General features: G+C 40.5%; 2 protein-coding genes across 2 annotated transcripts; one reads left to right on the forward strand and one right to left on the reverse strand.

The window, feature by feature from the left end:
* Window positions 1-14,535: 14,535 nt before the first annotated feature.
* On the forward strand, window positions 14,536-46,582 carry Serpine3 (serpin family E member 3). The gene is made up of 10 exons (XM_051160673.1): window positions 14,536-14,633; window positions 14,793-14,985; window positions 16,322-16,597; window positions 21,720-21,938; window positions 23,955-24,188; window positions 25,737-25,935; window positions 36,758-36,858; window positions 43,161-43,247; window positions 43,949-44,032; window positions 46,442-46,582. Exons 3-10 carry the CDS (start codon window positions 16,336-16,338, stop codon window positions 46,483-46,485), a joined length of 1,230 nt encoding a protein of 409 aa, XP_051016630.1. The 5' UTR covers window positions 14,536-14,633; window positions 14,793-14,985; window positions 16,322-16,335; the 3' UTR covers window positions 46,486-46,582.
* A 776-nt stretch (window positions 46,583-47,358) lies between these two features.
* Window positions 47,359-121,059, reverse strand: Ints6 (integrator complex subunit 6). The gene is given in 19 exon segments (XM_051160672.1): window positions 47,359-48,022; window positions 50,353-50,446; window positions 51,477-51,839; window positions 55,442-55,673; window positions 56,721-56,863; window positions 57,705-57,831; window positions 59,283-59,498; window positions 60,588-60,698; window positions 62,044-62,138; window positions 63,345-63,477; window positions 63,922-63,945; window positions 63,948-64,076; window positions 67,389-67,543; window positions 69,271-69,396; window positions 71,179-71,362; window positions 100,381-100,470; window positions 119,392-119,541; window positions 120,362-120,439; window positions 120,763-121,059. Coding segments are annotated over 19 exon segments (2,655 nt in total). The 5' UTR covers window positions 120,874-121,059; the 3' UTR covers window positions 47,359-47,928.
* Window positions 121,060-121,896: the final 837 nt, after the last annotated feature.

Below are 121,896 nucleotides of genomic sequence, written 5' to 3' on the forward strand. Positions count from 1 at the left end.
GGTTCTCAATCTTTCTGGGACTGGGACCCTTTAATACACTTCCTCTTGTTGTGGTGACCCTCAACCATAAAATTATTTCATGGCTACTTCATAACTGTAACTTTGCTATTGTTATGATTTATAATGTAAATATCCGATATACAGGATATTCGATATGTGACACACACACACACCCCACAGGTCACAACCCACAGGTTGAGAACCACTGTTCTAAAGAGTAAGAAGCTAACAGACCAGTATAGGACCAAGTGTTGCTGAGCCAGACACCTGGGTCCTGTGATAGACACATAGGTACAGGGTCCAGCCCTCTGTAGGTTATGTCTGGAGTTAAAGGAGTGTTGTAACTGTACCAGTCAAAATTGGTCACCCCCAAAACACGCATGCCCTTGAGGATATGTGGGTTTCTCTCTCCCTGGGGTGAGGGAGGGGGTAGCTTCAACCCCACTCCATCCTTCTCAGAAACTTCTGGATGATGTCTGATCCCCACCCTCCTAGCAGAATCAAACACTCCCTCTTGGGGTCCCTGTGGGCCTTGCGTCTATCCCCTGTTGGGCACCACAAATAGTTCCATGCCAGCTTCCTATGTGGCATGGTCTGCGCCATGCTATCTTGTGCCTCGGAGGCTACTTCCCAGCCTGTTTACCCATGTTAATCTCACAGGCTGTGTGACAGGGCCAGGGCTTGCATGCTCTGTGATGAGAAGGTCATCCCTGTGAAGAAAGAGGACCACTTCCTTCCCTTCTAAACCACCTTTCCTAGAAGTCTCTTCTGCCTCACACCGCCCTGCTGGCCTAGGTGCCCTGTAGGGCCTGCAGATATAGACATCATGTGTGTGTGTCACCCTCACATCCAACTCAAAGGGATGGACAACATCTTGACTTTTTATTCCTCAATATCCTATAATCACCTAAGTGCCTTAAGGCCAGAATCCACACATGAGAGACAATGCTTCTTAAATGAATTCACTAATATAGAGAGATATGAATAGTAATGTTGTGTTGTGAACTAGTATCAGGCCTACCGTTCCCATAAAAACCCTAAGTCTTTCAGATGAGAGATAGTGTCTTCCTCAAGTTCATTTTCAACTTATACATGATGAGGGAGTGTGATGTGCCCCACCCTCCCTCATTTCCACACACACGTCCCCTTGTCGTGAGGCCCCGGGGACACTCACTCTATGAAGGGTGTTATTTCTTTGTGCCTTTGAAGGCTCAGAGCAAGATGGAGATTGGAACTGGTCCCCAGTGGAAAGCAGAGGACTCTCCCTGCTGTGGCTGGAACGGCTGTGGTCAGGCAAGCTCTGTGGAAGGGGAAGTTGAATCTGAGGGATATCTGCCCGTCTGAAGCTGAGAGTCGGTCTTTCCCAGCCTCAGGACTTGAATTCTGGCTGTCCTGGAACTTGAGTCTGCCGGGCTTGAGGACTGACGTCACTGGCTTTCCTGGTTCTCCAGCATGGTCCCTCTCTCCCCTCTCCCTCCTAAACCAACACAACGTCCACACAGAGTTTAGTGTTGCCAAAATTCTTTCCCAGGGGGAGAAAACGTAAGTCATAACCAACCCTAAGGTCCAGATGGCGAACAGAGGCACGGTTCCACCCAACTTCACTCCAGGGGACACTGAGTTTGATTAGCACCCTTATAGAGCATAGGTGAAGACCCACCTACGGGGGTATGGGTGCTTCTCTCCCCCTCCCCCGCAAAAAAAAAAAAAAAAAAGGCCTCACAAGAAAACAGCCCGTTGGAGATGATGTCCCATAGCCACAGAGATGGAGCACCTCTCCCTTCGTCTTCCTGAGCTTGTATGCCCTAGGTTCCTCCTGGGGCCACGCCGGCCAGAATCAATGCACAGCACAGAGGCACACACTGCCGTGCACACACATCTGTCTTGGCCCTTTCCCTTCAACCTACCAGCATCAGCATCCCTTCCTGAAGAAGAAAGGTAAGATAGCCAGTAAGTGTTAATTGCATGAGAGGGACTGTAGTGTCCTCATCTTTACTCGTTAGTGAATTCTTTCTGCGATGACCATAAGAAACACAACCCAGCCAACAGAAGATTGGAACTGTTAGTTGAGAACTTCTGAAAGGCTTCATGTGGTGCCTCTCAACAACAGCTGGCTCTATTTGTTATACAAGGCAAACAAAATGTGTTTATCAGACTTGCCATTTACAATGTGCTTTCCTGCCACCCATTTCACCAGGACCTTTTCCTGTTTCAGAGTTTGTGAGACTGCGGTTCCAAACATTACAGAACTGTGGTCCAGATGACGCAGTCAGCAGCCATGTGGCAGCTATGATAACTGGCTCAGTGACTCACTCTGGGGACTAGTAGGAAACCTGTACACAGGCCTGGACTCTAGCCCCTCTCACCTAGGCCTCTTCAGGAAAATAACCTGTCCCTGCTGACAGGTCCCTGACTAGGGCCTCCCTGTTAACTCCTGAGTTTAGAAACCAAAACACATGGTTCCTGAAAAGATTGAGTTTTAGACCCTGGACCCTGCAGACCCCTCCCATCCCATGGAATTTAGATAAATCCAGGCCAGGGAGATAAAAGAGAGGAAGCTGGTTTCAGGATCCAGAGTCCACGTCTGGGACAAGAGCTCCCTCTGGCCAACTTGTGGGCAGTTAGCACACACTGGCCGCCTAGCAGAGTGGCCACTCCCTCACCCCAATAGAGCCTGGAAAAAGCCAGAAGAACCCACTTCACCATGCCTGCTCCCTCAGTTCCCAGAGCCTAGGAGGACCCAGGAGAACCCACTTCACTATGGCCCCACCTGAATTAGAGGTTTATTCTTAGCTGTCCAATGATGCAAATGCCTCCTCTTTTCTCTTGTGAAAGGAACACATGCTTAGAGTAAAAAGTAAAGTGCAGTTAGTGCTTTAAACTACCTGACATGGAGGGTGGGCTGGCCAAGCATTAGAATGTCCAGCCTCCTCACACGACTGAGATTCCAGAAACTTGAGAAGCAGAGGAAGGAAAGTCAGGAGTTCGAAGACCAGCATCAGACATGTGGTGAGTTTGAGGTCAGCCCAAGCTACATGGGACCTTACCCCAGGAAACGAAACCAAGCCACAATTCACTTTCCATCTTGCTTTAGTTTGGATCGGAAATGTGCCCCAAGGTCTGTGTATTGAAGACTTGGCCCCCAGCTCAGGCCGGAAGGCGGTAGTGAAAACTTTAAGAGCTAAGGCCCAGGGGGAGGCCTTTAAGTCACTGGGCTGCAACCTCTTCCTCCCCACAGACCCAAGAGCAAGATGGCCAGAATAGAAGCTCTGGAGCTGTGGAGCAAAGCCAGCTTTTTAGCCATCGGTCAGATTAGCTCAGACATTTATCATAGTGACAGACAGATGGCTGACATTCATTCCTCCAACCAATCAACAAGTTACCTATGTGTTGAGGGCCTTCCCTGGGCCAGACCCCCATCTCAGAATTAAGGACAGAGCTGTGGACAAGAACCTCCTCTATCCTCGTGGACAGGGTTCAAAAGAATCTAAACCCAAATTTCCAGTTTTCAGTAAGATCACAAGCCCTTTGTTCTTGATGCGCTATCATCTTTGTAGCATTCTTTTCAATGGAATGCTCTCTCTCTCTCTCTCTCTCTCTCTCTCTCTCTCTCTCTCTCTCTCTCTCTCTCTCTCTCTCTCACACACACACACACACACACACACACACACACACAACAAAAGAAGGCAGCAGCCTGCTTCTACAAGGACAGCCTAGTGTGTGAGAAATCTAAATATACTTTAATACAAGCATAGGTACCAACGGTAACCCATTAGCCTGTGATACACATAATGAATTTCATAAAGGCTTCTTATCTTATATTTAATTTTTTTATTTGATCACTTTACAGCCTGATCCCAGCCCCCTCCCTCCTCTCTGCCCAGCCTCAACCTTAAGGCCCCCCTCCTCCATCCCCCCTCCCACCCCACCCATCTTTTCTTCTTCTCAGAGAAGGGGAGACCACCAAGGGGTATCAAGCCACCCTGGCTCCTTATCTCAAAGCAGGACTACACATACCCTCTCCTACTGAGGCCTGACAAGGCAGCCCAGCTAGGCAAGAGGGTCCAGTGGCAGCAAACAGAGTCAAAGACAGCCCCTGTATTTTATGTATGAGTAAAAAACCTTCTTGTGCTTAAAACTGGTAACGAAGTTCTCCACCTAAAGCATTTGTTTACTTACTTGTGAAAACATTTTTTTCTCAAAAGTAAAGTTGGGAGCATGCTGATCACATTATGGACACCTATGTGGCTGCCCTCTCAAAGGATAACCACCTATTCTAGGGCAAGGTCAGAAACACAGCATAAGCTAAAAATTGGCGGCATGTATCAGCAGGCTGTGGTACGCCTGAGAAGCCACCGATGCAGCCACGTAAGTAATCTGCGGCTCCTCATGGTGGTAAATACACCTGCAGTCCACAGGCTGTGAGGGAATCCCTGAGCACCGAGGCTCAACAGTCTGCAGAGAGGAATCCCAGCTGGGCCCTGAACCACAGGAGACTTGCCTCCCTGAACCTCTCTGACATGTTCTGAGCCAGGTGTCATTTGCTCCACAGTTTTAGACTTTCAGTCTCTCATGGGGTAGGAAGATGGAGGTGCATCTCGGAGGACATAGTGGGGGGGGGGCGTAGGAGTGCAAATATGATCACAATTTTCAAATAATTAATTTTCAAACTCTGACTATGGATCATCAGGTAAAGACCTAATGACCCCAGGCCCCACATGTTGGCAGAAGAAAAGCAACTCTAATTGTCTTCTGACCTCCACACATGCACCACAATATGTCTAGCACATGTGTGCCCACGTGTGCACATGACACATGCACACACACATAACAAGTGCAGTAAAAAATTTAAAAAGAAAACCCCACAATATAGAAAAACACACAAAAGATATGAATAGGTAATTTCAGGAGAGGAAACAAAAAAACAAGCATACTATGAAATCCTCAAAGTCACTGGTGGTCACCCAAATTAGCACAATGAAATACCATTTTATATCAAATACACAAGAAATAAGAGAGATGGGAAGCTGTACATGTTGGTTGGGATGTGGGATGTAAGTTGGTAGATGCTCTATCACTCTGTGTGGACCGTGGTTCAACTGCATGCATGTACATCCTATTCCCCCAAACTGGTCCCCTCTAACTGTTCTAGTCCACGTAAGAAGTGCAAGGTCTGCTTGCACCAGGAACCATGGAACACTGCCTGATAGGTCTGAGAGAACAGTGTTTGCTAAAAGATATTTAGAGCCTTGGTGAAATGCATAAAAGATAAATGGATCAATGCAAAAATGCAGAGTCCTCAGGGGGAGGTAAGGAAGAAGCAAGAGGGTAGAGTGCTTTCCAGGGGCCCAGTTGGCTGGCATGAACTGAGGAGGGTCAGAGGCCACGTTGGCTGGCATGAACTGAGGAGGGTTAGCTCGCTCCTGGGGTTGTGATTTCAATGTGAATCTTTCCCTCGTAGGTTTCTGTATTTGAAGACTGGATCCCCAGCTAGAGGCTTTTATTTGGAAGGTTCTAGAACCTTTAGGGAGTGAGGCATTTGCAGAGGAAGGGGGTTACTAGGGGCAGATCTTGAAGGTTGATAGCCTGGCCCCACTTCCTCCTATCTGTTCTCCGCCTTCTAATGGGGAAACCAATGTGGCCAGCCACCTCACTCAGCTGTCACCATGACAGACTGTATCCCCAAACTGTAAGCCAAAACCAGCTCTTCTTCTCTTGTGTTGCTTCTTATCAATTATTTGATCAGAGTAGCAAAAAAAAAGTAGCCAATATACCTTAGCACCCAAGATAGCAATATTGAGTGGCTTACTTCTTGTACTTAGATAAAGCTTACCTCTGGACACATGCAGAGCAGGAAGATCACCGTGTTGAGACCAGCCTAGGGTCCATAGGGAGGTTCTGTCTAAAAAGAAAAATTAGCTCTAAATTCTAAATTCTGTTATAAATAAATGTAAAAAACATTAAACAAAAATTAAGCATTTTCAGGATTTATTTATTTTTATTTTATGTGCATTGGTTCTTTGCCTGCATGTATGTCTGTGAGTGTCAGATTTTAGAGTTACAGACAGTTGTAAGCTGCCATGTGGGTGCTGGGAATTGAATCCGGGTCCTCCAGAAGAACAATCAGTGCTCCCAACCGCTGAGCCATCTCGCCAGCCCTCAGGATTTTTTTTTATTTTTTTAAATTTATTTATTTATTTTTGGTTTTTCGAGACGGCATCTCTCTGTGTTTGTCTTGGCTGTCCTTTGTAGACCAGGTTGGCCTTGAACTCACAGAGATCCGCCTGCTTCTTGCCTCCCGAATACTGGGACTAAAAGCGTGCACCACCACACCCAGCCTCAGGCTTTCTTTTTGAAAGATATGTCTGTGTGTCTTTGTATGAAATGCCATAGATTTGCATGTGGAGTCATATGGTGACTCCCAAGGCGCTTCATATGTGCACATGAAATTACATAAGAGTCCCTTGAGATGGCACAGGGTTGGATGCACTATTTGAATCTAAAATGTCCCAAAGGCTGGAGTGTCAAAGGGCTGCTCTCCAGTCCATGGTGTTGCTGGGAAGCAGAAATTTTAAGAAGTGGGGCCTCATGTGAAAAGTTAGGTCATTGGGTGAATGCCTTTGAAGGATGTCTCTCCCTTCCTACCTCCCTCCCTCCCTCTCTCCCTACCTCCATCCCCTTTGACACCATGACATGAGAAGGTTGCCTGACTATGTGTTTCCAACACGATGTGCTCACCACCCAAGTGCAGCGGTGCTAAATAACCATGGCCTGTGGGCCAAAATAAACCCTTCCTCCTTATAAATTGATTTTCTTTGGTATTTTGTCATTATAATAGAAAGCTGGTATAGGAGGACATAAGCCAAAAACTCTGATAGTTTTAGCCTCTCGCTCTTACCAGATTCCACTGTAGGTGGTGCTAACTCATTGCATCTTTGCTGTGAGATGTAGTTCCTATAAACTGTTTTGCTGAAGAGTTAACTGAAGCTCTGGGCAGATCACTGACTTGCCAATGGGATCTATCGTCAGTAAAAGGTAGTCAAGCGTATTACCTGATTGACAATACTTACTGGCAAGCATTAGAAGATGACTTGTTTGGACCCTATGCACTGGGTAACTTTTAAAGAACTGTAAAGCCATTTATAACAGTCAGCACTGAGAGCAAGAAGCCCAGAGATGGTCCTTTCCATCCTCCCCCTCCTGGAAGACAGGCAGAGGCCCAGATGCACAGTGCATGGTTTTCCTCTCACTCAATGGCGTACTCCCCTCCAACTCATCCTGGCCTTAGCACTTTTTTCTTTGATGAGGGCATGTCTCAGACAGCTTGTAAAAATAACTTTTATTCACCAGATGTAGTTGTCACCTCTGAAGCTTTCATCTCAGAGGCTTACTTCTGAGTAAGCTCCCCTTTTCTGTCTCTTTCTAAATTCTGACTGGCTGGTTCAACACGTCTGCTCTGGCTCAAACTTCTCTCTGAGCTGACTGATTCAATCTGGCTTCTCTTGGCTTCTCACTGAAGTGCTCTGCTTGAAAAACTGCCCCTGAATTCCATCAATTGAACTTCACTGACCAGCCAAAACTGACTGAACTGAACTCTCTGACTCCACTGCCTCTTTCTGGGTTCTCTTAAATAGCTTATTTTTCTCTGCTGTTCTTATGAGAGTTGGGTGTATCCTATTCTGTCAAATCCCTCTCTGATTCAGCACTTTGTCCCTCAGATAGACTTCATTGTTGGGATTAAAGGTGTGTGTGTACTAAGGGCATGACTATATTCCAGCCAGATCATACTGTAATCCAGTGTGTGTCTGCATTCCAGTGGGATCACATAGACCTACAAGGTCTTTAGATGTGATCTTTTGCCAGAGCAGCCATACTGCTGGATTAAAATTCCTCTACACAGCTAGTATGCTTTCTTATTATTGTGAACTCTTGAAAAAATATAGCTACAAATAGGGACTGTCCTACACAAATAGAGACTGTCCCCACACAACCCCAGGCAAGCAGGCAACACATAACGAGGAAAAGTCTGCATATTAAACATGATCCTACCTACACTAAAATGGTATGCATCTACCCAATATATTAGCTTCAATAATAGAACTCCAGGTTTGCAAATGATTTGTCTGTGCCTATAAGATATTAGCCAGTGTAAAATTAATCATCATAAAATGTTTATAGTATTCTTCTTTGATATATATTACTTCTTTTAGAATCCTATAGAATATGTTTTGATCATATTTAATAACTCCTCCAGGACCCACCCCCACCCATGCTACTTTAAGTCCCTTCCTTTTTTTTTTTTTTTTTAACACATCAAGTCTAATTTGTGCTGCTCAAGTATTCTTGGATGTACTGCCTTCCACGGAGAGATGACTGGGAGCTGCACTCTCAGAGAAAACTGACTGTTCCTCCCCCAGCAGCGATCATTGCTAATAGCTCCTCAGTTAGGTGTGGGACTTCACGGCCAGCTACCTTCTCCAAGCTGGAATTTGTCTGGCTTGAGCACTCATGTGCATGAGGTCAGAAACTACTGTGAGTGCAGATGTGCAGCTATCCTGCTGTGTCCAGAAGACACCGGTTCCTTGTGGTCGTTCATCACCTTTAGCTCTTACAGTCTTTCCACCCCTTCTTCCGCAGTGACTCTCGAACCTTGGGATGAGGGGTGTGCAGTGTAGGTGCTCCATTTAGGGCTAAGCATTCTTCAGTCTCACCCTCTGAACCTTGGTTAGTCGAGGGTCTCTGTGTTAATTACCATCTAGTGAAGCTAGAAGCTACTCTGAAGAAGGTTGGGAGATGCACTAACCTGTGGTTATAATGATGCTATTAGGATCCAGTTAAATACCATATCTGTTTAGCAGAATAATGTAGGAGGTGATCATTGGTCCAGGCATTGGTTTCATCCTGTGGAGCAGGACTTAAATCCAAGCAGAAAGTGGTTGGTTACTCCCATGCCACCCTTGCCACTATTGCATCGGTGGGCGTGTCTTGCCGGGCCAGTCATTATCATTGTAGCTCACAGGGTAAGACTGTTGATTACTTTTCCTCTCTGAGGGTCCGTATAGAACTTTGCAGCACTATGAAAGCTAGCCAGCAGGATAGAAGCTTTCAGCTTGATTTCTCTATATTCTACAACTCAGGTGTGTGGTGTTTTCAGCAGTAAGGTCTTACTGTCAAGATTCAGAGAGTAACTGAGAGTATTGGCAAGTTTGTAACGTTTAGGGGTGTATGGGGCCTCACTGACCAACAACTACAAATTACACAACCATTCCTGGTACTGGGCTTTTCATTTGTTAGTTTTTGGTGCCTACTAGGGGGCATTTCCACTCTGTTATAGGATAACTCCATTTTGAATATGTATATTCAAGCATATGTATGCGTGTATTTTCTTGAGGAAGCCTCAACAGTAAGTCTCCATGAAGCTTTTTCAAAAGATCTTTAATGTTATTTTTCCCTTTCTTTAGCCCTTTCTCTACCCTTCCCTCGCCAAGCAAAATTTAACCTTTCCTGTTACACTAATCCCTTGACACCACTGCATTCTATCTTTCCTTTCTTGAGCCTCCTCCAATCCCCTGTGGCCCTTTAATAATTTCCTGTCCTCTATGGATATGTGAAATAAAACACACATATCTGAAGGTCCAACATTTATATACACATATAAGAGAAACTGCGTGACACTTTTTTCTGGGTCAGGGTTTCCTCACTCAGAATGATTGTTTCTAGGTCCACGCTTTTATCTGCTAAATTCTCAATTTCATTTTTCTTTCTTTCTTTCTTTTTCTTATTTTGGTTTTGGCTTTTCAAGACAGGGTTTCTATGTGTAGCCTTGGCTGTCCTCGACTCACTTGGAAGACCAGGCTGGCCTAGAACTTACATAGATCTGCCTGCCTCTGCTTCCCTGAGTGCTGGGGTTACAGGTGTGCGCCACTGTGCTGTGCTAATTTTACTTTTCTTACCAACAGACTAATACTCCACTGTGAACATAACCTTTTCATTACTCATCAGTTGGCAGACATTAATCTACGTTTATTTCCTGGCTATTATGAATAGAACAGAAATAAACATGAAATTGTAGGTATCTCTATAATATGATACAGAGTCCTTTGGGGAGCCGGGCGTGGTGGCGCACGCCTTTAATCCCAGCACTTGGGAGGCAGAAGCAGGCAGATCGCTGTGAGTTCGAGGCCAGCCTGGTCTACAAAGTGAGTCCAGGACAGTCAAGGCTACACAGAGAAACCCTGTCTCGAAAAAAAAAAAAAAAGTTTCTGCCAAGGAAGCCAGTGTATTCTTGTATATAACTTGAACTTTTTCTCTTGTGTATTTCAATACCCTTTCTGTTACTGTTTTTAATGTTTTAGTTGTAATGTGTCATGAAGAACTTTCTTTCTTGGTCCTGTTTTTTGTTTGTTTGTTTGTTTGTTTGTTTGTTTGTTTGTTTTTGCATCCTGAAGGCCTCTTTCTACATGAACGACATCTTTTTCTTTGTGTTTGGAAATTTTTCTTCTATGATATTCCTGAAGATATTTTCTATGTGTTTGCTAGTGTGTCATCTCCTGCTTTATGGCATAATTCACAACTTATTTCTTTCTATGGTACCCCAAACCTTTCCATGGTCCATTCATATAGTTTTAAACTTCTCATTGGCCTTTACTGAGTGATCCAATTCTTCTATTTTGGGTTTTGTTGTTGTTGTTGTTGTTTGTTTGTTTGTTTTGAAGACAGGTTTTCTCTGTGTAACAAAGCCCTGGCTGTCCTGGAACTCACAGAGATGCCCCTGCCTCTGCCTCCCGAGTGCTGGGATTAAAAGTGTGCACCACCAGCCAGGTGTGATGGCTGGGTCTTCCTTTTCTCAGCTGGGTTCCCACTCCACCTGATCTGGTAACCCCAGATTTTGTAAGGAGTGTCACATAGCCCTCAGGGAAGATGACAGGCCCAGCCCTTTCCTGAATAGGAACTTCTTCAACAAGCACAGGGAATTCCTGGAAGTGCCCCACCCTATGCTGAGGAGAGCCTATAGCCTCCAGCAAATGACTTTTGACTGTACGTAGAAGTCATCCCTTCAGCTGGGCGTGGTGGCCCACGCCTTTAATCCCAGCACTCAGGAGGCAGAGGCAGGCGGATCGCTGTGAGTTTGAGGCCAGCCTGGTCTACAAAGTGAGTCCAGGATGGCCAAGGCTACACAGAGAAACCCTGTCTCAAAAAACCAAAAGAAAAAAAAAAAAATAAAGAAGTCATCCCTTCAAATATAGGATAATTAATTTAGTACGGTACTGTTTTCTCCTTCTTGTCATAAGACCCCTGTGTTACTGCATCACTGTATGTAGATTAAGTATCCTGGTGCCCTAAGCCCTCAAAACCCCTTCCCGCTGTTTATAAGTAAAGGCTGGCTGGCATGCTGGGTGCTCGCTCTCTTGCCCACCATTCTTCCACTACGCCCGTCTAAGACTCCATTTATTCTGGGGGGCAACCACGGCTGGATGACTGGTGGTTGGGCAGCAGTGGTGGAACAGCCTTTGCAGCCACTGGGGCCTGCCACATCACGGCCGCTAGCTTGGTGCTGGCCCCCCAGTGAAGCACAGCTGGGCCTGCGCCTCTCCTGACCTGCCTGCCAGCGGGTTTCAGACATCTGCCTACTTCCTCTGCTGTGCTTAGCACAGCAGCTTAAATAAGAAGCTGTAGCCCATGGCGTCATCTCAGACTTGTGGAGCCTTCTGAGACCTGCAGTCTTGTTCTAAGACTATAACACTCCATAGAAAACTCATTTTCCACCCCACCCCCACCCCCACCCCCACCCCCCAGAGAGGCAGGGAACCTTGCTTAGTGACCAGGCCGCAAGACTCACCCTAAAGCGCTCTAGCTGCCCCTTGAACAAGAAATGGAACCTTGGGACCTTTGATCTCAAGGTCCGTCCACTCTTGCCCAGAGGTAAACAGGACCTGGGCCAGCCCACCAGATGGGGGACCCAGGCCACCCGTGTGGGACGCTGAAAGATAATCAACCATAGGTCAAGAGGAGGAGCAAGCAACCAGTTGACAGGGAGTGAACATAGAAAATAAAAACATAGAAAGCGAGAGGAAGTCTGTCCGGAGGACGAATAGAGAGACGCACAGGAAGTAGAAAGGAGGGACATTTAGTTTGAAGGGTTTTTAAGACAGCACAGAGAAGGAGAAGGAAAGGTCAGCTGGGTGCTTTCTTTGACTCTCTGAGCTAGTAGGCTTTCATCCCAGCATCCTGAGTCTTTATTGGTAAAATCGAACATTTGAGATTTTATTTAAAAACAACATTTGCATGTTTGACTGTAATTATTCATCGTTATTTTTAATTCTTTGTCTGAGAGTTCTTCCTGGACATTTTCAATAGGGGCCACTACTTTTAGGGTTTTCATATTGTTTTTAATCCTGTGCTGGGATTTGAATGCCTAGAGTTAGTTTATTGATTGAGCTTTTCTTTCTTTCTTCTTCTTTGTTGTTGTTGCTCGTGTCTCCTTTCTTCTTTCACCAAGAGTTATTTCCTCTGTTTTTCTGGCATTTGGGGGTACAAACTCTTTCACAGGTCTTCTGCTTGTCAACTACATTTGATGCCTTAAATAGGTTGATCAAGGAGATTGGAACAAGCTTCCCCTGGGACAGTGTGGACTGACTCTGGGTCTCAAGATGGGCCAGGACAATGAGAGGGTCCCAGCCGGGCAGCTGGCAAGGGCTCTGGTGAGCCCAAAAGGAGGAAATGGCCTGTGTCTTCCAGCTACCTGGACTAGGTGGAGCGTCCCTAGGGAGGTACAGGCTGAGAATTAGTGAACCCCAAAGGGAGGGAGAAGCCCTGAAGGGGTGTGACTAGGATGAAGAGAAGCATGGTAATCTGAGGCACTGCCCTTCATCTGTCTAGAGGTATTCCACCAGAGTGGCCCTGGGAGATGAAAGCAGCGTACAAACATATCACCAGTCCATAGAGTCTGGACAGACTATCAAAAGCCTTAGCCTCCCATGGGGAGTTCAAAGGGTCCAATGTCTTGGTCCCTTAACAGACACCACTGAGGCTGTGAGAAATAGCATAAGCCAGAGAGCGAAATCAGCTAGGTATAGGTTCAAACCTCAACAGAATCTTGAGTTCTTGTGTCTGTAGTTTCTCCCACTGAGGAAATAATACATAGCCCCATGGCCCTGTTGTGAGAAATGGAAAGTATCTAACAGAGTTTGTAGAACTCAGAGAACACACAGTAACATTCATCTTGCTGGTTGTCATGGCTTACAAACAACCAATATCCATATAACCAGCATCCATACGGCGAGATGGAAGCCCATGCGCAGTGTCTTCCAATGGTCAGCGACCATGATGATGTGCCAGTTTCTGCTGAGGATCCCAAAGAAGCATCAGTTGCAGTCATATTTTACTCATCCACACTTTGGAATATTTAATCCATATGGGGACTTTCTCTTGTATTTAAGTTTCTCTGGCATTGTTTCATGAAAATATTTTCAAAAACAATTTAGGATTGTACATTCATAAACTTAGGAAATCATGTCCGCAGAAGTGACACAGCCAGATCACCCAGTTTCAGGAGTTGTTTTCCTTTTTCTTTCTTTTTTTATTTAGAAGTTATTTTTCAAGTGTCTCCCCATACTACCACTGGCAATTAATTAACCAACTTTTGCTAAAGTAAATCCAGTCTTAAGAACCTGTGGTGTTGCCGGGCGTGGTGGTGCACGCCTTTAATCCCAGCACTCGAAAGGCAGAGGCAGGTGGATCGCTATGAGTTCGAGGCCAGCCTGGTCTACAAAGTGAGTCCAGGATGGCCAAGGCTACACAGAGAAATCTTGTCTCGAAAAACCAAAAAAAAAAAAAAAAAAAAAAAAGAACCTGTGTTGTTGCTAGAAAGCCCTCACCATTTTCCGCAGCTTTCTGTTCGACACTGTCAGTGTGAGTATCTGCAGTCCACGTTCAAAGAGAAAGACTGAGTCTGGGGGGAGTTAGGCCCAGGTTGCTGATTAGACTACATTCCCTGCACCTGGCACCTGGCACCTGGCACCTGACACAGAGCCTTGGAACCCAGCAGGCAATCAGGAGCCATTTCTTGGAAGCACGAATGAATGGAATACTTTCTTCAAGGGCTTTAACAGGAGTCAAATACATTTTCCCCCTGCCAAACTGTGGCTTAGAGTCCAAGACACACAATGGCAAATTTACATCAAAATTCAAGATTTGGGGAGATTTTGTACGAAACAGCTACAGGCCTGTAACTATCCTTAGACCCAAATTACCCTTGGCTTGAGGACCTACGATTAAACTTTACTGTGAGCTGCAAAGTGATTATGGGGTGTGAGTACTTGTCAGGTTAAAGAGACCCCCCAGGGTATCTCTCTGTCCCAAGTTATTATAGTGGCCTTGCTGCACTGTCTCTAGAGGTTACATTACACACCAGGTACACTTGTTTTTGTTAATAACAGGTGAGGCCAGCTGTCTGGCTCCATCCTGATTGAACCAGCCCTTGCACTGCTTGCTTTTTCTTTTCAGCATTGCACTTGCTGAAAGTTTCCGGTCATGCTCAAAGACTGATCTATTGTTTTCTCTCCAGGAGGAGGGGAGAAGCATTAGGTACCTGGCACCCAGCAAAACCCAGAGTTACCGTGGAATTCTTCAAGGTAATAAAGGGCTAGGGATGGAGCGTTCCTTGCTGGTACAACCAGGTCACACGCCTTGGAAGGCTTGATGGGCATGGCTGGCTCTGTCCCCGAGGCGTACTCTTTTCTCATCTGGGCTTTGTTGCCTAGAGCTGAGTCGCTTCTCCTGGCTCCCTGCAGAACCTCCACACTCCAGGAATTTGGACCGAGTGGTAGAGACATCGCGGGCAGAGACGGCAATCGCCAGCTTCCTCCCTGTGATGTCTTGTGATTCAGAGCACATTCTGCTCCACTCTTTTAAAAAGGGCAGCATGTCGATGCTGGAGACACAAGAACAGACTCGAACTAGGACACTCCCATTCGATCAGAGTCGGTGAGTCTGCAGCGCATCCCTGGTAGCCAAGGCAGGACTGGGGTCTCTGGAGCCCGCCGGGGCATGGAAGTCTGTTTGTTAAGGGCTGCTAGTGTTCTTGGGGGCTTATAGAATCTGCAAGAGCTGTCAAAGTAGGACTTTAAGCTTTCACTAATGACCCAGACAAACACACCCATGCAAATTCCCACTCCCTGGGTTCCAAGGTTCTGTGCATTTGAGCTCAGCAGGAAAAGGGAGAGCTGGGAAACAGGGCTTTTTCTCTTGGGTCTTTATCTAACACCACGAGCCCAGTGCCTTGCTTGTGAGCTTGTATAGGAAGTGCTCGGAACTGGGTCTCCCTCTCCCATCTACCTAGTCTGGTTCCACAGCTGAAGCACTTAGCAAAGGTTGTCCACTGTCTGTCTGTTGGCACGGCCAATGGAAGCACTTGGCCCTACTATCTTTGGGCAGTGAGTACTTACTCGTGGTATCTTCTCTTTCTGGAAGGCACAGTTCTGAGGAGGGGCTTTCTTTGTATTGTTTCACTCTTTGTGGACTAATCCACGTAGCAAGGGATCTAGTATTCTAGGCCCAGTTAACCCATGCATCAGTCTTTGCATGTACATAGCCCTCCTCCCCCCGCAGAAAAACAGGGTTTCTTTGTGTGATAGCACTGGCTGTCCTGGATTCGCTTTGTGAACCAGGCTGGCCTGGAACTCACAGAGATCCACCTGCCTCTACTTCCCTAGTACTGGGATTAAAGGTGTGCGCCACCGCTCCCAGCTCATATACATTCTTCATGTTTCCTCTCGAAGACCAGGATATGTCATAGCCCTGCTACTCTCCCCATACCTTTGAGTCTCTGAGCCACAGCCACCATGACTATAGTTGTGATATCTAATACATTTGTGAGAATGTTAAGCAAGAATATACAATCTTTTTAGCATAGGAGATAATCTTTGAGTGTGAGTAATATCATAATTCTGATAAACACAACACAGGTATAAGCAGGCTAGGGACCAAGAAACAATGAATAGGGTGCACTTTGGGCATTTCTTTTCCCAACATAATGGTTTGTTCTGATATAACCAGGACTTTCCCAAGGCCACACATGTAGTAAGTAACAGGAGCAGGTCTTCCAGCACATGGTTGAGTTTTCAAAAGGCTCTCAGTCTGGTCAAGTAGCCTAGCCAGGTAGGACCATAGTGGATAATAAAGAAAGTGCAATGAGCCTGTCCTTTGGCCATTCCAGGCCACTGAAAGCAGAACTAGGTGGCCCGGTCCCCAGGCGATAAGACTTGCTCTCATCCTGGTCACCAGCATCCTTCCTTCTGCTTCTCCTCCCTCTGGACTGCAGGTGTGCCAGCCTCCATGCTGCCTCTCCTGCAGGGCACCCTCTTTCTTCTCTCCTCCTGCATCTCAGCAGGAGGAGGTAGCTCCCTCGGCGAAGGCCTGTGGCTACTGAAGACCGAGTTTGCCCTCCACCTCTACCGGAGTGCAGCAGCGGAAAGAAATGGGACAAACTTTGCCATCTCACCTGCTGGTGTGTCCCTCTCCCTGGAGATCCTGCAGTTTGGAGCCAGGGGCAACACCGGCTGGCAGCTGGCAGGTGCCCTGGGCTATACTGTGCAAGGTAAGAGGCTTCTCTCACACACTTCCCCTCACCCCTGGTTCCTGCCCCTCTCTGCTCAGGTGCTCTCAGTGGGGAGCTCAGCTCCCAGTGTGCACAGGGACCAAGGTGTAGCCATGCACGAAGCACTCGGACTTTTACCAGCAGGCTTGTTCTTGATTGTAGAGACTCCTTTCTAGCCTCATGGCAGAATTTCAGTTTTGAGTCATTCCCCCTTTCATAGTGCTTCTTGTGGCTGGGTGGTGTGGGAAACACCCTATAAATGCTCGCAGATTGCCTTAACAACCCTTTTGAGTTGGTGATTTCACTGTCACCCCTATTTGGGGAAGTGGGTAGACACAGGGTGGAGACAACTTGCTGGGGGTCACATAGTCAGAAAGGGGCAGGGATGGACTTAAATGCAAACTGTTTAGACCCACGACTATGTTTGTGACCAAACTATTTTTGTGATTCTGCGATTTCTGCCAGCTCCTATCTATGTGTTGTGTTTCTCCCATCAGCTCTGCTAACAGCAATGGGAATCCTTAGAGCACAGCGGAGCCTGCAGTGGCCTATACTCCTGACGCAGCTCAGTATTTGACCAGCTCAAGGCTAAGGCAAACATGGCGTTGCTGTCTCAATCTCAGAATAAGATGTCAAAAGACCTAGTGTGGTGCCTGAGGCAGGATTTCTCAGTTCCAGGGCAGCCTGTTATGTAGTGAGAAGCCCGTCCCGAAACAAACAAAAACAAGGTCACTAAAAACTGACAGGGGTGGTCTTTGGCAGAATTAAGATTTGTCAGAAGGCACAGGAAACAATGCCAACCAAGCCTGGCCACCGCCTCCTTTGGGGGTGGACCGTTGAGCTGGCAAGTCAAGGTTAGCACTCAAGTGTCACCTGAACTGTCTGTCCTCCTCCATGCTTACCCTGGCCACTGCTAAAAAAAAGTCTTACAATCCTGCTGGACAACAGACAGGTTTGTTCTCTTATGGGGACAACTGAAATCAAAGATAGTTTTAAAAACTTGGTCACTCTGAGCAATTATGCCGTAGCAGTATAGTGTCCACAGGCTTCCGTGGGATCAGTGCAGTGGATTCTGCAAGTGTGCTGGTGCTCTCGCTCTGTGGGCCATGGCTGGTCAGGCATTTGGTTTACGCACATGAGAACACTGAAGGTAGCAATGCTGTCTCAGGGTAGCAGTACATGCAGATGGGGGTAGGTACCGTGCGGTTTTGTGATTCCAGCAGCATGTCAGAGGCTCCCTGGAAGAGACTGTGTCTGTTTTGGTCAGAAAGAAGAATGTGACTCCAAAAGAAAAGGCAGGCACTTTGGCCTTCAACAGAGTCTCACACAAACCAGGATGGTTAGGGTGGGACATGCAAGAGGGGGTCAGTTCTGAGACCAGATCCCGTCATGATGCCTGGTTAACTGGTTGAGTAAATATGACGATGAAGTCAGGGCTTCCACAGAGCCTATTAGCTATTGCCCAGATGCCAGGAACTCTATGCAGAACACTAATCCCCCTTAAGCTTTGGACCCACGCACTGCTTTGCCATTGTTTGGAGCCTTGGTCGACTAGGAAGATGAGGAACAGGCCAGTCTCCGCGTCCTGTTCATCACTGCCTCCATTTTAGTTGCACGGTGCCCTGCTTACAATCATACACCAATGCCAGCTGCCTGCTGCAGTCCAGGCTGGAAAGACATCCATAACACAGCAGCTAAAAGCTCATGTCAGACAGCTCACAAACACCTGTAAGCGCATGCACACGCACACGCACGCGCTCACACACACACACACACATACACACATATCTAAGTATATACAGGTTACTGAGCATAACCTGTTCAGTCCATTCAATGTTACTTATACATGGATGGTTTCAGGGCCTCACCACTTGGTATTGGATAAGTAATCAGGGAGAGGCTCCTCCCTGAGAAAGGCTATTTCTTCCTTCCTCAGCAATGCTTAGTTGCCTGTAGTTCTTTATGTAGGGCTGAGGCCCCGTGAGATTTCCCTTCTATGTTAGCATGTCTACTGCTGCTGTACTTGTTCTGGTCTTATTTAGGGTGCTATATTGTTGAGATTTCATGGGCAAAACTTCTCTGTCACTTGTAGAAGACACAATCCCACAAGAGATTTCTTGGTCTTCTTACAGTCTTTCAGCCCCATCTGCTGTGTTCCTTAAGCCCTTGTGTGCAGGAGTCGTTCTGCGGATGTTATCAGTTGGATCTGGGAATCACAGAATCACTTGTGCACTGCATCTTGACCACTTGTGGTGTTCTGTAAATGGTCACCAATCTGTTGCAAAGAGAAGTTTCTTTGATGAGGGTTGAGAGCTACTCTTAAGTGTGGGTATAAAAGATCGGTATTTGGAATGTCCTTAGGAATAATGCTGGTTTAGCAAAGTAAGATCTATGACCTCACTATTCCCCAGTAGCTGGCCAGGCTTCCTTACCAAGGATGGCTTCCCTCCTGTTGAGCGGGCCTTCAGTCTATTTAGAGAGCTATTGGTTACTGACAAGATACAAGTGCCACAACTGCACCTTAGCACGTTTGTGTCATACTGGTCATTACTGTGGCTCTCCTGGGTAGGACTACTTACTGGCTGTTCTTTTCTCTTGGAAACTCCCATGGACACTTCTAGTACATAGAAAGCTCGTGCTCAGGGAGGAGGCTTTCCAGTCAGATCCAGCTTGAGTTCTCTGGGTCTTGTGTACACAGGAAACACCTGATTTCCAATTGCTCTAGCATCTAAGCATTTTCACTATTCTTCTAGGTAAGCTAATGGGAATATTATAGCACATAGGCCTCAGAAAGGAAGATGGTCTAGTCCTAGGAAAAGAATTCTGTTTTGTAATGCATATTGAGTCATTCCCCCACCACCACCACTGTGTCATTTGGCTCTCAGACTAACACAAGAGGTAAATAGCGTGCCAGAACTTGGCTGACCCAGTGGCAAGTGACAGAGCCAGAGTTCAAGTTGTAGAATGTCAGTTCCAAATCCTGTGCTCTCTCCAGAGTTCCCCAGCCCCACCAGGGCCAGGAAAGAGGTGCATAAGTGTGGCAGTATCTCACTTTCTCTCTTTCTCATCAGGGGACGCTTCATTATCCACCAACCCAACCACACCTGCTGGGAGCACCTGCACTCAGCCTTCTCTGCTTTTTGGTTTTGTTTTGTTTTTTTAAGATTTATTTACTATGTATACAGTATGCATCAGATCACATTATAGATGGTTGTGAGCCACCATGTGGTTGCTGGGAATTGAACTCAGGACCTCTGGAAGAGCAGTCAGTGCTCTGAACCACTGAGCCATTTCTCCAGGCCCCCTTCTCTGCATTCTTGAAAATTCAGATATCTGTATTCAGAAGACAGATCTCATAATTTGAACTTTTATGAGGGTGAACCTTCCAGAGTCTAGAACTTTGCAGAGTCCAGAACCTTCCAGAGCCCAGGCCTACCAGCTTTGGAGCCACCTATCAGATGAACAAAGAGGGTGGGTTGTTTTTTTTTTTTTTTTCAGTTGCTGTGGGTTCTTTTCCTCCTTCTCCTCCTTCCTTTTCTCTCTCAGCACCCTGCTAAAAACCACCCAATTATAGGTACTCACTTTATACCTTTTTACTTTGGAAGCAGGAGACTGAGCAGAAGCCACCAGTGACAGGGTTCCTCTCGGAGAGCCTTGTCCCTGCTCTCAGACCATTCACTTCTGCCCCTATATGTTATGGTTGAAGGTTAACACAGCATGAAGAACTGTACTAAAGAGTTGCAGCATCAGGAAGCTTGAGACCCACTACTCTAGAGTGTACTAAATATAGCCCCCAACCCCACCCCTCCCCACCCATTTCCCCCAAAATCTATGTGCTTTACAGTTCCTGTTCATCTGGCAAGCTCTGCCGAGCAAGGTCTTCTCAAACCCAGCCAGCCATCCCTCACCCTGTGGGGCAACAGGATGAGGAGGCAGCTCTGCCTCCAACATGGTAGTCCTAGACAAGTGGTCAATGGGCTGACCCCCAGCTGTCTCTCCTCCTTACAGTAGGAGGACCGTAGCCCTTACTTCAAAGTGTTTCTGGGAGCATTCGCCATAACCCAGACTGTGTGGCATACTGTACAATGTTTGTAGAAACCATCAAGCTTTAAAAATTCATTCTGGCATTGCACTCTGGAACAGATATAAGAGCCCTTCTCTATGTGCAGACAAGACGTCACATAAAAAAATCACTTCCGCTCTATCGCTCCACTACTTCAATATTTCTGGTTCCAAGAACACTCGTCCCAGGCTGCATTGTTGCTTCTCTCTTTGCTGTTGACAAAGAGAACAGGGGCTAGCTCAGTAAAGCCCTGGCTATGAGACCTCAGAGAAGATGCACTGATAGCAAGGCAGCTCTCCTGACACGTGATAGATTTATGTGGGAGGAGGAGCCTTAGTTGAGAAAAAGCCTTCGTCAGATTGTCCTGAAGGCAAGTCTGTGTGACATTTCCCTGATTAATGACCAGTGTGAGAGGACCCAGCCCAGTGTGGGTGCTGCCACCTGGGAAAGGAGTCCTGGGTTGTGTAAGAGAACAGGCTGAGCGAGACATGGGGAGCAAGCCAGGAAGCGGCATCCTTCTGTGGCTTTTGCTTCAGTTCCTGCCTCCAGGTTCCTGCCTTGAGTTTCTGCCCTGACTTCCCTTGGTAATGGGCTGCAAACTATAAGGCAAAATAAACCCTTTCCATCCTAAGTTGTCTTTGGCCGTGGCCTTTACCACAGCACAGAATTCTAAGTAGGACACCAGTTCCTTGGTCGCTGCCCATCCTTGTTTCAATACTGCACAGAACTCTTACGGCTTCCTGTTAGAAGTTCTGTCGTGGCACACTGGAACTGCCATATCCCAGTTCGAGACACTCCTCCAGAACTCAGCAATGTCCCTGAACCAGGAAGCCAGGAAAGCCCAGCTTAGCCATTCCAAGGCCCAGGCCTACTCTCTTCCAGCTAGACTTGTTTCTGATTGAGCATGTTTTCTGCCCAGCTTGTAAGCTGTGGGGTTAGGTGGATTTCGACTAGGCTAGCAGTGCCAGTTCCAGTGAGGGACTTTTGAGTGGATGCACCCTGTGAGAGAACCTGCAAGCGGGGCCTGTGCAAGCTCTTAAAAACACTCCTTTCTCACAGACCCAAGAGTGAGAGAATTTCTGCACACTGTTTATACCACATTGCACAACTCCAGTCAAGGCATCGGGATGGAGCTGGCCTGCACCCTTTTCACGCAAACGGGAACATCTCTGTCTCCTTGCTTTGTGGAGCAGGTCTCCTGGTGGGCCAACAGCAGTGTGGAGCCAGCTGACTTCAGCGATCCCAACAGCACCACCACGGAGGTCTCGGAAGGCACAGGTAAAGGAAGCCATCCTCCTAGGCCAGGCTGAGGACAGAGGGCTACAAAGAAATAACACTACCTGTTGTTCGTCAGAAGCCACGGTGAGGTCCAGGATGCCCTGCTTTACAGCAGAAGTTGAGATGGCATACTTACATTCAAGTGACACGCATGTTCTGGAAAACAACCAAAGCTAACTTAATCCTCCTCTGTTCCTCCCCAGCATAATTACATGTGTACACGCTACACCCACACACCTGTGCTTGAGTGCACAGAGCCTACCACCTTTGGAAATACCCTACAGGATTTGTGCCATATCACTCCCCTCAGGCCATTTCTCAGGGGGCCCTGTTTTCACCTACAACTAATTCCATGTGACAGCAAAAGATAGCAGGGGCCAGAAAAGTAACTTAGGTTAAGGCAACACACACACACACACACACACACGGCACAAGTTATGTCCAACACATTCCATGTGGCTCTCTGGGATGCTTGCTATGCATAACCCAGGCATCGGGGCAGCCACCATGTGGGTGGAAGTGACTAACAGCTGCTGGCCTTTTTTTTATTTACTTAGTGCTGCTTGAAGTCTATGATTCCACTGCACCCACCCATTGACCCTAAAAGGTGGGTGCCGTCTCTATTTTAGAAATAGAGGGACTGAAGCAAGGACTGAGTTTCCTGCTTGCCCATGCACCGCAATGCCGGGCTTCTGATCCAGGTAGTTGGGCTGTAGTGTTCGTGGTGAGCACGCAAAGATTCTGATAAATAGAGAAGGATCCAGCGTCACTTAAAAACAGAACAGCTAGGACACATGTGGACTGAAGGTTGTACTCACTCAAGGTTCTCAACTGCGCTATGCTGTCTTTGGCTATTTACTTTAAAAGGAGTGAATTGGTTCAGAGAAATGGTTCAGCTTTTAAAGAGGATGGACCAGGTAACTCACAACTGCTTTGATCCCCAGCTCTGGGGGATCTGATACACTCTTCTTGCATCCAAGGTCACCTGCTTTCATGTGTACATACCCACACACAGATGACACATTATATAATATATATATATATATATATATATATATATATATATATATATATATATATATATATATATATTGATTCCCTATATCCTTCTTAAGCTGCCAGGGGGCCCACTCAAAATCCAACATAGCTATTCTCAACTCCCAGCCTGGTTTCCCTTTAAGAAAAAGAAAGCCTTGGTCTTTCTCCACCCTAAAGGATGCGTGTGGAGCCTATCTGCTCAGATTCAAGTGCAAGGATCTTTTGGGGGGGTGACTGGGTAGATTATAGTATGTGACCAACTTCCCTGAGCCTCACGTCTTTCATCTGGGAAATGAAGAATGACAACAAAAAGTCATAAAGCTTTCTTCAAGGATTTAGGCAGAGCCTAGCTGTCTATTTACTAAGCTATTGAAGGCTTGAGACAGAAGCTGTCTCTGTAGGAACGGTCTGCTTGCTCCTTACTGCTCCGACATGCAATTTAAACCACAGCCCTTCAAAAACTGTCCTCCGATGACAGTTACGTCCACAAAGGTGTGGGGAGGGATGCAGCTCAGCAATTAGTGGGTCCCAAGGTGGGGGCCACAATGCAGCCTTCCCTAGTCATAGCTCCTCATCCGTGCAAGCACCTGCCTGGGGAGCCAGTGCCTAATGATCTCTGGGAAGTGACTCAACAGAGCCAGGGGCATCCTGGGCAGCAGCTAGAAGCGGAGAGGGAGACCACTCTCAATGCATACTAACAAGACGGCTATAATTCAAATCTATAGTGCCTCACTGCTCTGCAGCAGGAGTGCAGTCATCAGGGACCCAGTCTGATCCTTTGTTCTTACTTTCTAACTCCATGACAATAAGTTAAAAAGCCAGTTAGCATGTGGGCCCCTTTGTAGTATTGAAAATAACATGAAGTAGGAGAGAAGAGAGGAGAGGAGAGGAGAGACACAGAGAGAGAAAGACACACACACACACACACACACACACACACACACACACACAGAGAGAGAGAGAGAGAGAGAGAGAGAGAGAGAGAGAATGCTTTTCTGCCTATAGGTGAAGGCCCAGGTAGCCCACTGTGGGGCCAGGCTGGTACCCCATCTACTTGCCTCTCCCGGCTCTCCATCGTGAGTACCATGACCTTCCAAAGCACCTGGCAGAAGAGATTCTCCTCCATGGCCTCGCAGCCCCTGCCTTTCACCTGTGCCCATGGCCTCATCCTTCCAGTCCCAGCGATGCACCAAGTGGCAGAGGTCAGCTATGGTAAGTCCTCCTCCTCTTCTCCACATTTATAAAGTTGGAGGAAACCCAGCAACATGGGCAAGAGAGAGGAGGTGGCCTGTGTCTTACAGGACCCGGTGGGCTCATGTCTCCATAGAAGCCATTCTCCGTGCTGTGGGTAGACTGAAGGAAAGCCCCAGAAAGCAGGAAACTTGCCCCGAGGTCTTGGATGGGTGTGCCCATCGGGATGCAGAGGACACAAATGTGGAAGAAGGCCCGATTGCACGCTTGGCATTGGCCTCTGCACTGAGAAAGAGCGCGTTCATGTGAAATCGAAAATAATACCTCTCTTAGCAGACAATTTCATGACAAGGACCCAGCCAGGATCAAATGAAGGCTAAAAAGGTCTCCAGACTAAAGAGCCCTCTGGTTCTAAACTGTTATTGTACCATGTGGCCTTCCTGCTTATGGATGCTTGTCCTATTTACTGGGGGAGGTTCCCAGTGGCAGCAGATGCCTAGTGGTGGTCTCGTGTGTGCTGTAGATGCCAGCGGGCTCTGTGCTAAGGATGAGCTATAGCATGCCATGAAGTTCACCTAACACTAGTCCTCACCTATCTCTCTCCACCCCCCCCCAGCAGCACCCCAACACAATCAGTGTGTTCTTGCTGCTGTCACCTGTCCCTCACATCGTTCTTCAACTGCACCCTGCCTGGTGGCCTGGACTTGTCTTTGCCTACAGACTTCCAGCTGCCCATCCTGAGGCCTATCTGTTTAGGTGACAGAAATGATCAATCTGTCTTTAAGTCAAAGCCAGACAGAATGTGTATTTTGTTGGGTCTGTGGAGTGCTTCAAGAGTTGGGCATGTTTTCATATGAAATGCAGATTTAAAGCCTTTCTTGAAAAGTAAGATGTAGGGCTGGAGAGATGGCTCAGAGATTAAGAGCGCTGGCTCTTCTTCCAAAGGTCCTTAGTTCAATTCCCATTAACTACATGGTGGCTCATAACCATCTATAATCAGATCGGGTGCTCTCTTCTGTCCTGCAGGTGTATATACAGGCACAATATTGTATAAATAAATAAAAATAAAAGAAAGAGCCGGGCAGTGGTGGCACACACCTTTAATCTCCGCACTCAGGAGGCAGAGGCAGGTGGATCTCTGTAAGTTTGAGGCCAGCCTGGTCTACAAAGTGAGTCCAGGACAGCCAAGGCTACACCGAGAAACCCTGTCTCAAAAAACCAAAAAATAAATAAATAAAAGAAAGAAAGAAAGAAAAGAAAAGAAAAGATGTAATACAAAGAGCCTGAGCTCCAATAAGCTCAGACTGGATGGCTCCCTCAAACACTGCCCCAGCAGACCCAATGGCTGTGGATCCTTGAGAGATGCTGTGTGAGATCTCATGGGGCTTCAGACTCAGTCAAGGGGCACTGTCACCCAACAGTTCCCAGTATCACATTGATTCCTGGGGCTGAGCGGGACACCCTTTTTTACTGCTACTGTCTTGTAAGTCCACCTACCTCAGCTTGTGGCCTTGTTAAGTTTCCCTGGCTCCTAGGACAGGGCTAATTCCTGACCCACTGAACCCCTAGGCCAGTTCCAGGATGCTGCAGGCCACGGGGTAGACGTTCTGGAGCTGCTGTACCTGGGAAGGATGGCCAGTTTGTTCCTGGTACTTCCTCAAGACAAGCACACCCCTCTGGACCACATTGAACCACACCTCACAGCCAGAGTCATCCACCTCTGGACCACCAGGCTGAAGAGAGCCAGGATGGACGTGTTCCTCCCCAAGTAAGTGGCTATAGCATCCTTACAGGGGAATTATTATGGTAGCCAGTGGGTCTTGCACTTAGAGCCAATTGGTCGGACTCCAAGGCCCATCCTCTCACTGAGCTACCTTGTCAAATGAGCTTAGGCCAGGAAGTCCCCAGGAGTTCCAGTCTATTCTAAAGTCACTGCAGAGTAGATCATGGCACATACGGTGTTGGGTCATCTTGCTGGGTCTTCCCGAGATGAACTACTCAGTTCTCACTAGGCAACTCACCTTCCTACCCTCTTGCTCCAGCTCATGCCACTGTGGGCTGAGAAGTGCAAGGAGGCACCCTGTGGGCACAGCTGCCATTGCCTGCAAACCAGAGAGAAGCCACATTAAGACACAAAAATTCGAGCCAGGCCATAGTGGCACACACCTGTGATCCCAGTACTTGGAAGGCAGAGGCAGGCAGATCTCTGTGAGATCTTTGAGGCCAGCTTGGTCTACAGAGTGAGTTCCAGGACAGTCAAGGCTACACAGAGAAACCCTGTCTCAAAAAACCAAAAACGAAAACAACAACAACAACAACAACAACAAAAGACACAAAAATTCAAGATTTTTTTTCCAGGCATGGTGGTACAGCTGTAAGTCCATTTAGTCAGAATGCTGGCAAGCTCAAAGCCAGCCTGGGTTACAGAGGGACTCTGAGCAATTTAATGAGACCCTGTCTCTATTAGCTAGTAAATTCAAGAATTGACATCTCTGTGTTGAAGATACGCTTGTTCTAAGTGGAGAGGTTCCTTCCTTGAAGAAAATCCAGTAATTATATATATTTTACAAATATAAATTGAAAAAAAAAAAAGCTAAAGGTAGTGCTACATCCTGCTTTCTAAAGCAAAGATGTTAGCAAAATTCATTGTTAACAAAAGGATTCCGCCTGGACTTCTTTAGATGGCGAGCTTGTCCGGCAATTTGAAATCAGAGAAGGTTCAGCGTAGCTTTGTAGATGAGCATTAAGTACACAGTGTTGGTGTCCAAGAGCTCATTTGCAGCACATGGATTCTTCCTCCACCTGTCCACGTGGGGCCTTGGTCACACTCCAAGGCCGGGGCTCCCTGGGAGTAAAGGCCAGCCACACTCCCTCAAGCAGTTAAAAATAAGCCCATCTCCTAGAACCAGAACAAGGAGAGACCCAGGGAGGCAAGGCCCAGGTCTAAGGTGAGATCAGGCAAAATGAAGAACCAAAGGTGAATGCAAATGCAAGACAAAACCCATTTCTCAAAGCCAAGTGCTCAGGCCCTAGTGAAGCCTTGATCTAGTTAAACTTGGGTATGACTGGTGCAGGAAGGGGCGGAGCTCTTGCAGTGAGCAGGGAGACAAAGTGCAGCCCAGTGAACTCCTTGCTGTCCTGCATGAGGATGAGTAGCCTGGCCTGGAGTGGCTGCTATAAGGAAGAATCAATCAAGAAAATGCTCCACTCTGCAAAGAGAGGAGACTGTCACATGATGTCCCAAACCCTCAGCAGTGACCCTGAAAACACAGGACAGGGGGAGAGAAGATCTGAGGGCCACAGCAATGACGTAAATGACCTCGTTCTGATAAATACATTTAATCACCAGAAAAGTATCCAGCTTCTAATCCAAGACTAATAGAAGTTTGGGGTGGTTTGTTTTTTTTTTTTTGGTAAGAAAATGAAGCCATTATTTAATAAACAAAATCAACCACACACACACACACACATGAGAGAGAGAGAGAGAGAGAGAGAAACCAGACCAGACCAGACCAAAGAAACCAAACCAACCAACCAAAAAGCCAAGTTATAAACTCTTTAGGGCAGTGATTCTCAACGTGGGTCATGACACCCTTGGGGTCGCAAATCAGGTGTTTACATTACAATTCATAACGTAGCAAAATTATAGTTATGAAGTAGCACCAAAAATAATTTTATAATTGGTGGTCACCACAGCATGAAGAGCTGCATTAAAGGATCACAGCATTAGCAAGGCTGAGGCCCACTGCTTAAGGGAATAAACTGCCAAGTCAATACTGCTCTAGGTTTGGGTCTAGACATACACCTTGGACCATGATAGACACAGGCAGGGGCTTATGGTTTGTTCGTTTGTTTGTTTGCATTTTAGACAAAGTCTCACTGTGTAGCCCTGGATGGCCTGGAACTTGCTTTGTAGATCCCCTGATTACTCACAGAAATCCGCCTGCCTTTTCCTTCTCGTGCCAGGATTAAAGGTGTGGGCCACTACCTCCCATTACACAGGCAGCTTTTAAGTAAGAATTTGCCTCTAGCTCCCTCAAATTATTCATTCCCCACTTACTACAACGCGCTCTGTGGTCCTCATGTAGATTTCACTGAGTGAGAGCCCAAAGACCTTACACTTGTGGATAGCAATTTTGTGGTCTTACAGGTTACTTGGCATGAGCCCAGTGGGTGTGCTGGGTTGAACATCACCAAGCATTGGTGTGAGGTGAGCTGTGATGCTGTCTTCAGAATAATCATTTATTTATAAAATCAAATGCACAGAGACCTTTAGCTTTCATTTAAAACATTTAACCTATTAAATAATCAAGAAAACCAAGAATGGGTGGTTGTAGGCCATTTATATCCATACTCCACAGAGAAGATTAATAGTGTCAAATGATACATTTAATGACTAAAAGGCTTGGTTTTAGGTCTAGAGAGGAGAAAACTGAGAACATTTACAGTATTAGACCTGATATTGTACTAGCCTGCATGGCATTGGTTTAAAAAACAATGCCTGAAGCTAGAAAGCAATATGTTTAGAAATATTGAACAGCCCAGGACAGTCAGGACTGCATAGTCATATTTCTGCCTCTCTCTCTCAGGCACACGCGCACGTGCACACACACACGCACGCACGCACGCACGCACGCACACACACTTTAGCTCACAGTTCTGGCACCAGCGCCTCCACACAGATGGCATCATGGTGGCAGCAGTCACAGAGCAAGAAGGGGTGTGAGAGAGATTTAGGGTCTGGCTTCCTCTTCTGCACAGAGACCCACTCTCATGGGAACCAACAGCAGAACTCTGTTTATACCTCCCACGGGCCATCCCAAGCAGTCATCTTCTATTAGGCCCAACTTCCCAAAGGCCCCACCAACTCAGTACCACTATCCTGGGAGCCAAGCTTCCACGAACCTTTGAGGACACACTCACACAATATTCAAATTAGGTAACACACACCCAAAATGAGTTTTGCTTCTCCTTAAAAAAGCTGCTGGCTATCATGATGTGCGGCACTTTTCCAAGGACATTTTCTCTTTTTAAAAAATGGGATATACCAAAATATATAAAGAACTCAAGAAATTAAACACCACAAAACCAAACAACTCAATTGCGAAATGGGGCTTGGAACTTAACAGAGAATTCTCAACAGGGGAATATCAAATGGCTGAGAAACACTTAAAGAAATGCTCGTCCTCGTTAGTCATCAGAGAAATGCAAATCAAAATGACACTGAGATTCCATCTTACACCCATCAGAATGGCTAAGATCGAAAACTCAAATGACACCACTTGTTGGCGAGGATGTGGAGAGAGAGGAACACTCCTTCATTGCTGGTGGGAATGCAAACTAGTACAACCACTTTGGAAAGCTATCTGGCGCTTTCTCAGAAAAATGGGAATAGGACTTCCTCAAGACCCAGCTATCCCACTCCTTGGAATATACCCAGAAAATGCCCTACCACACAACAGGGACACATGCTCAACCATGTTCATAGCTGCTCTATACATAATAGCCAGAACATGGAAACAGCCTAAGTGTCCCTCAGTAGAAGAATGGACTAAGAAACTGTGGTACATTTACACTATGGAATACTACTCAGCTATTAAAAACAAGGAATTCCCGAAATTTGTGGACAAATGGATTGATCTAGAAATTATCATAATGAGTGAGTTCACCCAGAAGCAAAAAGAGACAAACGGTATATACTCACTTATATCAAAACACTAGTCCAAGGGATACGTCCCATGAAAAACTTTACTTACCAAGAAAGTGGGTCTGAGGAGAAGACATCCTATTGAGACTTTAGGCGAGAGTAGCTTGGAAGAATGGGGAAAAAGTAGGATCCACAGGGTCCTGGAAACCTACAAGAACTTTGGACAGGCAGATCTGGGTCCTGGGGTCCTCCTCAAACTAAGGCACCAGCCAAGGAGAATATAGGCAGTAAGCTTCGAACCCCTACCAAGACCTAGCCAACAAACAGGATATTCTCCACCATTGAGTGGAGAGTGAGATCTAACTCTCACACGAACTCTGGTGCCCCTTTTCTGACCACGTCCCCTGGATGGGGAGGCCTGGCGGCACTCAGAGGAAGGATAGCAAGTTACTAAGAAGAGACTCAATATTCTAAGAGCATATATAGGGGGAGGAGGTCTCCCTCAATCACAGACATAGGAGAGGGAAGAAGGGGGGAAGTGAGAGGGAGGGAGGAATGGGAGGAAACAGGGGAAGGGCTAACAATCTAGATGTAATATGAATAAATTAATTTTTAAAAATGGGATATAGTCCCCATAAAAGTCACTTTTAAAGTGCACATTGCACCGGGTGTGGTGGCACATGTCTTTAATACCAATACTTGCGAGCAGAGGCATCCAGATCTCTTCTAGTTCAAGGCCAGCCTTGTCTACATAGTAAGTTCTAGGCTATGGAGTGAAACACTGTCTCAACAAATAGATTATAGATAGACAAATGAGATAGATGATAGATGATAGATAGATAGATAGATAGATAGATAGATAGATAGCATGCACATCTTTTTAGTATATTTACACTATTTTGCAACCATAAATACTATTTTTTTTTTTTTTGAGAGAGTGATTCACATAGCCAAGGATGACCTTGAACTTCTGACCCTTCTGCCTCCGGATCCAAATGCTGGGCTCATAGGTGTGCACCTATGGGCACCTAGGGCAGTTTGTTTATACAGTGCTGGGGATTAAACCTGAGGCTTTATGCGCACTAAGCAAGCACTCTATCAACTGAGCTACACCCCAACTCCAAATTGTAAGAGATGTCTATTACCTTAAAAAGAAACTCATGTTCATCAGCTATCACTACTCAGTGCTAGGCAACCACTGTTTTACTCTATGAATTATCTCTTACAATTATTTCATGCAAATCAAAAAATACAATGTTAGCTTTTTTATTGGGCTTTTTTTCGCCTAGAACAAAGTTTTAACATTTCATCTCTTTTTAATGGTGGAATAATATTCTAGTGGATATACTATATTTTATTTAAGCATTCTTTTAAAATATGTTTTTAACTGAAATGGAATAACACCATTTTCCCCTCCCTTCCCTCCTTCCAGGCCCTCCAGCTACTCTTTTGAGCCCCTCCCATGCTCCTCCTTAAACTGCTATTATCTGTAGTTCTTTGTATTTTGTTTGGCTTTTCAAGGCAGGGTTTCTCTGTGTAGCCCTGGCTGTCTTGGAACTTGCTCTGTATGTAGGCCAGGCTGACCTTGAACTCAGTCTGCCTCTGTCTGCTGAGTGCTGGGATCACCCAGCACCCAGCATGCCTGTAGTTTTTGGGTTTGTTTTTATTTTTTTAATGCTTTTAGTTCTTTATCTAGGCATGTGACCCGGTGAAAATGTTCCCCTGCCCTGTTAACAGGTCCCTTGATATCATCATTGGTCTAGTCTTGCTTATGCAGCCATTTCTAGAAGAGACTGTTTCATGTGATTTCTACTCTCAAAGACCTATGCCTATTTTCCCCAAATGTTTTTCTTTCTTTTTAAAAAGTTTTTTTGAAACAAGGTTTCTCTGTGTAGCCTTGGGTGTCCTGGAACTCATTCGGTAGACCAGCCTGGCCTCAAACTCACAGAGATCCGCCACCACTGCCTGGCCTTTTTTTTTTTTTTTTTTTTTTTCATTTATATTATGTGTACAGCGTTCTGTCTGTATGTAATGACTGTACACCACATCAGAAGAGGATATCAGCTTTCATTATAAGTGGTTGTGAGCCATCATGTGGTTGCTGAGAATTGAACTCAAGACCTTTGGAAGAACAGCCAGGGCTTGTAACCTTTGAGCTTTCTCTCCAGCCCCTCTCCAAATGTTTCATAGGTTTCACTCTTACTTTAGGTTTTTGATCCATTGTGAATTAATTACTGTACCCTTGAGAACTTGAGGGCCTGTGGTCACCACCTCCCTTACTGTAGGAAAGCTACATGTAACTTTTGGCTCCCACAAAACTACTAACAGCCGGCTTTTGACTGCTCTTATCCCAATAGCAAGTAGTTACACAATATGTATTTTGTGTGTGTGGTAGGTATTATGTGTGGTTAGAAATAAATGCGGCCCATAGGTGGCCACGTTGTTTTCACAGAGATGATCAGCAAGGCACAGTGGGGACCCTGCAGATGTTCAACAGAGGCAGCTGTGAAATGACCACACAGGTGTGATGCACTGGCGTTAATCTCATGCAGTTAGGACTCAAAAGAGCATCGTGGCGCCTGCTCACATTTTCAAGAGTGAAAGGTTGCTGCATGTGGCTGTTTCCAAGTGTGTGTTAGGGTTAACGTGTTCCAGCAGGTTTGTACACATCTTCTGGTGGTAAACGACAAATTAGACCCTAAGTTTTACAGGTTCATGACATAGCTTCCCCTTCAGTGTTCTCCCCTAGTCTGCATAGTTTACCTGTGAAGTTTTCAAATGGTTTCAACTCTTCCCAGAAGAAACACCTATGTTAAGCAAACTCATGCGAATGAAGCCCGTGCTGGGAGTCAGCTACATTTGTTTTAAGTGGAGGCCAGGTTTTCATGTGTTTGTATGTGCTTGGCCTGGTGTCCTATGCCACCTGTTGAAAGGGTCATTCTTTCCTCCATCATATTTTCTTAACATCAGTATCAAAATTAAATGCCAAAGGTATGGGTTTGTTTCTGCACTGTTTGATTCTATGGCATACATTCTTGTATTCTTGTCATGCTGTGTTGTTGTGGATCATAGGACACCAGTCAGTCTAGAAATCAGGAAATGAGTCTAACTTTGTTCTCTTCTTCCTGAAGAGTGTGTTACTTACAAATTTTAAGATCAGCTTACTGTTTCTGTCCAAAACAAGCAGGTTGGCATTAGACAGAGATGTTTCCAGTGTGTCTGTCAGCCAGGGAGTGCTGTGAGCTTTGGGTGCCTTCCATTTAATTCATTGCTTCTTTTGACAGTGTTTTATGCTTCTAGGTGTTCATGTCTTACACTTCCTTTGCTGAATTTATTTCTAAGCATTTGGAGTGTGTGTGTGTGTGTGTGTGTGTGAATTAGAAATCAACTTATTTTATGAATTTCATCTTCATATTGTTAATGTTAGAAATGTCACTGCTTTTTATGATAGTGTATCTCAAATTAGCTCTAATGAGATTTTTTTTTTTAATGTTCTTCAGTATTTTCTACACATAAGACCGAGTCATCTGTGAATACAGATAGCCATTTGGGAAACTTGGAAATATGCAAGGCGTGTGGGTTTGTAAGCATTCTTCATCATCTTGAAAGACTTACCTTACGTCCCAAGTTGGCTCAGCGTTTGGTGCCTCTTGCGCTTTTTGTTTGGGAACTGTTTTTCCGTTGTTTTCTGTAGTGAGGTTCAAGCAAGTGAGGCAAACGCTCTATCACTGAACATACCCCCAAGTCCTGTTGATTTCTCATCAAGAAAAGGTGCTAGATTGTGCCAAAAGCCAATCTGTTGAAGTGATCATGATGTGATCTCAATCCCTTTATTCACATATGTGTCATCCTATTTTCATGTCTTGAAAACATCTTGCATTCTTTAGATAAATTCTACTTGGTCATGGCAGGATTTGTATGATGCTGCATTCAGTTTGGAACCAACTCATTTCAAGTCAATCTTTACTATGTTGTTGAGAATTCGTATGGGTTGTGGCTTTGTTTTCTTGTAATGTCCTTGTCTGGCTTCTGCAGAGGGGAGGAAGCTTCCCTGTTGTTGTTTACTTGAGTTACTGTGCCATTTCATTTCTTCTACTTCTGCTGGCCTAACAGGAACATCTTTTGAAATCAGACCTTACTTTTGTTGCTTTCACTTTACTAAAACATAATATCATTCAGTTTTATCACCCACCACATCTTCGGTTTTGAACAGATTTTAACTTTCTTAATATTGAAAACCACAGTCAAAATGCAATGCTGGCTGGGCAGTAGTGGTGCGTGCCTTTATTCCCAGCACTTGGGAGACAGAAGCAGGTGGATCACTGTCAGTTCGAGGCCAGCCTGGTCTACAAAGCAAGTTCCAGGACAGGGCCAGGACTACACACAGCGACAAAACAAACAAAAACAGAAAACCACAATGCTAAGTGCTTAAGCTACCTTGAGCATTGTACTGCACACTACAAGAATTTTCACTTAATCATCACAACCCTATTTGTTTTACTGCTGTTATGCTTATTGCTCAAAGAAAGACAATAAAGAGAGGTAAAGTAACTTGTCTGTAAAGTAAGACGTTTCTGATGAGGTATCAAAGACCTTCTAACTTTGTTCCACACTATAGCAGGCCTATGTCACAGACTCCTGGGAAAGTTGAAGTGATAGCGTAACCCAGGCCACCCCTCCCTCCCACTCTGGCTGCACAGTTGGTTCCAGATTAACTCTTCCTCTCGAAAACTGTTCCACCACACTGTCCTCGTTTTCCAGCTTTTCTCTGACGTGACTCTCCTCCAGCATCATTCCTTCCCCTTTCCTCTACTCAGTCACCAACACTGAACCTTTTTTTCTCCCCTTTCCAGTGCCTCCACCTCCACCCACAAACCTCTTTAGTTGCACAACCAATCCTGCAACCCTTTCGGGAAAGAGAGAGCAGAGTGACCCCTTTTCTTTCCCTATTTCAGCCATTTCCCCCTCGGGCCCCTTCATTTCCACCCACAATTTTTCCAACTGTACAGCCAGTCTTGTAAACTTTTTTGAAACACAATATATGAAGAAGAGGAAGAGGAGCAGGAGGGAGGAGGAGGAGACTATATCCCCTTCTGGGAGCAAAGTCCGGCCTAATCCAGCAGAAACAGCTCCAATTATTTCTTTGCTGCCATCTTGGAAGAAATATCCATTCATGTGTACCCTGCTGTTTACAACATTTGAAATCAAATTCCCCATTTTTATCTTCAACTTTCCAGCCCTTTGTTGAGGTGCCACTTGTTGCTTGTCTTTGCTACTTTGCAAGTTCTTTTTCCCACTCTTTATCCCCCGTTCCCATTTTCACCCTCTATCACTAGATAAGAAAGGATAGAAGGGACAGCGAGCTCTGAATCTCATTACTTGTTTCTCCTTTGAGCAAGACTACTAACAAAGCGCAAACAACCAAATCCCCTGAATGACCAACAACCACCATCCCACCTACTGGGATTCTAGCATTTATATAGCCTCTGAAAATTTCCCAGAATTCCAAATGTCACACACTAGCAAGACCATGCCTCTGCTAGAGCATGAGGCAAATCATAGTCAGCTGCTGCGAAGCAGCTCCGTATCACCATATCTGGAATTAAAACAAGAACACTTATATATTTGCTTGGTTTTGTTTTTTCCAGACAGGGTTTCTGTGTGTAGCCCTGGCTGTCCTGGAACTCACTCTATAGACCAGGCTGGCCTCAAACTCAGAGATCCACCTGCCTCCCTCTTCCAACTGCTGGGGTTATATTTGTTTTTTGTTTGTTTTCAAGACAGGGTTTCTCTGTGTAGCCTTGGCTGTCCTGGACTCCATTTGTAGACCAGGCTGGCCTCGAACTCACAGCGATCCACCTGCCTCTGCATCCTGAGTGCTGGGATTAAAGGCGTGTGTCATCATGCCCGGCTCTATTTCTGAGTTTGTAAAAAAAACCAAATTTCCAGATTTCTTCAATGGCAAATGTAAAGTGCTTTGTCCTGGGGAAATGTTGATGTGCTGATTCTTTCTGCTCTCAATGGGCTATGAGCAAACCAAGACTGAGTTCCTTCTCTGTCACACATCAAAGGCACACACTGCACACAGCAAACATGAAAAGGTTACACAGTAGAAAAAGACATACAAGGAGCCATACAAGGCACTCTAGCTATTTTTCTTTTTTTTCTTTCTTTTGCATCCTCTATGTGTGAGATTCCAACTGAATGTGAGGAGCAAAATGCAAGTGATCCTGGCTGGGCTCCACATTCCCATAGCCCACATCTGAATTGAAATTCACCACATACTCATTAGGTCATTTTGGGCAGGTTTCTTAAACACTTTGTCTTGAGTTTTCCATCTACTGCATAAGGAGTCACCATTATATGAAGATGAAACAATTTCTATGAAGCTCTCACTATAGTGTCTGCCATATCGTCAGCACTCAGTATTCACTAAATTTATCTTAACCTATATTTTACTAATATTAATGGGCTGAGGTAGATTCTAGGTCATTTACAGTGTCATAAAGATTAATAGGAAGCAGTCTGTTCTGTGCATGTTGAGTGCAACTATGCAAATTGGGCTTTAAGAACCAGGAGTCACAAGGCTGGGGGTAGAGCTCAAGCAATAGACTGCTTTTCTAGTATGTGGGAGGCTCTGGAGCCTATCTCTAGTACCATTTTGAAAAATTAAGAGAATAGTTGAGTAGGATGGCAACAGCTGAAGAGTGGACAGTTACCTAAAGGCCATCAAGAGAAACAGAGCCATCACAATGAGCAGTATGGACAAAGCTGGGAGTCAGGTTAATCCTAGGTGCTATGATGCAAGGGAAAGAACAGTGAAACTGCAGTGGGGTAGCGGTCCAGTATGCACTGACCTCCCATTAGAACCTTATACTTCATGCAGTAGATATGAGAATAGTGAATTCTAAATGGCAGCTGACAGTTCGCTTCTCCTTTGCAGATTTAGGATCCAAAATCAGTTCGACTTAAAAAACATTTTAAGATCATGGGGTATCACTGATCTTTTTGACCCACTCAAAGCTAACTTGAAAGGAATTTCAGGTAATAATTTTTCAATTCTTCCAATCTTTGAGGGGCAATGTTTGGGGGCAGTTCTGTCATACTTTAAGGGATCTTTATTGTTTCTACAGTTTTTCACAGTAAACACTGCATCAAAGAATAAAGTGGTTTGCTTTGTGTACGAATGTGGGGCTTCTGCTAACAGTCAAGTTTAGATTAGAATTGGAGGGCAAATGGGTGCTCCTGAGGGTGTGTTTTTCTGGAAACCACAGTGGGGCAAGTGGCCATAAGATGCAATAAAGAGCCCTCCCTCTGCCATGACCAGCCGCTCATGAACACTGTAGGCAGCACCAGAACCTTCATTATGTCCTCTGCTGTAGTGAGAATTTTGTAATTTTCATTTCTTAAAAAATACAAAAATGAGCTGGGGTGGTGGCTCACGCCTGTAATCCCAGCACTCTGGGAGGCAGAGGCAGGCAGATCTCTGTGAGTTTGAGGCCAGCCTGGTTTACAGGACAGCCAAGGCTACACAGGGAAACCCTGTCTTGAAAAACCAAACCAAACAAAAAACAAAAAACACAGAAATGTTATGGGAATGTTTTTATTTTAATCCCAGGTGTGGGAATATGGGACCGCTCCACAGCAGCTGACTATGATTTGCCTTGTGCTCTGGCAGGGGTATGGTTTTGCCAGCTGCAGATAGTTTCTGTGAGTGTGTGATATTTAAAATCCTAGGGAACTTTCAGGGGTTATACAAATGATAGAGCTCTGCTAGGTGACTGGATGCTGTTGGTTGCAGTTTGTCAAGCAGTCATACCCAGAGATGAGAAGAAATTAGATATCCTGACTGTGAAGACCAAACTTGTCCCAAAGAACTTGATGCCCCTAATCAGCAGAAAATAGTCTAACAAAAATGCCCCCTTTCTCCGCTACCCTTTTCCATCTAGTGTTAGGGGGTTGAAAGGGAATAACTAAAGGATGGAGGAGAAGGGTGAGTGAGACAAAGGAACCCATGAAGTAACAGATGCCCGCTACACTCTGCTGTCACACAAGCACCATGGTTATCCTGTTTCTATTTTTTTCCTTCAACTCCGCCTGCCTTTCCTAAGAAGCTAAGCACAAATCTTTCCTTCACCTATTCCTCAAATTTCCCATGCTTTCATCACCTTGTCCTAAGATGCTCTTCTTCCTAGCATCCATGCTCGATTTTTAAAAAATAGGTGACATTCTACTACCATGTTTGCATGTGCTCCAAGGTTCCACTGCACACCAAAAGGAAAGGAATGTTAACATCTACTTTGAGGATTTCTTGAGGGAGCCATTGGTTCAGCTTCTGCCAGCTCAGAAGGCTCTGGACAGAGCATGGCAGCAGGCATTCTCATTGGTCTTGACACTGCCTTTACTTGATGAACGTCAAAGTAACCCTTTTAAAGACCAGACCATTGAACATATGGTATCAAAACTTTGGTCAGAATCTTCCTTCTTAATTACAGAAAATAATGGGAGTTTGATCTTCAAGTCCTGGCTTGTGCTTTAGATGTGAGCAAACAGAACAACTGCCAGTTACTTATTAAATAGCATGGCAGGGAGTATCTATCAGAGTACTAAAAATTTGCCATCTTGGGAAAGGGACTTCATACTAGAAGGCTGAGTAGTCCCAAAGTCCTGGGCCCATCCCCAACACTACAAAACACACACACACACACACACACACACACTCTCTCTCTCTCTCTCTCTCTCTCTCTCTCTCTCTCTCTCTCTCTCTCTCTCTCTCTCCCCTCTCTCTCTCTCTCACCTCTGTACTTGTCTAAATGCACAGAGATAAGATTTCCAGTGTCTACAGTGCTTGGTATACAATTAGACACAGGGCAATATTGCTGGCTTAGTTAGAAATTTAAACCAGACATTTTCCTTATTTGACAGGCATGCTTTGATACTGCAGAAAAGGAAAAATAGAACAGCAAAATTTTCAGAGGTAGAGAAGGAGCAAGGGACAACTAAGCTATACACATTCTATTTTCAATAATGGGCCGCCATGTTGTCTTCTCAAGGCTTCAAAGTGCACTGTGGCATCCCTGTGGCTAACGGAAATTCTTTTACTGTTAGTCATCCAAATTAAAAATTTTAGGGCACTAGGTTCAGTATCCAGTTCTGGGGATGGGGGTGGGGGCAGCTTTGTGCTATTCTTGGCCCTCTTCCACACCACTTTATTCAATTAATTTTACTGTTGCTCCTTCATAATTCCCAGACCTTTTTTCCCTCAGCATCTGAGAAAAACACTCAAATGTTAATCTTGTGTACTTAAATAGTAGTGGTCTTCATCCATATCTTGCAGTCCCACTATAAGCAAATATACCTACAACCTATGAGCAGTCCACTATTTGTTTTTGTTTTTTGAGATTCTCTCAGAAGCATCAGACTACACTGTCTGGAGAACAAGCTATGGAACTTCCTACAAGTACGCACTATATCCCTTGGCCTTTTACATAGCTTCAAGGAATCAAACCTGGGTCCTCATGCTTGTACAGCCAAGAACTTTACCAACTGAGCCATCTCCCCAGCCTGTCATCAAGTCTTTTGAGTACCATTTTGATGGCACTCATCTAATGCAATTCACTTATGTTTCTTTAAACCAACATAATCATAGGCTCACAGATCTCACTTACTTAATAATCCAGAATGTGCTAAATGCGGAGCTTGTATTCATGCTTCTGCTAGTGAGATCTAACAATCTCCCATTGTTTTGTTCCAATAACATAGAAGTCAACAAATGATGACCATCACCTGCTTTTATTAAATAAGCAGCTGCTTACACTCATTTAAAAATAAGGTTGTTTTCTTGCTACAGTAGTGAAGCTGAGTCACTAGGACAGACATCATGAAATTGGTGATAGTTAACCTTTTAATATTTTTATAGATACAGCTTTGCAATGCCCTTCTTCAAACTTAACCCAAGACCGCTCATATCAGTACCCAAAGTAGGCTTCTGCCTGGTCTAGAGACAGGACCATTTAACAGTGTCAGCATCACTAAAATGGGGAGCCACCACCCAACTCACTAATTGTATGACGATGTCTTGATTTTAAAAATTATTTGTGTGTGCATACTAGAGTAGGGGAGGGGAGCACATGAAGACAGCATACATGTGAAGGCCAGAGGACAACTCTGTCAAGTCCATTTCTCCTCCCACTCTAATGCAGGTTCAAAAGACTGAACTAAGGTCCTCAACTTTACCTGCCAAGCCATCTCACCAGCCCCATCTGCAGACATTTTATCAAGAAATGAACAATAAACAGAGCCACCCTCTCTTCAGTTAACAAAGGGCTACCAAGTTTTGCAGTACTGAGGAAGCCCACAAAGTCCTTCCCATTCAGTTCCAAAGCCAGAAGCACAATTCTCCTTTCCCAACTAAAACACATTTCTGCTCCTTCTTGGATCATTTTAAGGGCTCAATTATTTCAAAGCTCACCTGAGCCCTGAGCGTCCCTCCCCACTGCCACTCTTATTTCTACAGGTTACAAAGGTATGAATTGTTCCAGTCTCCCTCACTGAAGGGAACGGGTAGGCAGGCACTTGTTCTGGGTATTCCTTGGCTATAAACTCAACATTCTTTAGAAACTATCTTAGTCTTTGCTTTCATAAGTAGGTAGTCAGCTTCCAATATCTGCCTAGTAAGAAGTTGAAGCTATGACTTCAATAAACCAACTGTCTACAGCACATGAATTAACTTGGGCCACAGTAAGTCAACACTACCCAGAAAGGAAAAAGGAGAGAACTAGGGGAGGAATGGAGAAAGCAACCAACTATAGCTAGTTTCTGAGCCATCTAAGAGCGTCCTAGCACTGTCTCTATCCTGGGCTAGCTGCAATGATATATAATTATACCCCCACTCTCAGTAGTTAACTGAAAAGATGAAAAAGATAGGCCACTAGCTCTTCTCAAAGGAAGTCATTATCAGAAAGACAAAAGGAAGCAAATGATGTCCAGTCCCTGTCCTGATGAGGGGCTGAGGTATAAATGCAGACAATGATTAATAAATATGTGACCAACAGTATAAAAAAGAATGACAGCTTCTACCAACCAAAGGGGCGGGAATTAAACACTTGCCAAAAGACCAGTGTGCTTCGTCCGTCTGGATACACACACCAACCATTTCTCTAACACATGTAGGCACTAAGCATTATTCTGAAAAACGGGACAAAGTAGTAAAGTGAATATGCCACAATTTCTACTTGCTAGAGCTAAGAGTCTAAGGTGGGGAGGGCTAATCCCCAACAGCAGATGCCAGGAAAGAATGGATAGTATGCAGGTAAGGCAGAAGATACTGCACATATACTGCACACCAACATGAAATAAAATATAGGTGCAGATATGTGTATAGTTGGCAGTGATGTGCAGTCCAGAAAGTTCAGTTAGTAAACTGGGATTAATGGAGGCGGGGCTGGCTTCAAGGTTGAAAGCTATGTATTGCAGTCCTGTTGGAGCCACATACAGCAAACACTAGCAAATTATAGCTCCAAGAAAGTTTCCTACTCACAACATGGGATCTATTAACCTGCCTCTCCCACATTTAACTAAGGAGCCATTTTACAGAACAGAATTCTGAGGGCAAATTTTGGAGAAATCGGTTACATCACCTTGAATGGCACTAAGCAGATGCCAACAATTCAGAAAAGCAAAGAACAGAAAAATCTCTCAACTTTTTCTGTCTCCCTCCCCCCCCAGTGGCATAACATTTCAGTAGCCACATAAAAACATGGGCAAAGTCCAGTCAGAATACAAAGGAAGAACATGAGCTAGACATGCCAATTCTTACTAAAGATAAAACTTGAGAGCTGCGATGTTGGTGGCACAATGGCTATACGTAGTCTCAATATGGCTATGCACAGACTATCACTGGGCTTATATAATATTCATGTATATATATAATATTCATGTAAGTGTGTATATATGTATATGTATGTTTTTTGTGTATATTTGTGAATTCACTTGTTTTTCAAAGACACTGAGACAGCCCAACCTAGCTCATTGAAGATGCATTCCTATCAGCCATTCCCACTTCAGATGATCCAGATACAGGATTTGCCGTATGTTAGCTGACAAGGGGTTTCAGACAGTATAAAAGTAACCAAGTCACAGACAGTAAAACCTCAATTGGCAAAGATGCTCTTTATAAAACTCTTTTTAACTTTGACACGAATCGCTGAATGGGCTAGGAGGGGCTAACCACTAACAGAGAATTTTGTTTCTTTTCTCAAAGACAAGCAGAAAAAGACTCCTGTTAAATCAATCTGATTCTCCAATGATACCAAGTGACTGTCTATTGACTTCTTCCTTCCTGTGGTGCTGCCCATCCTCTACTGTCAGCAAACAGCTGTTCCTTACAGTGAGACTAGCCACCTCCCAATATCCCATTGTCTCAATTACAATGATGATAAAGAGGAATTTGTACCCTAGACTGGACTGCAGTCTCACATGACCTTGAGGGGCCATCTCCTTGTGTGTGCATGACAGTCCAATCTAACAAGCAAAGCTCCCCCAAAGTACATCAAACTGACTGCTAATGCTCAGGTTTCTGTGTGTGCTACAGCTGGGTAGAGGGCAAGTTCTTGAATGGGAGGCTCGGGCAGAAACATGCACTGGGTCTGAAACCTCGATCATCTCAGTTCTCAGGGGGTGGAAAACTAAGATGACTTAGCACTTCCTCTGAAACAGAAGGGCTGAGCAGCTTCAAATCTTAGTTCTACATGCTTTTACCCTTTATTGAAACACATGCCATCTTATCTGTGGAGAACTGTTAAAAGACAGAAATCGGCCAAGTCTAAGTTCTCTCATTCCTATTTGCTAAGAATGTCTTTGGTACTGTTAACACACACATCTAGCTATAACCTTCCATTTCTCAGCAGGTTCCAGCCCCTAAGGTAAGCAAATTAGTCAACTAGCACAAGCAGCTCCACAGAATGCAGTCATGTAGCAGCAGGCCCTTTAACCCTAGATTATCCTCTAATACAAACCTGTGGCTTTAACACCAGGGTCTTCTTAAAACCTGAAGCCCACGAATATAGTTGGGAAATTATCTCAAAAGCTCACTGAAATTATTCCTGGGCTATACGATCTTTTAACACACGCCCTTGGGAACCTAAGGCAGTACCTAATTAACTTTATGAGTTTAGTCTCTACTAATTTGGGGGCGGTCTTATTAAATTTAGTATTTAAAGCTTTTGAGAGTTGTAGAAAAATAAAATGTAGCAATTTTCTGTACCACTCAAGTTTCACTTGAGTTTTTAAACACATACACTATGTGCAAAATAAATCACTTCATATTGTTGTCATTTGCAAATTAGGCCAAGCTGGCTTTTATGTTTCTGAAGCAACCCACAAGGCCAAGATGGAGCTTTCAGAGGATGGCACCAAGGCATCTGCAGCCACAGGTACATTCAGAGGTGCAAGCACTCAGTGCCTGAGGGGCTGCTCACTAACACCTACCCTTGTTAAGTCTCACCAGCTGACACTGCAGTTGTAAACCAGAACACCACTTAAGCCCAAGCCCAGGTGTAATGTAGCACTTTTTAAGAAAACAATGACAGGCCAAGTGGTGGTGGCGCACACCTTTAATGCCAGCACTTGGAAGGCAGAGGCAGGTGGATCGCTGTGGGTTTGAGGCCAGGCTGGTCTACAAATCGAGTCCAGGACAGCCAACAGCCAAGGCTACCCAGAGAAACCCTGTCTCAAAAAAAAAAAAAAAAAAAAAAAAAGAAAACAATGACAGAAAACAAAATTTTTGAAAACTGGTGATTTACCAATTTTAACAAGGTATCATCCAATGTCCCATCAACAAGGAATAGAATCATAAAGTACTCCATTTTCAAGACAGAAGCTATTTTATGTAACATTAAAAAGAGAGAGGAGAAATAATTAAGTAGTATCTTTCCTCTTTAATTTCCCCATTTGCACTTTTGTAATACTACACGATAAAATGTCACTAAGAAAAAAGAAAGAAAGAAAGAAAGAAAGAAAAACAATGTCATTAAGATGCCTTGATTCTTTAAAGCAAATCTAGGTCCGCACCTATGTATCTACATCTGCATGGTGCTTTCAGTAAACAGGAAATGTGACCTATTCTTTCCCACAGCTGTGCTGCTGCTGAGGAGGTCTCGAACCCCTGCTTTTAAAGCAGATCGACCCTTCATCTTTCTTCTGAGAGAACACAGCACAGGTACTGACTTCCTAAACAACTGGATTCAGACATTAAATTTCATTTCTCTAGTGATCTAAATTTATTTATTCTTTATAATCTCAAGTATTCTAGCTCGTTCTTTGGTTTTTGCCTGCGACTGCTGTCTCACAACCTGAGAGAGGGGAATTATTTCATAGTACAGTTAACTCTTTTCTTTTGTGCCTTTTACTTTTCCATTCTGTTTATTTGTCCCTAATGCTTCTAGAGAGACTTAAAAAGTTATGAAAACACATCAATCAAATCTTGCTTTTCTTGTTGCTGCCCTATTTTAGAGAAGATGGTTTCTTCAGGCCAAGATGTATCACAGAGACTCCAGTATTTTAATGATGCACAGATTTCTATGCTGTTTGCTGACTTTCTCAAAAAATCAAATACTTGTCCTAGTACTTTTCCACACCACTACAGAACAATATATACCTACCATAAAGATGGTAGACACAGGTTAGTCTAGCTAGCACAATACAAAGACAAGCAGATGTCCCTACAACTCAGCAATATACAAAATCATTTTTTAATTACGTTCTTTCCTTTGTCTCCCCCAAACAATTCCTAGCCTCAAGTAGAAGAGATTCTCAGTAAAGAGTTGTTGGCAATTCTCAGTAGTGTTTAAAACAATAGTATGGAACAAGATTAATAAAAATCAAGCCAAAGTGGATGTACTTTAACTAAACATCAGGCATTACTTTTATTTGTGGAAAGAATATCGAAAGGATGAAAGTTAGCATAGTTTAACACAGACTGTTAACAGGAAATACTGTCAACATCATTTTATCTGAGAATCATTTGTATACTGCCATAATTTATGCTAGAAATAAAAACATTTCATGACAAAAGGATGCAAGTCTTGAAAATAATCTACTAAGGGATGATTTGGGATGAGAGAGTTCATAACAGACAACGTCCACTTAGTATTTCACCATAATTACCTCAACCCCACGGTGGCTTTGACAAAAACGGCACTGATCAGAGCAGGCAGCAGAAAGTATGCAAAAAATAAAAATAAAAGTAATGACAACAGAAAGACAAGTTTTAAACTCTCAAACCAAGAGGCAATACTAACCTTGAGCGGAAGGGCCCCTGTGAAAAGCTCATATCCAGCAAGGGGCACTAAGAATACAAGTAACAGGTTCTTGAGATTCAACTGCGTAAAAACCATGTAAAGTTATTGGACTAGAAAGACACATCACAATTCCAATGGTACAATTTTTAACTACACTAGTATGGGAATGAAAACCAGGCCTAATCAAAAACTATTTCCCTAAGTCACCACAAGTCTTAGTCCCTGTGGCCTCTCATTTCTGGAAGGTGGTTCTTCACATCACCCAACGGAAGTGGCTACATCTCTGATGGCATTACTTTAGGGAATGTAAAAAGTTTCAGCTGTGGCTAGAAGATGGCTTAGGGGTTAAAAAAAATTTGCTTCACTTGTAAAAGACCCAGGCTCAGTTCCCAGCACCCATGTGGAAATACACAACAGTCTGTAACTCCAGTTTCAGGGGATTGGACATCCTCTCTTCTCTTCTGACTTCCACAAATACCAGGCATGCATGCGGTGCATTTGCATACATGTAGGCAAAACACTTAAAAAAATACCCTTAAAAAGAAAAAGCCTCAGCCTTCACTGTTAAAAGCTTACAAATCTTATAAAAAGAGAGACATATAATTAATTACTGAATCAATCAATAAGCAGGGCACATAGGGGAACATTTAAGAAAAATCATCTAAAAACTCCAATATTAACCCTTTGGAAAGTACCGCTTATCTAGTGTGGCATCATCCCATGATCTCAAAGACTTAAAAATCCCTGCCTCCCAGGTATGCCGCCCCCCCTTTCCTTTCCTGACAAGGACTCTGTAGAAACTTTTTTTGAAAGGTAAAAAGCATGAGATCTTAAGCCTTAAGTTTTGATAGGCTGCAAACTTCAGGACTAAGTTTTAGTGTTAGGATATAAAGAATATTATGCCACACAGATAGAGGACAGAGACGAGGGAGGGGGAAGGGGGAGGGGCAGCGAGCAGAGACAGAAGAGCCTGTTCTGCGCTCCCTTCAGGGCTCATTATGGAAACTGAAGTAAAGGCAGAAGATCTGAGCATTGTTCCAGACTGTGACATGACGACCCTTCCCCAGGTGCTCTCACTTAAACAGACTTCTCTCTAATGCCTACAAGTGTTCCCTTTAATACACAAAACTCATAACCACAAAGTCAATCTGGATTTTGTACAGTTCTTGCTGAATTCAGCAGTGTGACTACAGGCAATTACTTCAAAAATTTCATCTCTAAATTATATCTTCATTTATTTCCAGGAATTTTGAAGAGGTAAGAAATGTTTAATGAATTGTTATATGAAAATACTACAAGTCACATTAAATGCTTCTTTTTCTTTACAGGGTTTGTCTTCAGTATTGGGAGAGTTTCAAATCCCCTTGACTAAAATAGCAGATCTCAAGAATGTTCTACGTATGTGTTCCTTCATAAATATTTACAATTTTTAAGGGTATGTGATTTCCAAATATTATTAATCTAAAAATAATTCAATAAAAAAAGTAATTTTGGAAGTTTGCCACCCCCTCGATTATTCCAAATCTAAAAATTCTAACCTTTTCTACTGGTTCCCTCCAAACCAGTAAAAGGCACAGCAGTGATCTATGGATGTGTGCATGAGTCAGGACACAGGATCCCATCTTATAAGGATGCACTGCCCTGTGAGGATGGAGAATGCAAGTGACAAATATCCTCATCCTGTGCAAATAAGAAGGAAAACCAGTCACCTTATCCTCTCCAGTTAGCTTCTAAACAACAGTCTAAATGTGAGAATTAGAGAGCAAAACCAAGAGATCCCTTCTGAATCAACACGTCATGGACTCATGTAACCAATGATATGGGATCAAATTACTACACACCAGACATTTCCAAATGTGATGTACCCTAAGCCAACCACAACTAACTAATGGCCAGACTTGAGTGTCATACAAATCCTGTGAGAAAGACTGAAGGGTGCTAAGAAAGCAATAATGCCAAGTTATCTACTTTTAAAATTGCTTTTTTAAAAGTGTCTGTCTGTCTTCCAGACACAGCTATTCCCATTATCCAGGCAAGAGTGGAGTATATTGGCATGGCCAACAAAAACTAAGAACAAATAGTAAAAAAGACAATGCAGGCTATGAAACATATAACTACATTAGTTTAACAAATATTAAGTTGTGTATTTTTTAAGACTAAAAAGCAAGGCCTTTAAAATTCCATTGTCTTAGAATGTTTTTAAGTAGTTACTTTAAATGTGATTATTTCCTAAACCACACAAGAGTAAAATAGAGCATTTATTGATGGAATAACAAAAGTGCTTTTCTTAAATATTCTTCAAAATACATTTGTACAACTTACAATAATATATCCAAAATAACTGTACATACAAAACATTACCTAGTTTTTAATGTATGTGCTTTTTTTCCCCAAAAATTACAAAGTAACTTCTTAATTTTTTTCTTTTCTTTTTTTTTTTTTTTTTTTTTTTTTTTTTTTTGGCAAAGTTCAACCTTAACAGAGCTGACAATTTTAAAGGTTGGTTTAAGAAAATATAACCTGAGGGAAACTGACACGCAAGAGCCAATGACAAGCAGAGGATTTAGAGAGTAGTTTTAGTTTGTTAAATTAAAAAAGAAGGAGGAAAAAAAACCTTAGTGATACTTTTCACATTACAAAAATAAACCAAAATAAAAAGGTCACTGTAGAATGATGGAAAAGATTTGTAGACTGTTTTTAGTATTTCAAAATAGCCAACAATGCATGTCAAAGAATGAATACAAGATTACAACAGTCTTGTATTTACTTTGTATTTGGAGAAAATAGTGAAATAACTGGCCATATTCTATTTTCTTTAATTGCTATTAATATGGTTGATTTGATTGGCTCGTCGATGAATTTCATCCAAGAAGTTCTCCAGTTGTTCTATTAGCATTCGTTTTTTAAACCTGTGTGGGGAAAAGAGCATTCTTAATTACCTCTTAATGGGCAGTATATACGAGCATGCTTCAGAAAGGAAAACTGGCTTTGGGAAAGATTCATTTATTTTAAAGTAGGATGAAAATGAAAAACAATTCATAAAATCTGTTTGGAACTACCTGGACATGAACTGAACAAAAATAACACCAATAGGCTCATGCTTAAGTGGATGGGAAGAAGTTCATGAGGTCTCAACCCTATCAAAAGACTAATGGGAAACTAAAGAATGCTGACAGTGGACAAAGTCTTCCTCCAGGAAGGGAATATTAAGTCATAAGCCCTGAAAACAAATACATACAAGTAACATTATACAGACCAAGATATTTATCACACGGGGGTAGGGGGGTGAGGGGGTGTTAAACAACAGTTAATGATTTGGAAGAAATGGATTTGAAAAGAAAGCGAGGGTGGGGAAATATGAGAGGTTTTGGAGGGAGAAAAGGGAAGAGGAAAATTATGCCATGATATTGTAATCTCAAAAAAAATATTTTAAGAAAATCTGTTGGGACTATTAGGATAACTCAGAAGATAATGAGCCTACAGCCAACCCTGATGTCCTGAGTTCTGTCTCTTTAACTCACATGGAAGGAGAGACTGATTTCTGAAAGTTGTCCTCTGACCTCTACATATGTGGCAAACACACAAAATAAAGTTGTACAAATCTGATGAAAAATTTGTAAAGTACTGTTCATACCAAAACAGGATTACAGTTCTTCCTTAAGAGAACTAATCTAGCCTTAAGAACAATGGAAGAGTGGTCATTCTTCCTATGCCAAAAAAAGAAAAAAATACTAAATATACAAGGATTCTAAACATTATATTAAAAGTTGAATGCCAAAGCAGTTACTGTTGTATCTAGACCTTTTTGAAAATTGATTATTGAAGAGTCCCTACAAAATGGAAAACTGATAGCATTTAAAAATCAGTGTTCTACTATAATTTGAAAACTAGGACAGCAAGTATCATAAAGTATCTATAACACAGGATATATAGCACAAAATATTTATCGGCAATGAATATAGATAGGCAAAACATATATAAAATCATTAATATCATTGCTGCTTTTTAGAGTATCTCAAAATTCTGGATGTTCTATTCCTACTTCTTTCTTACTTGCAAAATGATGCAAATTGGCATCAAGTTCTACAACAAAGGTGGCAGAAAGGCAAGTGCAAGGAACACAACTAGAGCCAAGACACACCAGCACGTGCCTATAATCCCAGCACTTGCAAGTCTAAGGCAGAATGAACCCTAAGTTTGAGGCTAGTCTGGGCTATGTCAAAAATCATCAACACTAAAAATTCAAGGCATTCTTTGAACTGAACAAAAGATGAAAACAGTTTTCATTAAATGCAGAATAATTTAAATATTTCAACTTATATGAAAACGCATAGCCTTATCTTCAGCATTCCCAGCAGCCCATGTACAAGCCAACCAAAAAAAACCACACAAAACAAAAATTCAGTCTGAGGCAGTGGTTCTCAACCTTCCTAATGCTGTGACCCTTTAATATTGTTGTTTATGCTGTGGTGGCCCCCAATTGTAAAATTATTTTCATTGCTATTTTATAACTGTAATTTGCTACTGTTATGAATTACATAAATATCTGTGTTTTTCAATGCTCTTAGGCAACTCCTGTGAGAGTGTCATTCTACATGCTCTCATGGTCCAGAGGCTGAGAAGCCCCTACCTAAAGCCTTCATAGGTAGCAAGGAAGAGAAAGAGAAACAGCGGGGTGGCTATGCTTAAACTCAGAAGATCATAAGTAAATACTAAAACTTAAGTGTTGAAAGAAAAAATTTAAATGTCTGCAAGGTTGTACAACTATGCTTACCAATTCAGTGTGTTCATTGCAACAGTCTATAATCCTGACTCATCCCACACAGGAAAGCACATAATCATGGCTCATTGAACCAACCCCCTCAATCCCATGTTTTGCCATGTGAAAATGGAATGCATTCAAATATTACCTTTCTAGGTTACTTCTAATCACTCAAAATAATCATTAATATAGAAAGGAGAAAAAAAATAAAGACAAAACCACTGAAAAGCAACACAGATAAAAAAACAAGACTTTTAAAAGAATTTAGAATAATTCACTAGGGAAAAGATCTCCATAATTCTTCAAGGGTTTATGTAACTATTTCAGTGAACAACTTAAAAAAAAAAAAAAATCCCACACCTTTCAATGAATCAAATGCATACATAAACCAAAGTGCCTAACAAACGCCATTCAAATATCGCAGATGCAAACTGAAAACTATTTCATCATTATTTAGTAACAAACAAGTTTCTTTACCTGGATGCTTCCTTAATGACATTTTGTAAAAATATTAGCCTTGTTTGTAAACTGCCTTGCACATGCTTCAGTAAAGTGAAGATTCTTTCATATTCTTAAAACAAACAAAAAAGGAAAACCAATTAACTGGCTTTATTTGTATTCTAACTATGTTTCTCCTGCAGCTTCTTTGTACTGAGATATACCAAAAAATACTCTACATAAAAAGATGATACCACTCTTTTAAAGCTTTTACAGACCACAGTTAACACATATGAGCATGACTGTTGTAAGTATGTATCACCAAAAATAAAACAACTTTCCAAGGACTGTTTCCCCCCCAAAACTTTCCAAGTAAGACAGTAAGTGAGCTTAGGGGATGAATTAAAGAGCTTTGCAGTTACCCCTGTAAAGGAAAATGGCCTTTACAGAAACTATCTTTATCATTTAAATTCTAAATTCTAATACAGTAGAAGGTTAAAACCCGAAACAGGTTACAGGCACTGTTTCAATTTCAGGCTTTCACATACAGCTCCACCCAAGATTACAGAAGTCCCTGAATGCCCTTTCCGTTTCCTTTCCTGGTGCTGTTACAGCAATGAATAACACTCACATTCTTGTACCCAGAGAATTCTCCTGCATTCGTGTAATGGCCTTAAAGACCTTGGTTTGGGGCCTAAGCACATCATTCAGAGTACTATCCTAAGTCGTATGTGGTGAAGGGCAGTAGAGAGCAACTTTACACAGGTTGTGGAGGGGCTTGCTGAGGGGACAGTGTTAAGAACTGAACTTTGGTTATACAAGTTGCTCTATATGCTGTCAGCCCAACGCCCAGCCATTTAGTAGTGCTCATTCTATGTGTTTGGGTTTCAATTCCTAGTTACAACTGTCAAGACTCTGAGTCCCTGTCATGGCAGCTACATGTACTGCATCTCTGGAGTCTACTTTAGATAGTAGACTAAAGTGTGGTGCTGTCTACCACACTTAAGTACCAAGATTATTCAGTGTTTTCCAGAAAGAGTCCAAAAAAGTACTTCAAAAGTAATCTAGAATAACATGTATACTTTTACTAAACTTGACTTGGTTTTGCTTATTTGAAAACACAAAAAAGTTAACCAGTTTTGTTTGTTTCTCATTATACATACTTCTTCCTGGCTTTCGGATCTCTTTCATTATTTGTGCTTTCAGTTCAGTGTTAACTTCTTCATGGCTTCTACAGTGCATCAACTTCTTTCCTTTGTTGAGTGAAGATGATGGTATATTCTCTTCAGCACTCTGTTCTTTATTTCTTAACTCATCATGATTTTCTAAAAATCCACCAACAGTGAGGTCATTGTTTCCTAAATGTTCATGACCAAGGACCTCTGTATGATTGGCTGATGGTTCCAAAAGATTGGCTGGAGATGCTAAAAATTCAGTATCCATAGCATTTGGTGTCATATCTGATGAAAGTTGGTCAGAAACATGATTTTCAACCACATCATCTACTGTTGAATCATTAGTGGCTTCTAAAATGAAACCAAAGAGATGGAGCAAAAAGTAAGATTGGGTATTAAAGTACACAATTTTAAAAAAGCTAAAGTAACACAATTTCCACAAATAACTCCTTTGTTAGACTAAGACCCAGCAACAATGTGACATGGTTCTTAGGCTTTGCCAAAGATACAGTGTATCAATATGAAGCATCAGCAACACTTACAGAACCCTGCAATTCTGCCCATAGAAAGAAATTTAAAGCTAATTTCAGCCTTGTTTTCTACCTTATTTTATCAAGTTTATTAAACAAGTTTTCAGTACTTCAGTAAAAAACACACCACTAAAATTGTCATTGTCAACTTTAGCTTAGAGTCCTACCTATCTCATCTTAAGTATACTTTTGCCTTTAGAAATCCATTATTCTTCAGAGAGAAAAATGAACACTGTGCAGGGAATACCAAATAGGGCACATTTCACATCGCACTGTTTTCTAACTATCCTTTCAATCCCCAGCCATGAAAAGTAATCTGGTACCCACTTCTGCTCATTAGATCAGTAGACCCAACATTTTACTAGCTTGCCAATAAATATTCCTTAGACATGACCTTAAGCTTGGATTGTTCACCAGCCTCTGAGTACCAGCTGAACTCCATCTGTTCCGTTACAGGACTTTTGATCCCAATATGATCCCTGAGATTGTGAACTATAAAAAATCTATCTTTTGTTTTGCGTGGTTGATCCCTAACACACTCTTTTAATCCAAGAGCTTTCTGTACACAGGATTTAATAAAGTTAAACCCTAGGTAAAGAGGTAGAGCAAAACACCAGCTGACTGGGATTAAAGAGTAGGAAGGATTTTGAGTTGGGTATTTAAGACAAAGTGTCTTTGGCGCTTCTTTTGCTTGGCTCTTAGCTCTCTAGCTCTGGAGCTCCAAAGCTCCTTTGGCTTTTCTGGCTGTGTGCTGGCAAGTCTTTGGCCTTGGGTTTGTTCGTTTTTTCTACCCAGACATAAGTTGAGTAGGAAGTTCAGCTGGGTGCTTTCTCTGCCTCTCCGAGCTAGCAGGTTTTTACCACAATATCTGGCTCCGTAGTCTTTATTGTTAAAGTAGAAGGATCTGGGATTTTCAATTAAAACAGCAGTTCTTAGATCTCAAAGTAAAGGCCTAGTGTCTACATGCTTCCTTGAACGCACATTCCCACAAATCCACTACTCTCTTTCCACCACCTTTTCTCTAATTCCTAAACTCTATCCTTAATACAGCTGGACTTTTACTCCAGTAACTCCTCTGCTTTCTTCTAATAATCAGACTCTTGTTATATATACTTTCTTCTTTGTGAAGCTAAATCCCATGACAGATTACTTTTTTACCAATGTTCCAATGATCTAGTTCTAACACCCCAGGTTATTCTATCTGTCAAATAAAACATCAGACTTAATGGCTGGTTCACAGTGCCTGCTAGGTGCAGGCAATAGCTGTAGAAACAGAAACCAGATCTACAAGGGTGGTCTCCATTACCACCTAGGTCTGGATCTTGCATTGCTTAGCAAGCCTACCACATGCCTTCTCCCTGTCCTAGATATTCTGTGTCCTTCATTCTCTTCCAGGCTCTAACTTGTCCAATCACCCCCTCTGTCTCAGCAGTCCACCTACTTTCTATTTAAAGGAGAAATGCAAAGCCCTGGGTGAGGAATCGCTTCTACCCTTGTTCCTAATGAATTTGTACTCACACCATTTTGTTCAACAGAAATAGCAGTCTTTCATTAGTACGCTGGGCCATTTCCTCTTGCCTTCTTGGTAGAGATAGTGGTCTCTCTCATCTTTATTTCAGCCTTTCTTTCTACTGGATCCACACCAAGCCAGCACTTAAACACTCTCAAGCGAAACCACCATTTTCATCTCCATGAGCTCTTCTGGACAACTCACTAAACACCCTGCCTCTTACAGCTAAACTCAAAACTAGTTTTTCATGTGCATCTCTATTTTTTTCTTCTTCTCACTTTGTCTTCATCCATCATCATCATCATCATCATTAAAGCTTTCTGTATTATTATTATCATCATCATCATCATCATCATTATTAAAGCTTTCTGTCCTTCAGTCCACAAAAAAAGTATTACATCATTATTATTATTAAAGCTTTCTGTCCTTCGGTCCACAAAAAAAGTATTACTGGTAAGACAGCCAGAGACCAAAAGATGTTTCTAATTTTCATGGTCTGTTTCTCTTTTGAAATCACCAACACACTATTAAATCAAACTCATATTCACTGCTTTTCGCAAGCTGCCTATCGTTTCTCAAGACACGCTGTCAGGCCATAGTCGTTTACATTTTCTAACTAGCCCCTGTGGATTCACAACAGAGAACTACCCAACTAGCATCGACATCCTTCAGTTATTGTATTTTGTTTTTGAAAAAGTTTGATCTTATTTGATTCTGGGCCCAAATTAGGCCTATGCATGCATGGCAACTGGTTTGTTTCCTGCTCCCTTTGACTCTATAAAGCCTTTCTGTAGCTCGCTTTTCATTATGTATTTTAATAAAACTAACACAAGACTTGTTTTTTGTCTTATAGAGTTCTCTATGATCTTAATTTTCTGACTATACCCCTCTTTTGTTATTTAACTTTCCTTCTGTCTCTTGTATTTCCCATGGGGTTATTGGATCTAGAGGCTGGATCACACTGATATTCAATAGAGGGCAGAGGAGGAGGGCCAAGTGTATTTAAGTAGGAGTACTGTAGAATTCCATCTAATGGTACATAATATTGGGTTTCTCTCCATTTAAGATGTTATATAAGCCAGTGAGATCACTATGCACAATTAATAGAAACACTGGTTTATTAAGTTTCCTATATTCTCATACATAGTCTCATATTATATCAAAATATAATTATAAAATGCTAATTAACCAGGTTACCACCACTTTCAAACTTTTCAGTGGTTTCTTACTGACCTTGGAATAAAACGTAGAATCCTTATAATAGGTGCCGAGGCCACCCAAGATCTGGAATCTGCCTGTCTTTCCATTCTCTTCTTACTAAATATGCCCAGTACCAATGCTGCAATGGAATTCTTTCAGGTCTCCTTAATATCTTTCTTTTTATCTCTTTCTATGCATACTCTCTAGACTTTCTAGCACAGTAAAGCTTTAATTCCCACTTATCCAGAGACAATGTTGTCAGAAAATTAATTCTTCATGTCAAATGTTACCACAGCTCACTCTCTAATATTTGTCCCCTTGTAATTGACTGAATAACTACTTTCTTTCCTTCCCTACTGTGAGGACAGAAATCACCACAGACATGCTGCAGTCTGTAGTACAGTGTAATATGCACTTACTAATTAGTTGCTGAGTTTCACTGAACTGAAAAGCTATTTTCACTGATAGTGACAATATTCCTTCCAAAACCATTTTTGAAATACTTGAGACTTGCTAATGTCCTTTTAGAGCATGACAAAGCATGCATTTATAGTGCTCATAAAAAAGACAGGCAAGCTACTACATACCCATTCACAATAAGGACGACTCATTGGACGCTGCTGAACAATCTTTTTTTCTGTTTCTATTATAAAAATCTCTTCCCTTAGGAACCCCAAAATAGCAAGTAGTATTTGAAAGCCCCAAAGTGCTACCTTTATGCAGAGGAAGGGGTTTAATAAGACCTGGCTGTGCTTGAGTCATGGGTGCAGGCGGTCCTTTCCCTCCGATGTGACTGTTCATAGCAGGGCTCGGCCGCCGGCCTCTCAGGAGTGGAGAGGCGCACCGGCGCCTTTTCGGGATCCCTTGCATGCTTGGCTCTCCAGGCCGTTTGTGTTTATTTTGAGGTCCAGCCACAAATTCATCAGCTTCGTCTATCATCATACCCTATTAAACAGATATAAAATGGTCTCAGATTTATATATAATGTTTTTAAAAATGTAAAGGCCACCACTACTTTAGCTGATGTGTAACTATACATTTAGATCCTATAATGTGACAGCTTGGTCTTTGCATGCTATTTAGAAAGATTCGATCAAGGGCCAGCAAGGTGGAATAACAGGCAAAGGTGCTTTGGGTGACCTGAGTTCAAAGCCCAGATCCCAAAGAAAAGTGGGAGAAAACCAGAGAACTGGCTGCAGGAACATCTGCCCTCTGACATGTGGGCCATGACACCAGTAAGCATATGCACACACACACACACAAACACACAAACACTTTAAAAAGGTAGCCAGGCATGGTGGCACAAGCCTTTAATCCCAGTACTCAGGTGAAACTCTATGAGTTCGAGGCCAGGCTGGTCTACAAAACAGATTAGTAAAAGCTGAAGCTGACATTTAACCATTATCATCTTCTTCGCCCTTCTCACAGCCTCTGGTATCTATCTAACATTCTACTCTATACAAAAACAAATAAATAAACAAAAAACAAACCTCTTCCCTGAGCTTGCCTGCAATCATGTGGGGGTGGGGGTGCATGCTTGTCAGTGTGGATATGAGCACGCCATCCTGTGCATGTGGAAGTCAGAGGGCAGCCTCAGGCACCAATCTTCACTTTTTACCTTGTTTGACACAAGGTCTCTTATTCACCACTATGCACGGTAGGTTAGCTGGGCCACTGGTTTCTAGGTGTCACCTGTTTCTAACTCCCAATTCAGCAAAGGAGTGCTGGGGTTACAGATGAGTGCTGTGTCTGCCTTTTTATATGAGCTTTGGGGATTTGAGCTCAGTTCCTCACAATTGCATGGCAAGCCCTTAATCCACTGAACTACCTCTAAACAATTTTATGCGGTATAAGTAATCTCAATTATTTAATTGATGAAATAAATACTTTTAAATTGATACTTTAATAAGACACTCTACCCAGAAAATAAGTATAGCTAAACTGACAACAGCTACCACAAACAAATTATATCAAAGAACATTGCAGAATTACCTTTTTATCCAGTTTAAAAGGATTGCCAAAGGTATGCAACCTTCGAGGCTGGTCAGGGTCAAGTTCTCTCAATGGAGAAGGTACTTGCTTGAGGTATTCCTGGTAATTCCCCATTTGTGCTATAGGTACACTGTGTACTTGATCTTTTCAGAGAGAAAATATCAACAACAAAAGTTACCCTCACTAATAATTATGCTCTAGTTATCTGATAAATATCATCCCATGTTATTACATACTGAAAGCTAGTATAGGGTACTTATAAATAAAACAGCCCTTAATTCTTCAAAAGTAAAATTTTAAGTTCTAATTTTATCTTCTACGCAAAATATAGTGGAATTTGTAGAAAATAATAGAGTGGAGCTATCACATGCATATAACCCTGTAGTGGTGGGAATGCTTAAGTTACAGCAGGGTTAACAATTATCTGATGTGATTTGCAGTAGATAAGGAAGTAACAGAACATGTCATGAAATGGCTGCCTGAGTCAAACTATCAGTCACACAGCACAAGAAAATGACTCTATGTGTCCGTGTGTCTGAAGGTAGAAAACTAAACATGAAATAAACTGTTAACAAGATTTGAAGCTAACAGTGACAGTAAGAAGGAAGGTAGAAAATGAGGGATGAATCGCTCTTTTAAAAGAATTTTTAGCCGAATATTGTGGTACACACCTTTACTCCCAGCTCTCAGGGAGGCAGAAGCAGGTGATCTCTGTGAGTTCAAAGCCAGCCTGGTCTACTAAGCTAATTCAGGACAGCCAAGGCTACACAAAGAAACCTTGTCTCAGAAAAACAAAAAACAAACAAAACAAAAAAATTTTTAATTATGAGTATGTATATCTGGGTGAAATGATTCTTCTTTTGTGTCACATGTTTGAATTAACAATGGGAATATATAAGCTTGCAAAATATGTATTATTATGCCCTTAAAAATTATAAAGAAAAGTTATTTTTAAAACAGAAATATTTAAAATCATACTCTAACCTTCATCCTGGCCTTTAAGAAATTTGCGGGTGCTCTTTAAAAGATTAGATCTCATTCTTGTTAAATGATCCAGAAGATTCCGTCTTGGTATATCATAAGCATTTCTAAAGGTCTGAGGCTTCAAATCCTACATAAACATATTCAAGGACAAAATATTTCTAAAAAAAAAATGTCTTTTAGCCTGAAGCATAGGATCAGAAATGAAATTTAAAATATGTAAGTTAACTAGGTAGCTTTAAAAGAAAGAAAGAAAACAAGGACCAGCAATGAAATATAAAATATGTACGTTAATTAGGTAGATTTGAAAGAAAGAAAGAAAACAAAGACACATAATGCAATCTTAAATATACTGTTTTAGGGCTAAATGACAGAAAGTTTATTGTAAGCTCAATGAAGTAATTTCAAATTCCCCTTTAACTTTTAAGGTTTCTTAATATGTTCTAGGTAAGAGAAGCGAAACACTTTACAAAACCTCTTCTTTCAGCTTTGAAAGGTTTCCTAACATCGAAGCATGCAACCTGATGAGTAGTAAGTGTGGGTTTATAGCTGATGACATCATCACAACCTAGCTTAGGGCATTTTCATGGTCCAGATGTCAATTATCTTGGCAGCAGTCGTTTATCAGATGTTATCTTCCTATTTTGGTTTTCCTTTGTTCTTTTTTTAGTGTATATAGTACTGAGGGTGAACCAGAGACTCTCAGATGTTAGACAATCACTACCATTCAAAGGCATCTGAATTTACACTAGTTCACAAAAGAACAGATATTTAACTTGAAAAAGGTTCAATTTACCAACCTTTTGGGTTTATGCTTTTTGTGTTGTTTTACAAAAATCTTCATTAGCTTAAAACATCATGAAGACTTTCTCTCTCTCTCTCTCTCTTTTTTCTTCTGTAAGCTTAAGGTTTATCTTACATTTAGGACTTTGATTACTTCAAATAATATAAGGTAAGAGTCAAGTTACTTATTTTGTCTAGAGATAGCAATTGCTGTAGCACCTGTTAACAGGCTTTTCCCCATTTTGATTATCATGGCACCTCTGTTAAAGGACTGTGTAAAAACCTGCTCTATTCCATTCTACCCTCCCTCTGTATTTTACCACACACAGTCACTTCAACATAATACTGTAGCTTTTCAGTAATTTCAGTTCTCCAACTTTACTCCTTTCCCAGAACTGGTTCAACTATTCCAGATCCTTTATATTTCCATATAAATGTTACAATCGGTTTGGCTAATCTATTGTCTACAGAAAGCTTGCTGAAATGAGAATAATTTTAATAATGAGTATAAAGCATTTTAAGGTCTTCAGTGTAAGTGAATTCTAATATCAGCTCTATAATTTTAAACAATCTTTAAGCCTTTGTTTTTACCATCAATCGACTCATTCATTCACACACCATATACAATTTGTTTTAATTCTAAAACTCAATAGTTCAGTGATAATATAATAAGGATCATTCTGTAGTCATATTTTTAAAAAAGGGCCTCATGAAGCTTGAACAAATTGTTAATATAAACTGTGATTTGCACTATAACAGAATACAACACAACTAAAGCAATGTTAAGCTGACTATTACCTTATTCAGTAAAGCAACCTGGAACCCAGTGTACTCCTTCATATTAAGGTCTAGCAGCCTGTGGGGGATATCCTCTGAAAATCCCTGCAGGACTTGTTGAAAACCTTTCCTATGTGCCATTGACAACCCATGTGACCGGCTTCGGACTTTGATTCCAGTTTCCTGCACTACTTTTTTGCCTACGGATCCAATGACTCTATCAGATTCAATTTTGGCCTAAAGTAAAAAGAAACAAAAACTGCTTCAATACAATCTGCAAGTTTATAAATCAGATACTAGTGATTACGTTCTTCCACAAATTATTTATTGAACTTAAAAATTTTAAACTTCAAGTAACCACAGTTTACACTAAGTAGTAGGTAAACCAAACATGCTTTAAATGACAATACCTTATCAGTTAAAACAATTACAACTCTAAACTTTTGCAGCCGGACAAACATTCCTTCAAGTTAGTTTACTTATTAATACCAATCACACATAAGCCATAAAGTATGTTTCATAAAAGAAAGCATTCCCAAGTCAGAGCAACAGGAAACAAGACAACAACGTGCATGAAGACCTTGTGATTAGTGCACATACACATTTACAGATGTGGCAAACACTGATGCACACTTTGGTCACATTTTGATTCCTTTTACATAGCACAGAGCTGTCTAGAGTACCAGGAAAGTTTTGAAAAGGTGTTCACAATTTGCATGGGAGTAAAGCGCCTGCTGCTTGATATTCACAGTATCTATTAACAGCACTTATAGCCAGAATGAGAAAAATCCCATGATTTTACAGTTCCAAAGAAACTTCCAGTTTTGAAAAAAAAAAAAGTACAGGTTTTAAAACACAAAAGCAAAATAAAATGGTATCACACCCTTCCTCCCCCACCCCCTGCCAAGGAAAACAGCTTTCTAAAATAAATTCTCAAAAACAAAAACCAACCAATAATCATATGCAGAAAGTAGTTACGCCATATTCAAAAATGAGAAATTATAAAAATTTAGAATCAGCAAGAACTTGCTTGTAGTCTATTAGAGACGGTGGTACACAGTAGCACCCTTGTAATTCCAGCTATTCAAGAGACTGAGGCAAGAGGGCTGCCAGATCCAAGTCTGATGTGGATTAACTTGCCTCAAATGAAAGTAAAAAAGGGTTGACTAGTTGTAAAGTGTTTACCTACCATGTGAGAAACCCTAGGTTTGACCCCAGTACCACAGCGATAAAGAAGAGTCATCAAGAACCAGCTAGCTTCTAGGTTGTTAACCATGCTAGCTAGCAGTCCAATTCTTAATGCTCACTTCCACTTTCTCATATTACCTGCTGACTCAATTTTTTGAGGTATGAAATGACACTATAACTGAGTCCATACTCCATGCTGTCTGCTATCAGATTAGGTGCACCCATCATTCTAACAGCTTTCTTCAGAGGCTATAAAAGAAAAAACAGCATTCAATATCAAGTTTGTTAAAAATATTCTATGGAGTAACATTTTAAAACTTTTCACCCCAAATTGCATTCTTTGCCTTAAGAACACAATGCATCATTATTTATATTTTAGTAAAATGTTTAAACAGTGACACAAAAAGCAGTAAGAGAGTTAACATGAATTAGAAGCATAATAATCCATTCCAGAGAAGAAAGCATGGAGCCCTGAAGAGGTTGATACCATGGGGAGATATTCATTTAGAGGATGGGAACAGACACTGTGGGGGCCAGTCTGAATGCTACCTGGGAGGGTTGGGGGTGGGGGTAAAGCAGCTGGACCCAGCTCAGCACACCAGCTGAGCTAGCTAGTGGTACAACTTCCCAGTTAGCTCTCACTTTTAGAAGGAGGATGGGATCTTTAACAAGTTGTTATGGAATTACATAAGTTAATACACAGAAAGCACTTATAAAACCATCTGGCATACAGTAAGCATTCAAAGGGTGTTGATCCTCACTATTATTACCATTAACTGAACTGAAAAAAAGCAAACAAGCTCTGAGTGGAAGTGATGGGCACACAGGAGAATAAGCATAGTAAAAAAAATTAAACCATATATCTAACAGTAAAAATCTTTAGTAATAGAGACTAACTCAGAATCACTTTATAGATCACCAACAAACATGCCTACTAATATATGTGGATGAGACACAGCCTGGGGGGGCGGGGAGGACACATAACCAGTGGCATGGGAAGTGCAGAAGCTCTGCTGTCTCCTGGAATCAAATCCCAGAGCTCATACTTAATACCCATGAAGCTCTGGATCAGTCTTAAAGGTTGATAAAGACAACGCATTCAAAATATCTACAAGTTTCTCTTTTCATTCTCTCTAACATGACAAATACCCTGTGTTAGACTTAAATTTTACAACCATAAAAACAAGGCTATTAACCTCCTAATGATACTAGGGACCACTTAGAAAGATTCATTCTAGATAGAGGTATAAAATTCTTACATCCAAATTAGAAGCTAGAATTAGGAAAGATTCTTACTTTCAGTTTCTGACTTGCACGTTCGAGGCAGAAACAAGTCATTTCTACCTCACAGAGTGACTGTAAGGATTAAACACCGTTAGCACACACATCACACTTAGGACAGTTCCTGGCCTATACAGCAGTCACCTATTTCACAGCCACTATTATTCTACAAACTACTAAATTCTTCATCACTACACTCATTCTACATCATCTGTACATTCAATTTTCACGTCATTTCCGGTGCTGAGGAAAAGGTTATAATACCGACAATAAGCTTTAAGTGTCAAGTTTATTTTAACAATATTATTCTTACCCCAAGATAGTAGGGAGGCATTGTCTTCAAATAACTTTCAAATGACTGTCTCCATTTCAATGTTGGTTTTGCTTTGTGCACTTTGAACAAGTCATCTAGGAACAGTCAACAGCAGAGGAGCATCACTCATTGTTCTCATCTCTAGCCAGTTTCCCTCTCAAGTCTACTCTGTTACTCATGAGGGAGTTACACCAGAAAAATCTTTAAATAATTAAGAACAATAAACATGCTCTAGAAGTTTTTGTTTGTAATTCAATTTTAAAGGTGAAAGGGTGTTTATGGTCTAAAAAATACACATCCATTAGGTACCATCAGAAAATACACAAGAAACAAATCTTATGCCCTACTAGAAAAATGAAGTATGTACAATACTTCCTATAAAAATATATCTACTAATATCTTCACTACAACTTCTAAATCTGATGGTTTGTAGAATGAATGTTTCTCAGCACTTTTCAAAAATGACAACCAGCTTAAACCTGAAAGCAAACCCTAGGTTTTCTCATAGTGTGTAAGTGTTTTTCAGGATTAGGGACATAGCTCACTTGGTCAAGTGCTTGCCATGTGAGCATGGGAACCAGAATTTAAAAAGTTGAGTGTGGTGCACATGCTTGCAATCTCAGAGCAGATGCGATGAACAGACTGCTGGGGCTCATGGCCAGCTAGCAGCAAGCCCCAAGTCCCAGTGAGAGATCCTGACTAAAAAACAATATAGCTAAGCAGGCAAATGTGCTTGCTGCCAAGCCTGATAACCTGAACTTAAGTTCAATCTTGGGAACCCACATGGTAGAAAGCAAGTTGTCTTCTGCCCCTAAACATGCCCCATGGCACATATGCACACATGATTACATAAACCTATGTGCTCACAAAAATTTAAATGACCCAACAACCACTGAGTGAATAGCTCCTTAGAGAAATATCTCAAGAATGACCTGTTGGTTCCACATGCACATACTAACACAAAACTGTTTTCCAAATGAAGTTAGATAAATTTGCAGAACATGTATTTATATTTTTATGAATATAGCACGCTTTATGCACCAAACAGAAAGCCTACCCCCAAAAGTATAAGAAATATTACTTGTAGAAAGTTAGAATATTTAATTTTAAAGCTTTAAATACCGCAGTACCTGTTAGTAAAATGAAAGGATTTTTACATCAGCTTTCAATCTATCGTAAACACAAGCAGGCTATTATTAAAATGTCTTTAAGTAGGTTTAGCATGCTCATTACTTTTTAGAGACAGGAAGATAGGGCTATTCCTTAGCTTTCTGTAAGAGCACATGGCAAGAACGACTTACCTAAGAGAGGAAGGAGGACTGGGTAATTGTAAGGCATCACAAATAAGTTGACACAGTTCAGTGCTGTACTAGCTTTCAAGTAACCAAAGGGATGACCAAGTTCATTATACTTTGCGCTATTGCTTACATATACCTGTTTAAAAAGAAAGGTTACAATTCATATTCTATAAACCTGCACTGAATGTTATACAAACCACAGGTTCAGTTTAGCTTATATGTGCATGTATATACATGCTCTTGCAAGAATGTATAGAAGGCAGAAGTTACCAGTGGGTGTCTTCCTCAGTCGTTCTCCATTTTATTTTTTGAGACACAGTCTCTTACTGAACGTGGAGTTCACCATTTCAGCAAGACTATGCAGCCAATGAGTCCCAGGGGTCTTCCTGTCTCCCCCCCAAGATGGGCCAGGCTTTCGCACCTGGCTCTTTACACAGGTGCTAGGATCCAAAATTTGGATTACCAGGTTTTTGTGCTCTTACAGCAAACATTACTGACTGACCCATCTCTCTACTCCTGGCTTAGTTCTATAAGAAACATCTCACCTGAACCTTTTATTCACTATAGTTTTTCAGCTTACCTGCCAACATGTTTGAGGAGATTTTCCTTTTCTAGAATAAACTGAGTCAATGGTGAAGGTTCCAACTCATACTTGTCAAAAGGCAATTTGTCAATAACCATTGGCTCACAGTCTGTACAGGAAAACTTCACTACAGGATGAGATGTACGAGGTGGCTGGAGGGGAAAATCTCATTACTATTTAAACATAATACCAGAAATCAGCACATCTTTACTACCTTTGTTCTCCTATCAAAGCTTACTTGACAGTCATTTTAGTAAGTCTGATTTACTAGAAATACCATTAAGCTGGAAAAACAAAAAGACCAATGTTAAATTATATCATATTACCAAGAAAAAGAAAAACATCAAAAAATGAAAATCTATTTGTTTAAAATCAAATTTATCATCAGCCACATTCCTTGATTAATTTCTGAATATGTAATATTCAAACAATACTTATAAACTACTGATATATATATACATAACCAATGTATATATAATAAAAGACATAAACTTTATTTATAAGTTCTCTTTCTTTCTCTATTTCTCACTGGATTCCTCTGGTTGTTTATTCCTTTGGTATATTCCTAAGATATCTAAGTACCTTATTTTGAAGATTCCTGTCCTAGAGGCATAAAAACATAACACTTGAAAAAGGTATGATACAGGTAGGCAAATTTCTGAGTTCAAAGCCAATCTGGTCTACAGAGTGAGTTCCAGGAGCCAGAACTACAGAGAAACCCAGTCTCCAACCCTACCCCACCCCCCCAAAAAAGACATGACACTAACTTATTGTCTCCTTCATAAAAATCCCAGTTATGAAAAATGTATGTGCTATAATTTGATATGTCATTGCTATAAAGACTCAGCCTCACAACTGCCCATACTCTGGTAGCTCCCAAATCTACCTTAAGGAATAAAAACTTGCTCATTTCTTTTATGTCTACAAGTGTCTACTGGACATAACCTGGCTCTTACACATGCTTCAGATACACTGTATCTAATTTCTCTTCAAAGCATAAGTCCTCTTCTAATAATCTCGCCATTTTAGCTGTCAAAAACTCACATAAGCAGCAGTGCAGTTGTAAGGCACCTAGCAGAACACATGGACAGGATATGTGTTTGGTACTGGCTGCTTCCACCTTTCTGACAGCATTAAATCCCCAACATTAGTAACTAATCTTTCCTACCACTTTAACTCAAATCTTCAGTTTCTCAAGTTAAGACGACTCACAACTGCACCTCCTCCAACAATCCTGTTGTCGTTGTATGCAATTCCCTATTGAAATGTATGCAGGAAAAGTAGCAGGCAATCACACAGGGGGTGGGGCAGGAGTACAGGTTCTTCGAATTTACAAATAAAAGCCTCACTGCTTTGGTCTTTCAGGCATTCTTCAGTCATGTCCACACTGCCTGTGTGCAGCTGTCCCACATCGTCTGTCCTGCCCCTGCGCTTCGCTCTGACTACTTCACTATTGGCTGTTTTAAAACTACATTTAAGAGAACGAGTGAGTGCCAACAACCAAACTCAGGGGAACTTCTCCAGCACTCTCTCCCAACGTGTATTCCAAACACACACACCAAGCATTTAGGTCCCATTTCCTGACATTCTGCCCTGCCTTCCATTACAGTCAGGAAACTGCTCTACCTACATAGTCTGAAAATCTGTCCAGAGACTGGTAATGTTCAAGATGATAAATATGTTCTTTCCTAGTTGCATTTTGTTTAAACATATTGGGGGGGGGGGCCTTTCACCCAACTATATCAACTTTAAATGAAGGTTTAAAATATTTTAATAGTTTGTCTATCATCTTTCAGGCCCATCTTAAAAATTCCTTTTACCTTTTCTGAGAGGAAATAAAACAAAACAAAACAACAACAACAACAAAAACCCTTTTATGTGTTTCCATTTAATTCCCCAAATAATCTTGAAAGACAAGAGCCATGATCCACAGGCCCACAGTTAATAGATAATCACTTTTAACTTCAGTAGCAATGCTTACTTAAAAATTATAACTTGTAGAAAAATGTCATTCCCCTGCTATTAGCCTTTAACAAACAAATTTTAAAGAGCTCTTTCCAGTACTATTTCTTATGATTTTCTTCCTTCATTTTAGACAAAAAATTTCAGTATTAAATGAACCATATTACTAGTCCTGAAGGAAACCTACATGCCCTTCCAACTTACCTCCTTCTAATTTGCTCCAGATAAAAACCAAGTCACTTTCCTAAAGTAATTCCTTAAGAACAACTTCATATGCACTCTAAATGGAAACAGGGAAGCTCTCAGTCTTTAACTCTGCACTTCAGACCATGAGCAGCTCGGATTATTCAACAGTGGTCCAGCTACCTCTCCCACTCCTCTAGGTGTGCCTTGTTCTTTCTGAATTCCATATGATTCTCACTTCCTATGAAATCCCATAGATACTGCTGTCAGTAGCAGCATAATTGTATGAATATCCAACAAGAAGATACTTAATAAAAATATGGAAAGAGTTTTTAAAATGTTCTAGGAAAACATGGTAAAATTACCAAAGAAATGGAAAGCATGTTTTTAAGAGCAAACAAAAAAATTACATACATTTAAATCAGAAAAAGAAAACAAGAATAAACAGGTAACCCAATGAAACATACTAAAACTTGAACTTTCATTTGCTACTTCTTTCAAGGATGGAGACCTTATTAATAGACATAAACTTGAAGTTCATATTTCAAAGTAAAAGTTATCATGAAAATCAGACATATTTACCATAAAAAAAGAAAAAGTACAAGTGGGTCACTTTAATTCATGAGTTATAGTTGCTTGCTCAAAATCTCTGAAACACAACCTACTTTCTAGAAGTACTATTAATAACACTGCCATGCTCTAGACACTACAAAAACATTAACAAATAAGAAAAGAAATAGATTAAATGAGTCTAAATAAATACATTCATAAAAACAATTTATGTAAGTAAAACTATAAAACTCCCTAGAAGCTAAACTTCCAAGTTGTAACACCATACCTAAATGTAAAAAGTGTACAAGTAAATCTGAAAGATTGCAGGCCAACTATCACAAGCATTCTCCGCCTTCGTTTTAATTTCAAATTGGACCCTGGGTAACTCTTCAGGGTACACTACATTTAAAATCCAAACAAATAAATCTTACTACATTTACAATTTAGCTTCCAAATATCAATAACAAAAAGGTAAGCCACTATTAAAGGAAACAAGATACTCCTTCTCTGTTGCTTCATAGCACATGTGATAGCAAATAATGGCTTATCATAGCACTTTATATGTCTGTCTAATTTCTGTAAATGAGCCACACCTTTAAATAACAATATGAGTTAAAATCACTGTGTGCTTCAAGCCAGCCTATGCTACATACTCAGCTCAACAAAGCTCGAGCTGCAAAGCAGGACTTTCTCGCAAACAACGAGTTCACAGAACAAAGTCATCTAAACAGTTATTAGTAAATAGTCATGGCTTCTCCGGCACTTACTAGTGTTGGAGAATTCTGATCCGGCCAAAACGACTCTGGAACCGGCCAATGTCCTATAGGAACCCCAGTTTTAGGATTTGGTCTGACATATATGAGTTTGTGGCAGCTGTGCCAAGGCTGAGATCCAAAAGGTCTTGATATATCTGGCTGCCCATCTATAGCAAAGAAATTAGGACAAAGAAAACATAACCTTAGGTGGAGGGAAATGAAGTCAAATCTATTATTACTCAACAACAACAAAAATCCCAGTGCTTTTTGGACTTTCCTTTAAGTCATGACTGCTTAACAGTTAGACAAGATTGCGGTTTACTGGCTAGTAAAGTCTGCCATTTCAAATAAGAACTCATCAGTTCAAAGAACATTTTACCTTTTGCTGAATCAGAATGTGTACAATGTACTACACAGAAAATTTAATGAGTTACATGCTTTCCCTACCAGATGATAAAGGAAGGCAAGCAATCACTTTGCACTCTTTATCCCTGTATACCCACTGTCAAAAATAATAACAGGCACACAGTAAATAGCATCTAAGTATTGCTAATGGTGCATCGCTTATCATGGACAGTGCCTTGGATTTAATCTAATACATACACACACACACACACACACACACACACACACACACACACTTAAAAGGCAAAACAGTCTTAGAATTAAAGGCTAACCTTAGCAAAAAAAAAATTCTAGATCTAAAGTACTTATTACTTACCTTCAATCTAGAATAACTCTAGAAAAACAGTAATTTTTAAAAATAATTCAATAAACATTTATTCAGTTTAGACTTAGGCCTAAAGCAAACATTAAAATAACTGTAAAGAAAATATATCCTACTAACCTTTAACATTTTTATTACTTAAACTTAACACAGTGATTGACTATACAGCCCTTCACTGTATCAGCACAGGATGTTCCCATGGCCTTTCTCTTCTCCCAATCTTCCTCTAGTCAATTGCCTTTGCAAAGTGGCACTGATGACATTCTAATTCTGAAGCTATGGTCAACTACCCATGGAATCATTGTAATCCCTCAGACCCACTAGCTATTATATACAGTGTATGGACAGCAAGCTGAGAATAAAGTCAGGTGAAACAGAGCAGAATTCTTATTTTTATTTCACTTTTGGTTTTTTAAGACAGGGTTTGTCTGTGTTAGCCTTAGGCATCCTGGACTCACTTTGTAGACTAGGCTGGCCTCGAACTCACAGCAATCCGCCTGCCTCCGCCTCCTGAGTGCTGGGATTACAGGCAGGCACCACCATGCCTGGCTTGTTTTTATTTTTTTAAAGAACCAATCACAACAGCAACAGCTGGGACTTCATTTTGGTGCCCACACAAACTATTATGTCCTTATGAATGGAACAACAGTAGCTATGGAACTGAATAAGCATCTCAGGATGAAGACAGAATTACCAAGCATAAGGAAATAAGAGTCAATGTTCTAATACTAAAAAGAAAATAAGAGTTCGTGCTATCTATAGACACTTAAAGGGTGTTTGGTTCTCTAAAACTTCAAACAACCTTTATTATGTAAAAGGTTATGCTCTTCGACCACTAGCTTATACTAATATTCCTACTATCTTGCTTTCTGTACCAATAGCAGTTGTGTAGCCATGACACAAAAGCCTTGTTAATCTTTAAATTTTATTTTGAGATAGAATCTCTCTATGTAGCCCTGGCTATCTTGCTGGCCTTTAACTCAAAGAGTTCTACTTCCCAAATGCTTGGATTTAAGGTGCATCATCACAGCCTTGTTGATCTTAAGACCAACACACATGCACGTACGTACACACACACACACACACACACACACACACACACGAGCACGCATCTAGTTTGATAATTCATAAATCAAGTTCAGAATGTCTGTAAAAATAATACAATACCTTCTACAGGGGAAGGATCTGGTCCTGCCTTTTCGAAGTTTATTACTACTCCACTTTGTACTTTCTGCACCAAGGATTCTAGACACTGATTAAGCATTCTTGGAGAACATACAGAGTATGACCGGCCTGAGATAAAAAGATGACATAAACTAGTTAGTTATAAGACGGCTACCTCCTATAAGAACTACAGTAAGGCTTTTTCTGACAATATTAATAGAAGTTCAGTGGTTGGTATTTCCCAATTTTAAAGAAGAATAAACAAAAAATTATTTCCAACCAACAATCTCATTGTAGGTGAGTATATAAATTTTGTACTGAGGAGAACTGCTCTTCTGGCAGTTACCACAGATATTAAGTATTTGTGTTTACTTTAACATATAGATGGTAGTGATGAGGTTGAGAATGAGTATTTTCTGTTAAGTTTCTTCTGAGGAAGTGACACTTGAGTCAGGAACCTGAAAAATAGAATGAACCACAAGAAAATCTAGAGAGAGAAAAGAAAGTACAGAAAAGCACACATTGCATGCATGTGGGAGCACATCTGTGACCTTACATGTGGAGGAGTGCTAGATTTACAGACAGTGAGGGACCTAACATTAAGTGTCTTCCAGCCCATAAGTATGGCTTACTTGCCAAATATGGAAAGTCATTTTATAGAGCTTGAGATCAGATTTCTATTTCTTACAATCAGCTTTTCGGTGAGACTGATAGTACAGTCGAAAAGGGAAGCATCGGGACAAGTAAGGGACCACGATACTTTGATCTGTCTAGACTGCCAAATTTGGAGTGGCAAGAGGTACTGTGATTCACGAGAGAACCAAGGATGATTCCCAGGTGCTTCATTTGTCCTGAGATAAAAGATGAGCTACAGGGCTCCAAGTCACCTGTGCACGCTGGGAAAAGGTGGTTTGGGGATGAAGGCAAGTTAAAAGCATCCAACACACATACTACTCAAAAGATACAGGCATTTTATGAAAAATTGCCTACAGTTTTTATAGCTTAAATAAATTTAACTTTGCCCAACTCAGAAATTTTCTTTTGACTCTTCACTGTTTTACTCAGGTGATAATGCTGACTCCAGGTTTATTATATTTAGCTTGGGGGGGCGGTGGTGGTGGTGTGGTGTGGTGTGGTGTGGTTGGTGTGTGTGTGTGTGTGTGTGTGTGTGTGTGTGTGTGTGTGTGTGTGTCTCTGTCTGTCTGTCTGTCTCTGTCTCTCTCTCTCTAACCGAAAACAAGCCAACCTCTTACTTGAAGGTGTGCAATAATAATTTTCCCACAGTTAAAATGACCAAGTCTGGCAATGTTTATGATTTGGTAAAAATTATCAAATATTACAAAGGATGAGATTTGACCTAAACAATAATCATAAGAGGAACATTACATAAAATAAAGTTCAGTTTGTTCAGCTAATCTCAAATTATTTGACTTTTTTGTAAAATGATTTATGTATTCGTTTTCTCTAATTTCTGTAAAAATCTTTAACAATTTTATTTCATATTAAGATTATAACTTGTAATCAATGGCTGTACATTGTACAACATTTCTATTCTGAGACAGGGAATCATTGTGTAGCCAGCTCTAGTTAGTCTGGAACTCAATGATCTACCCACTTCTGCCTCCTCAGTGTTGGGATTAAAGGCGTATGCCAACCATGGCAGCTAAATCACTGGTGATCTTTGTAGACAAAGTTTGTTTAACAACTTCAAATACTAACATTTGTTACATAGGTATAAAAAATTAACATTCATAAATCCAACAGTAACTATTGACTTACCAAGACCATACACCATCAACACATACAATTTAAAAAATACAGGTATGTCAATGTTGTTTGCCAAACATAAACATGCAAATGTTGTAATGTAAACTGTTTTAGGTCCCCAAGTTTCTACCAGTAAAAACTTACCTCCTGTCACTTCACACATTGGTGTGATAGCAGAATCATCCAAAGGCACACCCGTCAACTGTTCTGATTCTACTGACATGGTACCAGGCAACCGTAGGACTAAAGCAAAGAGTCTCTGATCCCAACGAAAAGGTTCCTTGGTCAATTCACTTCCAGGCAAAGGAGAATTAAGAGGTAAATGAAGCTGAAAGTAATGGGGAAAAATAAGTAAGTTTTCCATACTCTATTTTAATTTTTAAAGATTATTTTATTATTGCGTATGTACGGGTATTTTGCCTGTATGTGCTGTCTGTGTACCCACATGTGGGCCTGACACTCATGGAAGCCAGGAAGGGCATCAATCCGATCCTCTAGAACTGAAGTTACAGATGGTTGAGAGCTGTCACCAGGGCGCTGGAAATCTAACCTCGGTTCTCTGAAGAGCAGCCAGTGAGTGCTCTTTAACCTATGAGCCATGTCTTTAGCTACTCATACTATTTTTTAAAACAACTTTAAAAAACAGATCAAAACCACAGAGTCTCTTATCATTAAAACACATACTGTTTTACTATAAAGATCTTAAATTGAAATACAAAAAACTAAGTGGCTCAGCAGTTAGGAGCACATGCTACTCTGCCAGAGGACCCACATTTGGCTCCAAGGCCCCATTCATATCAGTGGGTGCTCTCAATTACTTCTAATACCAGTTTCAGGGGATCTAACACCATTGGCCTCTTTGGACATATACCACTACATGTCCTCCCCCCCCCCAAAAAAAAACCAAGAATAAGCCTTAAAGGGGCTAGAAAAATGACTCAGGTTAAAAGTACTGGTTGTTCTTTCAGACCTCCATTGGATCCCAGCACCCACATGGTAATTCACAATTGTTTGTGACTCAAGCCTCAAGGATCCTTCTGGCCTTCAAGGACGCCAGGTATGTACAGTCATCTACAAGGTACACAGACTTATATTCAGGCAAAACACTCATACAAATACAAATTTTAAAAATTAGAATAAATCAAAAAACAAAACCCTTGGCTGACCATTATCATTAGTATATAGTCTTAAAGTATAGTCTACTAAGCATGAATCTCTGGATAAGCACAATTTCACAGGGAGCACACTTCCTAGAAAAGAAATCAAAAATTTCATGGGATCGTTAAACCAGTTAAAAAAAAGAAAAGAAAAAAACAGAAAAACGAGTTTTAAATCAGGGTAGGTTTGACAGAAGACCCTAATATCAATTTCAGAAATCTTGGTATGAGATTTTACACACAGACATATAAATGAGTAAATAAACAACTTTACTTTTAAAAGCATTAATCACAGGCACTGGCTGCAGACCTTTTCAATGATTAATTCAGTGTTCCCCCCCCCCCCAAAAAAAAGGCACAGAACCACTCAAGCATTCTGAGGCAGAAGAGGCTCTGCTGAACCTCACACGCACAACTCATCATGCGATGATAAAGTCCATCAGCACTGACAATATTACAACTGGTCTTTGGTTGTATAATGACAAGTTAAGGGGAAAAAGAGGAAAGGTTCATGAGAATATTTTCAAGTATTATATACATGGTTATTTCAATTTTATAAAACTGCCTGTGTTTTTACTCATGTATTGTTGCATTTCTTATTCATTCCCCTTAGTATCACCAACTTCTCATCTCCTGAGATGAGAATGTCTGAGCAAAGCCAGGAAGAATAATGACTGGCAAACAACAACAGGGAAAAATCTGCGAGGACTGTACTATTCAACCTAAAATACCTGAAATCCTAATTAGCATTAGTCACTAAGGGAAGAATCTTCATGAATATATAGTTTGAGAATTAAAAACAAATGCACATAAATCAAGAAAAACACAAAACTGATCATCATAAAAATATGCAATGGAAGTAGATACGTTCTAAAATTAAAAATGGAAAAACGCTTATGAGGAAATTCGTGTGACCTACAACATGTGGAAAGAGAATCAAGTATATTAGTTACCAGACACTACCACTCAAATATCAATTAGTTACCAGATTCTACACACTGAAATATCAAGGAATGCTATTCCATACCCATAAAATTAGCACAAGAAACATGAATACAAGGCAGTGAGAATGGCCACACTGCTGGAGTGCTGGTAGACATGTGGCCATCTGGAGGGCACTGATGTCATTTGGCAGAATTGAAGGTAAGCACAGGCCACAGAAAAGCCACTGCCCAGAAACACTCTCATCTTCACAAAAAGTTCGGACAAAGAATATTTGTGTGTATTATCAGTGGTATTTCACATGCATGAGACCCTAGGCTCAACTACCACAGAGTCATACAATGGTATTATCTGAAAATTGAAAAACTACCTACAGCTAAGTCCCATAAGGCAATCATGTACAAACTGCGGCCGGTCATTCATTTATACCACAGTTAAAAAGAGTAACCTAAATCTCAAAGATCCAACAAGGAGAGATCTCAAAATAGAACTTTTTATGATATACCTACCTACTAATAAAATAACATTTGAATATACAATTTGGTAAGCATGATCTAACAGATGACCACATCCAGCTACTACTTTTGATGATACCAAACTGATGATGTTCTTTCCTGAATTTGAACTTTATATAAATAGAATTATGGAATGTGGTCTCTTTAGCTGACAGCTCCCCCCCGCCTCAATACTATAAGGTAAATTTCATAAAGTTTTTCCATATAGCTGCAGATCATCATAAACATGCTACGCTGTATTTATGTCTGTAAATATGTTATAATATATCCATCTTTTGTTGACAGAAATTTCAGTTGTTTTGGTATAATAGAAGGTCTTTGTGATAGGTACATAGTCAGAAAGCAAAAATATATTTACCTTTATCATAAAAATGTCAAGTTAGTACAGTGGCACAATTATTAAGTCCAGCACTCAGAGAATAGTGATGCAGAAAGATTCTCAAATGTGAGACCAGCCAAGGCAACCCAGAAGCACTCTGTCTCCAAAGAAAAGGAAGTGTTCCAAGCAGCGTTACTAATTTATATTCCCATAAGCAATGAGAGGAACTAGTTGCTTGCTTCTCTTTTTACCAATACTTAGTATAAACTGCCTTACATTAAGTGTCTGTGTTTGTGTGTGTGTGTGTGTAGACTTTCTATTTCCCTGGGATCTATAGAAAGTGGTTATCTTTTCATTCAATTTATTGATCATTTCAATGTACTCTTTTGTGAAGTCTTGTGTTCTGGGTTTTTTGTTTGGTTCGGCTTTTTGTTTGTTTGTTTGTTTTTAAATTTTCAGAGGCTGATATATTCCAGGAATTAACCCTGTGCTGGATTAAGGTGCTGCAAATATCTTCTACTCTGTGGCCACTTTCATTCAGTTGGCACATCTATGTTTTTCTTTCATTATTAGTGCCTCTTATTGTCCTCATAAATCATAAAGACACACCCCTCTTTTCTTCTAAAAAAAAAAAAAAAAAGACACTTTATACTTAAAACTTAGACTTAAGCCTGAATGCCTCTGGAACGGCGTGTGGTGTATTTTAAGAGCTGTGGCTAATATAGTAACACCATCCTCTCCCTCCTTCATTGAGCATAGGCATTTTCTGTTAGGTGCCTGTTAGTTGTATTCTTCAGTCAAAATTACAAAGGCAAAATGTGAATGATTTGAACAGAACAGCATCTTTATATAAGGTAAAAGCAAACAAGTGTCATTTCCTGTATGTTCAACACACACATGTAGAAAAGGACAATGCGGACTAAGAACCTACATAAGAGGGAAGACGGCACTATGTAAGAGCATGAAGACGACACACTTGTTTGCAGTGTTCTCTTTCATGTGCTAAAGTACACAACAAAATGAACATAACTAAGTAAACATGGCAAAAAGGGTTATGTTACTTATTCTTATCCAAAATACTGGAAAATACTGAGGCAACTGTAGAAGCCAACAAAGTGTTTGGGTAGTTATCCAGACCTTTAAAAAATAATAATAATGTCATTTTTTTTTTTTTTTTTTTTTTTTCCAGAGCTGAGGACCGAACCCAGGGCCTTGCGCTTGCTAGGCAAGCGCTCTACCACTGAGCTAAATCCCCAACCCCATGTCATTTTTTTTATACAAAACCAAAGACAAAACTTTACACGTGCATCAAGGAAATAGAAAGGTTAGATAATTAACTGCAATGATTATACATCTGTTAGGATTTGATCAGCTACCTAAAAAGTATATGCAAAGGCGTACACACACACACACACACACACACACACACACACACAAAGTAGCTACCAAATAAAAATTTATGCAAATTTAAATTTAGATTTGGGTGATTTAAAGATAAATAATAAGATATGGTTCCAGAACTGGGAAACTTGGTGTGAGGAAGGGAGTCATGATCCTTTAGGATGTTCTTAAAATTAAACTAGCAAACAGAAAGAAGAAAACTGAAAAATCACAGTACCAGCAGCTTTATGGTATTTAGAAGATCTCTATTTTTTGAATACTTGATAAGAAAACATTTCTATAGGCAACATTATCTATCTTGGGAAATTTTAGTACATTCACACTCAGGCTGGTCAGAGCTATATAGTGAGATCCTATCTCAAAAGACAACAAAAAACAAACAAACAAACCCCAGCCACTGGACTAGAGATGTAACTCATCGGTAAAATGCATGCATACTTTACATGAGTCATGCCCTGGCAATAAACAGCCACACACATAATACTCCATTTAATACATAAAACAATGGCCATTATAGTCCCCACTACAGATTTCAAGAATTAAAGTATAGAAGCACTTCAGCAGCTTTTTGGAAGATATACAGTAAGTGAGGAGACAGAATTAAAATCCAGGTAGTCTGGTTCCTGATTCTATGACTTTTAATACTGTACCATACAAAGCGCAAGCGCGCGTGTGCGTGCACACGCACGCACACACACACACACCTCTTCTAAAAATCCAAGTATTAAAACATTACCATTAAAAGATCTAATTTTATCAAAGCAAAGAACTCTGAAACTTCATAAAAATAACTACTTAAAATTTTTTTTAATGATTTCTGAATTAAGCTAGTGTTATAAAGCACTGACTGTGTCCATAAGCCTCTTATGAGCACTTTGGGGTCACTACTGCACTCAGGTCCTCTACTCTTCCCACTCACCCGCACAGCTAACAGAAAAAGGCAACAATGTTTATTTTTCTTTCCCCTTCTAGTTCTCAAAACATGGGTAGTAACAAAGATTAAAAATGAAATTAATAATAGCACATTTTAGCATAATTTTACAAGATTTACATAATATTTATAACAAGTTAATTGGAGTGATATATATTATAGAGATGAGATATAATCAGAATGTATGTTCAGAGCCATCTGTTTGTAGAATGCCCTCAAACAATCCCTGCTATACAATTAAATTTAGAACATCTAAAAAGGGCTGTAAACTTTGAGAATTGGATAAATCAGATGTGACTTAGTATGCTATTTTTCCCATAACCATATTACTGACCTTTATACAACACAATTGTTGGCAACGTGTCAGTCTAATGGACAAATACACAAAGAAAATTACTGTTTATACTTACAAAGTTTAACTTAGGTACAAATGAGGTTCTCTATATTGTTAAAATGAGTACTTTTAGTAACATCATCAATCTAGGTATGTGATTCTCTTGGTAGCCAATAGAAAATCAAATACAGCTTCACTCTGAAATAAGGAAAACTGTCTCCCTTCTTCCCCTTGGCGGCTTTACCCTTCCCCTGGAACTCCTTGAGTCCTTACAAAAACTAAACTTCTTCCAAACATTGCTCTGAAAACAAATGGCAGAGCAGGTTGGTGACAACTTACCATATTGCATGTCAAACCTTGTCTTTATTAAAGTGCAATAGCCTATTTGTTTGTCATTAGCATATGGTGTGCCAAGGCAGAAGAAGTAGCTTCTATTGGTCAGTCTCTTGCTGAACCAGGAGACAAAAGGTTTTGCCTGGATTGACTGGCCACTCAGCTCCCCTGCCTCCACAGCCTCCAGCAAAAGGTTAGAGATTTGCTGCCATGCCCAAGGCAGATCCTCATGCTTGCGCAGGGCGCATTTTACTGGTTTATCTCCCATTCTTGATGGTCTAACAGTTGACAATGGCTCATATCTAATCTCTGTGACCTTGTTAAAAGTTCGATTTCAATTTATTTATTTATGGGACAGGTACATATAAGGATATTAAAAGCCAAATAAGAAAAAGTAAAAGCAAAAGTTTTTTTAAAGATTTATTTTCTATTACTACATATGAATACTTGCTTACATATGGGTCTCTGTACCATGTGTGTACCTGCAGGGCAGAAAAGGATGTCAGATCCCCTGGGACTAGAGGTATGGATGGTTAGAAGCTGCCATGTGGTGAAGATATTTTAGCTGTTTCACTTTTTAAGAAAAATGAATAAAGTCTCAAATAACCAGAATTTTTACACATTATCTACATTTTAAATTAAAGGATATAAGAAATAAATAGAAGCCAGGAAACACTAAAAGGTTAACTTGTTTTTCAGCAGTCTAATTGCATATGAGCAGACATCTGGCCACAACTCAGCCAGTTCCTAGGTGAAAGCACACCATCGTCTGCACTGACACTTAGGACACATCACTGCTCTGCCAACAAACTCGATTACTAAAATAATTGCACATATATGTCCTTTCAGAATAGCACTTCCCTCTTGAGCTTTAATGGCCTTGTTCACTTGGCTATCTTACTAGTTTTGTGAGCGTAGAGAAGACAAGCTGATTCTTTCTCCCCACAACAGCTACCAAATGAAACTCTGAAGAAAGTAACGAGTAAGAGTTGTAAACCACAGTGCAAGTACCTTTCAATGAGCTGCTTCCTCTACCTCAACACCAGACATACACACAACAGTTCCCATAAAATAAGTGTGATGGAGCTGGTCATAATGGTAGATGTCTTTAATCCCAGTACTCAGAAGGCAGAGGCAGGCAGTTTTCTGTGAGTTCAAGGTCATCCTGATCTATATAGTGATCAGCCAGGGCTACATAGTTTTACTAACAACAACAAATCAATAGATCATAAAACCAGGTAGTCCCATCTCCAGACATAAAATTGCAATTCTATTCTTGTGCACATACTTAACTCTACAAATAGCATTTTTATATACGCAGAAATAGAGGATAAAGTAATGAGCTACAAAACCTACCCAACACCTGGAACAGAAATAGGATAGATAAAATATTTCCTGTGCAGATACCATAACAGCTACTTTATCCTGTTCAGCACTCACAATGAAAATGTACTTATGTTGGACATAATTCCATTTAGACCCACACAGAACACAACCTCTTCAATTCTCACTGTACTGACATACACAAAGAATTTAACCATATATCATTTCTTGTAATTTTTTACCTACAAACCAAACCCTAATGTTCTTGTGTAGTTTCTGTAGGGGCCTAGTACCAATGAGCCTGTCAGAGTATCAAAGATATAATTATGTCTAATTGTTAACAATGAAACCTTTTTAGAACAGAATAGACATCATAAATCAAGTTGTGACTCAGATTATTTAATGAAAGGTAACATGTTACATGTTATAATTTCTTACCTTTAAGATCACATGAGTAAGTAACTGTAGCATTTTTAACAGTAAAAGCATGAACAAGGTACAGAAGGAGTAATTAGTTACCTAGGGGAAAACAAGAAAAGGCGGGAGTAAAGAATGAAAGCTTACAGAAAGTTCATAACTGCACGGAAGACACAGGAGGACCAATAGCCCCCACAAACACATTTTAGAACAGACAGAGAACTTTAGAATAGTGAAAGAGAATAAAGTGGAGATGTTAAGAACACCTTTAAGCCTAGCCTAGCAGCTCAAACCTATATATTCCAGCAAAAGACTAAAGGAGGAGGGTCACCGTAATTTCAAGATCAGCCTGGATTATGGCTTAAGGCCTTGCCTCCAAAAGGTGAGAAGACAAAGAAAGGAGGCCAAGAAAAAAGAAACAGAGGGGGAGGGGAAGTGAAAGCAGGAGAAAAAGAAGGAGGGAGAGAAGGAAGACAGGAAGATGAAGAAGAAAGAGGAAGAGGGGATGGAGAAAGGAGAGAGAACAATGAAAACAAACACCACAGCCCCCAAGCACACTCCAACAAGTGGCCTACAGATAAATGGGTAGGATTTTAGTAAGGAGACAAACAGCTTAGCATTCAGGGAAATCAGCAGTCTAGTTCAGGTCAAGTTTAGAAAAAAAATAGAGAAGTAATAGGTACTTTTCTTCATCTAGTTATCTGTCAATCCACTCACTGCACTTAATCAAATGGCACTAATTCTTATTGATTCTTCCTATGTTGCTATGGTAAACAACATAATGGGCTCCAAATATTCTGAACTAAGTCTTACTAAGCCTTGAAAGGTGTATTTCTCCCTTGTTGAAAATAGAACTCATGTAAAGTTACTTGAACTGGATTACTGAATGACAGAGACAAAGGCGCTCTAGGAAAGAGAAGCCAGGTACCTCCGCACCAAAAAGTCTAGAGATGAATGCACCAGCCACGTAATCCAAAGAAATAATAAATTGTTTGTCAATAGGTTTAAAGATGATATGTTATGCATCAATTGTTAACTACAGGCATCATCCAATCTAGAGAATTTCAGATTCACCTTCAAAATAGCATTTCAAACTTTTACTACTTTAAAAAAATTCTCTAGCTTTTTCTCATATGAAAGTGTCTTTGTGGCTTCCCTCCTCTTCTCTGGCTGCTCCTAATTTCTAATCTCAACACTAACCCAGTCTCAATCCCAAATACTTAAGTTTTAAATTTTAAAGACAAGTAAGTTCATTCTTGGGCCCACACCAGCTTATACTCAGCCCCAGCGTACCTACCCACAGGTTTACTTACTATCTAAATTTAGACAGCATTGAACCTGAATATACCCAGGCAAATTCTCTCCTCTTAATACCAAATTCTTCTCTTAGATGATTTCAAGATACCTTAAAATCTAAGCATCTTAATGTGAACTCATGATTCTCTTCTTCCCGAAGTCTTGCAACGCTCTCTGGCCAGGAAACAAATGGCTTTACCACCATCTCCCACACAGCTCCCCAGCAGCCATTTCCCTGACCCTGAAACTTCAATTCATGACAGTGACTTTTACTAATTTAACATCCTAAATACTACTTTAAACTGTGGGGTTTGTCATCTATTCTGTCTCCTCGCTCAAGTTGCGTACATAAACACAGCAGTGCCTACCTAGTCTTCCAACACTTACTTGTCTTCTTCCCACCACTACACAAAGCTTTTAGGGACATCTGTGTATCTTGTTCATGCTAGGCAAGCTCTCCAACACTGGGCTACATACTTCGCCAGCCTCTGATACTTTTATATTAGCACTGCCATTACTTAGCACGGTTCAAGCTCTTTGCACACAGTCAAGCCCAAATTTTTCCATCTTATACTAAAGTCCCCCTTTTTGTTAATAATCTCAAGTGCCATTAGCCTTGGTTTTAGTTTCTCACTCTCAAAACATTCCCTTCAGGAGAAAAAGGTCCCTCTACCTGGTATGATCTTTATTCATATATTCTATGAAATAAATCTTACTCTCTTCAGGTCTTTTCTTAGATAAAGTCTCATTCTGTAGCCCAAGCTGGCATAGGAATCCTCCTGTCTCAGCCTCAAGTGCTGGAACCACAGAACTGAACCACCACACTGGCTTCTCCAGATACCAGCAACCCATGGCCTCACGGAGCAGATCTAATACAGCTACTGTAAGTCCTCATAGCATATTTTTCCCTACTCTTCCCCAATTTGTTCTCAGGGCTAGAGGTTGAGCCCAGTACTTCACATACATACTAAGATAGCACTTTCCCAATCTCCCTTTGGGGAGAGTAAATCATGAATGTAAATATACTTTCATCCACACAACTAATTATCTTTAATAATTTCTGTCTTCTCCAGACCTTGAAGTCCTGTTCACTTTTCTCTCTATTCTATGCTTAGAACTATGCTTAGAGCTAGCATATCTGGATCACAGAAGTTGTTCAATAAATATGGCTGAGTGAAAATGAAAGGATTAATAATGTGACTGGCTAAACTATGAAGGCATTGAGGAATCTACTGAACAATTAAAAGCGATGAGATAGTGAGAGCAGAATAAGTACACAAACAGCATATGTTAGAGAAGGCAGTCATGAAAAGAACTGAGCCAGCAAAAGGGCTAGTAGACAAAGATGCTTGCCACCAACACCCACAAGGTAGAAGAAAACAACTGACTTCAGCCTCCATACATGCATGCCGGCACATATGTATTCACTTATACACAAAACAAACAAATGTAGTTTTAAGAGGCAGGGGAGGGAGAAGGGAGGAGACTAGAAAGGTAGCTCAGCAGTTAAGAGCACATACTGATCTTCCAGAAGACCTGAGGTCAGTTCCCAGCACCCACATCAGACACCTTATAACCACTGGTAACTCTAGTTCCAATGGATCCAATACTTTCTTCTAGTCTCCTCAGGCACCTGTATTCATGTGCACATACCCACCCAGCCACACACAACTGGAAAATAAAAATAAGCATGGCTTGTTAAAAGGCTTGTACTAACACTTGTCTAGCATATGAGGTCTGAGGTCTAATCCTCAATGCAGTAGAAAGGAAGGGAGGAAGAGAAGGAGGGAGTGTGGGTGGGAGTGGGGGAAAAATGGCACTAAAACAACTAGTGGCAATGAAAGAACCTGACACCAAAAACAAAAGAATGACAAAAAGCCTGGTTTTGTGTCCTACAACCCTAATGCTATCCATACCTCTACAAATGACAGGAACTACTTAACATTATTCACAACAATGCCATATAAAATCATGACTTAAGAAACTAAACTAAATTCTAAACATCTCCTGCCGACACAAATCAGAACATGTTTCTTAAAAGATATGGAACAGTATCAACTCTTAAGAGTGCAACTATATAAATGTTAACTACATCCCAAACATTTCAGAATCCAACATAAATCACCTAACCTGGAATAAATCATAAACTTTTAAGTCAGAAAGTTAAGTTAAAGCATATAAGAAAACCAAAATAAAAGCTTTATATAATTTTAGTAAAAATAACAGTTAAAAAAAAAAAAAAAAAAACTCTTCCCGCTCAAACTAAGGCATCAGCCAAGGACAATACAGGCGGTAAACTTTAAACCCCTACCCAGATCTAGCCAATGGTCAGAACAGTCTCCACAGTTGAGTGGAGAGTGGGATATGACTTTCTCACGTACTCTGGTGCCTCACATTTGACCATGTCCCCTGGATGGGGAGACCTGGTGGTACTCAGAGGAAGGACAGCAGGTTACCAAGAAGAGACTTGATACCCTATGAGCATACACAGAGGGAGGTAATCCCCCTCAGGAACAGTCATAGGGGAGGGGAATAAGGGGAAAATGGGAGGGAGGGAAGAATGGGAGGATACAAGGGATGGGATAACCACTGAGATGTAACAAGAATAAATTAATTAAAAAAGAAAAACAAAACTCCATTTATAGGATAGCCAAGGCTACACAGAGAAAGCGCTGTCTGGGGAGGTGGGAGTGGGGGTGACAGGACATGAATAACAACAAAATTTCTCCATTTACTAAACTCATATAGTAAATCTAACTCCATCAGATTCTCTGTTTTATTTAACTCTCTTAACAGATCTATTAGCTATGACTTAAGACTCTAAGGAATAGAAGCAATTTAAAGTATCTTTGCTACCCAAAACTTAAAATTGAGCATGCATTTAAAAAAAAAAAAAAAAAAAAAAGATTCTCCCCTGAGCAGCAAAATGACTGAGTAGGTGAGAGTGCTGTCCTCCCGAGCCTGAGCACCTGAGTTCCATCTCCAGAACCCATGTAAAGGTAAAACAAAGAACTGACTCTTCAAAGTTATCCTCTGACCTCCACAGGAGCACTGCGCATACACACACCCTCTACAGACACGGCTCACACACATCATCATCATGACGATGTTTTAAAATCCCAACAAGAGTACACGATTATCCATAAAGGTGCATAACTAGCCCCTTATTTCATATAGAATTTTACAGTTTGAGTGTCAGAGAATTTGAGTCTAAATCTTTTCCAAACTGGTCTAAAGTTTTTTTAAACTCCTTTTGGCCATTAAAAGTTAAGAGTAAAAGTGTTTGGTTATATTGACTTTTTTTTTTTTTTTTTTTTTTTTTTGAGACAGGGTTTCTATGTGTAGCCTTGGCTATCCTAGACTCACTTTGTAGACCAGGCTGTTCCTAACTCAAAGTGATCCGCCTGCCTCTGCCTCCCTGAGTACTGGGATTACAGACATGGTGCCACCATGGCTGGCTATTAACTTGACTTTTTAAAAGTATAAATTTTAAAGACTATTAGTATTTGATTTGTATTTCCTAATTAACCTTAGAATAATTTCATATTCTCCTTATTTCAAATGCAGAATTTAAGACAAAATAATGCTTCAACTTCAAAATCTGGCTTGGAACAAATGTTTGATTACTCAAACAATTTTGCCATAGTTATTAAAACAGTTATAACAACACTTAAAAAGCTTTGAGTTTAACTTCAGAACCATAGGAGTTCAACATACTGACTGGTACATGTTCGTTGCTCAGTGTTTCAGATGCCATTTCCTTTTGCAAAGCAGGCTGTAGTCCTCTCTGGCCTTTTCCAACTGGCCCTCCTTGCTCAGCCTATGTATGACACGGAACCCTAAGCTTGCGGGAACACGCCACCACACCTGGGTTCTACTGTCCATTTTTCTAAGGAGCATTAGGAAGCCGGTTTTAAGCTAAACTTCAAGATTTATAGATGATAGACAGACAGACAGACAGACAGACACACAGAGCGAGCAACAAAATACAGTGAGTGCACCATGCTAGGGCTAAATAGCTGTGGGTATGTAAGATCAAGGAAAATGAATATAAACTTAAAACTGCATAGCAAAATACAGGTCATTACTAAAAAATGGAGGAGGATTCTTACTATCCATCATTTTAGTTTATATACTTTTGTACATATTTGAAATTTTCCACAATGAAAAGGTTTTTAAATTACTTATTAGAAAAAATGGCAGGAAATGCAAATCTAAATCTCTCTGGAAAGGAAACAGAACAAGAAAGGTAGATTACTTTTATCACCACCTCTCTGATAAAACTCAAGCCAAAAGGTTCTGTTAAATATCATAAACTTAGCAGGGCATGGTGGTACACCCCTGTAATCCCAGCACTCGGGAGGTACAGGCAGGCAGATCTCTGTGAGTTCGAGACTAACCTGGTCTACAAAGAGAGTCCAGGACAACCTTGGCTACATAGAGAAACCCTGTCTTGAAATACCAAAAGGGGAAACAACATCTTAAAATAGAATTAAAAATTCTCATCATTATGAGGTATTAATTACTCTAAAGCAAATATTCAGCTGGAGTACCACTAAGTGGCTGGCCATCTACCCTTGTGAGAGTATGTACCGGCCTGCTGTGATCAGACACAGGAATATGTACTACTCCTGTACATGAAAACTTGCAGTTTTCTTCTGTCAGTAATTTTTAGTCCCATCCTACTTTGAAAAGTAGATAGAGAACGGGTAAGTAGTATTTTATACAAAGAAGCATAATTGTCATAATTATCACTGGAATGGCAGGGGGCCAGGGTAAGGAGACCTTCTTCTCATCAAGGGATTGATTTATTTGTTCTAAGTCTCACAGGTTTTTCAAAGAACCAATGTACTAAATGCCCACCCCGTGTCTGGACCCCAGCCAATTATTTACAGTGTGTAATATGCTGGTTCCATTATGCTTCCTGCTGCAACTTACACTTGACAAGCCCATACTTGTTTTCTGGTTACTAAGATTGTCTAAGTACATTACCACTTTTGAATATATTTTCTTGCCTACAAAACAGAGTAATACAATATATAAATAATAAACAATTGCTTTAATATTCAAGTTAATACAATTAGCCACATTAACAGATTCTAAAAAGAAAATATGATCATCTTAAAACTCAGTATCTATTTACAATTTTTAAAACAAAAATGGTACCAAAAAAAACACACACACACAGAAAAAAACTCACAGCAAACTGTAAATAAAGCAAAACTGCCTCAACTTGATAAAAAGATTTGTAAGCAGCATAGCATTGCCAGCCAGCATAGACTCAGGTATGGGTTGAGGTACTAGCTGATAATCACAACACTTGGAAAGCCAAGGCAGGATGACTTTGAGCTCAAGCTTAGTCTGGGCTATTCTACACAGTTGAGTTTCAGACCAGCTTGGACTACAGGGTAAGGTTTTCTTAAAAACAAACAAACCATACAGGTATACACTCCCACAAACACAAACCGGCAGTTAACGTCACATTAGCAGAGGAAAAGACTAGTTCATCTCTAACCTGATTTCCCAAGATCAGGAACAAGACAGGGATGCCAAGTCTAACCATTTTTACTAGTATATTAATAGAAGAAAAATTAAGAAAAGGTAAACAGACAGTAAGAAGGACGAGTTTGTAAAACTTTTTAGACACTACTTTGTGTATATAAACTCCCCAAAACTCCAGAAAAGGCTACTATTCAGTAAGTAAATGTGGGTAGCTCACAGGATAAAGGTCTCAGAATAACAAAACCCACTCACTATGTTTCTACACTAGCAATACACAAAAATCACAATTTGACGTAGGACTCGGATTTACAAGAGGCGTGTCAAGCTCACACACTAAATGCTGTAAGTACTGTTGAGAACATTGAAGATGTAAAAATATGAGAAGCAAGCTATAGTAAAGGATCAGAGTAACAACCCCAATTCCAAATTTAAATGCAAATTCAAAGCCCCTATGTTAGACAAAATGATATGAAAAGTTTGGAAATTTTCAAGACTTAGAAAAACAGAACCCACCAGGCAGTGGTGGTGCAATGGCTAAACCAGGTGCAGTGGCGCACGCCTGTAATATCAGCACTCGGGAGGCAGACGCAGGCGGATCGCTGTGAGTTTGAGACCAGCCTGGTCTACAAAGTGAGTCCAGGACAGCCAAGGCTACACAGAGAAACCCTGTCTCGAAAACCAAAAAAGAGAAAGGAAAAAAAGAAAAACAGAACCCTATGCTCTGGGGTTTTGTTGTTTTGTTTTGTTTTTTTAAGTTTTGGGCTTTTTTTCTTTTTAATGTAGTAAATGAGTGCTCCATCTGCATGTACACCTACACGCCAGAATAGGGCATCAGATCCCAGTATAGATAGTTGTGAGCCACCATGTAGTTGCTGGGAATTGAACTCAGAACCTCTGGAACAGCAGACAATGCTCTTAACCACTGAGACATCTCTCTAGCCCCTGCTTTGGGTTTTAAATAATGCAGACCATGACCTCTCAAAGTCCCTTACCCAAACATTTCTTCTGACTAAATAAACTGCTACATCCCACTTAAAGCCAATCCTCTCTGTAGGCACACAGATTACCTTAAAAGACAACTTTCAAACCCCTGTAAGATGTAAAAATGTCTCCTTTTTGTTCAACGATACTGAAGACATTTAAAATCAAAGTAACCTTAAGACGTCATTATTATACTCATCCTAAAGCTAGACCACTAACCCTTGTGACAGGAGAGAATACTGACAGGTCTCTAATTAGCTGCAGAGACAGGATTCAAAACTTGGTCTTTAACAACATAAACACTTCAACCAGTGCATTTAAAATAACTTAAATCTGAAGTGAATATAAATAAGAATACATAATCAGTTTTCTCTTTGAGATTAAAAAAATTGTCTATTCACAAGGTGGAGGAAGAGTGATACGGCACACGAAAGAACACCAACCCAACAGTAAGAATCACCCCTACACCAGGAGTATTTGTTTAGCATGAAAAACCTGACCCAATACTAAGCCTGAAGCAAAATGTAAGCTTTGAACATTCAAACTTCCAAAATATAATTTATTATTCCTTTAATTCCAGATCCTTCCTTTAGTCTAATCAATCTCTCATTCGTCCTCCTACTAATCAACCCACTACACACACCTACACACACACACACACACACACACACACACACACACACACACACTCGCACGTCTCAACATGACCCATACAGATATTAGTTAAGTTGTCGAGTTCTCCTTAATGGATGCTGACAGGGACTGTCCTGTGTAAGTCTGGGATGGTCTTCATGCAGGGAAGCTGCTCTCTCCAAAGTCTGCGACTTTCCTTGAAAGCCAAACCTTAGTTGCAGGATGTTCTGTAAAATGAGCCCACTTGGCAGTCAACTATCCACCAAAAAGAAGCACTTGAGACCAGCACAGCTTGGCACAGCAGGGCACTCTACTTCTGGATCACACCTATCTTTGAAATAGTCTTTTTGTTTTTGTTATTTTCCAACTAGACCATTAAACCACCTTAAAAAAAAATTTAAAAATCCACCAACATTCAACTAGAGCAGTGGCTCTCAACTTTGCTAACACTGAAACCTTTTAATTCAGTTCTCATGTTGTGGTGACTCCAACAATAACATTATTTCGTTGCTATTTCATAATTGTAATTCTGCTGCTGTTGTGAATTGTAATGTTAATATCTGGAGTGCAAGATATCTGATATATGGCCCTTGTGGGGTCACAACCCACAGACTGAGAACCTCTGAACTAGTGGCTTATTAATTTGTCATTTTGTTTACTGGAAAAAATATGCACTCAAAGAGAAACCAACCCTGTATAGTAACAGGTGGTACAGGCCTATAATCTCAGCACTTGGGAAAGAGAGGCAGGAGATCTAACCTTGGCTATATGTGAGACCCTGTCTCAAAAAGCAAATAAGGAACTGTGCTGCTGTAGCAAAGGCAAGAATTTATGTATCCTTATAAAACTAATGAAAATGCTTATGTAACTTACTAAGCATAAAGCTAGTATCTTTAGTCCCAATTTCTCTGACTTGCTTAGGTAACAAAGATAGAAATTTTTCAAAAAAGAGTTTAATGTCTTCAGTGTTTCTTTTTTTTAAAATATATTTTATTAATTTATTCATATTACATCTCAATTGTTATCTCATCCCTTGTATCCTCCCATTCCTCCCTCCCTATTTTCCCCCTTACTCCCCTCCCCTATGACTATGACTGAGGGGGACCTCCTCCCCCTGTATATGCTCATAGGGTATCAAGTCTCTTCTTGGTAGCCTGCTATCCTTCCTCTGAATGCCACCAGGCCTCCCCATCCAGGGGACGTGGTCAAATATAAGGCATCAGAGTTTGTGTGAAAGTCAGACCCACTCTCCACTCAACTGTGAAGAACGTCCTGTCCTTTGGCTAGATCTGGGTAGGGGTTCGAAGTTTACTGCACGTATTGTCCTTGCTGGTGCCATAGTTTGCGCAGGACCCCTGGGCCCGTCTTCAGTGTTTCTTAAAACTCACCTCTCAAATACAACACTGCCTTAGTTAGATCTTTCATTCAAAACAAATCAGAGGGAGACAAGAACTACTTGTATTAGGACCTTCAGATTCATTTCAGTTTCCTCCTTTCCAGTAAAGCCCTCCCTTCTGTTAGGTCTTCTGCTTTCTGGATTTCATAATATCTATCATAAGCAAAGACAGACCTCTATTCTCTAAGGGTTTGCTTTCCAATCATCCTAATAATCTTAATCTCTAAAATTTTTTCTAATTATTTCTAAAAACAGCAATTCTAAATTCAGGGATATCCAAACTAAAATTACCTGGTCATGCATGAAAGACATTTGCTTAACCTAGAATTTATGCATTTCATATGATGCCAAGCACAAGCCTATTAAAAAAGAGATGGGGGATGGGCCAGGGTTTTAGCTCAGTAGAACAGAGCTTGCTACAGAAGTCATGTAAGGCCCAGGGCTCAATACCCAACATTGTATAAAAATTTATGTACAAGACTCGGGAGATGGCTCAGTGGATAAGAGCACTGTCTGCTCTTCCAGAGGTCCTGAGTTCAATTCCCAGAAATCATGTGGTGGCTCACAACCACTTATACTGGAGTCTGATGCCCTCTGGTGCCATGCAGGTGTACATGCAGATAGAGCACCCATATGTAAATTTAAAATTTATGTATGTGCATTCATATTTATATACAAAAATGCCAAAGAATATTGTTCATTTCAAAATGGTTAATTTTATTATGAAAATTTCACACGCTTGTATGTGTGTGTGTGTGTGTGTGTGTGTGTACACATACATACACATATAGTTGAGAAAATGGCTCAGTTGGTAAAGCGCTTGCCATGCAAGCATGAGGACCTGAGATCCCCTGAGTTCAAGTAAAATGTCAAGCATAGCAGCACATATCTATAATTCTAGATCCCTGGGGCTTTCTGGGCGAAAAATCTAACTGCACTACAGCGCCAGGTTCCATTAGAGACCCTGTCCCAAGAAATAAGGTGGAAACCAACAGAGGAGGATACCTGAACATCAACCTCTAGCCACCACATGCATGTCCACACACACAAAAAAATCACTACGTTAAGCTTAGAAACTGAGGTTATTAATGAACTACTGGGTTCTGTAAGAGCTTTACAATACAGAGAAAGCGTCTAAGACTAAACTTTTCAAAACTAAAAGGGTCAAACATCTCGAGAGTTGTTTTTACTGTGATGAAAGATGTTGATGAAGGAGGTAGTATTAATATTCTTCAAGTTCAATACAATAAAATACGAACTGCTTCACAGCTTCTGTGCTTTTTACTTTTCATTCAGTTTTTCATTTTTCTTTTATGACAGAGTCATATGTAGCCCAGCCAAACTATAATCCTCCTCCCTCCCCAGTGCTGGAATTTACAGGCATGCACCACCATGCCGAGCAGTAACTATATAAAAAAAAAAAAAAAAAAAAAAAAAAAAAAAAAAACCACTTATGACAGACAAAAGTCAAATGCAAACTTGTTCTAGTCAATCTCTGAAGCTTAACTGCCTGATATTTAGTATATGATAAGCATATGAACTAAAAGGATACTTCATGAACTGAATTTTAAAAATCTAGTTGTAGCTAACAACTAAGTGCAATTTCACTTAGCTACAACAGAAAGGGTTTGTCCTTCTAAGAGAACAAGTATTAAGCTAAAGCTCTAAAGAGAATGGGAAATACCAAACTCCTCCCTATCTGGCTGTTAAGCTCAGAAAGATAGTCTCTAGTAACTCAAAAGTTGGGGTCTGATCATCATCAACAACAAATTTTTAAGTTTCAAGTTAATTGACCAATTGAACCTGAATAATCAGGTTAGTGTCATCATTCTGTGTTGAATCAGATTCTCCAACAAAAAAAGGCACAGTCCCCAGAAAGAACTACACTCTACTCTGCTCACCTTTAAGGCTTTCTGAGGCCTTCCGAGATGACTAGCATCAGACTTTTGTGGAAGGCTAGCCATTAGACAAGGCTTTTCCCCACGATATGACTGCTTGAAGTGGCATCCAGGATCAGGTCGATCCTGTATCCAGGAATCATGACCCTCCCTGAGGCACCAGTCATCATGAGACAGTCAGTGCACTTTGGCACTTCTTGAAAACCACTGGGCTGCTCCTTTAGCTGAAAGGAAAAAGAACATCAAAACCACAACAAACAAAACGAGGGGGAGGGGGAATCAGTAATTCAATCTGAAAAGAGAGTGTGGGAAAAATATAACAAAACAGCCTTGTCTAGATCAAAATTTAGCCTTGCTTTGGTGTAAAGCCAAAGTTTCAAGATTGTTCTGGTCACTTCAAGGTTACTTCTAATATATAAATCTGAAAAACTTAAAATCTACCGTATTACACCTGAAAAGAACCAAAAGTGGAAATTAAGTTTAAATAGTGGGAATAGAACTAAGTAAATATAATCAACACAGCTATAAGGCAACAGCAACCCCGTGCTTATGTTAGTGTGGCCATCAGGGATCCAGACATTAGCATTTCCATTCTCTCAGGTTAAAATCTGACTCACAAAGGCAGACAATAACCAGACTAAATTCACAAGAAAACTGACTTGGGTGTAGATGCACAGACTGATATACATCTGTACACACAAGAAGAGAATGTTCTAGTTCTAGCAATTTTTTAAATGGCAGCTTTAAATATCAATGGCAGCTTTAAATAAGAAAAGTTAAATATTATCATCACGTTCTTAAAAATAAAAAACAATGGGCTGACCATGGTGGCAAAACATTCTAAATTCCAGCACTTGGGAGGCAGAGAGGCAGATCTCTGAAAGGCCAGCCTGGTCTATATAGCCAGTTCCATAACAGTCAAGGAACGCAATGAGACCCTGTCTCAAAGCTAATTAATTTTTAAAAATAAAACACAAACAATGGGCCAGAAAGGTGACTGGAAGGGGAGGCAGGGTATGAGAGGACAGGACAGGACACCCGTGACCATACTTATATACAGCCATGTTCACAGCACTTGGAAGGATAAAACAGAATAGGAAAATTGAAGGCTTACAATAATGACACTTGTAAAGTTTTGAGGCAATTATTTTTCCAGTGTGCACACATGACAGCTAAAGGATTATGTGTCTACCTCTCACTGACCTGGAGCATTAGGCTAGACTAGGTGGCTGGGGAACCCCAGAGATCCGTGTGTCTCTGCCTTCAGTTGCATCAAGAGCCCAGCATTTTCATGGGAGACCACCTCAGATCCTCAGCCTTTTACTGACTGAGGTGATTGTTTTACAAGCTGCCTCATAATTCCTTGACAACATCTTTACCCTAAAAACAATGACTTTATTTTCTCTTCTTCCTACTTTTCTGTATCCTCCATATTCCAGGTGACAATACTACCTACCTAGACACACAAGATGAAAGCCTAAAAGACACTAGACCATTGGTTTCAACTTATTTGAAAATATGACTAAAAGCTACTGAGTTTGGGTAGGATAATATACACTTTTGATCCAAGCACTGAGGCAGGAGGTGTAGGTGAGTTTTGGGGTAGCCTAGACTTATATACCCGAACACACACACACACACACACACACACACACACACACACACACACACACACACGACAAATCTATAGGCTTCTCAGTAAAGTGTGCATGAGCACAAAAGCAATGCTTAGACTAATTTAAGAAATTTACAGAACCCTTAAGAGGGCCAAGATTCTATAAAATGCCTTTTTATAGAAGACTCTGTAAAATACCCTGTAAAATACCTTTATTCCTCTTCTTACTTAACATATCTTGGAAAACTTGCCTCAGACACTATCAAATCTCTTCCAGTTTCTACCTAACCCTGGCTTAACTTCCACATATACTATTTTCCTTGTGCTGTCGTATGTAGCTTCCTCGTTCTCTCCACACAGCGGCCTCGTCCAGCCCTCACTCCACCCTCACTGACCAGCTATCAGAACAACTCTGGTGCAAACGCAAACTTAATAACGTGACTACTCAACTTCAATCTTAATACCTTCCCTTGCATATGTTAGCATAATAAAAGCTTATATCCTTAGAGCACTGTCATCTGCATTCAATGCCTAATACATTTTGTGGATCTTGTACTTTCTAAATTATAATCATCTACTAAATGGTATCCATGTACTTATAGTTTGGTATATTCTCTCCTGGAATATCACAACTCAATTCCTTACACAAAGTTTAAAGTTCCTTTGCTTACGCTGAGACATTTCATTTTATTTCTGCCATGACATTTCTCAGTATACTACAAATGCTCATTTTGTTGCCTGCTTCCAAAGACAGTATGTTTTCTAGGGGCAAGAATCTTATTAACATCCATCTTTGCTCCTGCAGTGCCTAGAATATAGATAGAGAACTAGACCTGTGTACAGTGACTGCCATAGTTCTGGTATACAGCCAGACCTCCTGTATATCACAGAGGAAAATCATACACTAAAGCATATTTAATAACTCAGATCTGAAGAATCCATTTTGGAAAGAAACTAAGTCACAACTCCAGAAAATCAATCATTAACTGCCATCAATCTTTTATAAGTAGTCCTCATCAGGGTTGTAGATACGCAGCTCATCTTCTCTACCTCCTCTTAAAACCGGGGTCCAAAGAAAGTCCTCAATATAGCATACTCTTTGCAGCAACTTTACACTGACAGGTAGTCAGTATTTTCAGACTATCCAATAATCTATTCTAAACCATATCAACAGATTAGGAAATAATCCTGTTATAAATATTCATATAAGCCCAAGTCTACAACCTTGGAAAGGATTACAAATATAACAACTGTAAAGATCAAGGATTACTTTTATCTTAGAATAACTGTAGGCTACCCTTGTTAAGTTAAAAACATTTCTATACTGTTTATTAACGTATTTTCACATGCTTTTATGCAGGAAAAAAGTATCTGCAATATATTGTGTTCTCAAATCTGATTACTCATCTCATCAGAATCAATTACAACATTTTTATAAAATACAGGCTTCTACATTTCCAGCTTAAAGTAATGGATCCATAATCAGAGCTGAGGTTTGCATATTTTATAAGCTCACTTGGTGATTTTGATGCAACTTGGTAAAAGCTACCATTGTATACTTTAAGTATGTCAGAGCTGCAAGCAGTGATAGAAGTGTCTCCAAGTGAAACTTTCCTGACAGGATTAGCACAGCATAGCCTCTGAATAAAATCTATTTTTGATGTATCTTACCACAGAATTTTAGATAATCGTTACTGCTGCCATACCCCTTTCATTAGGATAACCAGAAGCATTTTTTAAATTATTCTGTTTGTCTAGGAGCTTTTCTAAAGGATTATTCTTACTATATGAGTTTAACAGTTCTTAAGTTTTAACTGTATAACTGAACTTCTGAATATGGACTACAGAAAGTTGTGTCAAACGTCTTTATTTTATAAGTATGTATTTTCAAGAAACTATTAACTACAAGTACAAACATTTCTAAACCATACCAACAATGGTAAATCCAGGAATGAAGAAAATTAAGGCAAAAATATAAATAGAAAAGGGAAATGTAAACACATTCTCTTGGCTGTTCTTACAAAGCTGACTTGGTAGAGGTAATAAAGTAAAATTCTAAATATTTAATCACAATAAGACAAATAAGATTCCTTGAGAGTTACTAGATCCCAGGAATACCAGTATAAAGAGGGTACCACAGAACAACACAAAACGCAGAAACCTTCCATCACTCCATGAAATTCCTCAAGATTTCTTTGTCTTTTTTAAAACAAAGAAAGTTGTCCAACATTCTAAATATCCCTGAGAGTAGGAAACCCACTCTAAATATGTGTTTTTAAATCTTTACCTATAAAATAGTTATATTAGCCTTTGGCAAATATTTTCGTGATTTCATTCAGTAAAAATACTTTGGGGAGGGAGGAAATCTATACTACTTCTGAATCATTAAGAAAGCAAATGCATAACTACACATCATTGTCAGATAAAAGAAAATTATTTTCACCATGTAGGGTGTAGAATGATCCAGAAAAGAAATTGCTGGTATCAAATCCAATAACCCAAAGCTTGATGGACTTTTGTACCAACTTTAACAACTGACAAATCAGAGTAGAAGATCAACTGAACCCATAAGCTGATACTAATCTGACAATTTTGTTCTGTACAAGTGTCTTAACTGGACATCTAAGTTATAAAAGTAATTACTCAGCTTGGTCTTAAAAACCTAGTTAATGCCAGGCTCAGTGGTACATGCCTATAATCCCAGCATTTGAGGAGGCAGATGGATCTCTGTGGATTCGAGGCCAGCTTGGTCTACAAAGTGAGCCCAGGACAGCCATGGATACATTGGGAAACCCTGTCTCAGAAAAAACAAAAACAAAACAAAACAACAACAAAAACAAAAAAATTTTTTAAAAAGCCTAGTTAGCATTGTGAAACCAACAGTTCATTTTGAGAACAGATACCTTCTCAGAAAAGGTGACCTTCATGGCAATCATAATACTGAAATAGTAACAGGCTCATCTGTACACAGAAATCTCAATATCTGAAAAAGAACAGTACTATTAGTACCTTTGGGAATTAACAAAAATAAAGGTTTCACTACTCTGAATTGTTTCACCAGAACTTCGGCTGCTGCATTACTGAACAGTGCACTTGGCAATGTGTTTCTGAAGTCAGTTCAGAACACATTACCACTGCAACTCAGTACTCCAGAGGACCTTTGCAAAAAACAAAAAGAAACAAGTTTTCAGCAAGGCATGATGGCCGACTTTCACTTCGGTACTCAGGATGCTGAGCTAAGAAGAACTGTCCTCAATTTTGAAGCCAGGCTAAGCTCCATGAGTTTGAGGTCAGGCCTGGCTTTGGCTTCAAAGTGAAACCCTGTCTCAAACTTCAGTAAATAAAATAAACAACTCCTATTATAATTTGTTGATTTTACCAAAACATTTGAGACACTAGTAATATTGATGTGATTAGCATTATGAGTATTTGGTCACAGGAATATTTTTCAACACCAAAATAAATAAATAAATACCATGGAAGCAAGAGGAATAGCATTCCTTGTATATCAGGATTCAAATTTGTACGTAACCCATTTCCCTTTACTGAAAATAGTGGAGATAACCAGTTTTACTAATGGCTGTATACACAGACACATACAAACACAAAAAAATGGCCAAAACAATACTTAAACTATCAACCCAAAGAGTCATGGGAAGTCTTACACAATACTCCTATCACCTCAAGCCATATCACCCAGACTCATTAAGTTTCATTTAATTAATATAAAATGATCACATCTAGATCAAGATTTTCGTCCACAGTTCAAAGCGGTCATTCTCTCCTAACTCAACAACTGCTAAGTACACAGAGTGCACGGCAGCTTTATTAAGGTCAATGCTTAATGTGACTCTAAATATTTCAATTAACTATTTTCTATGCTCAAAACAATTTGATACTGAGCCTTTTTATAAATTTCACAAATATACATAGTAAGCTACACACAGTACCTAGCTATCCTAAGATCTTCAGATCAAGTTAGATTGATCTGAAAGTATTTTAAGTTATTAAATATGCTTTAGTGTATCATTTTCCTCTGTGATATACAGGAGGTCTGGCTGTGTACCAGAACTATAGCAGTCACTGTACACAGGTCTAGTTCTCTATCTATATTCTAGGTACTGCAGGAGCAAAGATGGACGTCAATAAGATTGATCAAAAAGTTTACCAATTGCATGAGAGGTAGCAGTGTCTACGAGATGGGATGAGTTTACCTTCTCAGTGCTTCCACAGATAGAATCACTATGTTTATCACTCAAAAAGCTACTTAAACACTGTCATGAAAGAGAACACCAAAAACTTATCCTGTTATATACTCATTGCCTAGAAATGGTAAGTTCGGTAGTGATTCATGGAAAACTAAACAAATTAAGAAAAGAACAATCCATATCATCCTACATAGAAAGCTGAAATAGAAAAATAATTTAAATAGACAGTAAGGTAAGATGTGGGACAGTCAAGTACTTGTCCTACAAGCACAAGGACCTGAGCTCAGATGTGCAACATCACATAAAAAGGCCAGCACTAAGAGGGAGGTGGAGACAAGGGGATCTCTGAGATATGCTGACCATCTTACCCAGTTAGTGAGCTACAGGTTCAGGAAGAAGCCTTGTCTCAAAAAAATATGGTAGAGACCAATGGAAGAAGATATCTAGTGCTGGAGAGATGGCTTAGAGGTTATGAGCCCTGACTGCTCTTCCAAAGGTCCTGAGTTCAACTCCTAGCAACCACATGGTGGCTCACAACCATCTATAATGAGATCTGGTGCCCTCTTCTGGCCTGCAGGTGTACATGCAGGCAGAGCACTGTATGCATAATAATAAATAAATCTTTTTTTAAAAAAAGATATCCAACACCATCTTTTGGACTGCATTCATACCTGCACATACACAAACATACACAACAGGAGGTAAATTCTAATACATTCAACAAGAGAATCAAAGAGGTGTTGGGTAGACCCAGGGGAGGAAGCACCACTGGGCTGACATACTGTCACAACTTACATTAATTCTAAAATAAATTTGCCAACAACAAATACCATAACCCAAGCAAATCATTTTCTTTCTTTTTATTTCAATTTCTTTATTTGTAAAATATAAATAAAATAAATAAATAAAGCGAGCCCAGGACAGCCAAGGCTACACAGAGAAACCCTGTATTAAAAAAAAAAAAATCAAAGAACAAAAAAAGACTAAATGAATTTTATATATAATATGCAATGAGGTTTATTTTATGTGAAAGCTGCAGGGTCACTCATTCTATAAAAACAGAACAGAAATGATCTATCACAGGAGATGTCACACCTCTCATCAAAGGGTATCATGACGGTAGAACACACAAATCCACAAACAGAAACAGGTTACATCAACAGCAGTCACAGCTGGCCAAATGTGGTGCTGCATGCCTGTAATCTAACTACTTACTTCGGAGGCGCAGGTAAGAGGATCTGAGTAAGGCCAGTGCTACAGCCTATTAAAACACACACACAAACACACACACACACACAGAGTAGCCACAAACCACCAAAATTACATACACATATTCTATAAAATCCTTTTCATGGAAATTAATCACACATTTACTCATTTAAAAATAAAGAAAGAGAATCCAGTTTTGTCAAAGGCAAAGGTAACAAGACTTCAAGAGTTGTAAAGGCAAAATTGATATTCCCTAGTAGAAATGACAATATAAATCATCTATAGAGCAAACATGTAAATCCAAATCCACAACATCAGAGAGAAAGGGGGGAGAGAAGGGCAAAGGAGGAAGAGGGAGAGAGACATGACTTGTAATACTGTTCAGTGCTAGAACACTTGCCTAGCATGAACTAGGCCCTGTGTTGGATCCACAATATTGGGTTGTAGAGAGGTGGAAAAAGAAACATGCAGGGACTTTCTCAAAGCTAATATTCAAAATAATTCACAGGCCTATGCTCCAACTTCATAATCAAAAATGCTTGCCTTAAAAATAAACTTTCTGCTTCAGGTAAGAAGCAGCAATAGGAATCAACTTAAGCTTCCTACCAGGTTCAATATATCAATATTTGTAATATTTTTAATGTAAACACTACTCTTAATAATGTTAAATATCATACAAGATAAGAACAGATCTTATTTGCAAGTTAATACTAGAATATTATAAAGACACAGTTACATTTCTCTAATATCCTTCCTAAGGAAGGAGTCAGAAATTAAGTTCAGCCCTGAGTACAATTCAAGACATCTTAAAGTTGGAGGAAGTCTCATAAACAGATTTTTAAAAACAGATCCAGACTTAAGTGAACAAACTACATCACCAAACGCATTCCTACAAAGGCAAGAAAACAAGTGCTTTGAATAGATAACCTTACAGGTCGGCATAGTTTATAACAGAAAACAGAAATAACTGTTTAATCAAAATCATTAAAAGTTAAAAAGTAATAATAATAATACCAACCACCAAAAGACTTGGAATTTCTACAAAATAAACATAAATACAAATACTAAAATTATTATGGTTAAAATAGAAAAATCAGTTTGAGAATTTCTAAGTTCAAGCTAAGTGGCATTTCTATTGCTTGTGGTTACAGATCTAATTGGTGTCTGTCTATTCCTAAGAGTGGCAGGACCATAAATGGCTATACATGTCAACTAAGTCCAAGAAAGCTCAGCAATCCATTAAGTTCCACTTTCAAGCAGGCTGTAAAATATTTAATTAAGTTTATCCTCTTTTTTCAGTGTTACCTCAACAATTATTCCTAAAATCTTTTTAATATTACCTGCTGAAACAAAGCAATTCTAGCATTGCCTCCATAAGTCAAAATAGGTAACCTAAGTTCTATACTAGCTCCATTGTCTCATGATGGAATGATATAATACACTTTTTTATAGCCCACCACACACTTTCACATGTTATTTTATACATTCCAACAACTCTATGAAGGAGAACAAGAATTATTGTCATTATTTCAATGATAAGGTAGAGATTTAGGAAAAATTAGGCCAACTGGTACAAAGCTCCCTGCTAGAAGTACTTGAATTAAGAATAAAACCACATGGTCTCACTCCATATAATGTATATCCCAGTGTCACACAAATGGAAATAAATCCCAAATCTTTAACTAAATTTTAATTCTAATTCTAAATCTTAATCTAAACTTTAAAGTCTGTACCTTTTCCATTTCAAACTCTAATATTATAAAAACTAAGAGCAAATGCAAACAGTAACGAGTCTTTAAAAGATGATCTGGACATCAGCACATTAAGAAATAAAAAATAAAACATTTGCCAACAGTTCAAATACAGTAAAAACACTGTGAAGTTTGCTTTTTTTTTTTTTTTTTTTTTTTTGGCTTTTAGAGACAGGGTTTCTCTGTGTAGCCTTGGCTGTCCTGGGACTCACTTTGTAGACCAGGTTGACCTCGAACTCAGTGATCCGCCTGCCTGTGCCTCCCGAGTGCTGGGATTACAGGCATGCGCCACCACGCCCGGCTGAAGTTTGCTTTCTTTAATCTAATAAATTTATCATACTACAGTACATGCAATTCCCTGACAGAGCAAATAATATTAGCTCTGAATTATTTATACTACATATGACTTAGAGGGAACAAATGTTAAAAAGTTTTCACTTGGTGGTGTTGCAGTCCAATATGGACTCTAGTAAACGGGATGGAATGTCTATGGAAGTCCTCTAGGTCTCGGTCCCAGGCTCAGGGTGCTCTTGGGAGACCAGGGCAACACTGAGGGACAGGGTCTGGCTGCACAAAGTTAGGTCACTGTGAGTATAGTCTTCAAAGTGTTATCTGACTGCAGTCTCGTCCTGTCCCTCTGCTTACTGGGACATGAAGTGAGAAGCTTATTCCTTCATACTGTCCCACCAATGCTGCCTCACCAAAATGCCCAAACTCTTAGTCTACTGACTATAGATTAAAACCTCTTTGAGGTTAAAATAAATCTTCCCTTTTTCTAAGTTTATTTACTTCAGTCACTGTCAGTGATTAAAAGCTATCATAGTAATCAACTAAGTAAGCAAAGTTATTAGAATTCTGTTTCTGGGGTTTTTTTTAAACCTGAGAATAATAATTTTATTACTGTATAGACACTGACACCATCCTCACATATAAAGTGATATCTTAAATGAGAGCGGGAGGTACACTCACAAACTCTGCACAGAAAGGATTGCTTTGCAAGAATATATGATGACAACGGCTATGAACAAAGATAGATGGATAGATGACCCCAGGGGATGGATTATCATCAACTGCACCATTACTAAAGAGTAAACCCACTACAAAGTATTCAGTACCCTATTACACACATACACAGATAGGTGTCAACTTCATCTATATAACCCACGCAACACACACATGACTTACCTCATCCTGGACACCACTGGTAGTAGTCAACTTGCTCCCATCAGTAATTGTAATAATTATTGCTGGCTCCAAGAAAAAAGGGTTTCTTCCCTAAAGTACAAAATAAAAGGGGGGGGGGGTTAAGCTTAAGTTCTGGCTTAACCTTTAGTTACAAAGCCAATTCTTAAAATAGAACATTCACAATCCCCCTGGAATGCATACCATCTCTCTTTTCATTTTTAAGACACTTTTTTTTACTGCATTTACTGTGTGTGTGTGTGTGTGTGTGTGTGTGTGTGTACACTCAAATGTCATAAAGCATGTGTGGAGGTCAGAGGACAACGTGCTGGAGTCATCTATTCTCTCCTACTATGTAGGACCTGAGAACCAAATTCAGTTTGTCAGGCTCAGCAGTCCAGTGCCTTTTCAGCACCCACTGAGCCATCTCTCCAACCCTACTTCTCTTGTTAGTAAGGCTTACGTAACATACCTGTGTGCACACTTAAAAACAAACTTTTTAGAATACAAACTAATTAGAGATATAAAAATAGATTTCTCACTCATATTTTCTTGTGTTTTCACTTTACAGTGTACAATATTTATGTACCTATAAAACTTTTTAAATAATTTTTATATTATGTATATGAGTGTTTGGACTGCACTGCATACATATGTACCATCTTTGTGGTTGGTGCCACAGAGGCCAAACAAAAGAAGAAGACAGTTCAGATGCCTTGGAACTGGACAATTATGGGTGCTGGGAATTGAATCTTAACCTAGAAGAGCAGCAACTGCTCTAAACCACTGACCCATTTCTCCAGTCCCGATACTTAATTTCTTAAATAGCATCCCAATAGCTGAATTCTGGTAATTAAATTCTTCAGAGGCTATCACAAACTGTGATAATAACCACTTCTTAGCCTTTTGGCTAAGATCTACATGGTACAAACCAGAATAGTAAGGACAGTACTAGTGGAGTATGGTGGTACACACCTGTAACTCCAGCATGTTGGAAGCTAAGGAAGGGAGCCAGGAGTTTGCGACTGTAACACTGCAGGACTATCTCAAAATATATAACAGCAGTCTAAAAGCTAGGTGCAATGGTACACAACTGAAATCCTAGAACTAAGGAACTGATTCAGGAAGACAAGTGATTTCCAGGACTACATAGAAATCTTAAGTATTTCTGAACATGTTTACACATAGCGTGATACATAAGGGTACAGTCACTACAACTCAAGAGACTGAAGCAGAAGTCCAGGCTAGCCTAAACAACATAGTAAGATTCCGTCCATCTCAAAAAAGAAAGGAGGGAAAATCAAAGACATTAAATTCTCTGCTATCAATAGCAGCAAAAACTGAATGATTTTAGTGTCTGACATACAGTATATGACAAAGTTTAGTGATTATAAGAATCACTTGGAGCCGGGTGTGGTAGAGCACACCTTTAATCCCAGCATTTGGGAGGCAGAGGCAGGTGGATTGCTGTGAGTTCGAGGCCAGCCTGGTCTACAAAGTGAGTCCAGGACAGGCAAGGCTAACACAGAGAAACCCTGTCTTGAAAAACCAAAAAAAAAAAAAAAAAAAAAAAAGAAATCAAAAGAATCACTTGGAGGGGGCTCGAGAGATGGCTCAGTGGTTAAGAGCATTGACTGCTCTTCCAGAGGTCATGAGTTCAATTCCCAGCAACCACATGGTGGCTCACAACCATCCACAATGAGATCCGGTGCCCTCTTCTGGCATGCAGTGCATGCAGGCATAATACTGTATACATAATAAATAAACAAATGTTTTAAAAATAATTTAAAAAAAAAAAAACAAGAATCACTTGGAGATCTTGGTAAAATATAGTTGTTCATTCAGTGTTTTCAACAAGACCAGAGTCTGGGGGATGCTGATATGCACAGGCCATCTCTAGAATAGTAAGGTAAAGGGCTGTATGTATAAATCATCTACAGTCTATTCCCTTCCCTTTATGCTCACTGCTCTCAATTCCTGCCATATTGTATGTACCCCTACCATCTGCTGAATAAATTTACAGGGGTAGTTATTATATTATTATAATCTAATCATCATAAAGGAGGGAGAGAGAACTGCTAAGTATTTCGATCAAGTCATAAAAAGTTGTAAGTAGCACATAGATTTCTCAAATTGACATCAAAGAAAAAAATAGCTGTAGAAAGTAAAGTCTTCTGTTGGTTAGAACACTATCTTTGGCTGTAACTTGCAGAGCCCCAGTACATACATTTAAAAAAAGAAAGAAAAAACTAGTCAGTAGTGCTCACAGATGAAATTCCATCAATGAGGAGACAAAAAGAAAATGATCTCTTGGGCTTGCTGGGCAGACAATCCAGCCAAACAGGTGAGCTCTGGGTTTACTCAGAGACTCTATCCCCAAGAAATAAGATGGAGAATAAATGAGGAGTGAAAGACATTGACCTCTGACCTCCACATCCACACCTCCAATTTTACATACACTCAAGAGACAGGAAGGGCGGAAAGATTGAGAGAAACACAGAGAGGCTGAATCTAAACACACAACATCCCAGGTACCTTTTAGAAAAAAAACATAATTACTAACCTCCCTTTTTATGTTAGATAAAATGCATTTTGGGAACCATTACATAATACTGCTTCTTGTACCAGGCACACTGGAAGCCAATCCTAAATTCTAAAAAGCTCAAGTCTTTTCACACAGCTATGTCTATCCCCGCCTGAGTCTTGTCTCTCTCAGTACAATGCTTGTTAATAGTCCTTGTTTAAGACCTATCCAACTCTTACTCATTCCAAAAGACCCAGTTTAAATCTCTCTTCTTCCAGGAAATCTTCCTTATTACTAAGGCCTTCAGGAGCCAAACCTTTGGTTCTCTAAACTCTAATATAGTAAAAATGTTCAAGCTTTATATTAAGATAAACATTCCTTCAAATAAACTTGGGATTAACGTCAAGCTGTTGTAGATCTGTGGGACCCTGAGTTAGTAGGCTTTGAGCCTGCAGAATGTATCAGGGGTAGCCTGAACATAACAAGAAGCTGTCTCAACAAAGAAAAATAATTACACACACACACACACACACACACAAACCATTTTCATATCAATGAGAACATACTTAACACTACTATACTGTAGAGTGAAAATAAGAGAACCATGGCTCAGCAAGTAAAGGCCAACCCTAACAACCTGAGTTCACTCTCCAGGATCCACATGGTAGAAAATAGCATCCTAGAAAGTTGTTCCTGATCTCCACAGTGTATAGGTACATGTTTTTGCAGACACATACAGATAACATACATTTTTTAAATTTTAATGATTTAGATACTAAACTTTATGTTGTCTTTTTTATCATGACTAAAAATAAATACCATGTAGTTGGGAGCAAGAGAAATAGCTCAGCAGTTAAGAGAACTTGCTGCTCTTGCAGAGGACCAGGGTCCAAGGCCCAGCACCTACATGGTAGCTAACACTCTGTAACTCTAGTTCTGGGGGGGGGGAGGGGGGGAGGGTTCCTGATGCGGTCTTCTAAGCTCTATGGGCACTAGGGATGCACATGGAGCACACACTTCGATGCAAGCAACGTTCATACATATAAATATATAAGCCTTTAAAAATAACAGTATACATATACATAATCTAATATTGCTTATTATTGTTTCACTTAGTTTCATTTTTATTCTTACATAAACAATGAAAATTAGCCTTTAGAGGAAAAGAATTGGTCAAATTTTTAATTAAGTAGCAAAAAGCTAATGTATATTAGGACCTTCATGTATGATGAAACTCACCCCAAAAATAATACAGTTGAGCTTTTTCTCTAGGAACTAGGTTCCCTAGTAGTTGCATGCACAGATTCAACTACTATGAATCAAAACTGTTCAGAAAAGAAAGCTGTCTATATTGAATATGTTGTCTTTTTTCTGACATTCCGTAAGCAATGAAACTATAATTCACACAGAATTTACAAGGAATTAGGTATGACAATCTACAGATTATTTACAGGTCAGAAGAAAATGTTACAATGAGTTTTTTTTATAACAAAAAACTGTCAGCTACAATTTTACTATACTACACTCTGAAAAGCCATGCCAGAAATTACTGCACTACTACAGACCTTGGCAATAACATAAAGTACTTATATTCTAAAAGTCACATTTTTCAGGAAGATGAAATGGTGTAACTCAAGATGTACTAGTAAGGTTAATAAGCAGCAAAGCCAAAACTTAAATTCTAAATCATAGCTATCCCACAGCATCAAGAGATTGCACAGGGCTAGCAAGACGGTCCAGCATGTAGGCACTGCTGCCAGCCCTATGGCCTGAATTAGATGCCAGTGGAAAGAGAAGTCAACAAGTGACCCTCCCCCACTACCTGTCTTATGACCTCCATGCACACACAGAAAACACAATAAAAGGAAAATAAGAAGTTGCACGAAAAATTTAAAGAAAAGAAGTTGTACAGGTAGCACATAAGTTGTACAAAACCTGGTTTGTGCTGTATGCAACCAGTGAATGATATTAGAACTCATCAGTCTCACACATAATACAGGCCGATCACCATTGTTCTCTTAAATGTATTCTATTTGGGGCAAATTTAACTAAAACAGGATAGTTTCCTCTTGTGATTTCGCATCAGTTTTCCCCCCTACATATAAATCAAAATATCTTGTCCCAACATAAAACAAAGCACAATATACAGGAATGATTACTGTAAAAACTATAACTTCTAGCCAGGAGGTGGTGATGCATGCCTTTAATCCTAGCACTCAGAGGCAGAGGCAGGCGGATCTCTGAGTTCCAGGCAAGCCTGGTCTACAGAGTGAGTTCCAGGACAGCAGGAGCTACACAGAGAAACTCTGTCTTGGAAAAAAAAAACAGAAACAAAAGCCAAAAAACCCAAAGAACAAAACCAACTACAACCAGAAATGTACCCACAGACTCACGTGTGTACATGAATAAATAATACCTTAAATTTTGGAAAATTCAGATAAAGATCAAAGAAAATATAATCATCTTCTTGGCACCAATTATTCCCCTCTATAATAATTAAGACCCTTTCTTCTATGAGTGAAGCAAAAATTACACACATACACACACACACACACACACACACACACACACACACACAAATTACAAAACTAAAGAATGACTAAAGGTAATCTGATATACAAATATAATGCTTTATTTCTTCAGGGTGAAAAGCCCTATGCACATTAGAAATTATTTAGTTTTTAGCATGAGTTTCAAACCACTAACAGTAGCAGGATGTGCTGCTGCCGTAGTTTTTTCATGGACAGTTCTACACAAAACCTCCCCTGCTTTTCACTGCACTTACTTTCAATAGCTGTGTAATACAGTTATTTTATATTTATATTTTTATCAGGATATATGTAAAAGCACTTAATTTGGAAACAATGCATAAGAATTTTTCTTAAGCCAGGCATGGAGACATATGTCTTTGATTCCAGAACTCTGGGAGGCAGAGGCAGCAGGCAGATCTCTTGTCAGTTCGAGGCCAGTCTGGTCTTATAAAGCAAGTCAAGGACAGCCAGGGCTATTACACAGAGAAACCCTGTATCAAGAAACCAAAAAAGAAAAGGAGGGAGGGAAAAAATAATTTTTCTTGGTGTTCATCTTCATTACAAAGCATTATGGTTTTCTTAGCATCCAAAAGAGCAGATTTCATTATGGCACTTTCAAACATACTTGACTTTGACTAATTTTCTCATTTCCCTTTTGCACTGACCTTTGCCCATAATTCTCATTCTCATTCTCTCTCTCTCTCTCCACACACACACACACACACACACACACACACACAGAGCTGTGCTAAGACTTAGCAGCCAGCAGAAGGACTGACTCTTTACTTTGCCATTCTAAGTTCTTTTTTAAGGTTTGTTTTGTTTTGTTTGTTTTCCGAGACAGGGTTTCTCTGTGTAGCCCTGGCTGTCCTAGGCTGACTTTGTAGACCTGGTTGGCCTTGAACTCACAGAGATAATCCTGCCTCTGCCTCCCAAGTACTGAGATTAAAGGTATGCACCACCACGCCCGGCTCATTCTTAAATTCTTAAAGAATGCAAACACCATCATTAGAAAACATGACAAGTATAAAATTCCCCGCTTTATCTAATTTTAAACCAGGAATGGTGGCACACATATGTAATCCCAGTACTTGAAGGCGGAGGTAAATTGTAGCGCTTGAGACCACCCTAGGCTACATACAGACCCACTTCAAGGCTAGGCCGCAATACACAGAGAAAATTAGAATCTAAATTAAAAAAAAAAAAGAAAGAAACAATCCTGATTTTAATATGGACCAAGATATTATAAAGCAAAAACCACCATTTCACATAAGACTAACAGTTCAATCAACAACTGATCATGGTGTTAAACATGTCAATAAAAGCATAAAATTTCAAAAATTTTTAAAAATATAAATTAGGAGCTGGAGAGATGGCTCAGTGGTTAAGAGTGCTCTTCAAGAGGTTCTAAGTTCAATTCCTAGCAACCACATGGTGGCTCACAACCATCTGCAATGGGATCTGATTGCCTCTTCTGGTGTGCATGAAGACAGAGCACTCATACATAAAATGCATTATAAATAAATCCTTTAAAAAAAGAATATAAATTAAAGAGCCCACTTAGAATTTACATTATTTTTGCAATATTAATAAGCTTGGGAAATGTTAAAATAATTGTGAATGTAGTTTTTAAAATTGTTAAGTCAGTTTCTTCAAATACCAAAATTAATCTCAGAGCCTAAAGTCTATTTCATTCAAATTCCTGAAAAAGCAATGGAAGCATCGATTCTTACTGAACCCTTAAACCAGTGATAATATGAAGCAAAAGGAAACCAGTCCTGAGCACTCAGTACAAACAGTTGTGGCTACATCTGCCACTGGCCCAGTGGGCCCATGTTTTCTTCCTATGTCAGCATGTTCCACACATGTGCACAGCGAAGAGCCTGACTACTATTTTGCTATGGCTGAAGCTCCTATGAAAGGGAAAAGTGTGAGCCCAGAGCCAGCACTCTGCTTCTCCTGCTACATCTTTACTTCACCCATTCTGTTATTTAGTCTCAGGGTTTTGCTGTATGACAGGAAGTGCCCAGAAATAGCCAAATGGGATGTCAAAATGCATGTCCTTTAGCCAAAGCTTTTAGGAAAAGCAGGAATTTTTTTTTTAATTTTCAAAAATAGCTCAAACTTTTCTCCAATCTAAAGCTTCTTTTTCAAATAAACAGCCATAAGCAACAGCCAGGTACAGTGGCACACACCTGTAATCCCAGCACTCTTGGTGGCACAGGTAGGTGGATCTCTGAGTTTGAGGCCAGCCTGGTCTACAGAGTGAGTTCCAGGCCAGCTAGGGCTACACAGAGAACTCCTGTCTCAAAAAATGGGGAAAAAAAAAAAAAAAACCGAAACCAACAACAACAAAAGTAGGACAGGCATGTAGAACAAGTACACCCTGACCAGGAAATGCTGCTGCTCCTTGCAAAGGGTGAGGCTGTTCATTAAATTATGAAGATGGATATACAACTGGCTAGTTATAGATTCCAAACAAAATATAGTTATTCAAGTCAATAAAAACTTCAAATAAAACCTTTCTTCCACAAGTAAATTCTAAAACCAAAATTTTAGTTTTAGAACCTGACATTTTTATTAAGGTATCAAATGCTGTAGCAAAAACAGGTTGTTTTGTTTTTAATATATCAAACCCTAAAGTAGTCATTTTTCTTAACATTTATTATTTTATGAGTGTTTTGCCTACATGTATGTATACCACTTATATGTCTGGTACCTGAGGAAGTCAGAAAAGAGGATTGGATCCCCTATAAAATTGGAGTTACAGACGGTTGCGACCTGCCACGTGGATGCTAGGAACAAACCTGTATCCTCTGCAATAGCAGCCAGTGCTCTCTACCACTGAACCAAGTCTCCAGCCTCTAAAACACAATAGTACTTCTGAGCCAGGAGTGGTGGCGCACACCTTTAATCCCAGCACGCTGGGAGGCAGGGGCAGGCAGATCCCTGTGAGCCTGAGGCTAGTCTGGTCTACAGGGTGAGTTACAGGACAGCCAGGGCTCTGTTACACAGAGGAAAAAAATGTCTGACTATACGTAAAGGATATATTAGAAACTCTTTAGCCAAGGTTGCTTGTATCTATTCTTAATGTATCTTAATTTTTATCACATTTAAAATAATGATTAGACATTTGCTAACAAATTCTAAGTAAATACTCATGAAAAGTTAAAAATGCTTAAGATTCCAAATTAAAACTTTAATAACTCTACAAGGGTATGTTGGGCACAGAGACTAACAGCTGTAATCCCAACAACTAACAGCTGTAATCCCAGCACTTGGTTGGCTGAAGGAGAGCAGTGCATTAACAGCCAGTCTGAGCTACTTGGCCAGTGCAAGGCCAATGAAGCTACATTTATTAAGACCCTGCATCAAAACTAACAGAAAAGGGGAGTGCACAAAAACCTAGTATCTTAACATAACCAAGGTCTCTAACTACAGAAAACTATGTTAAAATTATAAACTAAAAGAAACATTTTCTTTTCAAGTTAATTCTACTATATACTTGTATCTCAATATGATCACTCTTTCAGTCCTATAATTTCTTATGTGGAAAATGTAACAGCATTAAAAACATGGAGTAAAAAGGTTTAAGCAAAATTATAGGCTCAATCCCTAGTACTGAGGGGAAAAGTAGGAAGATGTAACAATATTACAATAGAGACTAGGTTACTCTATTCTGTAACTTCATTTAAAACAAATAAAGAGATATAATCTTCACCATAAAATAAAGAATTACTAATGCTTGACTTGTGAATGGCTAATTTAAAGAATAAATGCTAAGTCTTCTTTAATAACTCAAACAGAATTTGGGTTTTACATTGAACTGGATTCTAAAGTTTGAAAAAGATTAACAAATTAGTAGTAGCAGACAAACAGATTTTATACGGGCATAGAAGAGAAATGAAAATGAGAGGATAATTATACTTAAGAAATATTAATATTATTGATAGAAAATCTAATATAGCAATTATATTATAGGGAATAGGTAAAATTAATGTGGGAAAAATTTATGCAGTAAATGTTAGATGACAGAAAAGTAAAATAAATGCAAAGATATTTTCAAAGTCAGGTAAATGAAGATAAGACAAAAAGATTAAAACTCAAATTTGCCTCCCCCAGATCTGTCTATCCTATCCTCATGTTTATTGATCTCCCCCGGTTGCTCACCACCACAGAATCTACAGACACTACACCTTGGCAAAAGCCTAGCTAGATTTGTTTTTAACTTTATATGTATGGGTGTTTTGCCTGCATGCAAATCTGTATACCACATGCATGCCTGGTACCTGAGGGTGTCAGATCTCCTGAGACTGAAGTTACAGATGGCTGAGAGCTGCCATGTCGGTGCTAGGAAATATTGGCCAATTCCTCTCAAAGAGCCCTTAACTATATCAGACCAGCTGTCCAGCTTCCTAATCATTTCTTGAACTCAGCAATCAAATTCAAATTTAAATGCTCTATCAAGCAGTCCTTGGTTGTATGACAAAATTGGAAGATTCTGGTTTCTTCTCTCTAAACATCCACACCACAAACAGGCTCACAGAAGAATACATTTGCACATGTTACTGTCTTTAAGAACAAAAACACAGGAGTCCCAGAGAGATAGCTCAACAGTTAAAAGCACTGGGTGCTCTTCCAAAGGATCATGGTTGAATTCCTAATACCCATATGAAGGCTAACATTCATAACTCATTTCAAGAAATTCAGCACTCTCTCTGGCAGACATGGGATACAGATATATATGCGCCCAATTTTTTTTTTTACTTTTTTAAATTAAAAACTTTAAAACAATTGCATGGAATTCTGCAAGAGCTTTCTCTATATATAGTGAGAAACTAGTTAATATGTGACGGATCACAAAAATTAGTGACAAAGCTTTACAGTTTTGAAAGGAAAATTCACAATAAGGGTATTATTATATATACAGTGCTCTGCCTGAATGCCAGAAGAGGGCACCAGATCACATTATAGATGGCTGTAAGCCACCATGTGGTTACTGGGAATTGAACTCAGGACCTCTGGAAGAACAGTCAGTGTTCTTAACATCTGAGCCATCTCTCCAGCCGAGAGTAAATCTTAACAAGGTTAGTTTCAAAGCTTTTTAACGCTTTTTGTTTTCTTAAATGGATTTTAATTTAGTTTTCTATCCAGGCCTTTTGTTGTTGTTGTTTTGTTTGTTTTTCGAGACAGGGTTTCTCTGTGTAGCCTTGGCTGTCCTGGACTCACTTTGTAGACCAGGCTGACCTTGAACTCACAGCGATCTGCCTGCCTCTGCCTGCCGAGTGCTGGGATTAAAGGCGTGAGCCACCACGTCCGGGTACCAGGCCTATCTTTCAAAAATAGCTTTATTATCTGTTCTGTATTTCCAAAGGTCTAACTCAAGGGTTCATACATTACAGACACGAAGTATGAAGCTACATCCCCATAGTACTCCCAAAAATGTCTCTAAGACTTCTTAGTTGCACACGGAAAGCAGACACTGACTTTAGCATGTTAATATGTGTCACATATAGATGAAAATACAGATTGCAACAAATTTAAAATCTTACTATATACATTTCATTGTAGCAGAAACTCTATGAACACAATGTAACACTTTTTTACATTAGGACCTGTATTCAAAAGAACCTGATTTGAGGTTAGACATTATCCATTCTTGATAAACAATAGTTAAACAAAAATTAAAACAAAGACCTTTTATTCTTCCACCTAGGCCTATTTTTTTGCATATGATCTCTTCCAACTTACTGGTTAAAAATACCATTTACATTCAAAAAAACTATAGAACTGACCATGAACTATCGCAATTTAGGCATTACCAAAAGCCATGGAAATTATCTTTAAAAATTTATTTATGTATGTATTTATGTATTTATTATGTATATAGTACTTTGTCTACATGTATGGGCACCAGATCTTATAGATGGTTGTAAGCTACCATGTAGTTGCTGACAATTGAACTCAGGACCTCTGGAAGAGCAAGCAGTGCTCTTAACCGCTGAGCCATCATCTCTCCAGCCATGGAAATTATTGTTTTGCTAAATCATGACAATTCAAGAGCATTATACCTTGCCATCTCATGAACACAACCTCTGTCATCATCCACTGACTGTATTTGCAGCCTAACTTTTCTCAGCTCTCTGAATACTCAATTATCTTAACTTTCTTACTTAAAATAATTGCTTTTAACTTTAAAATAATTATATTTGGAGTTTTTAATCTTAAAGCTCCAAAATATCCCTAGGATAATTTTATGTTTTCTAATACCTAACAAGGTTCAACAGCTTTGAGACTAAGATTTTTTTTTTAGTTTTTCGAGACAGGGTTTCTCTAATTTCTTGGCAGTCCTAGACTTGCTTTGTAGACCAGGCTAGCCAGGAACTCACAGTGATCCTCCTGCCTCTGCATACAAAGTGCTGGGATTAAAGGCTCATGCCACCACTCCCAGCCTAGGAAAATGTTTTAACAAACAAACATCAGTTTTGTCATTCATTAATCATAAACTGTATTACCTAACAGGTAATATTACAATGATCTTTGCTCACATACTTAAAACTAGTAATCAAGTGTTTGTAGGAAATATAGCCCTTCTAAGATCCTTGTTAGGCCCATACTATATTTGGGCATATCAAACAGGAAAGATTCCATGGTTTTTTTAAGGTATACATTACAGAAAAGTATATAAGGATTAGAATAAATTTTCATTATGAAAAGTCACTAAGCTGACAGAATTAAGAGGTCTTTTCCACATACAGGAGTACCTCAATTTATAAGTAACAAAATTTCAAATAGTATATACCAAAAATGCCCTTCATATTTAAAAAAAAAATCATTCATTTGTTTAACTTATAAATAGCTTTTCCTTCACAGAGCTATACAAAGGAAACATCTTACTGTTGAACTCTTAGGACAAAGTTGTCTTCTATTTTATCCTAAACATCACTAATTTGAGTTCTAAAATATATAGTCCTAGAAATAGACTGATCTGGGATTCCTCAAAGACTAAAGGTGTTTCTTATTTTGAAATTCACAAGTGCGCTTGCATGTGTCTATTAGTATGAAACTGCATTTGAAAAGAAAAATGAAGATTTCATGAAAGACTACAGTAATATAAAGGGTTTTTTAAAAATATATTTTTAGAAAATATTGGGACTCAAAATTAAAACCAAGAAACAGGTTCCCTATGACTTCAGTGGGAAATAATGTACAGCCGCCTGTGGTGGGAGCAGACAGTACACAACAGATATTGTAGGTGTGGCCAGTTTCACACAAGAAAGCTTTTATCCTGGTAAGTATTTTCCTTAACAGTGAAGATAATGGTCCTTTATCAACTGAGATCCTACCACATCCAGGTAGTTATTTTCTAAGTTGGTTGATTAACAAACATTATGTCTAATCCTTACAAAACTTTCCAGACTGGTAGGTACTGACATTTTGTGGATGAGAAATTTGAAGATTGGAGATTAAAGGACTTGTCAAAACATAAGCTGTTAAGTAGGACAAACCAGCATATATCCTTTACAAATAAAGTTGGAGATTTTGTTGTTTGATTTTGGTCTTGTTTTTCTGTATCAATCTAGGGAAAAAGCAGGATTAAACCAAAACTAGGTTCTCATTATTTTAGTTTTTTAAATCCAAAAAGAAATTTATAAAATACATTACAGTAATGAAGTGGGCTGCACATCACTCAAGTGTTCACAACAGCCATCTATGGTAAGCTCCTCTATTCAATTTTCCTGGTGGAAGGGCAGGATGAGAGGCTACAAGGCTTCGCAAGAACCCACCAGTGTGGCAGATATCCCTAAGCACACCTAGTCACATTTTTTTCCTGACTTAAGACAGGAGGCTTAAATATCTTCAAAAACATCTTAGACAAAAAGAAACCATGACAGTTAACTACAAAGTTGCTCAGGGAAGGTGTTATTAGAGCCCTTCTTCTGGCTGGCACAGATGAAACGATCAGCTAGTTATCAGCTGTACGCTTAAATCAGAAAGTAAAATGTTAAAATAGAGAAACAAAAATTCTATTAACTGCATACATATGTTAGAACCTTGGCCGTGGAGCCAGGGAGATAAATCAGCAGATACACACACACACACAGACACACACACACACACACAATTGTAATATCTGCATTATCAGAGCCTTGTCTTTAGGACTACCCACCCCGCCCCTTATACATCCACATCCATTTCTCCAAACTGGAGAAGAAATTCAATTGAAGGTAACAAATAATATTTAGATAAAGTGTTATGCAAACGGGTAAATGTAACAGCTAAATAAAATGCTACTGTCAAACAAGAACCGCAAAACTTCGCACTGTATCATTTACAGACAGAAAATCTGCTGACTCTACCTTGGAATAAGACTCATTAAATTGCCACTAAATTACCAGTAACTATGAATTACTATTTCAAATCATAAATGGTAATAATCAAGGGTGTAAAAGTGTAATCTACACAATGACAAAGGTGTGAATCATCTGATAAAGACTTAATAACCAGAGGTTGGAGAAAGGGCTCAGGTATGACTACTCTTCCGGAGGACTCGGGCTCAATTCCCAGCACCCACATGGCAGCTCACAACTCTGTAACTCCAAGATCAGACACTCAGATATAAATGCCAGCAAGACACCGACATACATAAAATAAACTTTTTTTAAAAATGTATTAATAGAGTCAGGCTCAATGGCGCACACCTGTAATCCCAGTACTCAGGAGGCAGAGGAGGCGAATCTCTATGAGTTCAAGGCCAGCCTAAGTCTACAAAATGAGTCCAGGTCAACAAGGCCACACAGGGCAACTCTGTCTTTAAAAACCAACAAACATTATTTTTTTTTAAATCCCAGGATCTAGGAACGTAGCTCAATGGCAGAGTACTTGCCTAGAGTGTGTATGGCCATAATTCAACTCCCAACACCTTGAACAACACTAAAAGCAAAACAGAAATTCCTGTGTGTGTATATGTATGTCTTGTGTTAAATGCACACATCTCCAAAGACTGCATATAAATAGCTAACCAGCACATGAAAAGATGCTTAATATAAATAATGATCTTAAAAATGCAAATCACACCCAAGACATAGGAAAAATAGCCTTTCACGTAGTACTGCTGGAAAAGTAAAATGGTGCAATTACTATGGAAAAAAGTTTGGTGATTTCTTAAAAAAAAAAAAAAAAAAAAGACTATTTTTTTCTTCTTCTTCTGTTTGTTTGTTTGTTTTTCAAGACAAAGGCTGTCTTGGAACTTGCTCTGTAGACCAGGCTAGCCTCAAACTCAAACATCAACTTGTCTCTGCGTACACCACTACCACGTGGCTGTGTTTGTCTTTTTAAGTATTATTTGCCTAATCCTTAAAATTCATCAATGCTGTAGCATGTATTATTTTTGTTAGAATTTTCTTGACTAACAGGAATAATACTATAATTAATGTATATAGGTAAATATCTCTTTAAGACTCTGCTTTCAATTCTTTTGGCTATCCACATTGAAAGAGAACAGTCAATCTTGCCAGGCACTGATGTTGCATGTCTTTAGTCAGGGGACTCAAGAGGCGGGGGCAGGTGTATCTCTGTGAACTCAAGGCCAGCCTGGACTACAGAGCGAGTTCCAAGACAGCCAAACCTACACACCGAGAACCCCTTTCTCAGAACACCCCCCAAGACAAGACAAACACACCCTAGCTCACTCAGCATCACAAATAATTGGCTCCTCTCCAAAGATAACAAATCCAGATTCTTAGGTACTTTATATAAAATAGAATATTTACCTATAAACTACATATATCTACTTATGTACTATTTACATCATCTCTAGGTTATTTTAAATACCTAAAGCAATTTTAATGCTATGTAAAGAGTTGTATTTGTGAACAGAAGCATGGAAACATGTTCAGTACAGATGCAGGATCTGTTCAGATATATTTCTGATCTATGGTTGGTGGAATCTAGATTAGCAAACCCCACAGATGGAGGGCACAACTCTATTTATATGATAACAGTTATAAGAGGTATATACATTAGCCTAACTCAAAAACACAGAAAGTACCCAAAGGATCCTCAAGGGAGTGTAGGTTATTAATAGGTAGTTTTAATTTTGCAAGATTAAAAAGTACTAGCATTGCTTGTGCAACAGTGTGAATATACCTAGTTCTATAGATCTGCATACTTAAAAATGATGAAGACAGGAAATATTGTTTTCTACATCTTAATTTTTTTTAAAATAAGAGACCTTGAGGTGGCAAGATGACTCAGCAGGGAAAGGGGCATGCCACCACATCTTAGACATGCGTTTGGAGCCCAGGACCCAGCACAGCGGAGGATGAAGCCAATTCCCACAGACTGTCCTTTTACACCACATATGCCCTATGGCATGCTGCCCCTCCCCCACATAAATGTCATTAAAAATTGTTTTTAATTTAAGGGCTTAAACTTTTTGAAATAGGAAAGAGGGTGTAGCTTTATAGTAGGACCTTTAACATGCACATGGTTCTGGGTTTCTTAGTCAACACCACACAAAACTAACTAGTCACTATTATTTCAATTCGCATTTCAGCAGTGTAGTGCATGCAATATACAGGCAAGTATAATAACAATACACCTTTTCACTTGAAATGGTTATCTATAGCTTTATAAATAAACATAAAAATTTATTTATTTTATAGCTTAATAAAGAATTTGTTGATAATCTAAGGGAAAAGAAAAACCTAAAGCTCAGAAAGCAACTTCTCACTACTTCACTAATTAACATTAAAAGAAAAGCCTGGCCAGGTGTGGTGGTACAGGCTTGTAACACTCAAGGCAGAGGCAGATAAATCTCTATGAGTTCAAGAATTAGCCAGTCTAGATAGTGAGTTCCAGGCCAACAATGGCTAGACATTGAAACCAACTTAGAAATCAAAAACAGGATTTTCCAACACATCTCATAGCAAAACTATCATTTTCAAATGAGTAGTTACTCCCACTTAAAATCCTCAAGGCACTGAATATTTTTCTCTTCTTAAAATATATAGAAAGGGTTGGACAGATGGCTCAGAGATTAAGAGCACTGTCTGCTCTTTGAAAGGTGCAGAGTTCAATTCCCAGCAACCGCATGGTGGCCCACAACCATCTATAATGAGATCTGGTGCCTTCTTCTGGTGGGCAGGCACACATGCATGCACAACATTATATACATAATAAAATACAGATGATCAGGCACCATTCTAAATAATCTAATCAGCGCTACTGTACTGGTGAGTGGTGGTAAAGACAGGCCAGTGAAAAAGATAATGATGTGCATGCCAGAGTCAGATTCAGTAGGTAAACCTCAGCTTAAAAAAAAAAGCCAGGCATGGTGGCGCACCCCTGTAATCCCAGCACTCGGGAGGCAGAGGCAGGCAGATGTCTTTGAGTTCAAGGACAGCCTGGTCTACAAAGGGAGTCTGGACAGCTGGGGATGTTACACAGAAAAACCCTGTCTCAAAAAAAAAAACAAAAAACAAAAAATACTGCATACATTTTAAAAAATAAAAAAATTAAAAAATAAACAAACATACAATATAAAAACAGAACAATCTATAAAGTAAAACTATTCAATCTGTCTACATTCTTAATCTCATCTACTTGAGCTTATTTTCTGACTCTAAAAGGGTCAACACCATCTGAAACTGCTAACATGTGGACATAATTCTTCAAGTTTATCTGCAATAATGAGCAATTTATTAAGGGAAGGGGTGGCTAGAGACTCAAATGGACCTATGACTACAGAAACACCAGCAAATGGTACTGATTACCAAGTACTTAAAGGGACCTTCTATATAGGCAGACCAATTGTCAGAGGAATATCCAAGGTGCTTGAGAAAACCATTCAAGAATCCTTTTGGCTCAGCTATTTTAACCTTACAATTAAATCTGTGTATCCTATCTAGTTAAGAATACTCAGTTAATAAATGCAATATAGAAAGTGTTCTTGCAATTGATTGTATGTATGAATATAGGAAAGGGTTATTGATACACATATACAAATAATAATTTTTGAACTGTACTTTAAGTTGTATAGATGTTCTGTAGGACTACCATGCTTCCAGCTGGCCTGCCTCTCTCATTTCCTTCAACGGAGACCATATCCAGTATATTTATTATTCAGTATGAAATACTTATATAGAAAAATACTAAGGTTAAGGAATAAAGCTACCCTACAAAGTTCTTTTCCAAATATCCAAAATGAGATTTAAGATTCAATATTTTCAATCATCCAAAATTCTGATAGCTTCTGGATAAATAGAAAATGTTAAATAATAAACAACAACAACAAAAAAAAACCCCTGGCTTTAAGATGAAAAAAGCATAATTTCTTCTAAGTCAATTTTACTCAAAAATGTCCTTTTATTCAGATTTATAGCTTAGATTACTTTAATGCTACTTTCACTATGTGCAAATCCAGGACATAAGCAAAAGTGCTAGTATTGCTTTCTGAATCCTAGCTGATCCACTAAAATAACTGAGAAATATTACCCTTCCTTATTGTCAAGTTAAGAACCTAACCAGTAAGAACATCCCAATCTCCAGGTTTTTTCTGTTGGTCAAAGAGATAAAGCACAAAAGCTCTGCCTGCAGCCTTCAACTCTCTGGAAGTTTAAGTGCTCAAGTGCCTGGATCACTCCTTCTCTTGAAGGACCTTATGTTATGTTTTAAATATGTAGTCACAGATGGATGTATCCAAACGCCCTTCCCTCTCATGGACTATGACACAGAATACAGGAAATTAATAGTTCTACAACACGATCTGACAAGCAAATAAAGGAACTAAATAGCAAAAATCAAATGTGTCTTTGAACTCAGCAAAGTTCGGGTTAAACTCTTAAACGATAAAAAAAAAAGCTGCATACACTACAGAAAATAAAACGTTTTACACTAACAGACCAACAAGTGGCAAAGAATTATAAAATAAAGCAACAAAAAGAAAGTATGTTCTTACCTAAATGATAGAAACGCTTTTCAGAGAATCTGACTTGTAATGCTTAATACTATAGGATTAAACTCAACCATTCTTAAAGATGGTTAAAGTGTTTAAGAATTATCCCCAATTGGGCATATAGCTTCAAGTGACATGAAGAGTTCCTTAAAATGTTCAAAAATCCAGGAGTACTGTGCATTATGGAACTTGGGGAATGCACACAGCATATATTCCTAAATACAGCATTATGGTAATGGTGCTTTGCATACTGAATTCCTTGGGTGTGATAGGACCACTGCATACTTTTTGGCATCTTGTATTTCAAGGATAGCAACACATGATAAACTTGTTCTCCTCTGACTGCCATGATGTAAAGCTCCTGTCGCACCCTCACAGATGAGAAAAGGACTTTGGGGAGCTTAAGGAAGACGAGAAAGCTTTCGTGTTTCCCAGAATACATTCTCCCAAGGGTTTGAATTTTTTAAAACTGTAAAACTTCTGAATCTGCCATTTATTTCAGACTTCCTATTGGATGCAATCAGCAAGTTCCTGCTCTCTATTCAAAGACCTTGTCTTTCCAAGTATTTGGTCTAGGTTAAAGTAAGCCCTAACCTAACAGTCACTTCTTCCAACACCTTTACTGATAAAGAAGCAACTACTAAGTAAGCTCAGGGCAGTGACCCACTGCAGTAGTGGCATGCGCCCACGCGTCTTCCAGACTGGTAATACTGAGGAAGGTTATCTCTCCCTTTTGTCTTTTATGAACTTTGAGGGACTGAAAACAAATTGTGTCCACTTTCTAGCAAAGGAATGAATTTCAAATTCTGAATGCAAACATATTTAAGGGGGAAGTGAGGAATATAAAACCAAACACCTTAGGTGTTTTGACTGTGTGCGCACTGTTTTTGAACCTCCAATGTTTTCTGTACTTGCATTCCATGTTACATACTTTTGGACTGGATTGTGGTTTTGTACACATAAATAAAAACAACTCTTTTCTAGCTTAGTATTCAACCTACCTGCCCATAGTTGTCTATGCCAGTTACTAATCTATTTAAATTTAACAAATCAAAAGCTGTCCTTAAGGATTGGCCAAGAGTCGTAAGTCCTTCTGCCTGAAGGTTTTTCAGTTCATTCATAAACGTTGCATGATTTTCTTTCCATCCAGCCTGAAAAGAAAGATGTAAGAATATTTTTTTTTTATCATTTGAAGCCACGGACACACACTGACACTGATTATAAAGTGATGTCCACCAAGCAGGTATTCCATTTCGGGTTTGTATACTGAACTTCACACTTTTGATGGATACGGCTCAGGTAATGTGTTATAGCTGTTGTCTCTAGTGAGGAAACTCTTCCAAAGGGGGTCAAGAATGAACCTGCCTGCCCTACACCTCTCAATTAAGTGACAACAGTCTTAATACTTTAATGACTTCACTGGGAAATTTGCTAACATAACATCCTCCAAATTGTGTGTAAGTGGGTGGGTGTTGCGAAGGTACTAGTGGAAGGCAGATGGCAGCAGGACTTCTTAAGTTGACCACAGCTGTCCCACGGGTGGCCTTCCTAGTTCCACTCTGTGATGACCAAAGTCTTGAAGCCCCCCTTCTCCTCGCTTCCCTGCCGGCTTGACTGATTCCCTTTTAATGCAAACCCGGGCTAGGCAAGGCTGGGCCCGGCTGTCACTCGGGCTAACTTGAATAAATATCCCCCACAGTTCATTGCTGCCGCTCACGCCGCGGAGGGGAAATGTCGGCCATGTTGATCGTAGCGCCTCCGCCGCCAGGCCGAGCTGGACCCGGAGGGGACGGCAGTGGGCCAGAAACTGCCACCGCGCCGGCGCTCCCGAGCTGGGGAGGGGTGGGAGGCCGCAGGGGAAGGGACCTGGAGGCGGGAGCGGCAGTGGGGGAGGGGAGCATAATGAAGAGGGGGCGGGGAGGGCGAGCTAGGAAGGAGCAGGGAAGGGGGGGGGAGGGCGAGGGCTGTTACCTTGATAGCATAGGGCGGCTCTTCGAAAGTGACCAGCATATACCTGTCTCCTCTGCTGGCAGGGTCCCGGGCACGGAGCTGCGGGCGAGGGTGGGGACGGGCGGGAGAGAGGGAAGCACAGAGGCGAGGTTACCAGTGGCAGAAGGGTCGCTGGCTGCCCCCACAGTACCGCACACGCAGGGCCGTCCCTCCGCCGCCCCCAGCACCCACAGCAACCCCACATGGGCCAGGCCCAGCAGAGCCCGCTCCCCAGCTCCCGCCCGCCCGCCCGCCCGCGCGGTGGGGGAGGGGGTCCCCGCGCCCACGGAGCCCGCAGTAGCCCCGCTGCTGCCCCCCCCTTCCGCCCTGCCCCCCGCGGGCCATCGGGTCGGGGTCGCCGCCGGGGCTCGGTCAGTCGGTACCTTCATGAAGGTCTCTACCGCGCCTTTGGCCGTGTCCAGGTAGGTGGTGCCCAGATGGCTGCGCTGGTTCATAGAGGCAGACGTGTCTATCAGGAACAGTAAGATGGGCATAGTGCTGGCCGGGGACACCGGGGCCCGAGGTGGTGAAGAGATGGCAGAGGTGGAGGCACCGGCGGCGGCGGCGGCAACCGCCGCTACGCGGGGCGGGGAACGCGGCCCCCGGGAGGAAAACACCGGCTACAGGGAGTTTTCTCCCCCGATAGTTGAGAGGAAACTCCCCAGCCCAGGTCCTCCCGGCCGTACCCCCGCCTCTGGCCTGCCTGCCCGCTGGGGCGGCCGCACGGCCGTCTGTCCGTCCGTCCCCCGCCCCGGCCTGGGGGGTCCCGTCCCCACTCCCGGCCCCTGTGTGTGTCCCCGCGGGAGACGGGCCCAGTTCCCCACCCCACCCCCAGTGCAGGGAGTGGGGATCAGGGTTCTGGCGAAGAGGGGAGTGGGCTGAGGGGAGATTGGCCCTGGGGCTGTTGGGAGAAGTTTCAGGGACTCCCTCCGCACCCCAGCGGTGTCACCACTTTCTCAGCCCCTCTCGCTACTGAAGCGCTTTTCTCTCTCACACTCCGGTTTTAACTCGGGCAGGGGCTACGTAGGCTCCGCCCCTGACACGTACTCGGGTCATGTGACGCACAGTCCCGCCGCTCTATTGGCTGGGCCTTAGAGCCTCATTAGCATATTCAAACAGCTCAGGGGCGGGGGGCGGGGGAAAGCTCGCAGGCGGACCGAGGGGACAGTTATTGAGCAAGCGCGGAAGCGGGGCAGCGGGTGCTCGCCGGAGTCAGCGCGAGGGGCGAGGGGCGGCGGGCGGCCGGAGGCCCCGCAGGCGGGAGGCGGGAGGCGGGCTCCGGGAAGGGGCGGGGACACGCCGCGGAAGCACCGCGAGTTGGGGGCGGAGACTGCGTCGGCGCGCGCAGGGCGCCAGCGGCGGGAGGCGTGTGTGTCAGGGCGTCCGGCCTTTGGGGCCGTGCTGGGTGACAGGGTCGGGGAGAAGGGAAGTGGAAGCCGCCCCCCAGCCTGTGGGTGAGGGCTCTGCGTCGTAATTCCCAGGGCACGGCGAAGGATAGGGGACCGCGCAGGCCCACG

Source organism: Acomys russatus, chromosome 18, assembly GCF_903995435.1.
Source record: "Acomys russatus chromosome 18, mAcoRus1.1, whole genome shotgun sequence".
Lineage (NCBI taxonomy): Eukaryota > Metazoa > Chordata > Mammalia > Rodentia > Muridae > Acomys > Acomys russatus.

Excerpts from the sequence above, each read along its gene's own strand:
- Serpine3 (XM_051160673.1), top strand. The coding sequence starts at position 16,336 with ATGCTGCCTCTCCTGCAGGGCACCCTCTTTCTTCTCTCCTCCTGCATC. Across the intron at positions 16,598-21,719 it reads CCTGGGCTATACTGTGCAAG|ACCCAAGAGTGAGAGAATTT; the intron begins GTAAGAGGCTTC and ends CCTTTCTCACAG. Across the intron at positions 25,936-36,757 it reads ATGGACGTGTTCCTCCCCAA|ATTTAGGATCCAAAATCAGT; the intron begins GTAAGTGGCTAT and ends TCTCCTTTGCAG.